Source organism: Artibeus jamaicensis, unplaced genomic scaffold (genome assembly GCF_021234435.1).
Source record: "Artibeus jamaicensis isolate MK-2021 breed Jamaican fruit bat unplaced genomic scaffold, CSHL_Jam_final contig_585, whole genome shotgun sequence".
Classification (NCBI taxonomy): domain Eukaryota; kingdom Metazoa; phylum Chordata; class Mammalia; order Chiroptera; family Phyllostomidae; genus Artibeus; species Artibeus jamaicensis.
This window is the reverse complement of record NW_026521894.1, coordinates 2,459,750-2,602,803: the sequence shown is the minus strand read 5'-3', so window position 1 is coordinate 2,602,803 and position 143,054 is coordinate 2,459,750. Positions and strand designations below refer to the sequence as shown.

Below are 143,054 nucleotides of genomic sequence, written 5' to 3'. Positions count from 1 at the left end.
TAAAGGTGGTCATGTGACCTGAAGAGTGCCAATCAGAGCTCAGCCCAGCCTTGTGCTAGAGCAAAGGAGAGGACCTTTTTTCTTTTTATTTTTTATTTTAACTGAGGATAGGACACAAATTTGAAGTTATTCTGGTGATTTTGCCATCTTTGAGGAGAGCTTCACTGAGAATAGAGTCAAAATAGAGAAAAACAGAACAAACAAATGGAATTAAGGACAGCGCTGAAATCACTGAGCCACCAGATATATGTGACTGGGGCTTGTCACTGGGCTTCCAGTTATGTGAGATGTCACTAGTACCAAGAGTCCTTGTCAATACTCTCCACCTTTGTCCCCTCTATGTTGTTTTAGTTCTACTTACTCTGAAAGTACCAGTGTAAATGTTAAGTGCTCTTGTCCTATTTTCCCCAGCTCCTTTCTTTCCACAACATAAAATCATTCTAACACATAATTATACTGTGGAATAGAAATCAGAATGTATTGTTTATGGTTTGCACCAAAATGTGAACTGCATGATTTTTGTTCATCCTGATTACTGATGTGACCAAGTACCTAGAAAAGTACCAATACATAATAGGTGCTCAATAAATACTTGTTGTTTAACTGACTAAAATTTAGAAAAGAAAGGCATTAGGGGACTTTGAACAGCTCCAGCCTAGAGTGAAGTCTATTTACTCTCACCCATTTTAAACTCTCCGTGCCCTGCCCCCGCTCCCCAAAGGTAATAGTAAAAAATACAATGAGTAACAGCATCCATTTAGTAAGTGCTCATGTTGTGCCAGGCACTGAGATAAGTGCCAGGCATGCAGAGAAGACAGTCTCTTCTTTCAAAGCATACATGGTCAGGATAGACGGGCAGACACACAGAGGGTCACTTATCATTGGGCCTAGTGCAATGTTTGCAGTACAGAGATAGAACCTCTAGCCCATCAAGGGACACAGGTCAGAGATGCTTTCCGGGAAGGGCTGTTATCTGAGCCATCCCTTCCCCAAGCTGAAAAGAAGGCATGGTGAGTTGAGCATGGGTTGTGGGTAGGGAGAGAAGATGAGGAGAAGTGATTGAAACTCAGACTACACCAACGGCTGGGACAGGAAAAGGTGCCCTGATTCCCTCCTTCACTTTTTTTTGTCTGGACTGACCTGAAGACAGCTCCATTCTCTGTGACCAGATGAGATTCTCTTTTACACAAGGCCAGTACATGTTCTCTCTCTCTCTCCCTCTCTCTCTCATTTCAAGGCAAAAAAAAAAAAAAAAAAGGATTCACAGCATCCTTTGCTTCCCTGTTTCCACATCACTCAATGCCATCATCTGGAAATACCCATAGGCTCTTGTCCAAATCATTCTTGTTTCTAGGAAAAACCAGCCCTTGTCCTCCATGCCTGCCAGCACTGTGTCTCTGGAAAAGGGACAGTGCTTCAGCTCTTGTCCTCAGTAACTCACTTCCTCCACTCCAAATTGCTCCTGATTCAGTGCCCAGGACCAACCACCACTCCTTCCTCTTCAAGGTCATCCCTGAGTAACTCCTTCAGGAGAGAGTCAATTATTCAGAGCTGAATGAGATCTAAAGGGATCTCTTTTCCTGGCCCAAAGCTCCATCTTCTTGATACCCTGTGTGTCAAGTTTCCACATTCAGATGCAAAGTTACCAGCATATATATGGTTTCCCTCTTACTTGTGAAAGGGCTTTTGACAGTAGAGAGACACACTGATTTCTTTCCAGGCAAAAAAGCAAAGACAAAGAGTCATGTCCACTGTGACTAAGTAATCCTGAACTTTCTCCAGAAGTCAAATTTGATTGAGCTAATACAGACTTCTCCACAGGCACAGCTTCCAAAGATACCTTTCAGCCTCGGGCAAAGTCCTTCCTGATGAGTCCTTCCTTACTATTGGCCAAAGTTCTGCTTTCAGTCGCAGCTAGCCCACCCATGCTCGCACTCACCTGCAGGGGTGATGGAGGATGGGGGTGTCACTGACTACCTACAGCTGGTGAGCCTTCTGCTTCCTCCTAGTTTTGAGGCCCATGACCCTACCACTGCACCTGGATAAACCTCACAGTCTGAGGGTCCATGTTTTATTTTATCAAGGCCCTTCTGACTATATTACAGCATTAAGACTATGTGCCTTCACAAGAAGCAAACCAAGTTCAAACCCTGGATCACTTAGTTACCAGCTAAGTTACTTAGCACTGCTAAGTCCATAAAAATAGGAATAATCATAGTACCTTCTTCAGAGGTTTGGATGGAATGAGATAATGCACGCTGACCATTGCAGATGGAGTGGCACAAAGCCAAGACTCAGTAAATGACAGGTTTTATTATTGCTTTGGTTCCAAAAGCTCACCATCAATTTCTTTATTCATCAGAAAGTCCTTTGCTTAGAAAATCATATTTATAGAAAATGCACAAAGCATTGTAAATGATGACAAGGAATCTGACTGGAGGTCAGTGGTGATGGGCATCTTCCCCAGGGGACAGGAGTCCTTGGAAGTCCCAGAAATTTAACTTCTAGGAAAGCTGAACTGCCTATAGGTCTTAGCTCCCTGGCTCTGAGGCATGGGCAGAAATGGACACTGTAAGGGAAGAAAGAAACTCACTGAGACTAAAGAAGACCCTGCAGAAAGGTGGGAGGGACTGCCAAAAGTCAGCCTCTGCCCCCTGAGTCTCACCTTCCCATTCATTCATTCAGTCATTCAGTCAGTCATTATCAGCTCAGCACTTCCCACCTGCCGAGTGCTGAGGATATAGCAATGAACACCACAGACTATACAGTTCCTATCCAGGAGCACACATTCTACTAGTCTATTTGAGGGTTTTTATTTTTAAGAGTTCTATGCTGGTGCCTGGGCCACATTCCCAGGAACTTAACTAGTCTAGGTTTTAATCAATCGACATTGATTTAAAAAGAAAAAAAGTGTGTCCTTCACAACCACCAGATGGTGAAAAACTAAAGAAACAGGCAAAATCTTTTCTTGGTTTCTTTTACTGTGCCTGAAATAATCTGATTCTCACCCCTAAAAAAAAAAAAAAAAAACAGAAAAGAAGGAAGAAAGAAGTTCACTAACAACACAAGAAGCATGATATCAGTCACATCTTAAAAGTTCCTTTCTTTTTTCGCACAGCTCTCAAGCTTCCAAAGCCTCCTGTGGCACAACCTGAGAAAACTGCCTTTTGGTCTTTTGGCCCTTCCCTGGTTCTAGCTCGTCCTGGCTCCCACCCATCCGGGAAGGAAGGGCCCCGAGGAAGCGGGAGGCTGGCTCACCCCCAGACACACAGCTCTGACCATTCTCAAGGTTGACATATGGGGGCTATTTTCCTGCCAGGGTCCCCACTAAAGGGAGTTTATTAAATTCAAGGGTAATATTTAAATTTGCAGTCCCTTCGTAACTTCTAGAGAAGGTATTGACCATGACCTCTTGGGTTCATTGATGGGCTCTAAGCTGGACGAGGCCTGAGGTTCTCCAAAGCCCTAGCCATGGCCAAGCATTTTTTCTAAGCTGCTTGAAATGAGAGAATTCTTAAGACACTTGTTCTTATATTGCTATGCACCTGATTCAGGATGACAAGCATCCAAGTCTACGAAACACCTGTGGTCATAATTTTGACAGTAACTGTCTTTCCTGAAACACAGGGCTTCCATTTCTGGTTTCTCGACACTTAAGATAGTTTTCATCAAAAGCTCTTCAAAGGGGAGCCAGTGCTCCATATCTGAGGGAAACAATAACTTGTCAAATTCAGAAATGCTCTTACTCCATTCTTGATATACTCCATTTTCACCCCACCTTGACCCTGAAAAGGATTATTTTTCTGGAGTATTCAGGACCAAGTCCATCTGCCTCAGTAGAAAAAACGACTATGCCAGGCACTTACCACCTGGTGCGTCAGAGTAGCAGCAGGCTCCTCAGGGGTATCCTGTTGCCACAGGAGCCACACCTGGCACCCTGGGCTTTGCAGCCCAGCCCACACCTGCATGTCTGCACATCTCAGCTGCCAGAACACCATCCCATGAGCCTTGGTGAGGCACCCTGAAAATGATTCCAACAGTGGCAAGTTCATCTTTTTTCTGGAATTCTCTGAATGACTATTTCAAATTTGGTTAATCAGACATAATTCTGGTTTTATCAGTAGGTACCAGCTAACCTGACCAAACCACATAGTTTGGTCAGAGTCTTGAAGGGAGCTAGTTAGAGCCCCCCTGCCTCAGACACATAAACAGTGGCCCTTTCTCTCCTTCCTTAGGGTTACTCTGTGTCTACAAGGGCCTGGCATTCTCTTCAAGGCTTTTTGTGTGACAGGTTAGATTACTGCCTTTCTCTTGGTATGGGGAGATTTTGCTTCTAAGGATGTAATATTCCATGGAAATAACAAAAACAAGGAGAGAAGGGAAGAAGAAGAAGGAGAATTGGGAGGTGGAGAGGAAGAAGAGAAGGAAGAGGAGGAAGAGGAGGAAGAAGAGGAGAAGGAAAGAGAAGGTGAGAAGAAAATTAAATGAGGAGAAAGAGAGCTTCACATGTATTTTAAAAACATTTTTGGTTTGAGGTAATTATAATAAACATGCACTTTTAAGAGATAATACAGAGATCCCTATACTCCTCACCCAGTTTCGCCCCAAGGGTAACATCTTGTATAAGTACATCACAATATCACAGCCAGGAAATTGACAGTAATACAGTCTGTGGACTTTATTCACATTTCTCCAGTTTTGCATGCACTCATTTGTGTGCATTTAGTTCTGTGAAATTTTACCACGTGTAAATTCATGTGACCACTACCACCGTCATGATGCAGAACAGTTTCATCATAAGGATCCCTTTTATACCCAGGCACTGGGAGTTCTTTATAAGCACTGATAAGCACTAGGAGTTCTTTATCTTTATAAACTTGTCATTTCTAGACTGTAATAGAAGTGAAGTCACATGGTACATAGCCTTTTGAGACTGGCTTTTTTTTTAACTCAATATAATTTCCTGGAGATTCCACCAAGTTATTACATGTACCTATGGTTCATTATTCTTTACTGCTGAGTAGTGTTCCATATTATACATATACCACAGTTTGTTCAGCTGTTCACCTGTTAAAGACATCTACTGTTTCCAGATTTTAGTTATTACAAATAAAGTTGCTATGAACCTTGGAGTTGAGGTTTCCGTGTGAACACAGATAAGTTATTCATTTCTCTAGGATGATGCCCCAGAGTGCAGTCACTGGGTCGTACAGTGATTGATGTTTGGTTTTATAAGAAACTGCCAAACTGTTTTCTAGAGTGGCTGTACCATTTTACATTCCCACCAGCCATACATGAGTGGCCCGTTCCTCTGCATCCGCACCAACATTTGGCATTGTCACTTTCCCCCCTAGCCATTCTGGTAGATACACAGTGATGTCTCATGGTGGTTTCCGTTTACATTTCCTTAATAGCTCGGTGCTAGTTCACATCTTTTCTTGCATTTATTTACCAGTTGTTTAGTCTCTTTAGTGAAGTGTATGATCATGTCTTTTCTAATTACGTTTCTACCATTGATTTGACAAGTTCTTTTATATTCTAGAAAATTAGCATTGTCAAATATGTGGTTTGCAAATATTTTCTCTATGTCTGTAGCTTGACTTTTCATCCTCTTCACCAGATCTTTAACAGAGTGAATAAGTCCACCAAATTTATCCATTTTTTTCTTCTACAAATCGTGCTTTTGGTGTTAAGCCTAAGAAATTTTTCCTAACACTAGATCCAGATTTTTTTCCCCTAAAAGTTTTATAGTTCTACATTTTACATTTAAGTCCATGATTTGAGTTCATTTTTGGATAGTAGGAAAAGTTTAGGTTGCTTCATTGTTTGTTGTTGTTTATTAGTGATCATTTTAAGTGTATTTCTAAAGGTTTATCTTTACAGCAACCTTTTGTGATGGTTATTATATTATCCCCCATTTTACAGGTGAAGAAATTCAGAGAGATTTGGTGACCTCACCAGGCTCAACAGTTGATAGGCGGTAGGGAAAAACCAGGTTTGAGTGCAGGCCTACCTGACTCACATGCTTTGCATTTAGACTCTGCTTCTACTGCCTCCTGCCATCCCTTTCTCTCTGCCAGAGTCTTGCTTCCTGGGCAGATGTTCCAGTTTTATGCACACATTCCTTCATGACCAACCTTGTTTTCACCATAGCACACAGACCAGAGGCTGGAACCTGCCAGAACTTGTCCAGGTGTCCTGTGACATGTTCGCAGAGTGGAGAATGAGGCAAATCGGGAATTTCCCCTGTATGCAAAGAGTTTGTCATTCAGGTTTGGTGAAAGTCTCACGCGGGGTTTCAGCACCTCCCAGAGTGCTGCAGAACTGCTTTACCAGCACACTGGTTTGGGGGTAGCAGGCTTAAAGTTCTAGCCTCCCCACAAACAATCACACACACAATTCATTTATTAACCCCAACTCTAGAAAATTCCCATCACTGACTGCCAAAATGCATTGATAAAGGTCAATAGGAAAGACTCAGAGCATCTTGGGCAAAAATCCCTATGGCTAGAATATATTTCTTGCCTCTTTGGGTGGGTTTGAGTCATGGTCAGACTAGACCCACCTCATTTATTCCCATTCATTCATATCCATTCCCACTTGTGGGCAGGAGTGGCAGTTGGAGGTAAAGCTTGCCTCTCCAGCTTTCTCCTCTCTACTCACTGACTGCAGACTTCACAGCCAGGCAGGACCTAGAAACTTCTGCACTCAGACCACTGGACAAAAATTAGCAGCCTCTAGGTTGATCTTGCTCTTTCCCAAATCTCTAAGCATCACCCCACTTATTAACAAGAGGTCTAGGAGTTCTTTGCCTCTGTGACTTTACACTTGGGAAAGTCCCCTCTCCCTACAATTCTCCCAGAGCTTGTCCAAAGAGTACCAGACTTTTGTCCAAGCCCACTTAGGCAGACAGAGAGAAAAGAATGATTGCTATGGGCTGTTGCTATGGGTATATGCATATATCTGTTTTACCAGATTCTTCAGAAGCCTCAGGGTTGTTTGAATCCCCACCTTGTCTGTTTTAGCAGGTGAGCCAACAGTAACACACCTGGGTCCTGTCACTCCTCCCACCTCTGCCCTTGTGGAGTTCACCTTCCCAATCTCCACACTCACCCACATAGCAGACCTCCCGATCTCCCTGACAGCAATGTCCTCTATCACCTTCCAAGCTTCCAGGGGAGGGCTGGGGGGTGAGATGGGCCGGGCTGGCAGGGCTGCTCCAGGAGCAGTGAGTCGTCCTGCCCTGACTTGCTGCAGCCAAAGGGGCCTCCCTCTGATACTGTCTTTGGGGTATGTCTCCTGCTCCAGATTCAGGTTCCATCACCCGTTGCACCCTCTTTCAGGGAGCATGACTCTACTCTCCACCCACACCCCACATTCTTAAAAGGCTACCCTATGTTCCTCCTACGCTTAACCCGTTCTATAGGAACCAAACATACCTGGGTTTGAATCTCAACTACCACTTACCAGCCATGTGGCCATTCACTACTTACTGTTTTCAAGCCCAGTTCCCACATGTGTAAATAGAGGTGTTGGTCTTACAGCGTCACTGTGGATTTAAACAAGATCACATCTGTAAAGTATGTACCACAGGCAAAGTAGCTACTGATTCTGGGAAAAGTTAGTGCTCAGTAGTGGCTGTCATTGGTCCCTTTGACAACAATCTCAGGCCACTCTCTGGCCCTTACTCTGCTTGCCAGAATACATCTTGGAGGTGGCATGTAAATTGTTATGGGAAGAGCAAGATCTCCAGCCTCTACCTGGAGTGTGCTATCCTGCCCATGTTCCCTGGGAGCCTGGTAGGAGTCACGCTCCAGCTGTCTCCTGAACCTCACCTCTGGTCCCTGGCAACAAGCCCCCCCCCCCCCCCCCCCCCCCCCCCCCCACTGACTGGGCCAAGGAGTCCACCTCCCCTACTGCCAAGCCCAGACCTGGCACCCTCCTTCTGAGGTTGGGGCTGAGAGCAGGGCAGAGCCTGGTGGGGGGTGGGGGGGCACAGTGTGCTCCCTGCAGACAGGCACCCTACCTCTCACCTCTCACCACTGTTCTTGGTGACCTTTAGCACATCAAGACTGTGTGCTCAACAAACAAGTAAAACCCAACAACAACAAAGGGAGAATTAAGCCAGTCAGGCCAACAGATTCAGATCAGAAAATCCCCATTTTCTACTTTGTACTTGCTGGGGAGCCGGGTGGGAGGCGGTCTGTCAAAGGCCCTCACACTCAACAATGGAGATCCTTAGCACTGCCCTGAACGCTTCATAAACCCGCAGTACATGAGCTGCATGAATAAATAAATCACCCTCGCCTTAGAGCCGAGTCTACATTAAATGGGGCCAACTTCTTTGCCAGACTCCTGCTTCCAGCTTCAGGACAACTTCCCCTCCCTGCACCATCTCTAGCTCAGGACGTGAAGGAGGGTAAAAATCCTAGGCTGAGACTGAGGGAGGCTGCAGGGGCTGGAAGGCGGCCTCTTGGGGCTGCTTCGGAGGGATGTGCTCGGTCCCCGGCCGGTCCCGCACCGCCGCCTGGGGCCTCGGGGCTCAGGTTTGGGTTTGCGGGACCCGCCCTTGCAGCCCAGGCTCGGCTCCTCCTCGCGCGGGAGGAGCGGGGGGCCGGCCCTCCTCCCCATCCGCAGCCTCCCGGAGCGGAGCGTCCGGAAGCTCGGCCGCGAGGTGGTTCTCGGGGCCTGGAGGAGCCCTGGCCGCGCGTCCCCATGGCCGTCGGCGTGGAGCAGCGTCTGGGCAGCCTCGCCCTCTTCACCCGCGACGACTTCGAGGGCGACTGGCGCCGGGTGGCCAGCGGCGGCTTCAGCCGGGTGTTTCGGGCGCGGCACAGGCGTTGGAGGACCGAGTACGCGATCAAGTGCTCGCCCTGCCTTCTGCCAGACGCTACCAGGTCTGTCTGCCCCGCCAGCCCCTCTCCTCTCACGGAGCAGAGACCGGGCGCCTAGAGCTCCCGAGGTCGGGGCCGGCAGGGTTGAGGCTGAGGACCGCCCCTCAGCGTTTTAAGCTCTAGCTGAGTTCCCCAGGCTCAGTGCGTCTTTGTTTCTGTAACTGAAATGCGGTCGGCACATCACACCTGTTTGTGGAATCCACAGAGGTCGCAGGTGAGCAGGAACTACCCTCCTGAACGCCTGTGTCTCACCCGACCTCCCAAACTGGTCCTGCCTCCTTCGTTCTGACGCCTTCTTCCTTCTGGGTGTCAGGACACTGAGCACTGGTGCTTAGTGGCTCTCTGCCGCCCTCCTATCCAACCTCCAAATCCCAGGGCAGGCAGGGCTGGGCTGGCTGAGAGGCTGTGGCACTTGGCTCAGTGATGCTGTGACCTGCGGGGAGCCTCGTCTCCCTCCCCAGGGCCGTCTGAGGCGGCCCTGCCCAGGCAGTGCAGGGTGGAGGGGTCTGGGGGGGTGCGGATCCTGTCCAGGCCACGTGCTGCTCTCAGGTAAGTCCTGCTGGGAGGTCAAGCCTGGACTGTTGCAATTTCTGTCTTTCCTTTTGTCCCCGACCCCTCCCCCACTCTCACCACGAGCACCTCTTTTCCACTCTTTCCACCTGTCTCTCTGCCTTTTCATTGAGACGGACTCCAGTCTCATGCCCACCAGATTTGCTGGTCCTGGCTGGCCACGCGCTTGCTCCTTTGACAGCCATGACGTGAAGTTTGAATGCAAAAACCATGTCTTTCTCCCAAGGCTCCTGGGCTTTCACCTGGAGAGCCTGGGAGAGAGCACCTCCTACTGGCATCCTATTTTGGATGTTCTTTGTCATGTTCTCTGAGTCCACCATGCAAGTTCCCAGCACACAGCTTCTACACAGCCAAGCCTGTTCCTTCTCTAATTCCCAGACTCCCACCTGCTTCAAGAATAAGACAAAGCGAGAGGGCCCCAGAGTCACCCAACTTCCTCCCTTAACTTCCTCCTGTTGCTTTGGAGCAGAGATAGATTATTCTAGGATTTGTGCCTTTTGGGTAGAGAACTAAAGGAAACAGATGGCATTGACAAGACTACCCTGTTGGACACTGACAGGAACTTCTGCCATTTTCCTTTCTATGTCCTGGGAGCTCCCTGAGTGGAAGGGGCTCAGGGACTTAACGGCAATTAATACCTGCTATGTATGGAGTACTCTACGAGCAGTTTTACATGTATTATTTCAGCAGACCCTCCCTTCCATCTCCTCATTCCTTCATCCACTTGACAGATGCTTATTGCCTTCTACTATATGTCAGGCGCTGTGCTAGACCCTGAGGTATAATGATGGATGCAACAGATAAGGCCCTGTTTTCCTGGAGCTTGCAGCCTGCTCGGAGAAAGACATTAACCAGCTAACCCACGTGTGAATGTAAATATGCTACTGTGAGAAGTATTACAAAAAAGGAGAGATATGCAGTTCTGTGACAACTTATTAATAGAGCTTGACTAAAATCAGAAAAGGGCTTTCCTGAGTAAGTTATGCTTGAGCTCATGTGTGAAGGATGGGTATGAGTTCAGTAGGTGAAGAGGAGAAAACTTTCCAGGAAGAGGCAACAGAATGTGCAAAGGGCCTGTGGCAGCAGGGGGAATACTAAGTGAAGGTGGAAATGGCTGTTGTGACTGGAGTTGGGAGAAGGGGAGCAGTGGAAAGCTCTGAAGGATTTGAAATCAGGGAGGGGGGTTGGTGGTGACAGGGAGGAATTGATCAGAACTGCAGTGTGGAGAGTGGATTGGGAGGGTAGATGAGTGCTGCACCAGGGAGGAGACTGTTGTCATTGTTCAGACTCTCAGAGTCTGGACTGGCATGTTGGTGATTGAGTGAAAGGGATAGATCATGCAATATTTAGGAGGTAAACTCACTTAATTTGGTGCTGCACTGACGATGGGGGCCGCAATGAGGAAGGGAGTGTCAGAGCTGACTGGATACCTGGCTTGCCGAAAGGAACAGGGTCCACTAGAATGTCTGTTCTGTGAGAGCAGAATCTGTTCGTTCTGTTTACCACCGTAGCTCCAGTGCTGGGCACATAGTTGGTGTTCGGTAAATATTTGTTGAATTATATTGTTGACAGTTAACAAATGAAACATGAAGAGGCCCAGGTGTGAGGAGCAAGATCATGGTTTCAGTGCTGTACACGTCGAGAAGAACTGCCAAGTAGACTTCAGAGTGAAGGTCTGAGCTAACGACAATGTTTGTGACTCATTTTTTATCTGTCACTAAAGCTAGACATGGATAGCATTCATTCATTTTAAGCGCCAAGTGAAGAAACCAAATTCTCTCCCTCCATGGAGTTTCTTCTAATGGAGGAAGATAATAAATAAGTTAATAAGTAAACAAACACACATATAAATAATGTTATCTATAGCACTTAACAACCACCTGATATTTTCTTGATTAAAATACCTAAGGAGAGTTGAGTTGTCTAATCTTTGAAGAACGTATTGATTTGTTGGCCTTCTGTGTATGGGGGATGAGGATTGCCAGAGTTGGGGTAGGGTTGCTATTGTATGGAGACTGGGTACCTTACCAGTTAGGTGTCATCCGAGTGGAGATGTGAAGCAAGGAAGGAGTGAGCCGTGTGGCCCTCAGGGAGAGGGAAAAGCAAGTGCAGAGGCCCTGGGATGTAATATGCTTGACACCGTGGAAGGGCAGCAAGAGGCCGATGTGGCAAGAACAGAGGCAGGGAGTGATCAGCAGGAGATAAGACCACGTTGCTGTGTCTGGAGGCAGGTCAGTAGGACTTTGCAGGCCATTAGAAGAACCTGCGCTTTTACTGTGGCTGAGAAGAGAGCCCCTGGAAGGTTCCGAGTGGAGTGGTGACATGCTCTGACTGGCATATGGAAAGTATCACACTGGCTGCTGGGTTGAGCATAGATGGTGGAGGGGAAGAGAGAGAAGCAGAGAGGCCAATTAAGAGGCTTGGGCCGAGATGCCAGTGGGAGAGGTGGTGAGAAATGGCCAGGTTCTTGCTATACTTTAAAGGTAGAGCTGACAGGATGTGCTGAAGGACGGCATGTGGGAAGGAGAGGAAGAGAGGATTCAGGATGACATGAAGGCCTTTGCGGACTGGGAGGTGGAGACCCCATTCACTGAAATGAGGAAGGCTGAGGGAAGAGCAGGTTTTAGGGGAGAATCAAGAGTTCACCTCTAGACACATTAACTGGAGATGCTCCCATGACCTGGAAGCAGAGCACAGAGTGAGAAGATGAAGGGAAAGGGCCGGGACTGGACCTCGTGGTCAGGAGACAGAATAGGAGCCTGCAAGGGGGACAGAGAGGAAGTGGCCGGAAGGAGAGGGGAAACCCTGGGGGACTGTGGCCACACAGCTGAGGTACGTGAATGTTTTGAGAAAAAGGAACGAGAGATCTGACCTGTGGACCAAGAACTGAAGATCGTTCATGGGCTAGAACAACTGGGCGTCACTGGTAACTTCAGCGACAGCTGTTCTGAGAAGTATTGAGGCCAGAAACCAGATGAAAGGGTGGTGAGAGGGGAGGAGAGGATGGAGACGACAGGCATGGCATGTGCATTCAAGAAGTCTGGATGCCGAGGGGAACCGTGCCATTCCTGTTGTCCCCGCTCACAGCTAAGGGACTGAGGTGCAGAGAGTTTACCTGCTCAAGGTCCTACGAAGAGTAAGTGGGGAAACTGGGCTCTGAAATCAGGGCCAAGTGCCCGCAGCTCCCTTGCCTTCTTTCCACTTCATGACAGATGTCTCAGTTCCTATGACCTCAAAAGAACACAAGGAGACAAGTAAAAATATATCGCAGAGGTGGAGGGGAGCTCTCTGGAACAGCAGAGAAGCAGAAACGAGAACAGAACCTGGACTGGCCAGCCGGCCCAGACTTGAGGAAGAGCAGCTGGCTTTCCCGGGTTCAGGAGGGTCTGGCTGGCTTCCCAAGGAGTCCCTGTGAGCACGTGCCCAGCAGCATGTGACTGCAGTGACAACACAGCTTTGCAAATACTGTGCTTTTATTTTATTTTTCTCTGTAGCCATTTCATTTTTTTTAAATGTCCTTTCTCCCTAATCCTCATCCCACCATCCCCAAACAATCTGTAACTATTTGCATGTTTTACTGCTCTGTGGATACATTCAGTGAAAAGAGCCAGAGGGTTTGCACATGCTTATTTTCTAAGGCCTTCCCTTAAGTCTTGACTTCTGTTAGTGTCAACAAAGCTGTATTACACTGTGCATGGTAATGTGCTGTGGGGAGTAGCTAGAGGAATAGTTATAGCCTATCGATAAATGAGATACCATGTGGCCATCACAGTTCTTTCTTTAGAAGAATAACAATGTAGGAAAGTGCTCCAGCTACACCACAGGGAAAAGCAGATCACAGACCAGCCCACACTGTGTGAGGGAAAGGGAGCAAGAGAAAGAAGGAAGGAGTGAAAAGGAGGGAGGAAGGGAGACAGAGACCTTAGAAATGTATTGCAAAAAAATATACTGGAATATTAACAGAGGCCAACTCTGTAAGGTTAGATTACAACAATTCTTTTTATAACCTCCTGTATTCCTTAGATTTTCTACAAGGTGTGTGTATTGCTTTCATAATCAAAATGGCAATAAGTAATATTTTAAAACAGAAGCATAAGGCACAATATTGGTCTTCCAGGTCTTGCAGTATGCGGGGGGAGATATAGAAAAGCAGCCAGAATAAAGGACAGGCTTTTTGTGGCTACTTCTATTAGAATGAACTTGCTCCTAAATTTGTAAACTCCTTTACTTCCTGTTTTTTTCCTGCTAGCCATCTAGATCCTAATCCATGCATCCTACTGGGCATGGTCGCTTGTCTCTCTTTCCTCCTCTTCGAAATCACAAGTTCCGGAGGCTTCTCTGGGTCTGCACAGCCTGGCATCAAGTGTGTGTGTTCAGCTAGTTGCTCTGGTATCAATGGGTCACCTCCTTCCATCTCTCACTCCTCCCCCTCCATAGCTCTGATGTGAATTGCCTCATTGAAGAAGCAACCAAAATGGAGAAGATCAAGTTTCAGCACATCGTGTCCATCTATGGGGTGTGCAAGCAGCCCCTGGGCATTGTGATGGAGTTCATGGCCAATGGCTCCCTGGAGAAGATGCTGCCCACCCACAGCCTCTGCTGGCAGCTCAAATTCCGCATCATTCACGAAACCAGCCTGGCTATGAACTTCCTCCACAGCATTAAGCCACCTCTGCTCCACCTTGACCTCAAGCCAGGCAATATCCTCCTGGACAGCCACATGCATGTCAAGGTAAGGGCCCTGGTCAAGCCCTGCCCCCCTTCTACTTTGGAGTCTCCTCCAGGTAAGCAGGATTATCTACCTGTCTGAAGGGCCTATCAAGAGGTTTGAGCAGCTTCCTTCATGGTCGGATACTGAAGGCAAAAATCACAGCTAAAACAGAGGTAGATGAGCAGTGAAATTTGGTGCATGAAGCAATGTATCGGGGTGCCTGCAATACGCCTCTTTGGGCCTCGGTCTTCCTTTTCTCATGTGGGTAGAAGAACCTCTGTCCTTCTCATTCAGTGCTTCAGTGAGGATGTGTGTAAGTGAGTTGGCCTCATAAAAAGCCACCACGACCATTTTTGTCAGTTCCTAAAACACGCCACACTGGTGTTCTGCTCCAGGACTTCCGCACATTCCGTTCCTGCTATCAGGAACTGTACTCCCCACTCCTCTCCTTATCTAGCAAAGGACTACTCATCTTCCAGCTCTCAGCTTAAAGAAACACCTCCTCAGGACGGTGTTCCCTGATTGACCCCACAGGCCCCTGCGGTATACCCCTACTGCACCTCTGTCTCTTCATATTGTTAACCCCGACTGTGAGTGTACGATCACACGTGAAACTGTTTCATTAGGGACTATACTCCATTTCTGAATAACCACTTAGGACAGTAATGGGTGTGGGGCTTCTCACCTTTTCTATCTGCTGTCTGGTCCTCAGTACCCAGCCTGGTCGCCACTCACTGAATCAGCAATTGGTGTGTGAGTGAATCAATGGGAGGAAGCAAAGAGAGACAAATATCGACAGTGCAAATGCTTCAGAGCCTGTGGAAGTGGATGAACAGAAGTAGCCCCTCTGGATGAATGCAGCACCTATCAACTACTTACTATGTGTCAGGCATTTCTTTAAGTGCTTTTTGCATATTTGTTCATTTAATATTCATAATAGCACTGTGAGTTAAGTACTTGTACTAGTTCGGTTTTACAGATGAGGAAACCGAGACTCTTGAAGAGATAAGTAACTTGTCCTAGACCATCCAGGTATTATGTGGTAGAGCTGGGAAAGAGCCCGTGTTCCTAACCACTACCCTGTGCCAGAAAGGGGGTGAGAAACCAAGGCAGTTTTCTGGAGGCAAGACTGTTCTCCCTGTCCCCACCTTTGGCTTCCTCCCAGATCTCAGACTTCGGCTTATCCAAGTGGATGGAACAGTCGACCCGAATGCAGTACATTGAGAGGTCGGCTCTCCGGGGCACCCTCAGCTACATCCCCCCTGAGATGTTTCTGGAGAGTAATGAGGCCCCAGGGCCCAAATACGATGTGTACAGGTGAGAAGGAAGCTGGGCTCCGCTCCATACACAGGACGTAGCTGGTTGTCAACCACCCTGCCTGGACCCCACGGCCCGAAGGTGGGCAGGACAGGGTTGAGGTCTGGCCCTCCCTGCACACGTGGGAGGGGGAGTGCGAGAGGGACTGGCTGGAGAGGATTTGCCTGGGACTGCGTGGTCCGTGGGGCCCCCCGGCCCGGGTCACTCAGGTGGCACTTTCCCCATCTGCAGCTTCGGGATCGTCATCTGGGAGATACTCACTCAGAAGAAACCATATGCAGGTAGCAGACGGCGCTGGTCCCTTCGGATGGGTCCTAGAAGGGGTTGTGGGGGGCTAAGGGTTCACCCCAACACAAACCAGTGGCAGGTTTGTGCTGCAGGAACCATCTTCTTTTCAGAGGTTCCCATCTGCACCCTCCTTCCCTCCTCTGCCTACTCTTCTCATCTTACAGTGACAGGCAGGGCAAACACCAGCCCAGGCCATCGTTCTGGCTCTAGTTCCTCTGCTTTCAATGTGCTCTTTCCTGTGTCCCCCACTCCCACCCCTGCTGCCTAGCATGCCAGGTACATACACAGTCAGGAGACTGGGATAATTCAAGTAACAGGGTTGAAAGTCAAGTTCATAGTGAAGTCTGTTGGCCAGCCCTGCTGTGTTTGGGCGGGATTGTGTCTGGTCTTAGCTTGGGAGGTGACTGGAGCTGGACCAGAGCCTTACAGCCTCAAGTGGGCCCGCAATCTATTCACTCCCCATGCATTTGTGGAGGCCCTGCACCAACCCATGGGGGCCCCCAGAGCCCTGCCTGCTGCCCGGCCGCCCTGCCCCTGCCCCCCAGTGCTCGCACAGCTGGGCCTCCTCCTGCAGGTCTCAACATGATGAACATCATTGTCCGAGTGGCTGCGGGCCTGAGGCCCTCCCTGCACTCTCTCTCCGACGAGTGGCCAGGGGAGGCCCAGCAGATGGCAGACCTGATGACATGCTGTTGGGACCAGGACCCCAAGAAGAGGCCCTGCTTTCCAGGTTCTCATCCAGCCTGACCTGCTGGGGGACTGGGCAGTGGGGTGAGGCTGGGGTGCGAGGGGGCTGGGAGAGGGGATGGTGGAAGCCCCAGGCCACTCCTGAAGGCTCTGTAGAAAGGCCTGCAGGGCACAGGGGCAGAACCGGGGCCTCAGAGCTGGGAGGGTGAGGGGGGCGGGCAGCCGAGGGCTGGGAGTTGGGAAGGCTGTGCTAGGAGTTGATGTGTGCCTCTGTGGGGGACAGGGGGCAGCCCTTGCTGCTGGAAGGCAGCTGGGCCTGGCTCTGGTGCTGCTGGTATGAGATGCTCCCAGGCTGTTTGGTCACGAGTACGGGTAGACCTCAAAGTTACCCAGTCGTTAGGAACTCTGAAAACATGCAGATTGGTGTGAGCATGCGCATCTCGGAGAGCCCCTGGTCCTTCTCCTCATTTTATGGAAATGGACTGGCCCTCAGAGTGTCAGTGACTTGCCAAAGGTGGACCTGCAGAGCCAAGGCTGGGACCCATCTTTTCTGCCTCCTGGTGCCCATGCGTGGATGGATGTGTGTGTGCCCAGGAATGGGGGGACACAGGAAATCTAGGGTCTCCCAGGTGGGGAAGGGACTGCTAGTCAGTGTGTTGCTTCTTTTCCTCTCTCTCTCCTTTGCGGAGCAGACATCACAGTTGAGACAGACATGCTGCTTTCCCTGCTCCAGAGTCCTGTGGCAGATCCCGAGAGTGAGGCCCCAGCCAGGAAAGTGTCCTGCAAACCATCTCTCCGCCGGCCCTGGGAGGTGAGTGTGGTGGGCTGGGCATGATCTCCAGCAGGTGGTGGCACTGAGATGCATGAATCGGAGTGGCCTTCACAAGGCCACCCAGCTGAGGGGGAAGTGGGGACCCAGCCCACACTCTGCGGGCCAAGCCGAGCAGCCCACCTGGGGACACCTTTTCCTAAGTTGTACGAAGGCTCTCCAAGGGCTGGTGGTGGCCGTGGCTCGGCCCCTGAGAAAGGCTCAGCTTCTCTCAAATGTGTTAAGTGAAGCACAGCCCGGTTCCTCAGAGGGAGCCCTCAGCTCTCCCAGGCTTTCCCACCATGGGCACCGACACCATCACTCTGTTCTCCTGTCCATTCCCTAACGTGGGGACCAGCACAATTAGTGGGGGGCTCCTGGCTGAGCCCAGACAGCCACCCTGCTTTCCACATAGCCCAAGGGGAAGTCAAGGCCCTGGTCACACCTGTCAGGCAGGGTCTCCTCTGCTCAGGGTTTTCCTCTAGACACAGCTGGTGGTAGGAATGGCACAGCATAGGAGGGGTCTCCTAGAACAGGGTGGGTGTGAGTCCAAACAGTGGTGGAGAGTACCGGAGAGGGTAGGAGTGGAAGGTGGCATGGACCAGAACTGCCCTCCTGATCCACCCATGTCTTCTGGTTCTCCCTCCCCAGGTCAGTGAGGAGGTCAGCCTGGAGCTAACTGACAGTGGTGAGTCCAGAGTGCCACAGCTTGCAGACCATTCATGGCAGAGGAGAAAGTGGAATCTAGCCGTACCCTTTCTCCAGCTTCCCTGGCCTAGGAACTAGGGAATGAAAAAAGCAAACTGATGTCTTGACCACTCTAAACTAATTAAATCAAAATCTCCGGGGGATGCTGGTCTGTCAGTAATTTTTTAAAAGAACTCGTTGCTTTTAATTCGAATATACCACTGGGCAGAGCAGGAGGAAAGCAAGTCCTAATGGCCTCAGGAGTTCAGATCATAGAGCCCCACGAATTTATTTTCAACTTGCGTTTATTCGTGCCGAGCGTTCATTCGTGCCGAGCGTTTCTCTGGCAGTTCTCACCTATGTAATCTGTCCTCACCATGGCGGTACGAGGTGGGCATTATTTGTGTCCCCTTTAAGGATCGGGACGTGGGGCTCAGAGTCAGAGGGTTGGCTGGGTCGCATGATGCTGAGGGATGGGGTCAGGACTCGCACTAAGGCCTCTTTCTGTCTCATTTGTAAGGGGAGAACTGCCAGAGTCGCTTCTCTGGGACAGCGAGTCCTGCACAGAGATCTGTGATAATCAGGAAAGACCCTGCTATGGTTTCTGTTCTTGGACCGTGCTTCCAGGAGGCAGGGGGTGGCCGAGATGACCTCCGGACAGGCCAGAGGTCCTTTTTCAACCCCCTCCCTCTCTCAGCAGACTCGGGAGACCACTTGAAACAGCTTCTGCAGCTCTCGGACAGTGAAAGCCTTGTGCCCAGCAATGAGGAGCTGTGCATCTGTGAGAACAAGGTCACGCCCCTTCACTTCCTGGTGGCTCGGGGCAGCGTGGAGCAGGTGAGGCTGCTGCTGGCTCATGAGGTCGAGGTGGACTGCCAAACAGCCTGTGGCTACACGCCCCTCCTCATCGCTGCCCAGGACCAGCAGCCTGACCTCTGCGCTCTGCTCCTGGAGCATGGTGCTGACCCCAACCTGGCAGATGAGGACGGCTGGGCCCCATTGCACTTCGCAGCTCAGAATGGGGATGATCGAACCGCCCGCCTGCTCCTGGATCATGGGGCCTGCGTGAATGTGCAGGAGCATGAGGGGTGGACCCCATTCCACCTGGTTGCGCAGAACAACTTCGAGAATGTGGCACGCCTGCTGGTCTCCCGTCAAGCTGACCTCAACCTGCAAGAGGCGGAGGGAAAGACCCCTCTGCACCTGGCTGCCTACTTTGGCCACGTCAGCCTGGTCAAGCTGCTGACAGGGCAGGGGGCCAAATTAGATGCTCAGCAGAAAAACCTGAGGACACCACTGCACCTGGCAGTGGAGGGAGGCAAAGTGAGGGCCATCCAACACCTGTTGAAGACTGGAGCAACCCCTGATGCCCTTGACCAGAATGGCTACAGTCCACTGCACACTGCAGCCGCTAGGGGCAGATACCTTATCTGCAAGATGCTACTCAAGTATGGGGCCAGCCTTGAGCTGCCAACCCAGCAGGGCTGGACACCCCTGCATCTAGCAGCCTATAAGGGCCACCTGGAGATCATCCAGCTGCTGGCTGAGAGCCATGCAGACTTAGGGGCTCCCGGGGGCATGAACTGGACCCCCCTGCACCTGGCTGCCTGCCACGGGGAGGAGGCAGTAGTGGCAGCCCTGCTGCAATGTGGAGCTGACCCCAATGCTGCCGAGCAGGCAGGCTGGACACCCCTCCACCTGGCAGTCCAGAGGGGTGCTTTCCTGAGTGTCATCAACCTCCTGGAGCACCATGCAGATGTCCATGCCTGCAACAAAGTGGGCTGGACACCCGTCCACCTGGCCACCCTGAAGGGCAACGTGGCCATTCTCAAAGTGCTCATCAAAGCTGGTGCCCAGCTGGACATCCAGAATGCAGAGGGCTGCACACCCCTTCAGCTGGCCCTCCGGAGCCAAAAGCAGAGCATTATCGCCTTCCTAGAGGGCAAGGAGCCCTCACTGGCCATTCTGGGCAGTGCTGAGCCCAGAGACCAGACAGAAGTGTAGGTGACCTGGGGTCTCCCTACCGTGAGGAAGAGGGGTTGGGGGAAGTGAGGCTGGGCTCCTGGCAGGGTCTTCCCTGTACTTGCCATCTGCCCCTTCGACCTCAAGAAGAAACAGGAACCTGGCCCCCCGGGTGGTGGAGGGACAAGGAGAAGGACTGAGCGTGTAGCTAAGGAAAAGCCCTGGCTTGGAGAGGTCATTCAGCAGCCTGTCCAGGAACGTCTCCCACAGACCCCTGGCCTCCTCCTCCAACTCCTATACCTGAATTCAAGGCCCCAAAGTAAATTCTTTTTTTATTCCCAAGACTTCTGCCACCTTTTGCCAGTTGCTCTAGGCTCATAGGACCCTTTGCATCCCTGGAACCATCACTGAAGACAAATGGAGGCACAGAGGAGACAGGAGTGCTTTCTCCCAGCTCAGGGCTGTGTGAGCCGACCCCTCCCAGGGTGGGGCCCGGAGCACCAGACACCTGTGCTTTGCGCAAGGGGCAGGAGCTAAAAGTTCACAGGAAATTCTGCTTATCATTTAAAGCCCCAGCCAATCCCCTGTTCCTGCAGTGACCGCACCTTCCTGGAGGCCCTGGTCCCAGTGCCCAGGCCTCCCACACCATCTCCCGGAGGGGAAGGAAGGTGGTGCTCCAACTGCCCAGGGGTGATTCTGCGTTGGACGCGCAGTCCCTAGTCTCCCTGCGCCACCCTTTGCTGTGCCCAGTTATATGTCTAAGTCCAAACCCCAAAGTTAATAAAACTGTGGATTTGAGCCCCTCCTTTAGGGATGGACGGGCATGTGGAGCAAAGTTGTATATAGGGGCCAGTAGTGTTAGTACGAGGCATCAGTGTGTGTGTGTGTGTGAGCTCACTCAGGGGGCAGACGCGGGCAGTGGGGGGGCAGTGATGGTGAGGAAGAGGTTGCCTGGGCTCCATGTGGAGCTCCCTACTGGCAGCAGCCTAGAGCTCTGTCCTGTGATCACACCCTGGCCACCCATCAGCTGGCCTGGCCCGTCCTGCAGGTTATGGGGCAGGTCAAGACAGGGCTGGGGCTGCTCCCACTAGCTTTGTGTGACTGAGCCCTGGTTCAGTGGCCAGCTGGCATCCGCTCCCTCTCTGGGCTGCCAGGGCCTGCGGCTACTGGGAGAGGGTGGAGTGGGAGCAGGCCAGGTCGCCTAGGGGTCCTCTCCTGCTCCTCTGTAACTTTCCACGCTGCTGGAGCAGCCCTCCAACTCAAGGGTGTTTTGTAAATTCTTTTCCCTTTTCAGAGAAAAGAAATCTGCCCCAGCTAACGTTCGGGTCCAACCCCTGGCCCGTCAGCAAGCCCCTCTTTGTGCGTGGCACCTTCCTGGGCTGGTTGCGGGGCTACTAGTTGGCAGCCTTATATCAGCGTGGGATGAGAGACAAAGCAGAGGAAACCTGTCGCCCCCATGTACATGCCAATTTCATGAGTCACTTTTAGCAGAACAGGCCGCATTGTGTCTCCCACCCTGTGGCCTCTGGATTGCAGCACCAGCCTCATGGGCTTGGACACCTCACCCCATTATGCTGCAACCTTTGGCCACCAGAGACCCTTGGGAACAGCACTGAGCTGGGTCATGCTTATAAACCAAGCCTGTACATTAGACTCTTCTGGGTGAGGGTGTGTGTGTGTGTGTGTGTGTGTGTGTGTGTGTGTGTGTGTTCAGTGGCAGTGGGGCGGGGGGGTGGGTAGATGGGCTTATTAAATACCTGGTGCTACCCTTGACCAGTTAAACCAGAATCTCCAGGATAGCATCCTAGAGATAGCAAAGAGCAACCAGGGCTGAGAACACCCACCAGGGGGCGTCCCATGGTTTCGCTCAGTGCCATTCTTCAGTGTATGCAGGAAGGCAGTCACTGGCCAGCAGGGTGGTGGCCTTTTTCTTTCCTGGTTGGTTGAGCAGTAAGTCCTGAGGACTAGGGGGAGCAGGGCACTCAGCAGACCATCCCATCCTCCTCCTTCTTTTGAAACACTTGGCCCACTCTTCTTGTCTCCCTGACACTAAGCCTTGCTTAAGCAAGACTTACACTTAAAAATATTCCTGGCAGTTCTGTCTTTCCTAGAACATGTTGAATTGGAAGAGGGAAGATGAGGGGCACAGTGCTGTTTGCTTCTTGCACCCTGAGGTCTGGCTCTGGCTCCAAGTCTAGGGTTGGGAATGAACCAGAGAAGGGATGTGGGCCCCATATTAACGGCCAGGTGAACCCAGGTAAATCCCTGGGAGTGGTCAGAGTGAACCACAGAGGAAGACCTTGAAGAAAGGAGTTAGAGAAGTCAGGTGATCCTTCGGTACCTACTGCCCTATGAATGGCAGGGATCCCATGGAGACATGGACAAGAGTAGCTTTAGGAATCATTTCAGCTCTGAAGATCCCAGGGTCCAGGCTGAGATCCTAAGACCCCTGCTTTCTCTGTTTCCTTCCTCCAAGAGAAACTGAGGCAGGGTTTTAGGCCAGGGTTGGCCAGCCCTGGCCAACACAGCCCTTCACTGCCTACTAGCACCTTCCTGTGCCTTTAAAGCCACCCTTTCCAGACACACTCAGCACCTGCCTTGGACTCCATTTAAATAGCTGTCTTCTAGCCATCTCTAGGGATGGTTAGAATTGGATTCAGTGAGGCCCTGGAAATTCCACAAAACAGGGTGTCCAGTTAAATTTCAAACCCTATTTAGGGGAGACTGGGGTCAAGGAGGATAGGAACTCCCCAATTTCCTACTGGTCTCTTCCACTCGGAGGTCCTATCGGCCGTTTAAACTCAATGTATCCCAGCTAGGCATTCACCTGCTCCTCACCCTTTCCCCCTCATGTTAGTGGAAGGCACCCAAACTCTTCATCTAGGAGTTGTTCTAGACCAGCCTGCCCAACAGAACTTTCTGTGAGGACGGAAACCTTCTCCATCTGCACCTGTTCGAAAGGATAGACACGGGGTCTGTGCACTGTTGAGCACTTGAAACGCGGCTTGTGCACCCGAAGAGACAACTCTTTAATTTCAGTAAGTTAGATGTAAGCAACCACAGTGCCGTCTATACGTGCCTTTCCCTGTCCATGAAGCCTTCTCTGACTGCCTGGCTGGAGAGGGTCACTCTGCATCACGGCCCTGCGGTGGGGCTCAGAGAGTGCCTGCCCTGCTCGGGATGAGCCACGTCACTGCGTTTGCTTGTTTCCATGTTCCTTGCAGTCCTCTCTCGTAATGCCATCCTGGCTTACTGAATCAGAGCATGGCAGCAGGGTTGCTGCTGTAAAGTGAGGGGCAGAGGGTAGTTGCCAGGCTGGGCTGAGGTGGGGCTGGCAGGGAAGCTCTGGGGTGCCGGGAAGCAGAAAGATACTGGCTTTGAAGACAGACCGGATAGACCAGACAGACCGACCTGGATGCAAATCCTGCCGTGCCATCCACTAGTACGTGACCTTAGAGTGCCGAAGCTTCAGCCTCATGTGCATCATCTCACAGCCATAATGCTTATCTCACTGGCTGGTGCTGATGACTGAATCAGATGCCTTGTGGGTCAGAAGGCAAAGCAGTTAATAAGCATGCAACACATTAGTTTCTTGCAGTTTCTCCAAAATCAGAGGGGTTCTTCTCTTGGAAGGGGCGGAGACAAGCCAGTCTCGGAGAGCCCTTTGGCAGGATGCCCATAAAGGTGCCGCCTGTTTTCCTCTGTTGGCCCACCCAGGGGAGGGAGGGGCAGCCCTCCTGCAGTGCCTCGGTCTGTGTGACACTGACACCTCTTGGGACAGCCTAAAGCTGTGGGGCAGGGGCAAGCCCCACTGTGTGTTGTGCTTGCTGACACGTAGCTTCAATGACCACCTACAGATTAGATTATCCTGAGCCCCAAAAGCCAGATAGCGGAGCCAGTGCTAGCAAAGCAAGAGAACCACATATGTACCCACCTGGGGAGGAGAGCACCCTGGGCTGATGTTGGACCTTACTCTGCATTCGGGTGGGCAAACGCAGTGTGAGGGCTCGGCCTGCACACAGAGGGCAAGGGGATGAGTACAGGGGTTGGCAAAAGTAGGTTTACAGTTGTTCATATGGAAAACAATACAATCATCAATAAATAATAATACAAAGCTAAACTTTGTTTTGCAGACTCACAACTGTAAACCTACTTTTGCCTGCCCCTGTACAGCTGTGGGGGGGCTGGAGGGGGTGCAGGGAGAAGGGTGGGAGCCTGAGCTTGGAACAGAAGCGGGGCTGGGGTCAGTTGGCTTTCTGGGCTCTAAATCGCAGAGTGGCACTAGACCATGGAACTTGTCTTCTCCTCGCAATTTCCTCCCTCTCTTGCCCACCCTAGGCTTTCCCCACCCCGCGTGGAGTTCTCGTGGGCCAACGGGATGGAATGCTGGGACTGGGGCCTTGTCAGGAAAACCCAGGTGTGCATGCCAGAGCTGTGAGCCTGCAAAGTCTCCAGCCCCTCCCCAGGTCCCAGGTGGTGCCACCTCCCCCTTCTTACCTGACCCCTATCCTTCTCTTCACCTGCAGCACCTGTCCCAATGTGCCAGGGAGGTTGCCTCCCTTGCTCCAGCCTCACACACATCTCCAGGTCTCAGAACAAAAGCTAAGGGTGAAGGTGGGAGAAAGCCCCCAGCAAGTGCAGTGGTCCTGCCATGTTTCCAATGGACTTGGACCGGCCCGGCTCCACCCAGCAGTAAAGGGCCTCTCCAGACACCCTCCAGGCTGAATGTTCTACCCAGCAGCTCCTACCCAGCTTTATCTGCCAAGGGACAGAGCAGTGATGGGAGAAGGAGTGCGAAGATGTCCTCACCAGATACTCCCTTCTCCTGGACCCCCAGGATTCCAAAACACCAGGGTGGGTCTCTCCCCTAAAGATGGTCTGCTCTCTCTCCACCAGTCTGGTGCTTCTCCACATCCCCCAGACCCAGAGCCAGGGGCATCTGGTGGGCAGGAGACCTTCAGGTCCAGGATGCCCAGACTCTGGCCTCCTGCCACTGAAGGCTCTCTAGGGGCCGTGCCCAGTGCCCTGCTCCCCTCACCCCCCAACACACACTCATTTGCTCCAGCAGTCGAAAGGGCTCTCAGGCTCTTCACAAACTCCAAGAGTGGTTGTTTTTTTTTTCTTTCTCCCTTTTCAAAAACCTTCTGATCACACTAATCTTCTCCGACCTTTGCTCAGGGCTGGTCAGGAAATGGATGGAATGGATAATACAAGACAAGAGTCAGAAGACCTAGATTCAAAGTCTGGCCCTGCCACCGAGGCAACCAATGTCCGTGTGGGAGCAGCTTCTCCTCTGTAACAGTGGATCATGTGGCTGACCCCTGGGGACTGTGGGGACAAGAGATCACCCATGGCCCTGCCTAGATGGGAGCTAACACCACAGGCACAGCCTGGGCCTGGGGCCGGAAGGGCAGAGAGGCGGTGGGGCCCAGGGCTGGGCCGTGTGCATCCCCAGAGCAGGGTTGAGTGGGAAGGGATCCGATAGGTGGGCACACTGGGAACAGCCCCAAGACAGCCAGTCTTCAGTGTTCCTGGTTGTTGCTGACTGGCTGCCCCTGTCCTGAGACCACCAAGGAAGCAGGATCCGCAGGATCTTTTGGGGAACCTCCTGACCTGCCATTCAGGAAGTCCTCCAAACATGCTGCTTGTCCTCACCCATTCCCGACCTACCTGTTCCAGGCCAGGGCACACCAGGGCTGCTGCACCCCATGTCGTCCTCATCACCGAGGTAAGGGATGCCCTGGAGCTGGGCGGCCCACGCCTGTGGAGGGGTTCCCACACCCAGCCAGGGCTCTGCCACTGGCTGTGGAGCTGGTGCAGCTCCTGCATGATTAACACCCACAGCCCATTGTACTGGGAACTGCATGGAGGCAGGCACTGTGTCCACCGTTTTTCCCATGATGTTCTCAGCACCTTGCTCAGGGACTGGGGCACAAAAGTTGCTCAACAAATATTCGCTGAGACAACAGCTGGGTGGATGGACGGACGGATGGAGTGACCCAGTGTCTCCTACACTACTTGCCTTCTCAGTTCCCACCCAGGACATCTCCCAGCCCACAGCCACTGCGGACTCCTCCTGAATTCCCTAGGGGAAGAATAAGGCCCTGAAACTGAAGCCTTGCAGTCACGTTAGGACTCCTGAGGGGACACACACAAAGTGCCCAGCAGTGCCTGACCAGAGAGGCCCGCTCCTTGTGAGGTGCTTCCTCGCTCTGTTCTTGGGGAATACGGGGACTCCACCTGCTATAAAGGCAGATGAATGATCCTTTGATTAAAAGGCATTCTATGAGAAAGGCAGGCACAGGAAAAGCAGAGAAGAGAGCGTCAGAGGGCTATGGCCTGCCCAGCCTCCATCTGCCTCTTCCCACCCTTGCTGTCAAGGCAAAGGGGCCACAGTCAGGGCCTCTTGGGCAGGAGCCAGAAGCCAGGCCGCCCCCTTCCACTTTTGTGTTCCTGGGTCCCACACTCATCATTCCTTTGCCCCTGAAGTACTGAGGGGGGAGCGGGGGGAGCCCAGCCCTCCCCCTGCCCACTCTAGCTGTCTATCTGCTGTCTGGCAGAAAGACTTGAAATTTCATGACAGCTGTAGGCACTTTCCCGACCCCGCCTCCCGCCCCTGCCTGCCCTGTTACCCTCTTCTCCCTGCCACGGCCCTTCCCAAACTGCTCTGACGCTGTCTCCCTTCCCTCTCCCCTTCTCTTGTTCCTTTCCTCCTTCTCTCCCACCCTTTGTCCGTCCTTCCTTCCTTCCTGTTTTTCTCTCTCCCTCACTATCATCTCTTCCAATTCCCACATCTGATAAGCCCATGTGATCTCATAAGATTCCTAATGATAAGGTGAGCTTTTAGGTTCCTGTCCAGGTCAGGATCTTTCATAGACTGAGTGTGCGGTGTGCATGGGGCCACGTGGATGTGCGTGTGTTGGTTATGGGGTGGGTGTCAGCAGCTGAGAGTCCCTGAGGCTTCTAGACCCCTTCGGGGTCTGGTGCTTTCCTGAGAAGGAGGCCACTGGTTTGCTGACCCCTCAGCTAAATGAGGGACCTGCTTTGCCCACCTTCTGGAATCTGGGTGCTCCTGGGGACAGGAGCCTCTCCCAGAATGCAGGGCTACATTCAGGTTCAAGGGGAAGATCAAAGTCCATAATTAAGTGTTCAGGGCAAGTTAAGTGCTCCAAACTTTGGTGCTAAAAATATTGTATTTAGCATGCAAATTATGCCCTGACAGCTCCCCAGAGCCTGAGCCCGTGGGTGCCGGCACCTTGTTTGTCATCACTGCTGTTATTCTCAAGGTGGTAAAAATATTCCTCCTTCATCGGGTTGACTTATATTTCACTTTTAAAAAGCCAAATTTCTGTTGTCGGGTCAGTGCTGAGTTGTGGCCCCAGAAGGCTTGGAGCTGTTACTGGCCAGGAGGCGGAGAGGTGGGGGAGGAGGGAGGGCCAGGCAGAGTCACTTGGGACTGACGGGCCTGCCTCCTCAGCGGCTCCAGCAGGGTCGGGAGTGGGGGGGACCAGAAAATGGGCAACGGGCAGGTGCGGACACACCACAGCAGGCCCCTGAAGGCCGTCTTCTCCGTGGAGCCTTCACTACCCTGGTGGGCAAAAGGGCTAAGGATTGGCCCTCCAGAGGTGCTGGGACCTAGAGGGGAGGAGGTGGTATGTGGGGACAACCAGCCCCTGGCTTCCCTCTGGCCAGCCCCTGGCGCTCTGGTGATTAGGGAAGCTCTAGGTATGCTTGGGATTGCCACTGGAAATGCTCCCCCTTCCTGCTGGGTGGCCAGTTGGGGTCCTGGCCACCCAACAGCAGGACTGAGAGAACTCGTGGCAGCTTCAGCAGAGAAGATGGCAATGAGGGAGAAACTCTCAGGCACACCCATCTTCTCCTTGGTCCCATTCAAGCAGCTTCTGTTCTTTCCGCCTCAAGTCCTGCTCATCCTGATGGCTGTGGCCGGGGCCACCCTTTTCTGGAGAGTCTGCAGAGTGTCTCTCCAGCTCTATCCCCAGCACAGACACAAGGGCTTTGCTACACCTGGTGGGGAGGACACAGTTGGTGCCACGCCCTTCCCCACGAGGGGCCTCCCATGTGACTCTTGTCAACCTTTTATTAGTTTGGAGCACGTGTAGTGACGTTACAGAGTCTGGGGCCTGTGGGCTCCCCAAAGCTACAGCTTCCCCTCCTCCCTCGGGGCAGGGCCAGGCCAGGCCAAATGGTAGCCATGGGCTCCTGGAAGCCGAGGCAGTGGAAGGGAAGGGGAATGGGAAAGAGAAGAGGCAAAGGGAAAAGGAAAGTGGTTTTGTGGCATATACTATGGCGGGAGGCAGCCCCCGAAGAACCTCAGACACCTCAGCCCAGGCCCCAGACAGTCACAAGCCCCCTCCCGCACCTGCCCCAGGATGGCCTGACATTTGCTACAGGAAGGGGTGCACCCAAGTCCATCAGGAGGCAGCAGAGTGGGTTTATTAGGGGTGGAGGATTAGACCCTCCTGGGGCCCTCCCCGCAGCGGGTGTGGAGAGGGTGGGCCATGCCAGGACCCATGGCTACGGGAAGCAGAGGCTCCTATTGGGCAGAAAAGGGAGTGAAGGTTTTTGGCTTGGGCTTTCCTGGGTTTCATTCTCTGGCCTGGTGTGTACATGGGTCTCCCCAGACTGAAGTGACTTGGGGTCTTGGGAAGAGCTCTGGCTTTTCTGGTGTGGACCTTGGGTGCTGTGAACTGGCCATCCCTCCCTACCGCCCACTCCAGCACAAACCTGTGGAGGCCCGGCTGAGCCCAGCGGAGGGCACAGCCTCGCAGCCCTGACTCTGGCCCCAGCAACACCAGAGCTCCGGAGGAGGGTCAGAGAAGGTGGCTACATCTTTGGTGCCAAGGACAAGGGGTCTGGAAGTGGGCAGTGGTCTCTGTGAGCTACCCCTGAACCATGGGGTCCAGCCCAAGGGCTGGTGCCATGCCAGGCTCTCTACCCCACCCTGGCAGAGTGAGGTTGTCTGGGTAGTGAGGGGCGTGGTGCCAAGCTAACACTGCAGGGCCTGCCAGGCAGAGAGAAGTCCGCTGCACGCCCTCCTGCCCACTGCTCTCAGGGACTGAGGCCAGGCCGGGCCAGGCGGGCCCAGGCAGGGAGGTGGGCGGTGGGCTGCTGTTCAGGTGGGCAGCAGGGTCAGCAGTGGAGGATCTTCATGAAGGCCTTGCGGAACTCAATGTTGAAGGTCGTATAGATGATGGGGTTCACGGCACTGTTGACGTAGCCCAGCCATGTGAAGGCGCTGTACAGGACAGGTGGGATGTTGCAATCACAGTGAATGTTCAGGATGTGTGTGATGAAGAAGGGCAGCCAGCAGATGATGAACACGCCTGCAGGAGAGGGCGGAGGTCAGACTGACCCCAGGGCTGGGGAGGGGCTGGCTAGGAGGGCCCGCACTCAGTGGCCCCTGGATCGTGGCTGCAGGCCCCAGTCCAGGCCTTGGGACATGCCCCTTCACCCAGACTGGTGTCCATCCCACCCACTCACTCTGCCAAACTCAGGACCACCTGTGTGGGTGGGACCCTTGGTCTCAAGGCACTGCGTGCACACAGGGCTGCACAGGCACCGTGGGAGTGTCTGGGGATGAAGGGGTGCCCGGAGGGGGCGGGGCTGTGGAGCAGAGACCCTGTGGACGGGAGCAGAGGGTCTGTCTGGCTTGAACCCTGCTCCGTCACTCCTGGTGTTACGGAGTAGTACCCTTAACCTGCTGTGACCATGTGCACTCATTTGTAAAATGACAATAGTTACACCTGCCCCACTCACACATCACAGGGCTGTCAGGAGGTCAAAGGGGATGGTGGGGGTGGAAGGTGTCACACGCTACCTTGGGGGCTACGAGGAAGAAAGGGCCACATCAGTCGATCCTGTTCCCAACCACCTGTATCAGTCCAGCCCTTGCTTTTTTGGACCTTCATTACCTGGTTTTCTCGGGGACTATCTGAAAGCCTCGCCTCGCTGGCCGGGCCCTGATGCCAGGCCCTGCCCCCACTGAGATGGAGCTGTTTCTCACGGCCCTTTTACAATTTTTTTGCAGCTCTGGTCACACAGGGGCTCGGTTCCGCTCAGGGGAACTGATTTTCCCAATTCCTTAGCAATAATTACCAAGACCATAATGGTAACAGGTGTGTGCACCATTTAGTAGTTTATAAAATACTTTTCCCACCATCTACTATTTGAAGACCACAACCACTTTCAGAAGTAATCTACTCTACTGATGGGACTAGAGAGAGAAAGTGACTTGCCCAGGGTCATGAGGTTCTGGTGCCATTATTGTAGCCTGGTCAAGTTCACATACTCTCAAGCCAGGCTACCTAGGTTAAATTATGGGTCCTCCTTGGTCATGTTATAGGACCACCCAAACCTCAGTTGGCCCATCTGTAAACTGAGCTAATAGGGGGCATCAATAGGCTTAGCCTGGGCCCGAGGAAGTGCCAGTCCCCTGACCTACCAACCACAGTGAAGAAGAAGGTGGCAGGAACAAAACCGGCAGGGAGGGCCCACCTCTCGGCCAGGGTTGGGCAGAGCTGGGCGGTGGCCAGTGGCCAGCAGCCAGGGCCCACTCACCAAGGACGATGGCGAGCATCTGGGTGGCTTTCTTCTCCTTCTGCTGCGAGAGCTTCCTGCGGCTCAGGGTCTTAAGCGAAGTCCGTGTTTTGCCATTGGGCATGGACTGGATCTCAAAGATCTTGGCAATCTTGGGGTGGTCTTTGGCATGCCCATTCTTCTCGGGTTTGGCAGGGCTGTCAGGAGTGCTGTGGAGGCCGTGGTGGGACGGGTCGGGGAGGGTCAGCTGGTGGTGGCTGGGCGGGATGGGGCTGTACCGGGTCCTCTCAGGTGGGCTGGTGCTGGACAGCATCTCCATCTCTAGCTCCTGGGCACGGCGGGCAGCCTCCTGCACAAGGCGGAGAGCTCTGGGTAAAGCCAGGCAAGTTCTCAGGCAGTCGCCACCCAGCCTCACCTGAACACACACCTGGCCTATCTGGCCACACCTGGCCTCACAAGGCCCCACCTGGCTCATCCCTATCTCCTTCTTCAGACTCCTGCAAATGCCACACGTCACTCTGTCAGAGAGGCAAGGAGGATGATCACCTGGAGGCAGGGACTGTTTGGGTACAGGACCCAAGACCATGGCAGCCCCTTCCTGCAGGGTCATCCAGCCCCCTTCCCAGAGCAATCCTTAGGCGTCCTCAGTAACCCCACACCATTTTAGGGGAGCTTGCTACCCATGTACTTCTCTTTTATGAACTGAGCAACCCTTACTAAGTGCCAGCTAAGTTCCAGGTGCCAAGCTGGCTGCTGGGGATACGTTACCAGTTGACTTTCAGCACCCACCTCCAGGAGCTCCCTTCAAACTGCACAGAGGGCACTCCTGCTCTCCCGCCAGGCTGGCCTGGGGCACCAGCAGCAGCACTCACACACAGGCTCCATTTCTCCTGCTGGACTGATCCAGGGGCCGAAGGGCAAGGCCCCCAGGCTCCCACTCTCCCTGCTGGGCTGGCCTGGAGTGCCCTGCCATGGATCCACCCATGGCCTCCCAGGTTCTCCCTCAGGTTTCCTTGTTCCAGGGCTCAGGATCTCCGCCTAAGCTGCTAAAATGCAGCCACACTGTATGCCCAGGTGGTAGAACTGGAATGTTACCTTGGTCCCATTCCTGAATCCCAGTTCGGGCACCTATCTCCTAACTGGCTCCTTTGCGTGCTGCTCTTGCTGTACAGATGAATGGTGGGGCCCCTGCTTCCTGAGGACACCTGACCTGGACTTCTTGTGCGGCTATCAGCGGGTTCCCTGGCCCACCTACAGAATGGAACCCCTGCTGTTTGGACCCTGGTGTGACTCCAACTGGGCTAAGCCTGGGGTCTGCTGTGGTTCTGTACCTCTGGGCTCTACTCGGAGGTTGCCCTGCTCCCTCCCCACAGTGCAAGCCTGCAGCCCCAGGACCTGCCTGCAATAAGGCAGCACATGCAAGTGGAGAGCACAGCAGAGATGTGGGTTTCAGAGACACTCAAGCCCAGGCTCAACGATGTGCTCTCTCACTATTTAGCCTTGGGTGAGTTACCTAACCTCTCTGAGCCTCTGTTTCCTGTAAAATGAAGATGGTTATGATCAATAAGACATACCTCCCAGGGTTGCTGTGAGGATTTGATGAGATAATAGGAACATGGTAGGTGTTCATTAATGGTAATAGCCGTTCTTATTACTTTATCATGTTATTAAGGCTGAGTCTTTTCTCTCAACCATTGTCTTGTGCTAGGAGTACCTCTCTGTGCCTTGCAGAACTGAGCTCTTGCTTCACACCTGTGTGCATGGTGAGGTGTGCATGGTGAGTTGGGCCTCAAATGAGATAAAAGTGGGGGACCCCAGGAAATGCCTCGCCCTTTGACCAGTTGGTGAGGTGTCTGAGAATCACAGCAGGTGGGTTTCCCTAGGGGAATTAAGACCTGGCTGTGGGTCACTGACCTAAACACTTACCATTCTCCGCCTGTTCACAGGGAAACTGCCATTAGACTTCATGATAACGGTGCAGAGCTTCATGTCCTCAGGGTGAGTACAGCTGCCCTGTGGAGTGAGCCAGCACACTGGTTATGGCGGGGAGGAGGTGGGGACAGAGACCCCATGCTGAATAGTCAGACTGGGCATAGGAGCTCAGAGAAGGGCAGGGAATAGCAGAGTGGGGGCCTGAGGAGGCAGTCGAGGTAAGGGAGAAGGTCAGTACTGTAATAAGAAGAGGTGGACAGGAGGAGGGATAATCAAGCTCTGACTTATGGAGTACCTGCGGAGGTTCTGGCACCATGCTAGGCGGGCTCATAGCCCTGTCATACTGAATCCTGAAGACCACCATGTGAAATCAGTATTAAGATTCCCATTAACAGGTGATGAAACAGAGGCTCAGAGAAGTTAAGCAAGTTGCCTAAGGTCACTCGGCTAAAAAGTGGCAGTGTCAGGGTTTGAACCTGACCTGTTTAACCTCAAAGCTCTTGATCCTTCCAGGCCCAAATAATGTCTTCCTGAGGGAGGGCTGAGCAGAGGGAAGAATTCACAAGACATGAGGCAGGTGAATGAAAGAGGGGCAGAGTAAAGAAGTGGGAAAGAACAGGGGAGGAAGGAGGAGGCATGCACAGAGGGGAGAAGGGAGACTGTGAAGGAAAAGGAGATGGGATGGAGGCCTCAGCAGGAGGGGAAGGGAGATAGAGGGACCAGAATGAGGAAAGAAGGGAAGCAAAGAGAAGGAGAGGAGCCCGGGAGGGTGCCAAGGGCTGCTGCATTCAGACAGAGATCTCCGAGCAAAGGCTCTTCTTCCCAGCTTGCCTCCACCCCCCTTCCCACCTCCCATTCCTGGAAATACAAGTCCCTCCACTGAGGTCCAAGCCTTCGAAGCAAATCTGCCCTGCCCGGCTGAACAAAGCTCCCCCAGCCCGCACGCCCTCCCGCCGTGGTGTCTCAGGTCCCCACTGACCACTGGATGACCCAACTGAACTTGGTGATGGTTAAGGAGGGGTGCTGCAGGGGAGGGGGATCTTGGGACCTTGAGTGGGGTCCTCAGGTTGGCCCTGAAAGCCCGGCTACTGCGCTTGGTGTTGACCCGCTTCCGGCGCCTCCGGAGAACAATGTAGATCTTGATGTAGACCAGCAGGGTGACGATAAAGGGCACGTAGAAGGAGACAACAGAGGAGTAAACCACGAAGGCAGGGTTGGCGATGATGCACTCACTCTGTTCTGGAGGAGGGAAGAGTGTCAGGCCGGTGGGCCAGCTGGCCCAGGGCCCACCCGCTTGCAGAGAGGCCTTATGTCCTCCACCAAACAGGTGAGGACAAGGTTACAGAGACTAGATTAGATGTCCAAGGCTGCCTGGAAATGTTATTGCAAATAAGCACACAGAGCAAATCAGAGCATTAGAAACACAACTATGAGTAAAAAGCTAAGCTGTGATCAACTGCTTCCAAGTTTTTCCATTAATGTTTTCTCATTAGACGTCATTAGTTCTGTCATCTATGAGCATACAAGTGGAGCCAGGGTGTACGGAAAAAGTGCTTCAAGAAATTATTTTAAGAGCATAAGCCATTATTTTAGCCTTTCCTGTACACTGGGGAGAGGTCTGCCACCTTTTAATTTTAGAGACAAGGTAACTGGGTCCTGTGTGCGGAACTCACCTGTGTTCTCCTGGGTTTCCAAGCTCCCTTCACGGTCTAGTACATGTGTGATCTCCATTTCAGGGCTTTTCCAGATTAGTCTGAGCATATTTAGGCCTATTCCCACTTCTTGCAATTCCCACCAGAGTTAGATTTGTTACCACACACTTTCACGGCCTCACTGTGTACTACAGCCCTGGAGCTGTCTCCAGAGGCACACCTGATGGCTCTCGCTTCCCTCTGGAGTAATCTCGACACCACAGCAGCAGGTGGCGATGACGCCTCTTCTGTCTGAGATACTCCAACTGCCTCCCAAAGGGCAGGCCATGGTGTGCTAGCCTCTGCTTGTTTCTGCCTTTTCTGCTCCAGGTGGCTGAAGCCTGGCCTGAGCTCAGCTGGCCCTGGGGCTGCAGCCTCATTACAGAAACACCAGTGCCAGGGTGATGGAGGCCCGGGAGCCTCCCCCATGTGTGCATGCACACACACGACAGGCACATACATGTAGTGGTGAGGCTATTTGGCCTGCTTCAGTCTAATAAACAAGGATGAAAATGGCCAGACCTCCTGCTGAATCATAATCCCCACCCCTCACCCAACTGCACTGTGCCCCAGGTCATTGTTCCTCTCTGGCCTAAGCAGGTACGACATGGAGTCGGGCTTGGCCCAGGAGACCCCAGGCCTTAGTCCAGGGAGGCAATCAGGCCCTTGATGGGCCTCCAGCATGTCTGCACCAAGGCTCAGCTCCCCAGGACCCTGCGCAGAGGCCAGCTGAGCCCTCAGCACACAGTGGCAGGACTCACCTGTGTTGTTGAGTCCAAAGAGCAGTGGGCAGGAGATGGTGAAGGAGAGGACCCAGACGATGGCGATCATGACGGTGACCCGGCGCTTGGAGCTGTAGCGTGTGTTGTAGAGCATGGGCATGGCCACAGCTGTGTACCTGCAAGGATGTGGAGTGGGGGCCCCTCCACAACATGCACAACCAGACACCCCACTCTTTGGGGGTGGAGAGTTGGCCCACCTCCATGAAACTTGCCTGTCTACTCTAAATCACCGCTCCTGTCTGTGCCCAACTCTAACAATGAGGACAGCTGGTATTGTGGTAATGTCTGACTAACTGCTTAAGATCAATCCCGGACCATATCTTTTACTCCAACCTCCCCACTTGGACATTAGGCTTTGTGAGGGGCCATGGCCTGGATCTCTGTGCTTCGGAAACTGTACCCTTCTACACATGAGCTGAGCCACTGAAGGTGGAAGTGTCTGTGGAGGAATTGGTAGCTGAGAGCAAGGGCTAAGCCCCATTCAGCAGAAAATAATAACAATGGCAATCGTATATAATCCCTCACATTCCTCTGCCCAGCACTTCTCATACGTTGGCTGGTTTCATCTTCTAAGAATCCTACAAGGAGAATAGGACCAGGGACTCTCGCCTGTATGTAAGAATTAGTGAAAGGCTCTAAAGATATATCTTAGAAAGGTGAGCACAGCCTGGGCCCTCTTGGTCAGGTGCCCTGTGCTAGACATAAACCACATCACCAGACACTATAACTCCAAATGGGCAGCAGTCATCATCCCTGGTTTCTAGACGATGAAACTAGGGTTCTGAGAATTTCCATAATCTGCCCAAGGTCACCTATGTGGAAAGTGATAGAACCAGGGCATCAGTCAGAATCAAGTGCTTTTTCTCTACACCTGCCTGGGTATGCTTGGTAGCATCACTGTCCAAAGGATGGTACTTTCCCAGCCAGACATGCATGCACCTACACATATGCGCATGGGCACACACAGATGCACACATGTGCAATGCACATAAACTCATGGGCTCATAGGCACAAAGCCAGCCACATAGCATCACAGACAGCCTGACCCTGAAGGAAGGGTGGGGCAGCCTGAAAGGGAAACGGCCAGGGCCGCCACTCCCACCCTGCCTGGGCTCACCTGTCGATGCTGATGGCGCACAGGTTCAGGATGCTCGCTGTGCACATCATGACGTCCAGAGTGACAAAGATGTCACAGTGGATCCTGCTGAATTTCCACTCGCCCACCACCTGGGGACAGAGCAACACAATAGGTGGAGGGCAGAGGGGAGATGAGCTCAGGACTGGTAGCTTGGCTCTCCGGGGGGAGATCAGGCCACGGGCCAAGAGGGCAGCTGTGAGGGTCTTGTGGGTCTGCACCCGGGGTCTGGGGGAGAAGAGGAGCTGCAATGGGGGTCGTGCCCATGGGGTCTGAGACCCTTGTCCCTAGTCCCTTTCCTCCTAGGCACCCTGGGCCTCTGACAAAGGGAGAAAAGAGGAGCAGGACAGCCCCCTCCTGGTGACTGAGCAGGGCAGGGCCCACGCTGCCATTACAGCAGAGAACAGGCCTTCTTCTAACCTCGCTCATCCTCAGTGCTGCCCTCTTTTCTGCTCTGGGGCATGAAGACAAATGTTGGCATTTACGCTCAGTGATGGGCCCTGCCGCTGCCATTGTTCAGTGTGGAGAAAACAGCAGCTCCTCCTGGAAGACAGGGGGCCTCTCACAGCACTGCCTTCGCTGGGCCCCTCCCACGTCGCAGCACAGGGGCCCCTTGCACCTCAGTGCAGCACCTACCATGTGGGCAGCAACTGAATGTCTTAAGGGGCGGGTGGGGCAGGACAGAAGAGCTTCTCTGGAAAAAACTAAGTCTACCTTTTGGCACCACTGGGAGAGTTCTGGGCCCACCAGGACCACTGCCCCATTGAGCCTCTCCTAGACTAGGTCTTCAGAGCCTCTTTCCTGTCCCTGGGGATTTAGGTCTGAGATTGTCCCTCTTTCCCATGGGCCCTTGGTATGTGCCAGGCTCTGCCCCAGACTCTAGAGAACAGCGATGAGCAGTTCCTGCCTCAGGGAGCTCTCAGTCAATCCCCTTTCCCAGAGGCTTTTCTGGAGCGAGAATACAGGCGGCTTTCCTCCACAGTTTCAGGAGCAGCTCCTCTAGGGCACAGCTGGGGAGCTGACTCAGCGACACAAGAGAATGTGTTGGTGGCCACTGTTTCTAGAACACCTGCTGTGGGCATGTACTTTATCTCATTTACTGTTCTTAACACACAAGAGAATGTGTTGGTGGCCATGTTGAACACCTGCTGTGGGCATGTACTTTATCTCATTTACTGTTCTTAACACACAAGAGAATGTGTTGGTGGCCACTGTTTCTAGAACACCTGCTGTGGGCATGTACTTTATCTCATTTACTGTTCTTAACACACAAGAGAATGTGTTGGTGGCCACTGTTTCTAGAACACCTGCTGTGGGCATGTACTTTATCTCATTTACTGTTCTTAACACACAAGAGAATGTGTTGGTGGCCACTGTTTCTAGAACACCTGCTGTGGGCATGTACTTTATCTCATTTACTGTTCTTAACACTCACACAAAAGGGACTGCTTGTGTCCGGTCACGGACGGGAACGGAGCTCAGAGGGTGCGCCCAGCTAGGGTGCAGCAGGGCTGGAATCTGGGGCAAGTTCTGGGCAGCACAACTTACACTCTCTCCTAAGCTGTCTTGGGAAGGTCCATCAGACTTGTTAAAAAGGAAATAATGATGTAAAAAGTACTAAATAAATGAAGTGTGAAAAGAAAGATTATAATAGCTAGGGGGACAAATTTGGGGTCAAATTAGAAAAGGGACTTGAGCCAGATCACCCGGTGATTCAGCAGCAGAGAAAGAAACAGCCCCCAGGTTTTTCTTTGCACCTTTGGACACCATACATTGACATTCTTTTTTCTTTTCTTGTGTTTTCTTTTTTTATCCTCACCCAAGGACAAGCTTATTGACTTAGAGGGACGGCAAAGGGAGGGGAAAAGAGTGGGAAAGATACACTGATGTCAGAAAGAAGCACTGACCAGTTGCCCCTCATTTGCATCCTGACAGGGACTGAATCCTCACCTAGGCATATGCCTCAGCTGGAACTGAAACCTCAAACTTTTGGTTTATAGGACAGTGCTCCAACCAATGAAGCCACATCAACCAGGGCACATTGACATTCCTGCTCATATGAAGCTGAGACCAGCGGGACGGTCCCTGAGTTAGCTAGGTAAGTCCGAATAATAAGTAGCACATATTAAGCACCTATGTGTCAGGCACTGTTCTAAACACGTACACTGATATCTGTGGAATGTGACAGCAAGCCTCTGAAGCTAATAACATGGATGTCACCCTCAAAACCTCAAGCTTTACCCTTCCTGCTCCACAGCTTCGCACACTTTGTTTCTCTGCCTGGAGGGCAGGTGCCTTGGCTCCCTCCCCTGGATAATTCTTCTGAAGACATCACTTCTTCCTGCACGATCCTTGTCCCTACATGCCAAGTCCCATGCCCCCTGTGTGTGCCCACATCTCCTGTGGGGACTCTCCACTGTCACCTCCACCAGTGGTGTCCTCATTGAGGGCAGACCAGTGCTTTAGAGCTCAAGGAGGGTGTAGGACATAGGACTGCTCAATACATGTCGAATGAGTGAACACATAACTCTGAGCTCTTAGTCTGTTCACATTTCAATTTCATCTCTTTATCTGGAAAATGCACACAGTAAAACTGCCCCTCAAAGGGCTGGGAGGTCAAAATGGCATGGTACCTGCAGACAAGTGGCCCATGGCTCTCCTCTGTAGGAGCTTCTCCAGATGGAAAGTGGTTGAGGTGGGGACTGAACCCCACCCTCCCACTCTAGGAGCGGTGTACTTTCCAGACACTGAGTGGAATCAATGTGAGTAATGCACATCCAGTTCCACATGAGACAGGCGCTGACATGCCAGGCTACTGGAGGCACTTAATATCGCTGCAGGAACAAGACGGAAGACTCTAGACACAGCAGAGGGCTGCAAGAATACTCTGATGAGATGTTGGAATCGAGCGAGACTCCACTTGGAACATTATCTAGGGACAATAAATAGCCGAGACAATGTCCTGGGAGTAGGACCCACTGTCCAGCTCTTGCTGGGGTGGGAGACTATGGGAAAGTTTGAGCACAGCCCTCTGAGACGCCATTCTCCACTCTGCCCTCTGAACACTGAGCTTTCCCTCTAAAACAAAGGCACGTTGAAAATATCCGTTCAGAGGACTCCGAGGTCAGTAGGAGGCCCAGCACAGGCCGCATACAGCTTTGACGCTACCACAGAGTCTGGGCAGGGGCAGTGGGTCTGACAGCCCCAGAACCCATGCCCGCAGTCCTGGGCAGAGCACGCCTCACTCCGGGGAGAGGGTGCTTCTTCGCCTGGGTATGGGAGGGTCCTCTCTCTCTGAGTGGACAGGAGCGACACTTTTATGTAGTGCTTCTTATGTGCCTGATTCCATTCCGAGCATGTTTACATAGTCACCCATTCAATTTTCAAACAATGCTATGAGACAGACAAGGAGAGGGACACAGAGGGAGGTCTTCTTTCCTGATGCTCTGAGGCCTGGACCCTGCTTTGAAAGAGAGCGGGAGGGGACCCGAATTAAGGAGGGGCTGCTCAGGGAGAGGCCTCGGACAGCCCAGGGCCTAGCAGAGCCCAGGGGCCGCGGAGACCTTGCAGTCACGGAGGAACTGAAGCCCTGGCTGTGGCGCCTGTGTTTTTATGTTGCTTTGTGTCTCTTGTTTCCTTTTGGTTTTTCCTTAAGATTCAGTCAGGTCGTTTTGGAAGTCCCAGCCTGTTTCATCTGTACTAAAGGAAACCAGAGACTGACGGCCCAGAGCTCCTGGGGGCCTGGGTGGTGGTGGTGGCAACAGGAGGGGCAGGAGCCACCATGGGGAGAGGGGACAGGGCAAAGGGCCACTGATGGCCAGCTTCTCCTCCCACTGCAGCTTCTTCTCTTTGAGAACTTCTCTGCACCGACCTACAAAGGTTTCATGTTTTCTTCTAAAACAAGGGCTCGCCACCATGGCACAGGTAAACTCCTCTCTAGCCTAGGGCAGGAAGGAAACAGCCCAGTGATCTTGATGACCTTAGTATCGGTTCTTCCCTGAGCGCCAGGCAGATTCTGATGCAGTCAGACTCCACCCCAGAATCCTGGGCAGAGAAAGGGGCAGGATCCAGCAGTGCACACTCACAACCCCAGACCCTTCCACATCTGCCTGGCAGCTCTGAAAAGCATCCACCTGGAGGTGGGTCCACTTAGGGACTTCTATCAGTGGCTTCTCCCTCTGCTATGTAATCTGGGTGAAGACAGGCAACTTTTCAAAGCTTCAGTTTCCTCTTCTGTAAAGTGAGAAGAGTAGTATCGACTCCCAGGATTAGCATGAGTGCTTGCTGACTCTGTGTCTGAAAAATGCCTGGCACTGTGCCGGGGCCACAGCAGGGGTTGCCTACTCACTATTCTGAAGCACAGAGCTGGGCTCTGTCCTGGGCCGAGCAACAGTGACTCCCTGCCCTTTCCTGAGGAAGGGTTTGCAGCACAGTTCACAGAGGCCTCCGTGAACCAAACCCACGCGCTAGAACAAACTGGGGAAGAGGAGAGGGGGAAGGAGAGCACAGAGCAGCAGCCCACATTTTTGAAGTAGGGAAAGAGAATGAAGAATTCAGGCCTGGAAGCAGGAACATCTCCCGTCCTTGGGGGTCCCCATCAATTACTCCCATTTCCAGCAGGACCTAACAAACCGCCCCGCAGGCCAGATGGTGCACCAGGTTGGACCTGGCAGTTGTGTGTTACTGGAGGGCTCACCTAACTTCTGTGAAATGATGATAACAACATCGGTTTCTCAGGGCTGCTGTGAGGACTCAATTGGAAAAGGCTATATGTAAAGGACTTAACACAAGCCCTGGAACCTAGTAAGGACTCTATCACTGGTAGTTGGGATTGTTAAGGAGACAATTTACCCATTTTATAAGGAGAAAAACTGAGCCCACAGTAGAGGAACAGACCATCTGAGAAAGCACCGGGCAACGTGTGGGTGGGAAGCAGCGACGAGCCTGGACTCGAGGCTCCAGCACTATGTCTTCTGGAGAAGGTGCCGGGTATGGCAGGGCCCAGACCTACCTCCAGGTAGACAACCCAGGGCATGACAAGTGTGGCTACAAGGAGGTCTGCGACAGCAAGGCTGACGATCAGGTAGTTGGTGGTGGTCTGCAGCGCCTTCTCACGAGACACGGCCATGCACACCAGCACATTGCCAAAGACGATGATGAAGATGAGCAGGGTGAGCAGCGTGGCATAGTAGTTATAGTGGGGCTTGTAGGCCTTCCCGTCAGACCCATTGAAGGGCCGGCTCCAGTTCTGGCTCTCCGGATCGTCATCGTACCAGGACAGGTTCAGTGGATCCATTGGGGTAGCAGGGCCACTGAATGGCCGGGCTCTGGCCAGGAGAAAGGGACACAGGGAGTGAGCAGGAGGACCTCCCGAAGCATGCTGCCCCCCGTGGAGGACTCTGGAGCTAACACCAACCACTAGAAGTTAATAGAGAGAATTCTCCAGCCTCGCAATGTTAAGTTTGGCATCTAAAAATTTTCCTAAAACATTGAGGCCTGCTGCCACTATTTTGCTAGCAAGTTCTTACAGATGGCAAAACAAATGAGCAAGTATAATTTTTTAAGAAGTAAAATAAAGTAAATGCACTTGAGAAGAGCTGACCATTTATTCATTCATTTATTCAACAAACATATATTAAGCACATCCCATTCACCACACACTTAAGTTCATGAGGAGGTCCAGCTTCTAATGGTAGAAACAGAAATATGCATTCGCTTATTCTTGCTTCTACAAATATTTATTGAGCACTGTTCTCATAGTTCTAGAAACACAGGTAGGAACAAAATATACATAATTTTCCAACTCACAATCTAAAATCAACAATAGCCAATTAATTGAGCAATTAAATCTGTGAGTGGTAGGCACTAGGAAATGGGAGGGGGAGAGAGACACATGACCTAGCTTAGAGATTTAAAACAGGCTTTCCAGAGGAAGTGATGTTCAGCAGATGCCTGAAGGATGTGTAGGAATTAGCCAGGTGAAGAGTTAGGAACCAGGGGAGGTTCTAGACAAGGGAATCAGCATATGCAAAAGACAGAGCCAGAGAGCAGGTGCCATGGTGGAAGCAGAAAAAGAGTTGGGCCAGCTGAAGCATGGAGGGACTTGGAATGAGTTAAACTGGGGAGGCTACAATAGCTGAGACCATAGAGAATCACAGAGGGCCTTACAAGTCATACCAGCAGTTTAGACTTGAGTCTAATGGCAGTGGGAACACCACAATCAGATTTGCCTCTCGGAGAGAAGATGATGACTGTTGTGTAGAGAATGGAAGGGTGGGGCCCAGCAAGGTGGCAGCACACCATCTGGGAGGCTACTGCAAGAACCCCCGAGAGAGATGATGAGGTCTGTGCACGAGCACTGGGAGCCCTGAGGCATGGGCATCCCATTCCACAGGGGGTGGGGGGGTGGGGGGTGGAGAAACGTCCTGAAAGAAGTGTCATCTGAGATGAAGGAGGAGGAGTTAGCCAGGCAACCTAGGAGGTAGAGGGAGATGTTCCAGCCAGACAGAACACAACACAGTCCCAAACAGCAAATAGTTCTGTTAGGCAAAAAGTGTAGGGCATGATGGTGACAATAAGGAAAATTAAACTGGAGAGCCATTCATGGGCCAGATGGGGCTTCGTAAGCTTGGGAGCTCCTGAAAGGCTGGGTGCAGAGGACTGACTCCATTGGATTGGTGTTTTAGAGGGGTCACTGGCTGCTAGAGCGTAGAGGGGACCTTGGGGAGATATGAGGTGTGGCTGTAATTCAGGTAACAGGTGGTGGCTGCTTAGACGAAAGTAGTGGGGATGAGAATGCAGAGAAATGTTCAGAGTCAGCAGCTAACCTGGAAGTCAGGTTCATGGAATTTGGTCATTGCATAGATGTGAGGCAGGAGGAGCACTGGGGGAAAACAGGGAGAGACGATGTCAAGGATAACTCTGAATTTCTGCATTGGGTTCTGGGAGGCTGGTAGTGCTGCTCACTGAGAAAAGGAAGCAGGGGCTCAGAGGCAGGCTAGCAAGGCCTTGATGAGCTTGACAGCCTGTGTTTGGTTGTGATTGAAACATAATGCACGTATAATAGAGTCAGCTTTCCTGTTAACAAAAGTGCTCCTACTTCACACACTAGAATTAAATTTATCAGTTTTCAAGGCATTCTGCATAAAACACCATGATTTTCAGGTGCTGTGGTACCCAAGTAGGTTTGAAATGCACCGATTTATGCCATTCAGGATGAACATGTGCCCAAATCAGGGCGGAGGGCACATCAGCCAGAATAGGTCAGAGGGGACCCCCACCTCTGACCTGAGAGAAGGGTCTGCTCCCATCAACACCTTCATCCCTCTCTGACATACCTGCTATGCTAGCTATCAGCAGAGGAGCATGAATGATAACCTACCCAGCACAACCACTCTGGAGTCTCCAGGGAAAGCAAAATGCCTAATTCCATGTGGGATGCCATGGAATGCCACCCATGCAACAAGTCTTCCCACTCAAGGTAAGGAAGCACTGTGTCCTATTGATGCTGTCTTCTGCAATCTGAGTGGGCCCTCTTCCCATGTGGAGCACACAGCAGGAGACCCGGATGTATGTACTGACCAGGCAACAGGGGCTACTACTGTCAGTCATTTACTCAGCATCCATCGAGCCTGCTGGGCAGAAAGCACAGAGCCAAGAAGTGTTGGAGGCCTGGAGACCGGGAAGGCACAAGCACCCACCCAGCGTCCTGATGGTGCCCCTCTGCCCTTCCTCCCATCCCCTCAGTCCCTCTCTGGGTAGGGCCTGTGGCATCTGGTGGGGCCTCTCAGGTCTCTGTCGTTCCCACCCAACCCATTCTCTACACCCAACCAGACTTGTGTTCCCGCAGCACCATCCTGAGCCTGCCTGTGAAGATGGCTTTGTCTACTTGTACAGAATTTGACAGTTTGCCAAGTTCTTTTCTATTTTTAATATACTATCTCACTTATTCTCAAAACAACCTCTGAGGCTTGTCACCATACAAATCAGAAAAGTGTCTGGAAAACTTCATTTCCTTTTTCTCCAGTCACCGAGTCCCTACATATCCTTCATGGCAAACTTGCCCAGAGTCCTCCTGCCCTAGGGCCTGTCCCAAGTCTTCCTAGCTGGATCTTCTTCCTCCTTCCTCAAGGCTTCTACAGCATTGCGTCATGATTTTGCTCTGGAACACACCCCATTTGTGAGTCTGTTGTTTTCACTGGGGGGTTAGCATCTCAAGATTACACCATGTGTTGCTTATGCCTCATCTTCTTCATGGAATAATCAAAAGAGCATACTAGCTCGTTCTTCTCATCCAACTCCTAACGCTGTGATTTGCAGGCAGTAATGATCCACAGAGGTTTGCTGAACTGAATCAGAGTCTCTGTGAGCACACCTGGGAAGAACCCCACACACATACTTGAAAGTAACTATTAACATAGGCCACCTGATGAACAAGTGTCAAGAGTAATGCAGCCTGAGTATCATGGGTATTGCATGTTGCATCTCCAGGAAGCAGGCTGAGGAGGAAATCAGCATGCAGGAAATTTATTGCTCTCAGGCTCGAGACTTGCAGGGAAGTGAAGGAAGCAGGACTGGGCAGGGAAGTCAAGCTGCTTTGCAGTTACACCACAGGCCCCAGGTGTCCCCCCCGAAGAGCCTTGCAGAGTTGCCTGAATTAGGGCAACAGGGCCAGGCCTTTGTCCCCTCTCATAGGTCATGGGCTGTCCCAGAGGAAGGGTTTGGACTTGAGAAAGGCATCTCTCTTCGGCAGTGGGCAATCACCAAGCAGGTGGACCCAACTGTGAACTGCCATTTGTCGACACTCCCAGTAGTCAGGGAAGGAGCACATCAGTCGTACAGGGGGTCCGGGTGGCACCCTACAGCACCCACTACAGTGGGTGTTCAGAAATCAGAGAGCACATGGCTGCACATGGGTTTGGCTGCGGTGCTCATGGAAGGCTTCCTGGAGGGGGTAAACTTAAACTGGGACTTGAAATTGTGGGTACAATTTAGATGGCAAATATGAACATGGTAGGTGGGGGGGGGGCAAGGTGAACACCCATTCCTCAGGGAAACAGTGAGTCCCTTCACTCACAGCTGGACAAGGATTCACTGTTACATTTAATTTTCCAATCAGTATTTATTTACATTCTTGTTGATTTTTGCTGAAACGAATGTATTATGTTCACATTATAGAAAAAAGGGGAAATCGTAGAAAATGCCTAAGTGCCTCAAGACCTTATTAACATCTCGGTACAGGGTTGTCTTCTGTGTCCTCGGCACCCTTCCTACCTGGGGCTGAGGTTTCTCACTGGCAGAGGCTGCCCCGCTGGCTCTCCCACGGTACCAAGCAGGAGGGCAGGAACTCAGGCATCAGCAAATCCACTCCCGCAGATAAGGCATGTAGCACGAGAGGTACTAGTATAACGTAGGGGCTGAGGGCCAAACAACCTGGATTCAAACCCCAACTGTACCCTTACTAGCTCTGGGACCTCAGCTACTTGTCGTTCCTGAGCCCCAGTTTTCTCATCTGCAAAAGGGAGACACAATTATCATTGTGAGGATAAAGTAAGATGACGCATGTGTGGCCAGCACAGATAAACCCTCAAGGAATGTTAGTTAACTTTAAAAACCAACCAAGCAAAAGAATGAAAAGGAAAACAAAAGGCAATGTGCATTCCTGAGCCATGTTCAGGGTGTGTGTGAGCGACCCCCGGATGGGGCAGCGGCTGGCCGGGCAGACCCAGCCCTCCCAGCCCACCTGCTGTACAGTCAGCGACCCGTCACAGCAACTGTATTTCCTCGGCCCTGACACCGAATTCCGGGTAAGATGCCCCATTGTTTCATGTAATCCTAGGGAAAAAAGTACCATCAAACCCCAGTAAGCGCTAAGAAGGGGTCAATTGTAAAATGAATTCTGATTTCAGAGACATTAAAATGTTGGTGGGGCGTGTTTCAACTCAGGATGAATAAAATACAGTGCGCTCCCGGCACTTCCCTACCTGCATTTTCCCAGGAGGCCTGAGAAAGGGGTCCTGATCCTGCTCCAGCACCACCCCTCCCTCTTTCCCTGCTACCCATGGGAAGACGGAGCAGGGAGAGGCCACGCTGTGGTCTCTCTGCCTCCAGGGGCACCTGGAAGACCCCTCAGATTCCTACCCTCCAAGCTTCTCCATCCAGGTTGTCTTTGCCTGTGAGAAGGGGAGAGCACCAGGTCACCTGGCCTGTCCTGGCTCCAGAGAAGCCAGGTGAAGTCCACGCCCCTCTGGTGTCCGTGGGGGACAGCAAGCCCACACCGCAGCAGCCAGCACTCTGGCCTCGCCGGGATGGTCTAAATGTCTTGTGTTTTTTCTTTTGTTTTGTTTTGAAATGGAGATTGGCTAAATGTATAACCTAAGGTGACTTATTCTTAACAGTTAGAAGACTTTTCAGATACATAAGATCACATTATTTTAACTTTTTTTCTGTTGTCTGAGTAAGCATTTTGATTTGGACTTATGAAAATACAATCAACTTGCTCGCCAACCTCCATACATGACTCACCTTCACCTTCCTCTCAGGTGGTTCCTGCTTCAGGTGTAAAAGCTCCAAATCACGGTCCCCAGTCACTGAGCATTTAGCGAGCACCAAATACATATGTGGTCACTGCCATTTCTTCCCATTTTAGTGGTTTAGCTACACAGTCCTGTCTCCTTGGAGAGAAATGGATGATCTAACCTTGCTGCTAAGGACATCCACAAATTCATCTTCTGAAGCTCGAACCCCCTCCCTCCCAACGTGGTGGTATTTGGAGGTGGACTTTGGGAGCTGGGCAGGTCTAGAGGAGGTCACCAGGGTGTGGCTTTCCAACAAGACACATGGGATAAATTGGGGTGTGTGCATTACCTGGGCCAGAGGAATGAGGAGCTCACCTTTCCAGCCTCAAGCTCCTCTGCCATTTATATTTGGTGCCTTACAAATGGAACAATTTTCTGTGTGTGCCCTAATTTGAAAACTTGCTAACAAGTTTTCCCTATTCCTCTGGGGCAGGAATAGGGAGCTGGGACAGGAGGGGAGTAGGTGTTGTGGTGAGGATGTTGGGAGACTCAAGAGTTGGAACATTTTAGTTTCAGCTAATAGCTAATAAGCCTAGTAATAAGTGTATGTAAAAAGGTATTGTTTCAGCAACTGCAGGTATGGCCCACTCTGACTCCAGGAGACCCCCAGCAATTGACCTCTGTGCTCCAGGAAAGACCATAAACAGTCGAAGTGGTGTCCAAGTCATTGTCTTCCAGAGAGAGACAGTCCACTGCCCAGGACACAGATAAGGAAAATCACTGGTCAGTGGGTGAAAGGATGTTAGGGAAATTGTTGGACTGAAGCTTTTATCTGATGAACCTCTTTCCTGAGTCCCAAATCCCTTACCTACACTTTGTTCCCTTGAATTCTAAACCCCTTACCTGCACTTTTGCCCCTTATAAAAAACCGGACTTAAAAGGAAATGTAGGATGGCCTGTTAGGGCACAAACCCGCCGTCTAGATCGGCGGGCATCTGAATAAAGTGCTCGTGAAGACTCAAGCCCTGTCTCTGCTTATTGGGTCTGGTAGGTGACAGGCAGCATGAATGCGGCTTTTCTGGTTTCAGGGAGATGGGCTCATACCCAGCCTGCAAATAGAAACAGCTTCTGGCAAGTATGCTGGGGTTAGGGGGGCACGTGGACGAGGCCTTTAAATCTCCACAGTTTGAGTGTGTTCCCTAACACCGACACTTTCTCTCAGGAAAAACTTGGAGGCTATTGTCACCCTTGGTCACCAGCTTGCTGGGGTGGTCAGTGTCTTAGGGCAGCTGGGAGGAACCCTGGAGAACAGCTGCCTGGTCCCAGAGGAGAGAGGAGAGGATTCCTTTTCTCTGGTTTTAATTTGATTCCACTCTCCAGCAAAACTCCAGGGCCCAGGGCCCAGGGCCCAGGGATGGGGCTGAGAAACCCTTGGTGCAGTCAGTCTAAAACTCAAGCAACCCTGTTACCTATGCTGCCTCTTCTGCAAGTTTGGCACGTGAAGGAATCAAGTTGTCTAATTAAAATTTAACAATACCTTATCAGGCTCATGGCGGGTGAGACACTAGCTGTCTTAAACACATCATTTTTTCCCTCTTTTCTAAGACTTGAAGCATTTCACTGAAAAAAAGAGGGGGGGACTTTACATTTGCATTTCAAAAGCAGCTTGTTGGAGTGACTTCGGCTGGATGGGAATTGGGAGTGAGTGGGTAAGGGCTCCCCTTCAGACCCCACAATTTGAGCCACTCCTGCTCCTCCAGTCAAAGATCCAGGCTGTGTCTTGGGAGTGGGCCCTTCCCCAGATCCCCCTGTAGCTGCAGGAAGAAAGGGTGGAAGGGAAAAAAAAGACGGGAAGGAAACATCTGCATTCCTTCCCATTCCGGAGGTAAAAGAAGAGTCACGAAATAATGCCTTGCCTACTGCCCACAAGGGCTACCTCTGCAGGCGGCGGAGGAACCAGGAGCCCAGGAGCCAGGACCTCGGGCTCCCTGAGCCCCAGGCCAGGCAGTCAGAGGCCTGAGAGGGCCTTCTGGGCCAGACCTTGCTGAAGGCCACTGTGTGGGTGGAAGGTGTAGTTCCATCTTATTTCCTTGGGAAGGCCTGTAAGCCCTGGGGTGGCTGGCGGTGGGAAGGATGGTGCGGAAGGGTCTGCGGATGGGGGTGGAGGAGGAAGAATGGAGAGGAATGTTGCAATGAAGAAAAGGGAAGTCTGAGTAGAACAGAGGAAAATTGTAACAGCGGGGAATTGTAACCCACCCCACCATTCTTTTGACAGTGTGAGTGCTGACTGTGACTCATGTGCAGCTTGTAGATCAACAGCATGTTTGTATGAGGAGCCTAGGAACTGACTTCAGATGCCGACCCCAACCATCAAGCATCTCAGCTCCACAAGTTTCACTGACCTGTGACAGTGGAGCCAGGATGACTAAACCAGGGTGACACACATGGGACTGTCACCTGCCTTATCAGAACGAACTGCGCTCTCCTGCACGTAGAGGTCTTTACAACACCCCCCCCCAGCTCTTTGTTCTGTTCCCATCTCCCTCCTTAGAAAAACCTCTGCCTGCACTGAGGTGTGGAGATGGGCTTTGAGACATGTTTCCCATTTTCCAGGTGGCCAGCACCTGAAAATAAACCACTTTACATCAGCACCTGCCTCTTGAGTATTGGCTTTCATAGCAGCAGGCAACGGACCTGCAGCCGGTTACCTGAGTGAGGGTGGGGTGATGGATGCTGTCACTCCCAGGAGAGCCCCTCCCACCACCCCGAGCATCTTTCCCAGAGTCCTAAGATATGTAGGAGAGTACGGTGGTGAGGCTAGGGGCATGGTGGTGAGTGAATACTGACTGGCTCAGGCACCAGCATTCACTCCGGAGGTTCCTATTTAAGGAGAGGGACACCCTCCCTGCCCAGGCACAGGCAAGGTCCATTCCCAGAAATTCCTTGGCACTAAAAGTTCAGGGGAATGGTGAGGGTAACCCACCCCCTCACTGCTGAAGGGGGACGAATGTGAACAAGACCTGGGCTAGTGGGGAAACCTGCCCTCCAGTGGCCTGGGGTGGGAAGGAATGCCACCCACTGACGCCATCCCCACTTTGTGCCCCCTCCAGGCGTGGTGAGCCTCCCCAGTCCAACCTGGAGTTCTGCAGGGCAGCCGGGCAGCAGTTGGGGAAATTGTCTCAATTTCCTCAGAAAGTGTGGAACAGCTTGGATGAATCTCTCCCATTCTTGCTCTCTGGCTGTGTGACCCCACCCAGCTGGAGCCAGGAGGGTAGGCATAGTCTTGAGGGCCCTCAATGGACCAGCCTGAGGTTCATAACCCAGTCACCTGCTCACATGCCTCCCCGCTGGCAACCTGCACTCGCTGAAGTTGAATGTGTTCAGTCCCCCTTGCCTCCCACCTCAGAGCAAAGGGAAGCTCTCCTTGGGTGCTCATTCAACTTCTTGTCACAAAGGCCACAAACCTCCCACCACAGGCACCCTTGGTCCATCCCCTTGGGTCCCAATGTCCCAACTCCGGACTAGGCTCCACCCTTCCACCAGGGATCGGCATTCAGTCCTGGCTAGTGCCCTCTCCCTGCGCACCCTTTGGGTCAGCCTTTCGCCAGGAAACCCTTCCTGATGTCCTAGCTCAGAGCCATCCTCTTACTCAATGCTCTCAGAGTACACGTGCTCCTCACTAGCACTCATCACAGGTCTAATTAGGTCATTATTTGTTTAATTATTTGTTTAGTGTCTGCTCTCTTGCCAAACTGTGAACTACACCAGCTTAAGAATCATACCTGGAGACTGAGTGGTGTGGCTCAGGACAGGGGATATTTCTGCCCTCGCAGGCCCAGCTGCTCTGGAGCCCTCCCTTCACACGGCCAAATCTGAGTCTGCTGGGGCCTGGTAAACAATGTTGGCCTCACCCTGATGACTCCCTGAGACCCTGCCCTACCACAGAGGTCTGTGGACACCCAGAAGGGGGCAGCTAGACTCGGTGTACCCTGGGACTTCTGCTGAGTGGCTCAGGCCCAGCACTGGCACCAAGTTTGAACCTGTATCAGTCTGGTGAGCACCATGCACCCCTATGCAGTGACTCACAGAGAACCTACTTCATGTGACTTGAGTACCACCAGTGGTTCTTATAGTGACTGAGCCTAACAGACAGCCAAGAGGCAGAGGCAGATGGAGGCGGATCTCCAGGCACCTTGAGACTTTTGCTGACCTGCCCCTGGGCTCGGTAATGGTGAAAGCTGGCCTTGGTGTGCAGCTTGGTCCTTCCCATGTACACCCAGGCCCAGCAGAGGCAGCCACAAACTGCAAATTGCCTTGTAGTTCCAAACAGGTTGTCCAGGGCCAGTCATAGGCAGCACCTGGCATTGACTTGAACCACAGTCCCTCACAAGAGGCCCCCAAACCAACACACCCAGTGGCCAGTTTTAAACAGCATCACAGCAGAATCCAATTGGCTTCACAAGTGGCATATCCAAAGGGAGATCTTGGCAGGCACCAGACCCAGCTGAGGTAAATCCCACTGTGCGTGTTAGCACCCACATAGCAGCTCATACACCGAGGTCAGGGTCGATCCTCCCAGTCAGCCAGCCTAAGGGTCTACCCCACATATGAACAGGCCAACAGCACTCAAGGCTAATTATAACAGGAGGGCTCACATAACCAACACAAGGGTCATTACCAGACTATGTAGCTCAAGTGAACAAGGAGACCACTGGGTCCCACCTACTACATTAGGCCACCCTCACAAGACTGGGAGAAATAGCAGCTCTATCTAATATATAGAAATGAACACAAAAAGTCAACCAAAATAGGGAGACAAATATGCTCCAAATAAAAGAACAGGAGAAATCCCCTGAAAAAAGAGCTAAATGAAATGGCAACAGGTAATTTACCAGATACAGTGTGCAAAAAAATGATTATAAGGATGCTCAAAAAACTTACTGAGAAGTTCAAGAAACTCAGGGAGAACTTAAACAGCATGAAAAAGGACATAGAAACCATGAAAAAGAACCAGCCAGAAATGAAGAATACAGTATTTAACATGAAGAATACACTGGAGGGAATAAACAGTAGGTTGGATAAAGAGCACTGCATCAGCAATTTGGAAGATAAGGTAGAAGAAAACACCTAATCAGAGCGGCAGAAAAATAATCCAAAAAATCATGCGGCTAGTTAAGGCACCTTTGGGACAACATGAAGCATAACGACATCAGTATCACAGTGGTACCAGAAGGAGGAGGGAGAAGAAGGGATTGAGAACCTATTTGAAGAATTAATGGCAAAAACTTCCCTAGCCTGGTGAAGAAAAAAGACACACAAGTCCAGGAAGTGCAGAGAATCCCAAAGAGCATGGACCCAGAGGCCTACACTGTGACACATTATGATTCAAAAGCCAAAGGTTAAAGACAAAGAGAGAATCTTAAAAGCGGCAAGAGAAAGACAGTTATCTACAAGGGAGTTCCCGTAAGACTGTGAGCTAATTTCTCAACAGAAACATTTCAGGCCAGAAGGGATTGGCAAGAAATACTCAAAACTATGAGAAGCAAGGACCTAGAACCAAGATTATTTCACTCAGCAAGTCTATCATTTAAAATTGAAGGAAAAATAAAGAGCTTCCCAGAAAAGAAAAGCTAATGAACACCAAACCAGTAGTACAAGAAATTTTAAAGGATCTTCTTTAAGAAGAAAGGAAAAAAGGGGAACATAGCTATAAAGAATAAAATGACAATAAATACATACTCATTAATAATCACTTTAAATGTAAATGGCTTAATTGCTCCTATCAAAAGACATAGGGTGGCTGAATGGATAAGAAGACTATACACACACACACACACACACACACACACACACACTCCTTCCAAGAGACCCACCTGGGAACAAAAGGTACACACAGACTAAAAATAAAAGGATGGAGAAAGAAATTTCATGCGAATGGAAATCTAAAAAAACTGGGGTAGCAATACTTATATCTGGCTAAATAGACTTTAAAACTAAAGCTATAGTAAGAGATAAGTAATGTAATTGAAGCAGTAATCAAAAAACTCCCAACAAACAATGTCCTAGCTACATGCCTTCACAGATGAATTTTACCAACTATTCAAAGAAGAACTAGCATCTTTCTTTCTCAAACTATTCCAAAAAATTCACGAGGAAGGAAGACTCCTGAGCTCATTTAATGATGTCAGCATTACCCTAATTCCAAAACCAGATAAAGACACTATAAAGAAAGAAGATTATAGGCCAATATCCTTGATGAACATAGATGCTAAAATCCTCAACAAAGTATTAGCAAACTGAATGCAGCAACACATAAAAAAGATCATACACTATGATCAAGTGGGATTTATTCCAGGGATGCAAGGTTGGTACAATATCCACAGATCAATGAATGTGATACACCACATAAACAAAATGAAGGATAAAAAGCACATGATCATATCAATAGACACAGAAAAAGCATTTGGTAAAATACAGTACCCATTCATGATAAAAATGCTTAGCAAAATGGGAATAAAAGGAACATACCTAAACATAATAAAAAAGCCATATATGACAAACTCACAGGCCACACCATACTCAATGGGCAAAAAGTAAAAGTGTCTCCCTTAAGACTGAGAACAAGACAGGCATGTGCACATTTAACTCCTTATTCAACATAGTACTGGAAGTCCTAGCCTCAGTGATATGAAAAAAAAAAGAAGAAATAAAAGGTGTCCATGTTAGAAAGAAAGAAGTAAAACTGTCACTATTTGCAGATGACATGATGCTATACATAAAGAACCCTAAAGATTCCACAAAAAAACCCCTGTAAGAATGGATAAATGGATTCAGTAAAGTAACAGGATAAAATATAAATATCTAAAAAATCAGGTGCATTTGTATATACTAATAATAAACTATCACAAAGGCATACTAAGAAAACAATCCATTTAAAATTTTATCAAAAAATACCTAAAAATAAATTTAACCAAGGACATAAAAGGCCTGTACTTGGAGAGTTATAAGACACTGAAGAAAAAATTGGAGATACAAATAACTGCATTCATATACTGTGTACAGGGATAGGAAGGATATATATCATTAAAATGTCCATACCTCCAAAGCAATATACAGATTCAAGGCCGTTCCTATCAAGATATCAATAACATATTTCACATAACTAGAACAAATATTTCAAAAATTGATAGGGAATCACAAAAGATTTCAAAAGCAACCTTGAGAAAGAAGAATAAAGTTGGAGGAATCATGCTACCTGATATCAAATGATACTACAAGGCCATAGTAATCAAAACAGCATGGTATCGGCATAAAAACAGACACAGATCAAAGGAACAAAATAGAGATCTCAGAAATAAACCTATGCTTTATGGTCAATTAATATTTGACAAAGAAGGCAAGAACATACAATGGGGTAAAGACAGTCTATTCAGTAAATGGTGTTGGGAAAATTGGACAAATACATGTAAAAAACTAGACCACCTTCCTTTACCATACACAAGAAAAAACTCAAAATGGATTAAAGACTTAAAAGTAAAATTTAAAACCATAACTATCCTGGAAGAAAACCTAGGGCCCTGACAGGTGGGGCTCAGTGGGTTGGACAGTGTCACACAAACTGAAAGGCCCCCAGTCTGATCCCTGGTCAGGGCACGTGCCTGGGTTTTAGTGCAGGTCCCTGGTTTGGGATGTGTGAGACGCAATTTATCACTTTTTCTCTCTCATATGGATGTTTCTCTTCCTCTCTTTCTCACTCTCTTCTTCTCTCTCTAAAAATAAATAATTTAAAAAAAGAAAACATAGGTAGTAAATCTCAGACAGCTCTTATAGCAGTATTTTTCCTGCTATATCTCCTTGGGGAAGAAGAACAAAAGAAAACTAAACAAATGGGACTGCGTTAAACTAAGAAGTTTTTGCACAGCAAAGGATACTATCAACAAAATGACAAGACAATTTACTGAATGGGAGAATATATTCACCAATGATACATCTGATAAGGGGTTAATAGCCAAAATTTATAAGGAACTTATAAAACTCAACGCAAAAAAAATCCAATTTTAAAAAATGAGCAGAAGACATGAATAGACCCTTCTCCAAAGAGGACATACAGATGGCCAAAAGACATATGAAAAGATGCTCAACATCACTAATCCTCAGAGAAGTACAAATTTAAACTATGATGGGATACCACCTCATACCAGTCAGAATGACTATCATCAATAAATCAAGAAACAACAAGTGCTGGTGAGGCTGTGGACAAAAGGGAACCCTCAGGAATGGATGGTGGGGACGTGGATTGGCGCAGCCACCGTGGAAAGCAATACTGAGTTACCTCAGAAAATTAACAATGAAATTCCATTATGACCCAGTGATTCCACTTCCAGGAATATATCCAAAGAAAACCAAAACACTAATTCAAAAGACTATATGCACCCCTATGTTCATTGCATTCAGAATAGCCAAGATCTGGAAGCAGCCCAAGTGCTCAACAGTAGATGAGAGGGTAAAAAAAAGTCATGATACACTCACACAATGGAATACATTCGGCCATAGAAAAAGAGGAGATCTTACCTTTTGTGACAGCAAGGATGGACCTGGAGAGTATTATGCTAAGTGAATTAAGCCAGTCAGAGAAAGACAAATGCCATATGATTTCAGTCATGTGTGGGATCTAATGAACAAAATAAACTAACAAACAAAAGAGAAACAGACTCATAGATAGAGAGAACTGACTGACAATTGTCAGAGGGAATGGTGTTTGGGGAGGCTGGGTGAAAAAGGTGAAGGAATTAAGCAAAAAAAAAACCCCAACAAACTCATAGATACAGACAACAGTGTGGTGATTACCAGAGGGAAGGGGTGGGGGGAGGAAGAAGAGGGTAAAGCAGGATACATGGGGACAGAAGGAGGCCTGACTTTGGGTAGTGAGCACACAACACAATATACAGGTGATGTAGTATGGAATTGTACGCTTGAAACCTATATAATATTATTAACCAATGTTACCCCAATTTTTTAAAAAGAATCATAAAATTATCTTGCCTTGTTACTCTTCTCACTTCTCAGTACAGTCATGGAAGTGGTAGGTGCTCAACAAATGAGAGGCATTCCCGGGTGCTACTATCTCCTCCAGATGGGAAGGAGCCAGTCCCAGGGTCTCCTCCTACCCTGGGTGTTGCTTTCCCTCTCTGGATCCTTCTCGAGGGGTACCGGTAGCCTCCTCTGAGGTCTGTACATGAGCTACAAGGTCCCAGTCATGGTGACAGCTGGGGTTGAATGCCCTGCTGGTCGGGGTCCATCCAGGAGCTCTCCCGCTGGGCCATCACTGGGGCACGCAGGGTTATAAGTATTGGAAGAGAAAGAGAATGCCTGCGGGTGAAGGGGAGTATAGGTGTATGTAGGGGGGGGGGAATAACCAGAGTTCTGGAGAATAGGAAGCACAGATCTGGTGGGGATAGTTCTGGGCTCCTGGAAAGCCCTCGGGGATGGGGTTTCACAGCATCTACATTAGCAGCATCCAGTGTGAGTGTGAAGTTACAGGCCAAGGTGACCCGGAGCCCCTTTCTCACTCAGCGCTGATTGGCAACTACAAAGCATGTACAGTGAGCACACTGAGCACTGCTGAGACTCAGGGCTCATCGACGGAGCTGCAGGGTAAGGTGGGGGTCTGCCAGGGAGAGGCGGGAGCACACACAGTTCCTCACCCAGCTGTGGAAAGGTGGCCACAGAGAGACCAGAGGTGAGCATGATGGGAGCCTCCTCATCGCTGATGCTCCCATCCAGCAGAAACGCCTGCTGTTTCTGCTTCTCCCAAAGGTGGCCAGGTGTCCCTGGAAGTGTGGACTGCCAAGGACTTCTGAACTTTATGTTCTCATTTCCAGGCCAGGGGCCCCTGGGTATACCATGTGGTGAGGCAGGGTCCGGGGACACAGTGAATCCAAGAAGGGATATCTGCCTGACAGTTGCATCCCTGTGGATTTTGATGGCTCCGTAAAAATGTCTCCTTGCAAACTGTCAAAGTGTCACAAATTAATTAACTGTTAGCTAGAGTGACTCAGTGGAGAGGGGGTGGGGGAGTACCGCTCGGGTAGTGCTGAGCAGGGTGGTGGCAGTACTGTTGTTCTCTGTGTGCACTGCCTTTTGATTAAAAATCCTCGCTTCTCAGCACTGTGCGAGGGGAGGGGCAGGTCACTGGGCAGCTCACGTGCGTGAGGAGCAGAAACTTGGCTACTGGGTAGCAGGGTGGAGGGCGTGGGGCCCAGGGCCCCTTCCCAGAGGAAGGGAACGCAGTGGGGGGAAGGAAGCAACTAGAAATTGGGAGATCTAAATTCAGAACAGAGCCCACAGGCTGGCACTGTTTTCTTTTATCCTTTTTCTCTTTTACCCTTCCTCCTCACTTTTCCCCCAGGAAGAAAAGAACTGGGGAGATGAGCTTGTTTCGCCCTGGGGCCAGGCCAGGTTACAGGAGCCTGGGAAGCTGGCTCACTGAACTGCCCAGACCAGACCAGACTCTCCGGCAGGAGTGGGAGAGGAGGGAGGGCTGGGTCTCAGACCAGCCTCCTTGACCTTTACTTTAATTTCAGGAAAGAACTGAGAAAACATGCTCTTGAAAGTCAAGAGGCAGACAAATCCTGAAACTTATTGCTCTAGAAGAAGGAAAAACAATCCTCACTATTTGGCAGAAAATTGCTCTACTTTATGAAAATACGTCCCTGTTCATAAAAGGAGGGTCCAATCCAAATAACAGCTAACATCCCACTGCTGGGGACCCTCTTCCCATGTCACCTTATCCTCCAGCTCCAGGAAGCTGGCACTGGGAATCTTGATCCACAAAGATGAAAGGTGGGGGCAACATTTATTAACTTAAATGACCTAATTATTAGGTCATTAAATAACCTAATTTAACCTAATAAATAACCTTAAACCTAACCTAACCTTATTTAAGTTAATAAATGTTGCCCCCACCTAATAAATAACTATTTGGAGTGGTACCTCAAAGACAAAATGAAGGTAAAACTTCACAGGAATGCAATCAGCAAAATCCAGATTGTGAAAAAGGCTTCAGGGCAAATGACCTGGTTTCTTCCAAAAATAAATTTCATGGAAACAAACAAACAAACAAAAAAAGAGACGGAGAGGGAGGATTCTGTAATAAAAGCAACTTAACAGCCATTAGTCAATTGCAAAGTGTGGACCTTATTTGAATCTTGATTCAAAGAAACCAGGTTTTTAAAGATCTTTAACATTCATGAGACCATTAAAAATCTGAAGAGTAGATTTTTAATATTGAGGAATTATTGATAATAATCTTTAGATGTGGCAGTGACATTCTAGTTAACTTTTTAAGAATCCTTATTTTTTAGACATACCCACTGAAATATTTACAGATACAGTTACATGAGTTCTGTGATTTATTTTGAAAGAATATCTAGGAACATATAAATGAAACAAAGTTTGCCATAAGTTGATTGTGGCTGAAGCTGGGTGGTGATACACTGAGGTTCACTGTATTATTCTTTCTAATGCATATGCTTGAAATGTTCTGTAACACATTTTTTTTAAAGTCTGATTTGCTCTTTAGCCTCCACAGCCTCCCTCCCCAAATATGGGTGCAAACCAGACTTGGGCTGTCTTGCTGACCCTGTTGTCTTATTATAAGTGCTGGCTTCCTTTCCTGCCCATCAGGCCTGACAGACTCTCCCTCTGTCCACATCACCCCTCTGCTTCTACCCAGTACAGCTGGAGTTCTGGGACCCTTTCTCAAAGACACAACAGCTCTGGTCTAATGGGCCACCTCCCCTCTTCCACAGAGGATGGTGGCTCAGCTAGTAGAAACGGGATGGGGGTAGACATCTACTCTGATGACAACAGTAACAGCTACTGAGCTCCTATGCTATCCCAGTCATGGGGCGAAGCACTGCACATATATTATTTCATTTAATCTGCACCACAGCCCTGTGAGATAGATACTACTTCCATGTTAAAGAGGAAGAAGCAGGCACAAAGAGGGTGAATAGCTTGCCCAAGTTCACCCAAGTGCAGTGGGTTATGAATACAGGTCTACCTGCCTCCAGAACCCAGACTCTGTTCCTTACACCAGCAGTTGAGTCTGGGTTTAATGAGCATCTGGGAATAGGAGGGGGCAAGTTGTTAGAATCCATCTGTAGGACAGATGTCTTTATCTGAACTACGAACACGGTGCCCTCAAAGGCGTGTCCAGGGCCTCACCCCACCAGGCGTTAGGTCTCAGACCGGTGTACGCAAAGGCCCCCAGTGGAACCCCTCACTGCCTTATAAAGAGGGAAATTGGAGTCCAGGGCACACCCAAGTTTCCTCAGAGTCCTGAGTGCCACTGGGCAGTGGGATGTTCTACAAAAAGTGATGTTCTTGGAGACTCCAGGACATCAGGCTGCTCGGGTAAGTGAGCTCTGAGGACAGGATATGCTGGATTTAGAGTAGAGCACAGGAGTGTGAGGAAGAACTGGAGTCTCACCTAACCCTGTCTGAGCCTAGGGGCTGCCTGTGGGCTCTTCCCTTCAGCCCAGTTCAGCCCAACTTCTTTCTGCTGCTCCTGTTTCCCTTCTTTCCATGGAGTATGGGCCCGCCAACAGGGGCGGCTCTACGGGCCTGGGCCCCTTGCCTGCCCGAGCTCCTGGTGCCTCATTCAGCGGAGGGGCAACATGGGCATAGCCTCAGAAGGGAGCAGGAGGCCTCTTCCCTGCCCCAGGACAGGCTGGGGGCAGGGACAGAGCCCCTGACCTCCTCTCCCACATGGTGACAGTAGGTCAGAAGGGCAACCACAGTGATGGGCAGAGTCCTGACAGCTGTGTGCCCCCTGGTGTGGCGTATTCTCGCACCTGTGCAGCCCTCTCTCCAACACTGGAGGTTTTCCTAAGCCTCAATGTCCAGAATATAAAGGGGAGCAGCTTCCTTCTGTCCTGAGAGCTGAATGGAGCCTTTTTTAAAAAAAAATCAGACAAGTGCCCTGTATTTCAGTCTCACCTCTGACACTTGTGAGCAGTGTGGCCTTGACAGTGGGATCACTCTGGGCCTCGTCTTCTCATCTGTAAAAGGGAGACAGCAACTCCCTCTCCACTGTCACGGTTATAAAATTAACTCAGAAAAGGAAAATGAAGGAGCCAGGACATGGTAGATGCTCAGTAACTGTCAGCCTATATCAGTAAGAGGGAGGCCACCACTGCCAGAGAGATGAAGCTGAGCTGCGTGAGGGGTCCTGAGAGAAACAGACCCCTATTTTCCTGAGGCCCCAGTCCTCTGCACACTCGAGAGAGAATGAGCCACGTCCAACATGTATGGACTTCCCACCACCCAGCCCTGAGCTCAAGCCCTGAGATGTTGGGAGCATCTGGCAGGTGACCTTGGTTAGTCGCCGTGAAGATTTGTAGCAACCTTGTGTTTTCCCTCTAAATCTTCAAGGAAAAGAAGTCCTGCTTGGTCTGTAGCCTTCCTGGTAAATTCGGACAATACAACAGCTGTGAGAGTCTCTCTTCTTAAAGGCAGAGCTGGGCCAGGCCCACGGTGAGACCGGGAGGACTCGGTGAGGGATGGAGCGATGTCAGCACTGGGTTCTTCCGTCTAATAACCCAGTGGTGCCAGTGGCTGTCTGACATGCAGAAAGATAATCCAGTTCCCTAGAATGAGCCACTTCTCTAATTAGCAATTTAATAATCAATAATTAGCAATTACTTAATAATGAAAGCAGTCATACCAAATTTCAGAGTGGAGGAAAATCAAATAAAATGATATATTTCGAAGTACTTGGGAACTCTAAAGCCTGATAAAAATGTTAGAACTTGAGACCTGCCTTCGGCTGTTTCCGAACTGACCGTGCCCACAGGAGCCGTCAGCCAGCGACGGTGACCGTGCTGTTCGACTGCTGTCTGCACGTGCCCTCTCGCACTTACTGCTCCTGTGTCTGACGGGCAGAGGTTGTCTTAAACCCGCTGTGTATCTTTAGCATCTACTGGGAAGGCTACTAGTTTGACAAATGTTACTGAGCATTGGTGGTGCCAGCTTTGCATAGCTCTAAAACAGGTGACTGCCTTCCTCCTGGGGCTACTTTGAAGGTTAATGAAGTACATTAAGCCTTTAGCCTAGTCTCTAGCCCAGAGAATGCACTCAGTTGTTCGTAGTCTCTTGACCACTAACCTGGAAAAAATGTAGAATATTCCATTTTATTCTGGGAAAAAAACCTTAGAAAAGATTTCATCTAACTTCATTTTACAGATTAAACACCAAGACCCAAAAAGTGAAAGGACTTACCCAAGTTCACAGGGCCATTTGCTACCAGAGCTGCAGTTAAGGTCTCTAGATGGGTCCCCTGCTTTACCCTTTATGTCTCTCTTCTGGCTCATAGGAAGGACTCAATAAATGGACTCTTATTATTATCATCATCTACATTTTCAAGCAAATTACATCAGCTGAAGGAGAATGATACTGGAGGCTCCATGGGTATCTCTCCTGAGTCTAACCTAAATTTGTCCAACTTCTTACATATACTCATCTCCTCCATTCCTGTCCTTCCAGAGATAGGCAACAGTGGGCATTCAGAACCTGCTGGTATACAATCCCCCTCTAGCCTGTTCACCTCCTGGCAATAACCCTGTGCTTTTAACCCTTTCTTTCTAAGGGCTGCTTCAGACGCCTGAGGCTTCCCCCACTTTCCTGGGGATACTGGTGGAGCCATGCACGCGGAGGGTTATGTGACTGGGGTGGTGGCCAGACATCTGGAGTGTACCCAGGACCACAGGCTTGGTGGATTTCTTACGGAATTTTGTTTCTTGAGCTAATTTCTTCCGGAGCTTTTCTAGTGCATTCTTCCCCAGGAGCCTAAGGGAAGGGCTGAACCTCGGGATGTGCTGTTCAGCAGCCCAACATGGTCAATCACGAAGTCAACAGCAGGGGCAAATAATCCAAATCCAGGAGGGCTTCATTACATGTGAAGACGAATTCCCAGGCAGGAGAGCTGCTCAGCCACAGAGGATGGGGGTGGGGCTGCGGAGCCTGCGGCCCTCATTTGAGAGCTGTGCCCTCCTTGGCCTTTGGCTCTCCGGCCCCTGGAGCACGGGAGGGGGCAAGGGAGGCAAGGAGGGGGACAGGCACCCTTCGGAACATCACTAAGGAAGCCCCTCGGCTGGAGCTGCCACACTGGCTTCAATCTTGAGAATTTCTGAGGCAGCACTTCGGTCGCACCTTGGGACTCCTGGGACACAGATGAGCTAAGTTTTCTGAGCTCATCATGGCAAACAACATAATGTCACTAATCAAACTTCCTCTGCGCCCACCCAGTTTGATAAATCAGCCTTTGATGCACTAAGTGAAGATGAATTAGCAGTAATGAGGCTGTGACAGCTCCCCGAGGCACAGGCTGACAAGAGCTCTGATGGCTGTGGCAGGAGGGAGGGGAAGCTCTTCCCCGGCATCAGGCGGAGCTGCGAAGTTTGCGTGAAGAACCCACCCATGCCAATGCTCCTCGGCTTTCGCTTGCAGCTCACGCCCTCCCACACACAGTCGCCATCCAGGAAGCTTAAGCCAGTGTGCACCTGACAAACAGCCTGCTACCTCCCTGCAATGAGGCCCGTGCCACACTCCCCGAGGCACCAACGCCTTTGGGCAGGCCAGAGCACGGGATCGACCCAGTTTACCGCATGGGGGAAATGAGAGCTGGCCGTGGCAGGTTAGCAAAATTCTTACTTGCAAGGCTGCCCACTGCTTAGGCTTACTCCTCACTACGCCAGCAGTGGAGACTCAGTGCTGGTTAGCTCATCCCTCGCATACCAGAGGCTGCAAACTGGGAGCCTATGGGCCATGGTTATCTTGCAGTTACATTTTGTTGGGTTCACATAGTATTGTTGAAAAATTATAATTTATTGCCAGTATTTAAAATTTGAAGATTTTATATTAAAATGCAGATCTCTAGCTTCTCATAAAAAGAATCACGAAGTTTTGGAAACACTGGGTCAACATTCTCTCAAGGCCACGACAGCTGGGGTCAAGTGGAGGCGGCCCTTTTACAGGGAAACACAGTGATTACAGAAGGCAGAGGCCCTCCCTAAACCGAGGAGCTGGCTCGTGGGGAAGAGGCCGTGTCTGCACTCCAAGGAGGAAGAAGGGGGAGGCGGAAGAAGCAGCTACAGCCCTGCCCCATGTTCCCCAACCTTCATATTCTCCCCAGGTGCCTCTTTGAAAAGATTAAAGCCCCAAGGCTCAGGAAAGTCCCCTTCCTCCAGTCACCCATCCAGCCCCAGATAAGTAGGGTGTGACGCCCTTAAGTTTACCATAGTCCCCACCAATCCTTAGAGTCCTACATCCAGTTGGTTTTACTTGAATTACAGGTACTGCTAGGCCCCAGAATATATTTAAGTTTGAGCGCCCTGTTTTATAACAAGGCCTGTGGTAACAGAGTAGCTAATATGTTCCTGAACTACCAAGGCTGTGTCTGAATGAGGCCCTAATACCCTCTTACCTGATTCTCCCCATGAAGGCTGGTGGTGGCAGGAAGATGGCACCACAGGCTGGGGAGGCTTTAGGAAACACAGGTGTCTTTGAGGCAAAGAAGAGGTTTCTCTACCACTCCCCAGCCCTGTCTGGACACTTTAGCCTTCTCTCTGGAGGCCCCTGTCCTACTGTTTGTGAAGCTGAGGCTCCCTTGCAGCCTTTTATGCCCAGCTGATAGTCAAAGTGACACAGTAAAAACAAATCTCTCTCCCCAGAAGTTGCCTTTGCTTTAGACTTTCTACGAGTGATCATCTAATTACATTTGTGGCTCAGGAAGCAGTAATCTCTCCAGCAACTGGGGTGTGTGCCACAGGTTGAAGCAAAACATCCCATCTTCGTGGCAGGAGACAAGCGGAGGTCTGGAGTTTACTGCACGTGGGCAGGGCTGCCACAGCCTGGGAGAGGTGCCCTGTGGGTTATCTTCACTGCCTCCACACTCTGCGCCGTGGCTGCGCTCCCTGCAGGAAGGCTGGTTCTGCTGTCCCCTCCCACCTTCCTTATCTGTAATTCTGACAAACATACCAGGGTGAACTTCATGGAGCAGAGAGGCCCAAGAATCCTGTCCCCACTGGGATGGATGGTGATGACAGTAAACAGGGGGACCCAGCTGCTGCTGGTATCTCTTGCTTCTATTTCAGAGAGTACAATACCAACATCTTGATTTTTTTGAGAGGATGATGCCCAGTGGCCTCTGCCTCTTCCAAATTCTTTTCTCACTTATGGTCTTTACTGTCACCTCCTCCAAGAAGCCTTCCGTGATCTTCTCCAGGGAGAAGTACTTGTTTATTCTCTTCAATCTCATAGTACACTATTTGCCTGTGGTGCTTGTGGTGTCAGAACCTATAAGTGTGTCTCTTCCCATCTCCTGTGCTGTTTCGTGGCAAGGTTGGCATCTTTTTCCTCTTTTGTTCTTCCAGCATCTGGTAAATGCTAGGCAGAGAATGGGAGCTCAGCAAATGACAATTAAACTGAAATGAAAGATCACGTACTTTAAAAGCACGTCAGTGCCCTCCAGGTTGTTGGCACGTTGGACTGATCACTGCTGTCCGATCATTCTCTCAGGAACGGATGCTGACCGATACCCAGGGCACGCAGCATGCTTGCCCCAGGGAACTGTGCCCCGCACACTCCCCGGGCACTCCTGGGGAGCTATGTGCTTTCCAGGCGGCTAGACCCGCCCCCAAACCTGCTCACAGCGGTCCTCATCGCTGCCATTAATCTAGTTCACAATCTCATGAACAACAAAATATGAATACCAAATTGAAATATGAATTTCATACAAACTAAGTTGAATGTATTGGGGACATTTTTTAAATAAAAAATCAATAGAAACATACAAAAATCCTGACTAATTATATGTGAGAGAACTCTAAAAATTCTGATAAGCTAGGAGCCTATATTTGTACTGTAAGTTTAAATCTTTGCTCTGCTCTAAAAACCAAAAGTAAAACTACTTGAAACTGTATACACAGCATTAGGGAAACAAACACGAACAAGGGGAGGCAGAACTCCAACTGGTGTACTCGGACTCAAAGAAAAGACCCAAGATATACATAAGAAGCTTATTAAATGAATGCCCTGAGGTAAATGAAATGTTTGAAGTATCGTTTTTAAATGAATCCTCTCTTGAGTAAACTACTTCTACAGATCTGTCAATCACACTGGCCAAGAAGGCTTCCACTGTGGTGTGTGGCCAGTGTGTCGGTCTTTTCGGTATGTGTGAGACCTCCCCAGGGCTGTGTGTCCCTTGTGCTTCTGTAACTTGCATGCCTGCCTCTTGCACTCCATGGGCCACCTGCAAACGATACTTGATGTGCTGGCGATTGCTCATCTATTCAGCACGTCCGAGGAGCTCCTGTTACACGCAGCACTGGCTAGGAGCTGGGGATACAGCACTGAACCAGAGGTAAGGCCCCGTTCTCATGGCATCTACAATTTGGACAGAGCGGCTGGCTCCCCAGCTAAGACTCCAATGTGAGCACAGCTGGACAGTGTGAGTCAGAGAGAGGATACGTCTTTACAGAGGGAAGGCGGCGTGGCTCATGTGGCACACTAAACAGGTTAACTTTCTACCACTTAGTAGCTGAATGGGATCTTTCACTCTGTTGGGCAGATTTTGGGCAGAAGCAAAGACTCTGGGAATCTAGAGAACTATAAGTAAAAAAGTCTGAAAGCAAGACTAGAGAAACCCTGTGCTACCTGCTTCATCACAGGTGTTTAAAATAGGCATCCCACAATCTGCAAATTCCTTACTAATACTCTTCGAAAGTCTTGCCCTGGCCAGTGTGGCCCCGTTGGTTGGAGCGGTGTTCTGGACACCAAAAATGTGCGGGTTTGATCCCTGTGAAGGGCACATAACCTAGGCTGAGGGTTTGATCCCTGGTCGAGACGTGAGCAGGAGGCAACTGATCAATGTTTCTCTCTCTCTCTCCCCCCCCTTCTCCCCCGACCTGTCTCCCTGTCTCTCTACAGTCGATAAATATATATGCTCAGGTGAGGATTAAAAAAAACAGTTGAAAAAGTGTCAAGGTCCTGAAAGACAGGGAAGGAGTAAGGGACGACCACAGACTAGAGGAGACTAAGGAGACATGACAACTAAACACAACATAAGACCTGGATTAGATCCGAACCAGAAAAGAACATTAGCTGAACAACTGTGGAAATCCAAATAAAACCTGTCATTTACCTAATTGCATCGAACACACTTTGCTTTCTCAGTTTTGATAATTGTGCCATAGGTAGGATCGAACATTAGGGGAAGCTAGGTGAAGGGTGTACAAGAACTCTCTGTACTACTTTTGCAATTCTTCTGTACGTCTAAAATTATCTCACACAGAAAATAGGCATCCCACGGCGGCACACTGAATGGTCAGGTGGGAGGCACCTCCGACACCCAGGTGTCTGTGTGAAGGGGCTGGGCCACAGCTCCCACCTGCAGGCGAGGGTGCTGGAAGTCCTCCTGGGACAAGAAGAGGTTTTCTACCCACTCAGCCACGGGTAGGGAGAGTGTCAGGTGTGAGTCAAGCTTCTGGTGCAAGGGGCAGAAGGCACAGGATAAAGAGGGAAATTAATATCTACCAACTGATCAATTTTTAAAACTGGTCATTTTAACCGCCTACTATATTCCAGGCACAGTGACATTCCTTATATAGGCACAGTAACATTCCAGGCACAGTGACATTCCTCATAGAGGTACTCTCCTTATGCTCCTTTACTTCTTCCAATGCCCCCAGTTTTCAGGTGACTGATGCCAGAGAGGTTCAATTATGTATCTGCAGCCCCAGCTGGTAGGTGGCAGAAACAGGGCTCTAATGAGGGGGAGCCTGTCCCCAGAGCTGGTGCTGGATACAGAGATGCAGAGAGAGACCGGCCTGGGAGGTCTTCGCAGCCATGGTTCTGGTCCATTTCCAGGCAGATTCTATGAGTTCAAGTGAACTGTTCATTATCCCTGTCTAGGAAGTTTGTCTCTGTGTCTAACCTATATATGCTCCTCCTCCTGTGGCTTCCTGTCAGACCGGGGGGGGGGGAGGGGGGCTGCATCACTTCCGCTGGGAACATGGACCATAATTCATGCATGTGAAGCAGATGGAGGTTCTGGGCTCCACCTGCTGACTCACACTTTCCAGGGGTGCTCCTTGGGGCATGATGGCAGAGCTGCTTCCTGAGCCCGAGGTCCATGGGTCCCACCCTCAATCACCCAGGCACCCAAGTTTTCCTTACAGTCATTTCTGCTGAGAAGACCAGGGGTACCTGCCATCAAGTCAGGCACAGGGCTGCTGCCAGTGCTCGAGAAAACTGGCTCTTACCCACACAACAGTACTAATAATAATAGCTACTGTTTATTGACCATTTGCTGTGCATGGGACATTGTTGTATACTGTAAATACCTTCTTTCTTATTCTCACAATAAGCCTTAAATAAAGGTTTAAAAACTGAAGACTTAATAAAGATAAATATCATTACTCCTTTTACTACAGATGAAGCAGGCGAGGCTGAGGCGGTTCGTAATTCGGTCCAGCTGTAAGCACGGGGGAGGGCTGAGGACTGGATGTGTCCAGTTGCCGAGCCCTCTGTCCACTGGGCTGGGAGACCCCTACTAATGTACCAGGAATGCAAGATACTCTCTTAGATATTTTGCCCCATCACTGCTGAGCCTCACACAGTCTGCTCAGTCTACTGTCAGTACAATGACTCTATTTTACAATATAGGTTGATGCACATAGTTGTGAACACAAGAGAAAGAAACTGGTAGCATTTATCATGCCAATGTGTGAAGATACATGCTATCTTTTGTGGAATAAGGCGCTTGTTCCCACCTGTAATTCCACTGAGAAACTTTGTGACCACACAGCGAGTCGGCAGATCTGGGATGCTAACCCAGGCCCCTCTGGCTCTCCAAACCCGTGTTCTGGCTGCCATCGTCTGAGCCAGGTTCACTGGCCTTGGCCTCCTGGTAATGTACAATCAAACAGAAAGAAGTCCTTTGCAGACATGAAGTCGTACTGGCACCATTTAGGTAGGAACCAGGTGTCTGTGGCAAATGAAGATGATGTTTCACCTACAGTAAGACATATTCTCTGTTTTCAAAGTGGGAGGAGTTTGCATGGAACCAGCCACACTTTCCCATCAGCCTGCCCACCTGCCACAAGTGCTCATAGGCTGGTGTAACAGACCCCGTTGTGCCACCTCTGATCTTGTCTTCGGCCTTGACTTAGGGCTGGAACTGGGCTAAGGAGAGTGCTGCACAGACACTGATCTGCACAGATCTGTGTCGAAGCCCCCAGAGCACTTGGGGACGGATCCAGTGCATATCACAGCCCTTGGAAGTCCAAACCTGCTCCAACCTCCGGAGATAGCAGCCCCCCGCCCACTCTGGGTCTGGACTGAAGGAAGCTTCCGATGAGATCAGGAGACCACTGCCTCACAGGCCACATTCTGTCCCACTGCACCCATGTCTGTCCTCACTGTTGCTGCACTGGCAAACTGCACAGCCTCCGTGATGTTTTTAAAAATCATAAAATCTTCTCCCACTCCTGCACCTTTCCTGGCCTGCTCCCTCAGGTTTCCTATTGAATTTGAGATTTCTGGCACATCCCTGTTGCACAGAACGCCTGGCATGGGTGGATGGAAGCAGCTGAGAAAACAAGAAAAAGATAATTTTACCAATTTGTAATGCTTTCATGCCACCCTCTGAAGAAAAGAAAAAGAAAAAACAGGAAGAAAGAAAAGAAGGTGCTACTTGTTCTGGCACTCACGTAGCTCTCGGGTCAGCCAGCGTAGCCACCTTGCGAACAAGCAAGAGCAAGCAGGGTCACCGGGCAGCAGGGAACGAAGGCAGCGCTCTGGGGCTGTGTGTGCACAGGAAGCAGGAAGGACCGGCACAGGTGCCTAGGGAGCGAGCTCCCAGCCAGCGGTCAGCCCTGAGGGCTAGCTCAGCTCTGCCCAAACTTCCAGCTGTGTGACCTCAAGCAAGTCGCTTCCTCCTCCGAGCCTTGTTTTCCTTTTCTAGCAAGTATGTGTGGCTACCAGAGGGCCCCCAAGCCCTCATCCTCCCAGTGTCCTCCCACTCTGCCATGATGTGACCTCGCAGCATGGGCAGGAAGGAGGGTGCTCAGAGTGCCCAGGGCATTCTCCTGACTCGGTCTGAGAACAGTCATCTGCACATGCTTACTGCGCATGAAAGTAGATGGCTGTGGTTGTGGTGACGATAAGCCCCCACAAATGGACCCTGAGGGGTTTCAGAGGGTGGGGCCTAGCAATAGAGAGCATGCTCAGAGGACCTTCAGGCTGAGAAGTAAGTCTTCATGGCTCTCTGAGATGGAGCCAGACGACAAGGAGTTGGTGGGTGAGTGACCAGGGATAAGGAACTTCAACACAGGAAGACTCAAACATGTTTTGACACCCTTGTCACATCCTGCTGAGGTCTCTGGTCCTGAGGCTCAGGGAGCACACAGTCCTTAAGGGTAGCCCAGAGCAATGGGCAGCGGCCAGCTTCAACGTGGGCAGCCCATCCTTGGGGGCAACCAACTAGGAACTGTATTTCCAGCACCCACCGCAGGCCAGGTGAGCTGTGGCTGGGAACCATAGCTGCCCTGGGGAACCCCCTGGCTACTCCTGGAAACACAGACTCCTCTCAGAGCTGCTCCCCACTCTAAGTAGCCCAGGAGTCCCTGCCCCAACATTTTCCCTCTGAAGGAGCCGAGTCCCAGCAGTCACGGCAGCAGGAATCACCTCCCCCAGTGCGTGCCCAGCCGTAAGAGAAGGCGGGGACCAGAGCGGCCTGGTGGCTCTGACCATGCTCACCTGACGGCAAGAGCAAAGCAGTCTGCCCTGTGCCTTCTTTAAACTGGTCTTGCTTCCCAGAGAGGCCTGGGCTCAGGATTCGTTCAGGTTCTCCTGAGGTGAGGGGGGCTGACAAGGAGCAGGACAGCTCTCCCTGGCCACTTCCAAAGGAGTTGTGCCCACCTTGGTCTGCATGGTAAGACCAAGCCTGTGGGCCAGGAGCCTGGATGGAACCGATGTAAGGAGTCCGGGGGACTGGAACCCGGAGGCTCTCCTCCCCTCACTTCCTACCATCCCACCTGAGCCACCAAGTCTACCTCCCAAAGTCATGGCTCTAGACTGACGTGATTGCCTTGCTCAAAATACCTTCAGTGACTTCCCTGAAGGACAAAATCAAAGTTCTTTGCTCTCTACCTTTGACCTTCCAAAATTACACCTGTGACAAGGCTATATTCTAGTTGGAGCTGCTCCAGTCTGTGGCTTTTCCTGTGTCCTCATGTTGCCTCATCCCCCTCATTCCCTCAACTTTGAATTCCATCATTTCTCCACCTGCCTCCATGCCCAGATCCTACTCACCTTGAAGGATTTGCCTTCAGGGATTCTCCTAGAAGAGAGAGACCTTCCCTGACTGCGAGCTCATCAGCCCTCTTCCCTCTGATGTACATAACTAATTCTCATTATAAAGCTGAGGGGCCTCCCAGATCCCTGGGGGAGGAGAGCACCTGAGGTTCCCTGGGAAGGTGGGCAGAAGAGACAGAAAGGGCTTAGCATTCATTAGGTGCAGGCATGGCGAGCACCTGTGCTACGCAAATGTGCTGTGAACTACGGGTGTCCCTCCAACGGGCAGAGATCACAGTGGGCCAAGGGCAGGTCTTGGAAAGCACCATGCTCCTGCCACTAAGCACACACCCACAAAATCTGTGGGGTGAGTGACTGCTGTGCAGGCAGGATGACAGAGTAACAGGGAGCTGTTCCCATCAAAGTGGTGTCTGCTCAGGGCACCTGCTGGGAAGCTAGGTCCAGATTTTAAGAACAAACATGCGTAACTCATAGACACAGACCATGGCGTGGTGACAGCCATAGGGAAGGAAGGTGAGGGCTGGGTGGAGGTGGGTAAAGGAGGGGGACATCTGCAATAGTGTCTACAAAAAAATAAGATTGTAAGCTGGAGTAATAGTTGAGGAAAGAGTAGAGTTAGCCTTTCTATCTGGCAAGTGAATAGTCTCAGACAAACCAGAGGGGTCTTCTGAGAACTGGAGCCAGAGAGACCACAAGAGAAGTGAAGAGTCACCCCAAAGTCAGAGTGAGCCGGCTGGAAGCCCAGGAAGGAGTCTGGAGGCCAAGCACATCCCAGTTGGGAGAGCGACTGTTCCCTGAGCGAGTGCTCACACTGGCGCCAGCCCTGGTCGCTGCACTTGTCACGCTGCAAGGTTACCAGTTCACATTTTATTTGCACCCACCTCCAGCACCTGGCACCTGGAGGCACCTTGATGAACACAGATTCAAACTGGGGAAACACACCCCATTCAAAGGAGGCCCTTCCGTCTGCTGTTGCCACAGGAGAATGTGCCAGCCTTTCAAAGTGTTTCAAAAGACCAAAATCTGGACTTATGTTTGAAACAATCTTATTTCAAAATGCTGGCAACTAATTCTCACACTATTTGAGCCAAAACACTTTTAGGGAGCAGACCCAGCCTGCGCCCACCACTCACACCATCTAAAACACCAAAGCTAAACAAAAGCCACAGTTAAAGGTATTTTGTTCTTCAAAAACCTCACAACAGCCCTCTGACCAAGAAAGGCAGGGTTATTACTCTGTCTTTAAGAGTTGATGAAGGTGGCCCAAGAGGCTTATTAATTTGCTCAAGGTCACTCAGCTAATTAGTAGCAAAAGCGGGATCAGAACTCACATCTCAACACTCTTGCTCACAGGCTCTTTCTCCAAACCCTACATGGTCTCCAGGTCCTAAAAAACAGCAGAGTCAAAGCAGCAGTCTGAATAGCCTGACTCAGAGCCTTATGGCACCAGCTGATTGATCTTACTTGATCTGTACAAGTGGAAGAGTTCTAGGTGAAGTAAACAGAGGTCTAACTTAATTCACCAATAGAGGGTCATACCCCTGAATCCATTCCCAGACTTGGACAAATTTATGGAGCCTGGAGCCCAGGTCCTTTTAAGGAAGAATTTAATATACCAACAAAAATTTATACTATTAATATTTCTCCCAGACTTCCCCAAAGGGATCTATGGCATGTTACCAGTGTGACTGTGCGCTGGAGAAAAAGAAATAAACTGGCTTTTCAGGAATAACTAGATGCTGGCTCTGAACTGGCACTAATTCCAGGGGACCCAAAACATTACTGCCATCCAACAGTCGTAGTAGGGGCTCACAGGGGTGGTCAATGTGGTTTTGAGCTCGGTTCTTCTCATGGTGCGTGCACTGGGTTCCTGAACCCATTATGTGGCTACTTCTGGGGTTCTGGAATGCATAATTAGACTAGATATCCCAGCGACTGGCAGACTCTCCCAGAGCACAGGACTAGTAGCTAGATTCCTCTGAGCTGTTAAGAACATGTATCCAAAACCTAGAAGTGAGGCAAGGCCACTTAAGGCCCATCTGACTCTCTAGGGGAGGGTGCTTTGTTTACTCACTGTCTCCTATCCAAAAGGGGCCCATCCATAAGAGAGATGTTAACAGGGAGAGCATTGATCATATACTGTAAATGACTTGTATCCAGTAGAGAAGATAATCCCAAACTCTATGACTTTATTGTCCTGTAAGAGAATAACGAAGTTTACATCTAGTTTAGGAGTCTTACTCTGGCTTTCTTCCTTTCTTCCACTGGTATGTTCAGTATCCTTTTGAATCTAGCTTTGCCATCTCACTGGTTCTTTCGTGAACAAATTAAATAAATATGTGACATGTAATTGTTTAATACATTTTTAACCTTTTAAAAATTATTGCCTTAACAGTGTACATGACTCAAAAAAACAAGCACTCCCAAGAAAATCCAGCAGCCAAATGGGTCAAGAGGCTGCATGAATTCCAGTTTCATTTCTTCTCCCCTCTGTGGCTCCCGGTCCACCCAGTGTGCTCTGCTCACACTAGCCTGCCTTCAGGACAAGCTACACACTTCATCTTACGGTGATTCATGGCTTCAAGCTCGGCCATTGTGGTTACACTGCTGCCCTCAAAATGTGAGGTGGTTGACTCCAGATTATCTGTTGGAAACAGTGCTTTCCAAGTAATTGAAAGCGTAACAACCTCTCCAGGAGTCAGAGATGAAGACCAGAAGAAAGGCCAGTGCCATCTGGGCAGCTTAGGGGCAATGGATCCTTATTTACTTATTTATATAAGTAAATAACAAATAAACACACAGGAGAAGCAGTAGCAGCCGCCAAGCACTTTCTGGTCCTCATGAGGTGGGGTGAGCTTGTCTAAAATTTACCCTTGCTTTCCACTCTGGGGATCAGGAGGCAGGATCACTGGTGGGGGGGGGGGGGGGGCGGGCAGGGGGATGTGCAGGCATGCATGTTGAGAACACAGGGCTGACATCTGCTAATCCAGGTCAACCCCAGCTCCCCAGGGGACAGCTCAAACCCTACGTTTTCTAAAAAGCTTCCAGGACCATGTGACATCCAGTGGCTCTGTCCTTCTCTGAAGGGGACTTTGTTGTGTATAGCACCTTACATTGTACTTTATTAGGCCTTTAGAAGACCTAGGTCTCAATCCTGGTTCTGGATGCTGTTAGCTCTGTGACTTTGAGCAAGTCACTTAATCTCTTTCTCCCTCTTAAAGCCAGTTTTCTCACCTATAAAAGGAGAATAACAACACCTTTCTCTCCTTCTTGAGGCACTAAGAAGAATCAAGTCTTAGGTTCACATCTTGGCTCTATACATAACAATATCAACAATAACATTTTGTGAAATCTACTTAACTGCTGTTGCTTATTTTACTCATGTATGAAGTGGGGATGATGATAATTACAATACTTCCTTCACTGGGTTGTTGCAAAGATTAAATGAGGTACTGTGCTGAGTGATTACATTGATGCCTAGCATTCAAAAGTGTTAAGTATTTCAACTGAAAATGCTTTGGAGCAGTAGGATTCTTATCAAATGAGAAGTTTTGTATGATTGACCATTATCTTGTATTATTCTCTAAATGTTTCCGATGTGTTAGGTGTGCCTCCTCAGGCAGATTTCAAGCTTATGAAACTTTTTTACTTTTCAAATTATGTTAAGTATATTTTATTGATTATGCTATTACAGTTGTCCCAATTCTCCCCCTTTGCCCGCCTCTACCTGGTACTCCCCTTTCCTCCAGCAACCCGCCACCCCCCAACCCTTAGTTCATGTCCATGGGTGGTGCATATAAGTTCTTTGGCTTCTCCATTTCCTACACTATATTCCTAACACCCACCCACCCCGTCTATTTTGTATCTACCAATCATGCTTTTTAATCCCTATATCTTTTCCCCCATTCTCTCTCTTCCCTGTCCCAGCTGATATCCCTCCAAATGATCTCCATATCTATGATTTTGTTCCTATTCTATTTTTGCTTAGTTTTTATTTTTGTTTTAGATTCAGTTGTTGATAGTTGTGAATTTGTTGTCGTTTTAATGTTCACAGTTTTGACCTTCTTTTTCTTAACTAAGTTCTTTTAACATTTCATATAATAATGGCTTAGTGATGATGAACTCCTTTAGCTTGACCTTATCTGGGAAGCACTTTATCTGCCCTTCCATTCTAAGTGATAGCTTTGCTGGATACAGTAGTTTTGGTTGTAGGTCCTTGCTTTTTATCACTTTGAATACTTCTTGCCAGTCCCTCCTTACCTGCAAAGTTTCTTTTGAGAAATCAGCTGATAGTCTTATGGGTACTCCTTTGTAGGTAACTCTCTTTCTCTCTTGCTGCTTTTAGGATCTTCTCTTTGTTTTTATCTTGGGTAACTTAATGATGATGTACCCTGGTGTGTTTCTTCTTGGGTCCAACTTCTTTGGGACTCTCTGGGCTTCCTGGAATTCCTGGAAGTCTATTTCCTTTGCCCGTTTGGGGAAGTTCACCTTCATTACTTTTTCAAATAAGTTTTCAATTTTATGCTCTTCCTCTTCTCCTTATGGCACCCCTATGATTTGTATGTTGGTGCTTTTGGAGATGTCCAGAATCTTCCTATACTTTCCTCGTTTTTTTGAATTCTTGTTTTTTCATTCTCTTCTGGTTGAATGTTTATTTTTTCCTTATGTTCTAAATCATTGATTTGAATCCCAGATTCCTTTTTTTCAGTATTGGTTCCCTGTGGACTTTTCTTTATTTCACTTAGTGTAGCTTTCATTTCCTCCCTTATGTTTTTGGCATACTCAATTAGTTCTCTGAGCAACCCTGTCACCAGTGTTTTGAATTATGCATCTGATAGGTTGGCTATCTCCATTTTATTTAGTTCTTTTTCTGAGGTTTTGTTCTTTTCTTTCTCTTGTGCCATATTTCTTTGTCTCTTTAATTTGGCAGCCTCCCTGTGTTTGTTTCTGTGTTTTAGATAGAGCTGCTGTGACTCCGTCTTAGTGAGCCTGTTAAGTTGTACGGGGCAAAGCCTTAGGTATTCACCAGGGCAGGGCAACCTGCTTCACCACTTGGTGGCTCTGTGTGTGGGGAGAAGAGGGCAGAGAGGAGACAATACTGCTACCTGGCTTCTGGAGGCTTGCCCGGCAATTAGTCCATTTCCAGTCAATTCACCCACATCCTGCATGAGATATGCACCCCTCTAGCTGTTGCCCTGGTGATGATTGTTAGAGTGGGTAGGTTTGTATGCTTCCAAGTCCAAGCAGGCCCTTTTAACAGACTCTCCTGAAATACTGGCAGTTTCTTCTGCTCTACCAACCCTCACTGGTTTTTACAGTCAGAAGCTGGGAGGCTTTATCTTTCCAGCACTGGAACCTTGAGCTGCACAGTATGACCTGGAGCTGGGATCACTCACTTCCAAGGTCTCCCTCCCAATTTGTATCCACCACACATGAATGGGGAACCACCAGTGCCGCCACCACCACCACTGCCGCCCCTGCCACCAATCCACGCCACACTGTGTCCTCTTTGTCCCTCCTACCCATCTAGATGAATATGGATTCTTTAAATCCTCCGTTGTCAGATTTCCACACAGTTCGATTTTCTGGCAGTTCTGGGTGTTTTTGTTTTGAAGTTAGTTGTGATTCTTCTTGTGGCTATGTGAGGAGGTGAAGCATGTCTACCTACACCTCCACCTTGACCAGAAGTCAAAACCTTTTAACAAATATTTATTGAATACTTTCAAAGTGCTCGGCAATGTAGATACCAAAATAAGTAAGACATAGTCATTGTCTTCAAGATCACAGCTCAGTGAAAAAGACAGTGCAAAGGTGATTAAAATGTGACATGACAGAGATGACAGCGCATGGGAGTCACCTAACCAAGCTGGAGTCTCTAAAGGCAACGCTAGATCACAGGCTTAAAAAAGATCTCCGCCCTGTACTCTCTTTCTGGGACCTAACAGAAGCCCAATATATATTTGTTGAATAAACATGAAGAATTAAGCTACCTTTCTTATTACCTAGGTGACCCAGAGTCCCTTTGGTGGGGGGAGAAGAGAAAGGAAAATAACATTAAAGGAGAACCTAACACATCCCAAATACTAGGAAAGGCATTTTACAGGGATGTACTAAGCTAGTTGTACAGATCTTCCCAATTCTGCGTTCAGTGGCGTCACAACCACGTCAAGTTAGCAGCTTGCTATCAGTCCCAGTTTGAGTATTTATACAATGAAATTGGCGAATGCCACAAATCAGAACATTATTTTTTTTCTTTGCAAGCTGGTTGTTAAAACATTTACTAGCACACAACTGTAGGGATCTCCCACAATAAACTATTATCCAGGGAGAAAACTAAGGTTCAGACAGGTTAAATAATTTTCTCCAAGGCACACAATCATGGAAGGCAGACTTAGGGTTAGAATTTGTCTAACTCACTCTAAGGCCCTGGCTTTTCCCTCTGTAACTTGGGACCCTTCCCTGTCAGCCCCCAGTGGGCTTGGTCAGTAACAAATTGGTGCATCCTCTGTATCTTGTTCTGGCTGAAGGGGAAAGCAGAAGAGCTTCACTTTCTATCGTACTTAGATCTACCCACTTTATTATCCTCATTGAGAATCCTTGTTCCATTCTTTCAACAATGAATAATCTTTCCTCTGGAAACATGTTCAACATCACTAGTCATGAGAAAAATGCAAATCAAAACTACACAGTGAGATATCAATTTACACCATTAGGATGCCTACTAGTTGTATGTATGTATTTTAAGAATTTCTTTGCAGGAATATCTATTCAAATCCTTTTCCCATTTTATAATTGGGTAATTTCTCTTATTACTGAGTTGTAAGAGTTCTTTACCTATTCTGGATACCAGTCCCTTATTAATCTCTTCACTTTCCTTATGGTGTCCTTTAAAGCACAAGCATTTTAAATTTTGGTGGAACACAGTTTATGTATTTTTCCTTTCATTGCTTGTGCTTCTGGTGTCATCTCTAAGAAACCATTACCTGACCCAAAGTCATAAAGATTAACCCGTGTCTTCCTGTGAGAATTTTACAGTTTTTAGCTCTTACACTTCAGTCTATGATCCTCTTTAATTTTTGCATAAAGCATGAGGTAAGAGTATAAATTTATACAATGGCCACTTCTAAAAAACAGAAAATAACATGTGCTGGTATCATTTGGAGAAACTGGAACCTCTGTGCACTATTACTGGGGATGTAAAATGGTGGAATTCCTACGGAAACAGTATGGAGCTGCCTTGAGAAAATTAAAAATACAGTTGCCATCCGACCCAGCAATCCTACTGCTGATTATGTATCCAAAAGAACTGAAAGCAGATCTCAAAGAGATATTGGCACATTCATATTCATAGTAGCATTGTTCACAATAGCCAAGAGGTAAAAGCAACCCAAGTTTCCATCAACGGATGAATGGATAAACAAAATGCAATATATACATATAACAGAATATTATTTAACCTTAAAAAGTTGTGCCCTGGCTGGTGTAGCTCAGTGAATTGAGAGCTGGCCTGCAAACCAAAGGGTCGCTGGTTCTATTTCTAGTCAGGGCACATGCCTGGGTTGTGGGTCAGGCCCCCAGTGGGTGGTACATGAGAGGCAACCACATACTGATGTGTCTCTCCCTCTCTTCTCCTCTGTCTGAAAATAAATAAAAAAAATATTTTTTAAAAGGCAGAAAAATTTCACACATGAACCTTGAAAACATTATACTTAGTGAAATAAATAACCCAGTCTCATAAAGACAAATACGAGATGATGAACTTACTGAGGTATCTCAAGTATTCAAACTCAGAGAAACAGGAAGTGAAGTGGTGGTTCCTAGGGAGTGGGGAGGGGGCAGAAAATGCGCAGTTAGTGTTTGGTGGGTATAGAGTTTCGGTGTGGCAAAATGAGAGAGTTCTGGAGAGATGTCCCACAACAATGGGAACACACTTAGCACTTCTGACCTATACGCTCCCAAAGGGTTAATTAACATGGTCAGTGGAAAAAGAAAAAGACATTAATGCTGGTTCCAAATGGAATTCACCTCCTCTCTTACTCTCTCCAAAAAGAACAACTAAACCACAGGGGCCTGTGTGAGGCAGCCATCTCCAGGAAGCCACTGGGCCAGGGGACTAACCTCAGAGGGCTCTCCCAGTCCCGGAGATGTCTGTCATCTGAGATTCTCCCCTGAAGAAAACTGAGACACACAAAATATCGAGCCTTGCCCAAGCCTCCATGGCTAATTAGGGCAGGGCCAAGTAGTTTTATAATAATTCTTAAAACGAATGCATTTATTTAACAAATATACATCTGTGTCCACTGTGTGCAAAGCTCATCACTAGACCTTGTGGGGTGATATAAAGATAAAACACGTTTCTTGTCAAAGCCTAAACATGAATGAGGAGGGGCAGATGAGTACACGGGAGCTGCTGGAAAGGTCGGGTGGAGCTGCCTTTGAACCCCCACTGTACCCCTGCCTTGGACCAGTCACTCTTCCTCTGTGAGGTTCAGTGACCACATCCATAAAATAGAGGTGGTATCTCTTCCCTCAGTGAGTAAAGGATATATGCCTAGTAAGGTGAATAACTTTATTCAATGAACGTTCATTTATTCATTCAATCATAGAAAGCTATAAGTCAACAGAAAGAAGGGGCACTCTCAGCAATAAAAACAATGACCCTGCTCTCTTGTACAGCACTTCTTGGACTGGGTGTTTCTATTTCCAGGCTGGGAACTTGAGGTTTAATCCACAGAGTTGATAATACTTCTGCTTTCACCGAGATGAAAGCATACAATAGAAATGTCTGAGATTTTGGTCCGAGTGGTGCACCTCAGCTGGTTGGGCATTGTCCCTCAAAGGGAAAGGTCACTGTTTGGTGCCCAGTCAGGGCACAGGCCTGGGTTGTGGGTTTGGTGCACATACAAGAAGCAAACAATCAATGTAACTCTCTCATATCAATGTTTCTCTCACTCCCTTTCTCCCTCCCTTCCCTTTTCTCTAAAAATACACAAATGAAATCTTTACAAAAAAGAGAGAGAAAAGAAATGTCTGAGATTTTACTGCCTATGTTTTCTTCTGAGATTTTATGGTTTCAAGTCTAGCATTTAAGTCTTCAGTCCATCTTATTTTAAAGATTTTATTTATTTATCTTTAGAGGGGAAGGAAAGGAGAGAGAGAGAGAAATATCAATGTATGGTTGCCTCTCATGAGTCCCCCGCTGGGAACTGGCCTGCAACCCAGGCATGTGCCCCGACTGGGAATCGAACTGCAATCCTTTGGTTCAAAGGCCCACGCTCAATCCACTGAGACACACCAGCCAGGGCCGATCCATCTTGAATGTATTCTTGTATATGGTGTACGAAAGTGGTCTGGTTTTATTTTTTGCATATATCTATCCAATTTTACCACTGAATACACTATCTTTACCCTATTTTATGTTTTTGCTTCCTTTGTCAAATATCAATTGACTATACATGTGTGGGTTTATTTCTGGGCTCTCTATTCCATTCAACTGATCTTTATGTCGGTTTTTATGCCAGTACTATGCTGTTTTGATTACTATGACTTTGTAGCATAGTTTGATACCAGGTAGCATGATTCTATTTTTCTGATACATCTCCTTAGACAAGGGAAACAAAAGAAAAAATGAACAAACAGGACTACATCAAACTAAGAAGCTCTTGTACAGCATAGGACACCATCAACAAAATGAAAAGACAACCCACTGAATGGGAGAACATATTCAATGATACATCTGATAGGGGTTAATATCCAAAATTTATAAAGAACTTATAAAATTCAATACCAAAAAACCCCAAACAATCTAATTAAAAAATGCACAAAGGACCTTCCCCAAAGAGGACATACAGATGGACAATAGACATATGAAAAGATGCTTAATGCCACTAATCATCAGAGAAATACAAATTAAAACCACAAGGAGATATCACCTCGCCCCTGGCAGAATGGTCATCAACACATCAACAAACAAGTGCTGGTGAGGATGTGGAGAAAGGGGAACTTTTGTGCACCACTGGTGGGAATGCAGACTGGTGCAGCCACTGTGGAAAGCAGTTATGAAGTTACCTCAAAATATTAAAAATGAAACTACCTTATGACCCAGCAATTCCACTTCTGGGAATTTATCTGAAGGAATCCAAAACACTAATTCAAAAGAATCTATGCACTCCTATAATCATTGCAGCATTATTTACAACAGCCCAGATCTGGAAGCAGCCCAAGTGCCCATCAGTACAGGAGTAGATGAAAACATCATGGTACGTTTACAAAATGCAATACAACTTGGCCATAAAAAAAAACAAAGGAAATCTTCCCCTTTGTGGCAGCATGGATAGACCTAGAGAGCATTAAGCTAAGTGAAATAAGTCGGCCAGAGAAAGACAAGTACAACATGATTTCACTCATACATGGAATCTAATGAACAAAATGGACTAACAGTTAGGCCCTGGCTGGTGTAGCTCAGTGGATTGAGCTCGGGCCTGCGAACCAGACAATCGCGGTTCAATTCCCAGTCAGGGCACATGCCTGGGTTGCAGGCCGGTTCCCTGCAGGCCAGTTCCCAGCAGGGGTGCGCAAAGGGCAACCATACATTGATGTTTCTCTCCCTTTCTCCTTCCCTTCCCCTCTAAAGATAAATAAATAAATTAAAAAAAAACAATTAAAATAGTGACAGATTCATAGGTAGAGTGACAGATGTCATAGGCTGACAGCTCTCTAAAGGGTGGGGACAAGATGAGGGTAGTAGAGGGATTGAGTGAAAAAGAGAAAAGGATTCATGAACATGGGACAACAGTGTGGTGATTGTGGGGGAGGGGAAAAGGGAAGGAAATGAAAAGAGGCGGAAGAGGGTATAGGGGTCAATAAATGGTGATGGACGCAGACTTGGGGTGGTGAGCACACAATACACAATACAGTGTACAGATGATGTGCTGTAGAATCGTGTATCTGAAACTTGTAAAATTTTGTTAATCAATGTCGCCCCAATAAATTCAATAAAAAGAAAAAGCAAGAGTACAACTGAACTGGCTCTTAGCACCTGCAGCTTCCTGGGCTCCAACACCACTGCCCCTCCCCCTCCCCCCAGGCTCTGATATAACTGACTCCCCCTAGACAGGAGCAATTGGAATCTCCCATCACCACCACCTCCCCCAGATCCAGGACCACAGCAGTGGGACTTCCCTGGAACAAAATCTGCATCTAAATGAAAAGGGGGAGGGGGGAGCCTAGGACCCAGTTGATTATGAATGAAACCTGGTTCCCTGTAAGATTTCCATTTGTCTGCTTTCTGCAGCTTCTGCCAGACCTGCCTCTGACCTCTGTCTGCACTGCAAATCCAGGCCTCAGAAATAGCTAATTCGGAAATTATGTGCTGTCCAAGGGACCGCTCTTCAGGCTGCCGGTTTGATGCTGGTCCTGGTTCCTCTGCAGGCAGCAGTTCCAAGTGCCTAATGGGCTTTGTCACCTTGGTCCTGCTCATTAGAGTCTGGGCCAATTACCGCCCCAGCCCTGGTTCCTAACAGCAGCCTCTGGTTTCCTCAGGCAGGACAGGCTAGGCCCGCCCAGGCAGGGGACAGACACCAAAGACCTCCATGCTCTTGGACCCTGGGGAGGGGCTAGTGGCCAAGAGACAAGACCATATAAAGGGGATTTATAGGGCAAATCATCCCTGGCTGGTGTAGCTCAGTGGATTGAGCACGAGCCTGCGAATCATACATTGATATTTCTCTCCTTCTCTCCTTCCCTTCCCCTCTAGAGATAAATAAATAAAATCTTCAAAATAAAAAGGGCAAATCAAAAGGCAGAATTTTCTTAGCAACCCTTGGGGGTCCCAGCTAACTGGTGACACAGCTCAGCACGTTCAATGTTCAATGGTGCCTAACCTGGGCATTTAGCAGTTTTTATACATAAACACACATATCCCTGTGATACACACATTGTATTGTTTATTTATTAGAAAGTGACTTTCCAGGTCTTATATTTTGATAAATGCGTCTCTCACCAATTTCCTTATTTCCGTACCTAGACTCTCCTTCCTGCTTCTGTGATCTCCGCCTCACACTGGCAGCACAGAATGCAGGCTGTAGGCCTGCACGTATCACCAGGAAAAAATGGGGAAAATGTTGTGTTTACTGCTTCTCACTCGATGCTTCTAATGTGGAAATAGCCCTTTATGGTTTCTAATGAAATGGCCACAGGAGTCACCCCTGCACAGGTTTACTGCTTCCTCCAAATGTGTCAGCCACGACTGACACACTAATGTATTTGAAAGGACATGTATCAGTTATGATTTCAAAAAAAAGTACTCACAACCTCCGTTGTGTGTATACCACCGTGAACGAGCACTGGTTACTTACTTGTGTGTGTGCATGCACATGTGTGAACTAGCATTTACTCAGTGCCCAACAGTGTGCATAGCACTGTGAACAATGTGTAAGTTTTTAAAAGCAGTCTCCAACTTACCCAACTTCTAAATTTTTGTAATAAACACATTTCTTCATCTATACATTGCCGCCGCAAATGCTCAGGGTCTGCTATGCACTAAACACCTAGATCAGGAAGAAGCCCTATCTTTTATGGCAGACCCAAGAATTAATTAAATTGAAGACACATCATCTTTAATATAGTACAGTCAGTATTTTAAAATAGTAGATATTCGCTTGGGTACACTGAATACTAAGTACTATAGGCAAGAAAGCAACTGACGATAAAATTAACACCTTCACAGAGAACGTTTTAAAGCAACATTTGTACTTTCAAACACAGTGCTGGATGGAGGGAGGTAGAACAAGAGCAGATGTCGGTGTTATAGTTTGTTCCCACCAGAAGGGACCCCCTCCGATCCGACCCCATTGTCTTAGAAATAAGAATCAGAGGACAGGAGAGGTTATGTTTCCCCAGACCACCCCGTTAGGGTTGAACGAACTTTAGTCAGGCTCCCTTGAGCACCTTTTTGATGAGACCTCATCTTTGGGCCTTGTATTGGACCTGCCCAGCCTGGTTTAGCAAGAATCCCATTAAACGAGTTTAGAGAGAACCTCCGCCCTTGGTACCTGACCCCCAGGGCCTGCCTTCAGCAAGAACCCTCTGAAGTCCATTTAGCAGGAATCATCTAATCCTTGATGACTCTTCTCAGTCATTTTCCATCCACTGCCCGCTTCATTCTGCTCATTGGTTATAAACCTCCTGCTGTCTCTGTACATTCAGAGTTGAGGCAATCTCTCTCCCCTATCGCAACAGTCTTAACACTTATCTCAATAGTCCTAAGTAAGTTTTCCTTAGTGCTTGTTTTAACAAATGAAAGAATTTTTGTCTTTAACAGAGTGATGGTCCTGAGGCTGGAATCCACATCCCCTGACTTCTTGACCCTGTAAAGGCCCATGTGGGTCTAGTCTGCAGAGAGGGAAAGAAAGGCCCCGCGAAACAGCAGAGTGCCAAATCTCCCAGAAAACTGGCCAGTGGGCTCCCAGGAGCAGTGCCATGCTCTGGCAAAAACATCCTGGATTCTGGCTTTCTGTTTTATTTCTTTACTCTTTGTGTCCATTCTATCAGGTTTCCTTGGGTCTCTGTCTGGGGGGACTAAAACCAGAGGCTATGCTTAGAGGCGCTGTCAAATTGACTGTCTTCAGACCCACCATCACTGCAGTTCACCCAGCCAGGCTCTCCCAGGGCTAAGGCAGGCAGCACTGTTTGCTGAGGGCTCCATACCCACCTAGCTGGCCCTGGTGCCCCCTCCAGGCCTTGTTCAGCCCTACAGAACATGCAACTATCACAGACAGACATGTGAATGGAAGAAGAGCGGTCCACTGTCTGGTAAAACAGAGGTGGGACAGGTTACCCAGCTGGGTGGGTTTCCCTGAACTAGACAACCTGAGCTCTGCCCCAAGCTGGACTGTCATGCTTCCCACCTAAGCAAATCCCTGAGCTGCAACCACCAAAAGTCCCCCACCCCCAAGGACAGGGGCTCTACCTGCTGCTCAAGAGCTCTTGGCTCCTTTTATGAACCAAAGGATGCCCAGGAGCCTTCAGCAATGCCCCCACCCCCACCCTGTCCTCACTGCCAGCCTTTGGTGGGGGCACCCTCCCTGGCCCGTTGAGCTTCACCTCTCAGAACAGGCACATGGACACTGCTGGTCACATGCGCTTCTGTCCTTGCCCTTTTCCTCCTCTCCCCTCTAACAGGACCATGGACTCCTGGGGCTATGACATTACCATGGAAACAGAGTGGGAAGATGCTGTGGAAGGCAGGTAACTGCCCAAGGATAAAGATAGAAGCCAGGGAGTCTGGGAGGTCTGGCATTCTGGGTGCTTAGGGAGCTGGTATAGGCCTCAAGCCAGGCCCCAGATTGAGCCTCAAAGGCCTCACATTCCAAAGCTGGGCTGAGATAACAGGTCCTGGAAATCCTCTGTACCCCCTTCCCTGACACCCCAACCTGTTACAGCAAGGTGGTACACTTTTCTCTCTGGGCTCACTCAAGCCATTTAACATGTAATTCCTGAGTGCCCACTAAGGACCAGATCATTGCAGATCAGCATCGCACTGGAAAGCCCAGGAGGGCAGGCTCTGACAGCCCAGCCCCACAGGGAGATGCTCTAGGCAGCTCCAACTATTGCCATGTTGGCTGCTGAACCACGGGAAGGTGGCTCTGCAGGCTGTGGGTTCTTCACCTGCAGGCACATGATCCATGCCAAGGACCCTGAAAGTTCCAGCACCATCAGCATCTTCTGTGTCCTCAAGGACTGGCCAACTGGGCAAATTTATGATGGGACTCCCTCAGGGTTTGTGACAGAGTCAGCCCCTGTGTGCGTCTGTCTGTAAGGTCCCAGCTCTTCCCCTTCTTTACCAGGAAACCCCACACCTCCCTCCCTCCACCCCCAGCAGAGCTGCACTCAGGGGCTGGAGTTGTGAAGCCCCCTAATTCTTCCTTTGCCCCCTGTACATCAGGGAGCGGCAGTAAATGACTTCCGGGGATACTCCCTACGCAAAGTCAAGTCCTGCCCAGATACAGGGGTTGTTCTTCCCTGGTGGGACCGTGGGTCCTTATGGCAGACTGGAGTATATGAGAGAACATTGCTGGCGGGGGAGGGCGGGTACCTTGAGAGTCAGAAGATTTGGATTCTAATCCTGACTCTGCCCCCAGAGACCTTGAACAATTCTCTTGGCCACCTGGAGCCTCAGAGTTGTCATTTGTGAAATAAGAGCATTAGACTGAGGATCTGACACACAGGAGGCATTTAATAAATGTTGGCAGAAAGACTGTTGGGTGAAAAACCACAAATCCTTGAGTTCCTAACAGCTATATAAAGCACTTTTTATTAGCACCCAGCCTCCTTGGGCCCGAGCCCAAGTACTGCAGAAACCCAGGTCCCCAGGAAGCACCCCTTTCTGGAACACTCAAGGGATCCCCTTCCATCCCCTCTCTTTCTCCAGACTCCCCTTACCTTCTCTATTCCTAGCGATGGTGCCAGCATGTCAGTGAATCACCTTTAATCCCGAGCTCCCAGTCATACCAATTGCTTTCTTTCTTGTCCTTATGTGTCTTCTAACTCAGGAGATGTGGCTTTCAGTTAGATAAGTGGGCAGCTGTTCCAAGAACAGGTGACTTGGAGGAAAATGGTCCCATCTTGGAAGCGGCCAAAGATGTCTACAGGGACCAGCAAGGCAGGAAGATCCCTACGCAGATTGAACAGTGTCTCCCTTGCCAAATTCATGTTCACTCAGAAGGTCAAAATGTGACATTTTTTTGGAAATAGGGTATTTACAGATATAATTAAGGATAATTATTAAATAGTTAAGGACTGAGGTGGGACCACATTGGATTAGTGTGCATCCTAAGTCTAATACCTGGTGTCCTTAAAAGAAGAGAAGAGGGAAGAGGGCAGGAGACAGAGGCACAGGGACACACAGAGTCCACGTGAGGACGGAGCCGGAGGCTGGCGTTACACCACCACGAGCCACAGCGGGCCAGGAGCCATGAGAAGCTGGAAGAGGCAAGAGAGAGTCTGGAGCCTTTGGAGAGAGCACAGCCCTGCTGGCACCTGGTTTCAGACTTCTAGCCTCCAGAACTGACAGACAGTAAGTTTCTGTTGTCTTAAGCCACCCAGTTTGTGCTACTTTGTTACAGCCGCCCTAGGCAGCTGTAACATTCTTCACAAATACATTCTTCATATTTACATTATTCCCATGATGTTTAAAGCAAACAGATGTGAGCTCCGCAGAGAGGTCTGCCCCCTCTCTCTCTCCCTCAGGAGACTTTCCTGATGCCCTGGGGTTCACGGAATCTGCAGTCTTACAGCCATTCTGCTCCACACACTTTTATTACATTTAGGAGCCAAGCAGAAGTGCTTAGAAAAGAAGGCAACAAAAAAAAAGAAGGCAACAGACATTTACTTTCTCCAGGATGACTGCCTGCCATTCAGTCCCTTCAGAATGGTGGAACGCAGATCCATTAAGATGTGATGCATCAGCTTTTGAGCAGTTCTCATCCTGTTCTGCAAGAGGACAATAGTCATTCATTCATGCAGCAACGATTTATTGACAGCCTCCCACCAGCCAAGCGTGTGTTCAGTGTAGGGCAGAGGAACCCCCCCTTTTCCAATCTCCTCCTTGCTGCCCTGTGCTCAGACCTGACTGATGAGTTATCAGTATACCTTATTGTTATTATTAGTAACAATAATACAGCATCCAAAGGGCTTTTGCATGTCATTACTGTACTGAGCACTGACTTGCCTACACTTGGTTTCTCTGCAAGAAATAATGTTGATGGCTTTACTCAAAGTTGTGAATACCTCAAAATATATAAGAACAAACCCAGTCCTACTCTACGCTTCACTTAATCTGTATTCATCTGTATTTCCCAGACAACAGAGTATGGCTGAGTAATAAATGAGAAGAAGGGACAGGAGGATGATTTCAGGATCTGGTTAAATTGGGAGAATTTTGGTAAAGCTATTTGAGACCAAGCAGTGTAGCAAACACCAGGAGAGAGTAGACAAAATTTGGGAAGCGTCTGTAGACATTTCAATGTCTCCCATTGATTATAATGAGAATAATGATGGTGAATATTTATTTTAGAGCTTACGATGTGCCAGTTATTAGGCTAAACATTTTACATGCACAATCCAATGAAGTAAGTGCCATGGTTATCTCTATTTTATGAAGGAAAAAAAACCTGAATTTCAAAGGGACTATTGTAACTTGACTGAAGTCACACAGTTGGTCACCGGCACCTGAGCCTACATCGGTCTGGCTTCCAAGTTCATCCTCTGAATCACCTGGTTATGCTGAACAGCTAGGTGGACAGAGGATGGGTATCACATTTTTAAAGAAGTGATTTTGGGAAAGACAGGTTCAAATTCTTATTGCTTTTGAAGGGTCTTAGGTAAGTAATGCTTATCTGTACCTTTTAAACTAAGGATCAGCCCAGTTCTCCAAACTTTAAATCCCAGATTCAAAACAAATCACTCAGGGCTCCAAAGACAACCCTCAACAACTGCTCCATCCCATTTGCCTTCAGGTCCCTGGGCTGACCTGGACCTACACATCTGTATACGTTTCCATGATACTTATCCCAATACTTTCTTCTTTAAGGGTATGTGTGACTGAAGTGGGCTCTAACTATTCAATATCCCCTGACTTCCATGCCCTATGACAACTGCGAAGAATTTCCAGCCAAACAATAATGCAGGTAAGCAGAAAGTGAAAACTGAAGATGAAAGGGAAGGTCTGGAGTATCTTGCTGACCCACTGGACCTTTAGAGGGTGCCCCAGCCACTTCCAGACACTGCTGTTGGGCTTCAAGTGCGTCCAGCCATGGAGAAATAAGCCATCACTCACCTCCTCACTTACCCTCCCACTCACTCACTCACCCACCTTGTCAACAATCCAAGTGGCTACCAAGTGCTTAGCATCATTTTAGGTTATAATAGGTTCTGGAGAAGCATGAAACAGACTGTATCAAGGGGATGTACATCTAGTGAGAAAGACAGACGTGCACAGCTGCAAGATTTACATTAAGCATGAAAATGGTCATAAAGAAAGGAGCACAGAGTGTTCAGAAGGCAGTAACTACAGTACTTCCTAGTGCTGGGAGCCTGAGCAAGTTTCACTTAAATGTTTGGAGTCTTAGCGACCACACCTGCAAAATAGGGGTTATAATAGCTGTTGTGATGACCAATAGGGGTTGTGTATGTAAAGTGATTTATGAATCAAAGAGATTACTATTGCCTCATGGGTTTTGAAAATTAAAAGGGAGTTCCAAAGGCACAGTATTATTACTGTTCTGTACAGAAGAAGACAACTGTTAAAATGCTTAAAAATACATGCAGGTAATGATGCCCCCTGCCTTGAGCGCTCTTCCCCCTGATATCTCTGTGTAGCTCACTCTCAGACATCCACTAAGTCTTTTCCCAAATGTCACTTTCTCAGTGTGGTCCATCCTGCCCACCCTATTTAACAATGCGCACTTCCTTCTCATTGCACCCCTCAGCATTCCACATCATCTAATGCTAATAGGTTTTTTCTTTTTGTGTTGCCTGCTAATATACTCAGTAATTTACTTTTATCATTTTTCTCTTCCCACTTGAATGTAAGTTCCAAGAGGGCAGGGATCTTTGTTTTGATGACTGAAGTATTTGCAACCAAGATGAATGCCTAGTACTTAGCAGATGCTCCATAATATTTATTCAATGAAATAATTAAAAGTAAAATGCATATGGAATGGTTACCATACCAGAATACCTCCATAGAACTCCAGAGAAGAGTGAGTATAGGAAGGAAGAATATAGAAATCAGTAGCCTGTTCTAGTAACATGATGGCTAAGAGGCTCATGATCATAGTGTATAAAACATGAACACTTTCAAATCTCACAATAAGTAGCAGAGAGGGGATCCTCTGAAGCTCACAGAGGCAGTTTCAGTCCAGTAAGAGGAACCTATCTTCCCACCTAGACAGGTCATAGAAGACAGGTCTTCTATGTCATTGTAGAAGACAAGTTTGAATAACTTCATGGAGAATAATTTCAGAGTGTATATTAGTTATCTACTATCGCATAATAAATTATCCCAAGACCTAGCAACTTAAAACAACAAGAAGTTACTATCTCACAGTTTCTATGGGTTAGGAATTCAAGAAGCTCAGTTTCGTGGTTCCAGCTCATAGTCTCTTTCAAGGTTGTAGTTAAGACCTCAGCAGTGGCCACAATCATTGGAAAGCTGGTCCAGGGAGGACAGATATGTTTCCAAGATGGTCCATTCACGTGGCTGTTGGCAGGAGGCCTCAGGTATTGCTGTGGAGATCTTTCTATAAAACTGTTTGAGTGCCCTTCTGACATGGCAGCTGGCCTCCCCCAGAATGAGTGATCCAAGAGAGAACAGGGTAGAAGTCATGATACCGTCTATGACCTGTCTTCAGAAGTCACAATCTGTCATTTAGGCATGATGCTGTTGGTATACAGGTCTTCCCTATTTAATGTAGGAGGGATTACACAAAAACATGAATACTAGGGGGCAGGGAGTTATTGAGGACCATCTTAAAGGTTGGCTACCACAGAATGTAACTAAGGAAGAATTCATAATGTGTAGAGAGCAACACAGATCTTCTCACCAGAGGAGACTTTGTGCCATTAGTCATCCACAGTGACTGGGCCTTCCACTATACACGTTATCCAAGGGAAGATGTATCTCTGTTTCTTTAAGGGAACTGACATCCTTTGCTTGGAACCCTGGATGCTAGTTTCTGCTTGTCATATACTTCTCTTGTTGACCCTACTGTACATGAATGTAAGAGGTGAGGGAGCTCAGAATCCAAGAAAGGAATGACCACATGACCTGAGGAAGAGGACCAGGAAATGGAACACCTACATGCCCTCAGAAATCTCCTACCTTCGCTGAATGGTAAGCCTTTTTAAGTGGTCAGTAGTAGCTGCATCAATTAGGAAAGAGTACTCACCAAGGAAGGATTCACAGAAAAAGAAAAAAAGCAAAATCAGTGAATAGCTTTCAGGGCAGGAGAGTCCTAGAAACTATTGTGTTACATCCCTCTCTCGGGCAGGACCATACTTCATCCAAAAACTGGGTGGCATTCATACCTGCCATTAATGACACCAAAAGATGTATTTCTGCCAGCTTTGAAGATCTTCTCAGGAAGAGGTTCTTAACAGGAAGAAAAGAAAATTCCTTTATCTCTGTGTACCGGTTTGTTCTCCTTATTTTTCATTTTAAGTAAAAGTGGCCTGTGCCAGAGTTCATCAGTCCATGTGACCAATCAACAAGGCTCCAAGCACAAGGAGCAGATGAAAGACCTGGAAAGCCAGGAAGAAACATGAGGCTGTGCAAAGCCACCTTTGTGGAGACTGATGTCTTTTCCTGGCTTGCATGTGGTAAGATGGGAGTTCCGCTGAACCTATCCAAAAAGATGACAAGCAACCTGAATCCCTCTCACCCGAGATGAGTAAAAGCTTCTGACAGGTGAGTGTCAAAGAACTGTGGTGCACGGAAGGGGAGAGGGTAAGAAAAAATGTAAGCCTGCATTTTGTAAAAGTTTTAGAAATGTGCTTAATTTCAGAGATTTAAAGTCAGGTGCTAAACTATTGCAAAAAAGTCAGCTTAAATGTTCCCTCTTGGGTTTCTTAACAATAACAATCATTATATACAGTTAATATTTATGGGGTGCTTTGCCAAGGATTCTTTCAAATCTCTTGTGGCTTAAACACTGTAAGACAATGAGGTCAGGATTACCACCTCCACTTATACAAGGTCTATTCAGAAGGTACCCAGCCATGTAATATGAAAAACAGAGACATTTATTGAAGAAGATACAAGAAACACTGTGCACAGCACAATGACACCACAGTCCCCTTTAAAGCAGATACCTTGGGACCTCACATAGTTCTCCCAATCACCATCAGCTACCCTGTTGTATTTTTCTGAATCTCATCAATGTTCTAAAATCTCTTTCCTTTCAAAAGTGACTTTAGTTTTGGGAAAAGCCAGAAGTTGCAGGGTGGTGGGGGACTGAGTCACCTGGGTGATTTGATGTTTCACCAGAAAACTCTGCAAGAGACATGATGCATGAGCAGGCGCACTGTCGTGATGAAGCTGCCAATCACCAGTTGCCCATAGTTGTGGCCTTCTAAATCATCTGAATGGTTTCTGGGGAATGCAAAATGTTTGATGCAAAATCTGATGCAGATTCATTGCTCTACTCAGTCAGTCATTTGGAATGCCACATCTACACAGAACACATGCTCACTCAAAGGTGTCTATTGCCCCCACTGACTAGTACTGTGAATTTATCATTGTTGGTGCATGCGCATTCCGGTCCACTTGCCTTGGCTGCCTGGTTATGGGGATGTCATGCAAACATTCTCGTTGTATTAACAATGACTGGACTTTTCCCACACACACCTTGTAGGTGAGAAGCCCAAGATAGAGGTTAAGCAACTTGCTTAAAGTAACAGAACTAGTAAATAATAAAATTGTGATTCAAATTCTGGCCATCTAATTCCAAGCCCACAGGCTTAACTATCATCCCGTGTTGTTTTTAAACAGTTTAAATAAGGGACCAAACGCTGGTAAATGTCATTTATAAAACTCCTAGTGAGGCTGGAAGCCCCCGACCTTAGTTGCCCCTGCCTCCCTCTGTTCCTGCCTCCTTCCCTCGGACCCACTGCTTACTGAGGCTCGTTCCCAGTGCGCTTCGCCCCAAGGGGCCCAAATCCAGGTACAGAACAACACGTCTTCGTCGGCCCTCAACTTTAAGAATCCCCCTCTGCTGTCTCCTGCTTTCCTGGTATCATATGCAGTTCACTGTCACTTCAGTGTATCAAAAACAACACCTCTCACCCCTAGTCTCCTCCATTTCTTATTCTGTGTGACACTTACATTGGTCAGAGAGGGCTACTGTTTTAGCATGTTTGACTTTAAGTCTCACCTTGCATGTTAAGTCCTGTGACCTAGTGCAATCCACTTACCTCTCTAAGCCCATGCTTCTTCCTGTGCAAAAGGGGGTAATAATGGTGCCTAATTCACAGAGTTGTTGAAATAAAAGAACACATGTCAAGTGCTCAGCACAATACCTTACACACAGTAAGCGCATGACAAATGTTGGCTGTTGAGATGATGAGACCAGTGATGGAGGGAATGATCAGCAGGACCACTTATCAAAAGCAGACCTTCTAAGGAAGTCTGTGAGTGAGCCACCCTCCCAGACCAAGGGCTCCTGGGGCATTGCTAGGTGATGTTGCTGCCTGGGATAACAGGAAGAAGAGGAGATAATTGTATAGCATGTAACAAAAAAAAATTTCATTCCTAATGCCTTTTCCTTCCTGGGCCACTTGGAATCCAAACAAGGCAGGGTAAAGGTGAGAAAGGCAGGCATGTAGGAAAGGAGCCCAGTGATGAACAGACAGGCCCCAGGACTCACTTTGGCTCCCAGACCTGCACAGAGGAGTGTCCTTGGGGCTCTAGCTGTTCTGCACATTGGAGCTGCATAGCAAGTTCCAGTGCCCTAGAGGGTATGTTTGCCAGGCTGGTGTGGGCCTACTGACAGGGCCCTGGGGGCTGACACTGGCTGACTTCACTCACCATCCTGTATCTGGGAGCAGGCTGACATCACTCAGAGGGCTCCCAGGAAAGCCAGGGCCTTCCCCTCATCCCCTCCCCACCACAGCAGACAGCAAAGAATTCCCCATCTCCTCCTGGAAAAAGTAAAGATCCTTACCATTGCCATCAGATTAGGACAAAATAACCCAAACTGCACTAAGCCAATGCCTTACGCGTGCATCCCTAACAGCATCAGCCCCTTCTGAGGGCCTCCCTGAGTCCACTTCTCTCCAGTTCCCACCCCCATACACTGCCCCACACTCTCCCAGATGCCCCAGGGGACTCCAGGTTTCAGACTTTGGGACACCGACCCAGTGCAGCATCTTCCATCCGGGGGCTGGGGGAGTCCCCAGTGTGTCACCTCTGGCTCTTTCCTGTACACTGGAGCCAGCAGGGGCCTCTGCTCCTCCGCAGAGAAACATTCCGTGTCTGTCAGGAAGAGAGGAGGTTGTGCCTTCCCAGGGGACAACCTGGCTGCCAAGGGTGTGGATTTAACCTACTTATCAAATCGAGGTAAAAGGGGAAAGAGAGGGAATATGTGCAGACCAGAAGGACAAGCTTCTCTCCTTTTTCCGGACCAAAACAGGAACAAACCAAAAAGCTAAATCTTACAGTTCTACTCCTCCACCCACATTACTGACACTATAATCAAGCTATTTTCCAAATCTGTGCATTTAGATGGTATGATTATATTGTTTAAAATTTTTTCAAAATCTTCAATTACATTGATGATGGCAATGGCGACAGGTGAGAGGCGGGGTGTGTCAATACTGGATTCTAACATTTTTAGAGTAATTTAAAAGGTTGGAGATGTCCATCTACCTCCCGGAATTGGTAAATAAGCAACCTGCACACCTTTAGTGGCTCCACGTAGTATCCTGGAGAGCTGGAGGGTTTACACATAACACCAAAACCAGACCACTGAGTCCTCCTAGGGCCATCAGATGTTCTAATGAGGGGAGGGGGAGGGAAATGTCATGCTGGGGTTCAGGTAACCGAGGGCCCACACCCAGGGGAGGCTGTTTGCTGAGAGGCTAAACCAAACGGTGCCCTTCCTGCTGTAGGTGCTTCCCAAGCACTTCCCAGATGCAGGATGCTCTTGCTGAGCGGAACTCCTGAGAGGAGAGACAAGCTTTGGTTGTTGAGCCCGATCCTGGTGCTAGAACCAGAAAGTTTACACCACTCCTTTTGGGGAAAACTTTAACAATAGGAGAGAGACCACCGTATTTCTGAACTCAAGGAAAATCTTTCCAGTTTTGGGTCTGGGGTATCTAGAAGGTCCTCTGAGGAACCCAAATAATCTAAGGTAACAAAGATGTCCCGGAGGAAATGAGACTGACCGGGCAGACATTCTATGTTATTTTCAAGACCTCAAAACTCAGGTTACTATGACCTGTGATATGCAACCAGGTACTCAGGGTTCTGGCATTACAAAACCTCAACTTTGACTCTTCTTTCCCTTCCTAGGTGCTGAAACACTTTCACTGCTGAAGATTCATAGACAGTAAGCTCCAAAGGAGAAAGAAATGGAGGTCAGCAAGTCAGAAAATATGAGTCACTGGGAGGGATGGCTCAAGGAATTCTCAGTATCCTCATTCTCTACCTCCCCCTGGCCATGCTAGCTTCACAGTCATGCTTCCTCAACACAAAATGAGACTTTCCTTTGTAGGGGAAGAGGGAGACAACTGTTTCTAGACCAAATCCACATGCCTTTCCCTTTCCACATGTTTACCCAGAGAACAGTGACCTCAGACCAGTCTAAATTCAGCACATCAATCCCAGGTATATATGGGACCATATTTTTTATGAGTCCCTGAGCTCCCTTTGTTTCCCCTGGTATAGAAGGAGAAACAGAATGGTTTCTCTCAAGTCAGATTTGCCTGCATCATTGCATATTTTAAACAAAAATAATTGAACCTGGCACGTGAAGGTAGAAGACAGACTAGCCCACAAGCATCATTACTAGACTTACTCATCCCCACAAGCTTTCTAGCTTACAGAGCACAAGAACCAAACCCATACAGTCAATATGTCACTGTCAGCCGGGCACAAGTGGCTACCAGCCTTGGGGAACATGATGTGCTAGTAAGCTGAACTGATCACTCCTTGGTATTTCAGGAGCAGTTGGGTTAGCAGATCACAGCGCATACAAAATGAAAGCCAATAATTCCCTCCCTCTGAAGGGGCGGGTAGGAGGGACATACTGGGTTGGTCCTATAGAGGGGGACAGATAGTATTTACACAGGTCAACCTGAAGCCATACTGGAGATTCCCAGAGAAGTCAAAAATATATTTTAGAAAGAAGAAATGTCTAGAATGATCCTGGGGGAGAGGAGAACGAGCTGCACCCTTTATAGCCACAAAGGGATTTAATCAGGAGAATGGTCCCTCCATCAACAACAGTACCACACCTAAAAAAATTAATATGTATAACTGCAGGAGGCAAGGAAGAGGTAGATGAAAGTCCTTAATCATGTTCCTTCTAGTCAAAGGAGTCAAGACTTTTATGAGAGGTGATTTCTTAACCCTGTGTACATATGAATCACCCAAAAATATAGTTTAAATACACGGTACATCCTGGGCCTCAGCTTGAGATCTTCATTGAGCAGTTCTGGGAAGTACCAAAAATATGCATGTTAACCAGATTTCCAGGTGATTTAGATGCAGGGAGTTGCTTTTAAAAAAATGACCTTGGAGAAATGCCCTAGATCTCTATAATAAATCAGAATCCCCCATTTTATAGGCACCTTTCCTCCCCAGACTGTGCAGGGAAGGTGGAAGGAACTCAGGATGTTCTTCAAGAGAACAAGGCTGGCCCCAGTCAGTGTGCCTCAGTGCGTTGGGCATTGGCCCACGAAATGAAAGGTGTCCAGTTGGACTCCGGTCAGGGCACATGCCTGGGTTGTGGGTTTGGTCCCTGGTCAGAGCGTGACCAACGGGCAACCAATTGATGTTTTTCACATCAGTGTGTCTCTCCCTCTCTTTCTCCCTCCCTTCCCCTCTCCCTAAAAGTAAATAAAATCTTTTAAAAAGAGAGAGAGAGCAAGGCTGGGGCTATCACTGCCCTCACTTGGCTCTAGGTCTATCCCTCTCAAACGTCTTCCTTGTCAAGATGTTTTATTTCAGAGATAACATGAACTCTCAATCACATATGGCAGGAATTTTAAAGCACTAAGCAGAGAGGTCAATGGCAGGAGACTGGGGCCCAGCAAACCACTCACTGATTCTCTTGCAATTGGTCACATTTATCCTAGTCTCTCTCTGCCCACCCTCAACAAACAGCAGCAACAAACAGCAGCATTCTTCTATAAGAAGAATAATTCTTTTTCAAGTGGTCCTAATACTGCAGGATGAATCATTTGCATCCAAAGAATGGAGAATCACCAAAAATCTAGTTCCCGGGGAAGATTATCCTTAAAGGTTCATAGCCTGGTCAAAAATCCAGAAGTGATTGGATCCAAAAGAAACTGGAAAGGTACCCACAAAGTGTCTCGTACCTCACCGATCTCAGGGGCCCCCAGCACAAAAAAATAGTGGGGTGCCAGGTGGCACAACAGTGACTCGGTCAGACAGTTTCCCTGTGGCTGAGAGCACAGATCTGTCCCCACGGAGCTTCAGTGCTGTGGCTTGTGTCCATGGCGAAGCCTGTTGTGTGCACGCACACACAGCCTTTTACCTCCGCTCTTCAGGAGGAACCGCACACCAGCTGCCCGCCTCAGAGGCGCTGTGTCTGGCGCTCAGAGCTGCCTCTTGCCTCAGCACCCCGCCCTACTGGGGCTCTCGGTCCACCCCGAGTCGGACAGTCACTCCCCCCCATCACAAACCCCAGCCTTCCTCCTGGGCTGGATCTCAAACAGAGAGGTAGAGGAGGAGAAGGAGATTCAGTACCAATGACAGCGGCACCCTAGAAAGTGGGAGAGGAAAGCCTGAACCCGCCTCTCACTGATCCTCGGCTTCTTCAGTCCTTAGAAACGGAAAAGTCACAGGTCGCACAAACGAACAGTTGCCAAAAACAACCTTTCTCCCTTGGGGGCGGTCGCAGGGCGCCGTCAGAGGTGACAGCGCGCCCTGGGGTCCCGGGCTCAGCTGCCGGGCAGGAAGGGCCCTCCCGAGATCGCCGGGTGCGAGCCGCCCTCCGAGGCTACGGCTCCGGGGGTTCGCTCCGCGCGCTCGGTCCCCGCAGAGCCAGACGGAGGCAGAGCGGTCTGCGGAGGACGCGCCGTGGTGGCCAAACTTCTGCCGGCCGCGCGGCACCGGCGCCCAGCTCCTCCCTGCTCTTCCCCCTGCGACCCGACTTGGCCCGGGGCCGCCCGTCGCTCCATCCCGCGGGCGCTTACCTTCAAGCCATAGGGTGCCCGGGGGCAGAGACGGCGCGGGCTGCTCGAGGCTTCCCGCACCCGCCGCATCCACGTGCGGCCGCCCCGCCGGCAGCCGGCAGCCGTCTGGGCCGCCTCTTCCCTCCGCGGGTCCCTGGCTCCCGGCCCCGCTGCGCCGTCTAGGGCCCCGGCGGGCAGCCGCCGGCCGACTCAGGCCCACGGGGAGCAGCGGTCGGCCGTGGCTGGGCGGGGCGATACGCGGGATGGGCGTGCGGCGCCGGGACACTGCGTGCAGCGGTGCGCGTGCGGGGCGGCCAGCTGCGGCTCCGAACCTGGGCAGCTCAGCCGCACCGCGGCGCCCGGGGCGCTGGAGGGAAGGGGCGGGGCCGCCCTGGCCGCGGCCCCGCCCCTGGGACAAGCCCCGCCTTGTCCCTTCTGGGCGTGGGTGTGAGGGCTCTGCGGGTTGTGGGGGTGGAGTGTGCCACCCTCCCAAGGCTTTGGGGCAGATGGGATCCAAGGCAGGAACTGAAAGGTAGACCACATTGCGCTCCACTCCCCAGACTCTCAAAGTAACACCTTGTTTATGCAGAGATGCACCGCCTGGTCGTCCGTGCCCTCCTTTGAGAAGTCAGAGAACAAGGATTGGGTCGGGGGAGGCACCACCTTCCAGAGAGTCTGGTAAGGAGGAGAGAGAAGTCCAAGGTCCGTTTTCTGACCTCTGCTCTTGGAAACCCTGGGATCAACCCCCTTTGTTACTTGACTGTTTCAGGGGAAAGTCTGCTTGGACTTGACCTGAAATAAAAATTCAGAAAAGGGGTCTCTGGGGTTCCAGCTCACCTTTGACTCCAAAATGAGGGGGTTGGGGGGAAAGGAGGTGGTGGTGAGGATTGTTTGCTGTGGTCCTCTGCTGGGGTCCCAGGGTCTTTTGGGCTGCAGAGAAATCTTTCTCTCCCCTTACCCTCCTCTCCTTCCCTTTCTTGTTTCTTTAAGAATTAGTTATTGACACCTCCCTTTGCTGGACTGTATGTCAGATTCTGGGGTCACAGAGAAGAATAAAACCAGGCCCTTGCACTTGTTCTGACAATCCAGAAGGGAGACCTCCAGGAAATAGTGTAACTTTAACAGGTGCTGTGGAGCACAAACAAGAGACCTCAACGGGGCCGGTCATGAAGAAGCCTACTTCCACAGGGAGGAGGTGGGCACAGCGTCCCAGGCAGAAGGAATACATGGTCAAAGGACTGACCTTGCCTGGCAGGGAGTCTGTCCATCGTGGCTGGAGTCAAGCCACTGGGCCACAAAGATTAAGTTTGTATTTCCTCCAATAACCCACACAATTATAGAAAATTAGAATTGGAGAAGACCTTAGCACTCATCTAATCCCCAATTTCATTGGTCTACAAGGGGCACCAAGGCTCAGAGAATTGGAATAACCTCCCAGATTCCACAGAGATCCAGCACTGGACAGTGCCCCATCTGCCCATGTACAGGCCAGCACTTCTCTCAAATACAGCCATCTTTTGGAGGCAACTGGAGAAGAAGTGAGTAGACTTGGCATGCCTCTCCCCCTACTCCTTGCCTTTGGTACTATTGTAGGGATCTGGGCTGTTGCCCATCCCCCTGCAAGCTTCTTAGGGAGCTATTACAACAATCAGGAATCCTAACGTTTTTACATATTTGCTTCTAAAGCAATAAAACATCATAGTTATAGTGGAAATCCCAGTGTTCCTCTTTGTCTACCCTTAGGCCATTCTTTCCAAGGTTTAATCTATTTAAGGACTTGGTGCCTTCAGTTCAGCATCTCTACATGGGTCCAGAGACAGAGTCCCCCAGTGGACAGACCACCCCTCCCCTAACTAGTCAGAGCACTGGGATTGGTGTCCTGCTTCTGTTACCTACCAGTTGTGTGACCTCAGCTAAATTGTTCAATCTTAGATTCCCTATCTTCAAATTGGGTCCCAAAATACCTATGTCTCTGGCTGCACTGAGGATCACAAATAAGGATGTTTTACACAAATTGTAACCTGACTGCTCTGAGGTGGGGAAGATACCGTACTCACTCAAAGGGCAGGAGAGAGAGCAAGATGCAACCCCCATGGGGTGAACTAACCCAAGGACACTGTAGCTCTGCACTGCCTTTTTTACCCTGATCTTGCATAGTTGAGTGAATTTCATTCTGGCTGTGAGACAAAGAAATCTTTTAGTTTTCAATTAGCAAATGCCTCGCTTTTTAAACAAGCAGCACAGCAAACAGATGCACTGACTGATTGATGACCGGGAACATCTGTGGCCAGTCGGTGACTGCAGAGGAGGCGCCCTGCTTCCGGGGCTGGCAGGACCCTCTAGAGGTCATTCGGTGCCTCCCCCAGCCCCCAGGCAGAGCCGAACTGGGTCCAGGTAGGCTCCGTGGGGGCAGGGTGAGACTTTTCCTTAGAGTGTTCCTGGAAAGGAGTACACAGGGCCTTTTTGAGTTTCTCATTTCCATGTTCCAGAGCATCAGAGTCAGGAAGTTCTTCCTGGTGCTCAACCTAAATTTTCATTACTACCCTTTTTATAGTTGAAAGTGGTCAGTAATAGATGTAGTGGTCAGTAATAGGGGAAGAAGATGGGTCGAGGAAGGTGGGACTTTTGTTGGCCCAGGAAAATGAGGGGAAAAAAAGAACAGAGCCAGCAGAAAATAAGGAATCTCTTACAGGGGTGTCCAAACTTTTGTCTCCAGGCCACAGTGGAAGAAGAAGAGTCGTCTTGGGCCACACATTAAATACATGGTGACACCTAATCACAAAAATCTCATAATGTTTTAAGTAAATTTACAATTTTGTGTTGGGCCACATTCATAGCCATCCTGAGCCATGTGTGGCCCATGGGCCATGGGTTGGACACGCCTGAATTCTACAACTTCCTTTTGTGCTCCAAGAACTGCCTCCAAGCTGGAGGGTGAGGCATGGCGCGGGCTTGGAAAGGAGGGTCCCTGTCACACCTCTGTCAAAATCTGATGCATTCACGGAGGGAGAGACACAGACTGCCACAGCACTCCTTCTGAAAGTCATTCCAGAGAATATAAGGGACATGCCCTCATTGGAGGGGTCGGGAGCAGAGCAGGGTGAGGGAAGCAGCACCACTGGAGTCATGCAGGGCTCCGTTCAAGTCCAAACTCCACGACCTGGGGAAGGTTCCAAGTGTCTCTGAGTCTCAGTTTCCTCAGTTGTAACTTGCGGATAGGGACCCAAATAGCAGGGTTATCAGGAAGGTTAGGTGTGAACGACAACCAACATATATTGGTGCTCAAGACATTTTGCGCATTTTCCTCTCTTGCAGGCAACATCAGTCAGAGAAGTGCTGAAGGGAATGCAGACACCCTCTATGTGCTGTTGCAACTCTGTATTTCTAAACCTACTTTGCAGATAGAAACTGAGGCCCTATTTTCAAGTTCTGGGAATTTTTTCTTTTCTCATCTTCTTCTGTCTTTTGGCATTTTGTTCTTATCCCTTTTGCAAACAACTCTGAGAATGCCTAAGGTGGCAGTCCTGAGCCAGAGGAGGTGTGGGGCAAAAGCAAATAAACATGTCCTTTGATGCCTTATTATTTCTCTCAGAGTATAGAATGGCTTAGAGAGCTGCAGAATTCCTGGTTACTGGTGTTGCTAAGAGAGCCACAGCCCCATGCCAGAATGATCTAGCGAAGGGACTGAAGGTAGGTGAGGCCAGTCCTCCTGAAGGAGGGTGTGGAAGGAGAGGGTCCATTTAATTAAAGGGCAGAGGGTCAGGCACTCTCTCTGACTAGGGCAGGAGAGAGTTTTGACATCTGCACATGCCATACACCTTTAAAGAATGATTTCTTCACTGGTGAACTATATCGTGCTTTTCTATATCAGTGTGAAATTGACATCTGTAGATGTTCTTTGCACCCTCCTGGCTTGAAGCAATAAAGATTACAGGTATGACCCACTTTATGAAATTCTATTATACAGTTATTTAGAGTTGCAGAACAGATAAAGCTCAGTTTTGCGAATTTATTTAACTGCTTGATCAGAGAGATCATAAAAAATATATACCTTTCCTTTTTTATACACCCATGTTCATAGCAGCACTATTGATAATAGCCAAAGTAGAATCACTCAAAGTGTCCACTGATGAATAAATGGATAAACAAAATGTGGTAAATACATAAATGGAATATTATGCAGCTTTAAAAAAGAATGAAATCTGTCACATGCTGTGAGATGGATGAACCTTGAAGACCTCATGCTGAGTGAAATCATCCAGGCACAAGGGACAAATACTGCACGATTCCACCTGCCTGAAGTCCCCAGAGCAGTCGGAGAGTAGAGTGGAGTGGGGTTGCCAGGGGCCGGAGGGAGGGGTGAATAGGGAGTTAGTGTTTAGAAAGTACAGAGTTTTTGTTTGGGAAATGAAAAAGCTTTGGAGATGGAGGATGGTGATTGTTGTACAGCAAATGTGAATGTGCTCAATGCCACTTAACTGTGCACTTAAAAAGGGTTAAGGTGGTAAATTATGTGTATTTTACTGCAACAAAAATATACATAAACCTTGGTTTCAGTGGCCACTGCAGTTGCTATATATGTAAAAACAAAATAAAACATCTTGGAAATTTCCATTAGGTAAGTAGGTGGGAAAGTGATTGAATTTAGAAAGCAATAAATTTATGTATAACTTCTGGAGTCCTAGTTAGGGAAGTATGAGTGGGAACCCCCCAAAACTGGAATGATTTTCTGGAGGGTGGGCCTCTTGCAGTACAGGCTTCCCCCACTAGGTGAGTGTTCCAGGAACCCATCTGTATCAGTGTACCAGCTGGTGCTGTTGTGAGAGGCTGCATTTGGCCTCAGTGAATTATTTTTGAAGACTCTTTCAGTGCATTTGCCCATTTCATGATGGGTGATTTATGGGCACACCTGTCCACATCATACTGAGTGTTTGGCAGTTTTTGACCCAAAAAACTTTTTTTGACCCCCATGCCCCACCCTCCCTATTCACCCAATCCTGCCCTGAGTGACTTGTTTTTGTTTGTTTCCCTGGATGAAAAATGTCTTCAAAGGGAAAAGTTTTGCCGATGTGGAAGAGGTGAAACAAAAAACAGCAGAAGCACTGAAAGGCATCAAAATTGATGAATTTAAAAACTGCTCTGAGTAGTGGAGAAAATATCTCAATAGGTGTATTGCATCACATGGAGAGTACTTTGAAGGTGACTGAAATTTAAACATGTAAGAATAAATACACAACTTTTTATAAATAAATGTTGGGGTTTTTTTGGGGTCCCCCCTTGTACAATTCGTACGTACAGCCTAAGATTTTTTTTCAGCCCTTTCTATAGGTAATAAAGCACTTTCTTACTCATGGTCTCATTTACTTCCAACAGCCTGGGGATGTCAAGAATATCATTAATTTGCGAGACCACTAGGAAGATTATTAAAGGGCTTCCTCTTCCAGAAGTTGGAAACAAGCAATGGAACTGGGATTTTTTCTGATAGTCTGCCAGCGCAGGACCATGCAACCACTCAGGTTTGAATGGACTTGAGCGGGTCAGAGAAAGCTCTCAATGGTGAAGAAATGCTCAAATTAAGCTTTTTTGTGTGGGTGGGGGAGCAGTAAGCAAATCAGGAGCTGAGCTCATAAGCCAACCAGCAGCATCTGGGGGTATTTTCCTCACAGCCTGTTTGTCTGCATATGTTCCCTATAGGTGAGGACTGTTCCCCACTGCTCACAGCCTTGTTGCCTCCAACACAGAATATCCATCAGGAATCGTGGATGTAAGAAACAATTCAGGCGGTGCAAGCAGAGAAGCAATTCATTGAGAGTAGTTCAGAGAGTACCTCACAAAATCACAGGGGAGATTAGAGAACCAGGGTGGTAAAACAGGCAGGGGCAAAGTGCTGGATGCTGTTAGGACTTCAACCAAAGGAGGCCCATGCAGCAGTTCAGTGAAAACTCCATTCCTTCAGGCAAGTGCAGGGCCCCAGGGGCGTGGCCACCACTGCTGGCACCAGACTCTGGCATCCTCCTGGACCTCTGTTATACTGCTTCTGGAAACGAACACTGTAGCTGCTTGTGCTGCCTCTAGAATGGATGCTCTGCCATCCCTGCTTCTCTGGGACAGATGTGGTGTCTCTGACTCACCAGTGCTTGAGTAGAACTTCGGGGTATCTGCCTCTCACTGAACCAACCAAGAAAGAACCACACAGTGAGGGGAAACAACAACAGTAATCCACTATATCCAAATCCAAAAGAAAAAAATCATCTGGTCCTGCCCATTCTACTTTCTGAGGGCCACCAGTCTGTCCGTTCTCCACGCTCACTGCCCCTACGCTGATCAAGGTCACCATCAGTATCTCCGGCAGATTAGTGAGCCTTTTCCCACATCTCCCACCTCCAACGCAGCTTCCACACTGTACAAGAATATTTCTAATATAAAATCTGATTGTGTCTCCCCTGCTTAAAACCCTCCAAAGTCTTTCTGTTGCTTTTGAGATAAATTCCAGTCTTATTAAAATGGATTAAATGTCTGCCACATCTGTCCCTTTCCTATCCCCAGCCTCATCTCTGCCAGTGTCCCTTCTGCAGTGAATGAATCAATGAATGAATAAGTGGGTTTGGGGAAGGGTCCCAGAGATAATCTACACCAGAGTCTCCCAAATGCCAGTCCTTGCCTTGGATGTAATGATAACACCTTGGAAACTAAGAAAAAAAATGCAGACTTGGGAGCCCAAAACCAGATCTACTAGATCAGAACTTCAGGGGCAGGAGATAGGGTTCTCTATTTCTAAAAGCCAGGCAGTGGTTCTGAGCAGCAGTCATGTAGGGAAGTACTAATTTAGTCCATGCCCCTCATTTTACATACATGGAACTGAGGCCAGAGAGGCTAAAAATCCAAGGTATGTAAACCAAGTTTGGTATTGTAATGACAGGGAACTTTGAGCAAAGTGAATCTCACACATTTAGTTTTATTCACATCATCATTGTGCCACATGGTAATTAGGTATAGATAGTGGGCAAGTTATCCAGAGGGAGAACTACTATGATTACTCTAGAAACCAAGTGTTTGGGGGTCAACTTGAAAGGAGGAGAGGAGCCACTGAAAAAGGTTGGGGTGCTGCTTTGAGGCCCCATAGAGAGCCTCCAAATCTGTCAGCTGGGCTCCAACAGATCTTAGGACAGGTGGCTCTGTCCACAGGTTTGGGGAGTCAGGTGGGATCTGGGTTGCTAGGAGCCCTTAGATATGACTGGAGAAAGACAAAACCACACCTGGCCCCTTCTTCCAGTGAGGGACTGAATTGGGTACAGAGTCATAGGAAGAGGGAGGGAAAGAAATTGGAGGAGGACCCAGCTCCTTCTACTGCAGGAACACACTGAGGGCTGGGATTCGAAGAAACCCCTTTCTCTCCCTAATTTCACAGAAGCATCTTTGTCACACAGTGGATTGGCCCGTTGTACTCGGGAGACATGTTGCAGGCCCTCCTCCAGGTTATGCCCACGTTTCTCCCTTTGTCTGAAATGCCTGACCACTGCCCCCCACAACTCTATATGTCTCAACCCCACTGGTCTTTTAAAGCCCGCCTCAGATCATTGTGTTCCTTAGTCCTTTCCTGACCTCCCGCACCTGGCCCAGACATAATGACCCTGTCCAGGATTAATAAAGTCATGCACCTCTTTGTGACATTCATGGCCTCATTATCTATATTCTTGTCTTACTTTTTGACTAAAAAGTGATATTATCTGGCTCACTTCCCCTCTCCCCATCCCCTAGTATTGACTCCATCACAGGGTAGACTCTCAACAAATGTTTACTAAAAGAAATCTCCCCAATTACTAATCTGTTTGGTTTATACCCAACTTAGTGTGAGTTGGTTTATTTTGATTGCTTTCCAGTTTCCTATCTGAGAGGCTGTGGGAGTATAGATGTTTTGTTGGGGAGAGTTGTGAGCAGGGGAAGAGGGAGGTCCCGATGTCCAGAATTTGGACAGATTGTGTCCGGTTGAGTGGGCCCAAGGATCTCAAGGCTTTTGAGAGAATAGCTGAGTGTTGCTAGATATCTTGACACTGAGGCACCAAGATAGAGGAAGAAGCAGAAGAGAGAAGGAGGAGGAGGAGGAGGAGGAGGAGGGTGATGAGACCAGGCACAACTGGTCCCTCTTTGTATTTTGACATACTCTTGCTCTGAGCAAAACCCCTTCTCCTCCTCAAAGACAAAGTTCAGAAGGGAGCCACCCCACCAGTCATCCAGCCCGGAGCTCCTGGTCAGCTTGGGCTAGAGGAGAAGAACACACAAGCCCAGGAACAGAAACTTCCTAGTCCACGTTCCCGACCATCCCACAGAGTCAGGAGACTGGCTTTCCTATCTGACTCCCCCTCCCCAGGGCAATCACATAGTTGCTGCAGGGGTCTGTGCTGGGATGGCCAGAACCATGAAGGGTTCCAAAAGTCATATGTGATTGCTTGACTTTGTGACATCAAACAGGTGCTTAACTAAGTCTTAGTTTCCTCATCTGTAAAATGGATATAGCAATTTGTTTTTCAAAGTTGTCGTGAGGATTAAATATGATCCTGTCTATGGGAACGCTTTGAGAAAGAATGCCTGCCCATAGGAAGTGCTACATAACCGGCATTGACTCTTGTTAGTAATGTGCTTGACTTCTGAGGCTGGTAGACTCATCTCTCACATAGTCCTCAGGAGCATCTGTGATGGGTACAGGAGGGAGTAACAAAGTCTCCATGTCCAGGCCTTGCCATTCGGGAGCTTTCAGTCTGGACAGAGAGAGGATGCAGAGCAGGTGCACAGTTGCAGTCAGGGGCTGCCTTCAATGGGAAACCCTTTCTCATAGTTGGATAACCCAGGGAAGGCAATCTATTAGGTCATCTGACTTACAAATTCTTTCTCAACAGGGATGATTATGATGAGCTGGACCAATTAGATTTTCTCTATTAGGAATTTGAATTATGAGATTCTTTAGAGAGAATATTTCGGTTGGCATTAGGAGCAGAAACTGATGCAAGGAGACACAGAGGGAGGCAGGGACCATGAGCAACCAAACATAAGTGACATTTATGAGGAAACTGAGTAAGGCAAAGGCATGAGTAGAGTGAGGGGGTTGGCCCGCAGCCTGAGAAGTAAATATACACAAAGAAGCAGATTTGTGGAGTAGAAAACACGTCGGTGAAATGAGAACTGGTGAGGGTGACAATCTGTCCCGATCACTGAAGCTACCTGGGTTTGGTCCAGTCTTCCAGATTTGATGTCTGCAAAATCCCGTGAAACTTCAATTCTTCTTCAAGGCCTGGTTATTAAACCTTGCTTGGTACCCACGAGACCTATGTGTTTGAGACTTCTAACTGCCTTATTTCCATGTTCTTCCTTATCATACTTGTTTCCTCACCAAAAACACATGCCTGTACTGACTTGAGGTGATCCAAGAAAACCTCGTCTTTTCCACCAGAAGAGCCTAATACACTCACTCTGAATTCGGACCTAGTTCTGAACAATGGTTTCCTTCTTTTTCCCTAAGACCCGGGTTCTACCCTGCTTCCCAGACATGGTGTTCTAAGCTGAGAGCCCTGTCTTACTAACCTCTATCACTAGGGGCTCCTAAACCTCCCGGACCTCCATCAACTCAAGGTCAAGACCTGGAAAAGGAAAATGAGATAACAGGACACTAGAACTCAAGAGAGACATGAAATGGTCTCCTTAACTCTAACTAGAGACTGAAATCAAAGGGAGGAGGAGACCTTGTAGTTCCTGCTGACTCCTTGCCTGGTCACCTTCCCTCAACCCCCTTGAACTCTCCCTCCAGCTCTGTGGCTCTTCTCCATTCTTCCCCAAGATGGTCATTGCCCTCAAGACTTATGGCATCTAGGCCACTCTGAACCCCCACCCTCCTTTTTGGTATGGACAGCCCCCCCTCCCATCAGATCAATACAGAATAAGCTGGTATTTTTCAACCTTAGAAAACTCAAAGAAAACAAAACCCAACACAGCCTAAATAGAAAATAATGGAATGGCCAAACAAGACACATTCTGTTTGTTTACTACATGTTCTTCATCCCTGCACTTCTAAAGCCTCACCTCAGGTTACACTGGCTGGATAACCTTGGCTGTTATAAGTTTGGATTCATATCCAGGTTGGGCCTGATCCAGAGATTCTTAGTTGCTGCCAGAATTGGCTTCCTGGCCTCTGTTCCATGGGACTGCCCTCCAAACCTGGCTGGACTGCTTTTCAGTGCCAGTCACTCTCATCACTGTAGGTCCTGACCCCTGTACCTTGAAACTCTTTATGCTTTGCCTGAGATCCAGGCTCTGTCATCATTGCCTTTCTCTACCACGGTGTTGTTTCTAAGACATTGAGAAACCTACTCTTGCCCCTGACCCAAGTCTAAATGTGTTGATCATTTTATTAAAGAAGAACACAAACAATTCCCTGGGACTTACTCTACTATTAGCACTGTGGTTTGCACTTCAACATTTAATTTAATTCTCAGAACCCTTCAGATTTCACAGCTGGTGAAATAGACTTAGGAACTGTTGAAGAGGGAGTACAAAAATTCAAAGATAGGTCCCTCAAACACCAAGCCCAGTTCTTTGTCATTTGTGTGTTCATGCTACATCTACACCAGGATGGCAAAGACATTTCATCTCATGTGTCAGTTCTGATAAACTTAGGTAGGGGTGGCCTGGAGTGCTGTGGTGAGGAGTATGAGGCTACATCTGTGCCCAACTGGAGAGTGTCATGGTAAATTAGAGATGTCTGGCATGGCAATAACCAGTGGGAGTAAATGGCAGTATGTATGCCATGTTTTTGCTGCCCTTGGTCCAAGCCATTTTTGTGGCAGCCACACAGTCTTAGCAGCAGGCACCGCTGTAGCCAGAACCTCCCTGCTTTTTGCATCAGTCTCCTGTCACATGGAGGAACTTGTCTCTCTCAACCAGGATTCAAGCCTCGCTTTGCTACTTAGTAGCCATATGACCTTAGGCAAGTCACGTACCTCTTTGAGCCTCAAATTCTTTGTCAGTAAAATATAGCTGAGTGTAATACTTCACCCCAAAGGTTTCAGTAAGTATGAATTAGCATAATGTTTGTAGAGTTTCTGGTATGATGCTTTATACACAGAAATTTTCTGCCAAACCACAGTAGCAGCGAACTTGTTGCAGGCCACCGTTCTGTCAACACCTGTCACCCACACTGTCGCACACACTAACTTCCTGTTCCTATGACCTGCCAGGGAAAAGTGCCCAGTCTCCCCGGAAGCTCATAGTCTCTTCAAGGGCCCTGGGATCTGTGACAGTCAGTACTGGTGCTGCGTTTACCATGAATGCTCCTCTCTCCTGTGAGACATTTCAAATCTGCTCCACGGGTGCCCCTTGTTAATGTGATTACACTTCTGGATTTTTTCATTAAGCTCTTTCTCACAGAGGTGCTAATAAATACTAGGTAGAACATGGAAGCTATTTACATCTTAAGTAGAGAAGATGACCTGGTAAATAATATGTGTAATTTAGTTATCAAGGTAAGTCCCATAATGGTCAATAAGAAACCAAAATTCAGAACCAAAGGTTTTGAAATTTCTGAGCAGGTAATTCCCAGGCTTTGGAAGCAATGGGGGTCCACTGTTGTGGCATAGCCAGCTACTGACCTGTTCCCTGACCTGGACCAGAAAATAAGAGCTGTAGCCCTTTCCAACAGAGGAGAAGGTGGCTGGCAGAGCCAGTATTTTCTTCGGACATAATTCTTTTTATTCAACATTTTTAAGGGCTTTGTACTTTTCTAGTGAGTTAAGATGGCATCATCCTCCAAGGACATTTATTGTTTTCCCAACATGGTGAGAGTCCTAGCAACTAACTCTCCTGACTGTACATTCCCTCTTTCCAGAAACAGGGAATGGCACCTGCTTTCCCCAAGGAGCCCAACATGCCTCACACCCCTGCTGACTTATCTGGCATATCTCTCCTCTCCTCTCCCCTTGCCTGGGCTCCCTCCGCTGCAATGAGAGCTACCATGGTTTGCTGTAGAACCAACTCTTAGTAAAGAAACTTTCCTTTCTCTCAGACTTGTCAACTAAATAGCTCTTCTCTGTCTAGTCAACTGAAACTTGGTTGGCTCTTCCCCCAAAACTGTTGCTTCCCCTCCAAGCTTCTCAGCTAGGAATTGCTCTTTCTTCCACAACCCAGAAATATCTCTCAGAAGTGAGAGGTGACTTCCTCCATGCTCCATGAGACTGCTTTCAGAAAGTTTGCCTCTAATTCCACGCAAGGCCCCACCTCCCTGAGGCTCATATGTTCTCCAGGTCCCCATGACATCCATCCTCACCCTGTACTCTGCTCTGCTATAATGCTGGGTGACTTTGTTATTTGCATGAACTGCCCATCCAAGCCCTGGGCCTCCCAGTGCTTCCACCACCTCAGCTTTACTCACCATCGTCTCCTCTCAGCTTCAGCTACTCCCCGCCATGGCCTGAGTCTGGCCAGCAGGTTGAATTGCTCCACAGCACGGATTTTAATTCCAAAGGACTGACTCTGACCTCTTATCTTACCATCTCTTACTGAGCTGCTTGTACCTCATTTTATCTCTGGCCTCATCAGCACCTCTTGTTCCCTGTACTCACTCACCCATCAGCCTCCACTTCCTTTCCATTCTTCCCGATCTAGCCTGGATTCCGTGATTTATCATTTGCACTATTCCATTGCCAATATTTTATTCCCTCGCCATCCTCAATTTTCAAGTTACACATCTCATTGGTTATTGCCATATTCTCTGTGTGTACACCAGTGTGCATGTGCACAGGCTCATACTTCTCCATTGTTAGTTCACAATTCTGTCTTGCTCCCCACCTTTGCCATGGGTCACTGTGGACAGAGTATATTTTTCCTGACCTACCAATGTTGAGATTGAGATTGCCACATGACTTGTTTTGGATAATGAAATATGGCTAGAAGTGACAACGTGCCTGTTCTGAGCCAAGGCCTTAAGAGACATTACATGTTTCTTCAGCCTGTGCCAACACTATGAGGGGAAAAATGCTATGGCTAGCTCACTGGCCCAAGGAGGATGAAAGGCATGCAGAGCCGACCGAGGTATGCAGACCTGCAAAATGTTGCACAGCCAACCTCCAGACACATGACTGAATCAAATAAATGTCTGTTCTTACTGTAAGCCACTGAAATTGGGGGTTGCTTCTTATGCAACATTATTGCAACCACACTTGACTAATACAGGCCCCTGAATCTCCTTTCTCCTCGATACTTCCCTTCAACATTTAAATATGTTTAAGTCTCCCCCATCTTACAAAATGAACACTCAGTCTCACCTGTGTCCTCTTCTAACTATTACCCTTGTCAGCCATAATCTTCTCAAGTAAGATTGTTGAAGAAGTATCTCTTCTCTCTGTCTCCAGGACTCACCTCTCATTCTTGCTTCATCTTCCTGTGGGCTGGCTCTGTTCACACTTCTTCCCTGAAACTGCTCTTGCCAGAGTCACCATTTTTCACAAATGCTTACTGAGCACCAGTTCCGTCTCTGGCTGGATGCTGATGTACAAATATGAAAAGATGGGCATGGAGCTCATGGTTCGGGGGCACATAGATAAGTAACAAGGCAACTGCAGCCACGTGTGCTGAGAGCAGCATGGGATAGGAAGAGGGCACGTGGAAAGGGGAAGACCCAGGCCTGGAGGTCAAGAAAGTATCACTTGAGGAAGTGACATCAAATTTGCAAAATAAAGAATGGGAGGACTTGGCCAGGCCAAGGAGGGAATAAAGTTTCAACTAATTGGGGGAAAATGATATTTTTAAAGGCTCAAATGTCATCAAATCACTGCCTTGTTAAAGTCTTCAAAAGTTACTCTTTGGGTCAATGCAACCACGGGGAGCAGGCCATTGTTCATTATTTTATCCCCACAAGGCTACAGTAGAAATTTTGTAGGAAACCATTCTGCGTTGTGTGGGCCCAGATCCCAGTGGAAAGCAAGGTCCGATGCACAGAACCCATGCCCATGGATAGGTTCTCCCATGGAAAATCAGGTGGCAGGCCTGCATTGTACCCAGGCCACTTTGAGACTTGCTTTTGCTAAAACTCCCTTACCCTGAATTGAGGCCGAAAACATTTACTGCAAAATAACTTCCTAAAATTCATGTTAAACCTTCCAAGGATGAGTGTAACTGGTTCAACCACTTTTCCCCTTTCATTTGAAAATATCCTTCTTCTGTGATGTGATTAGTGGCATCATCTTTGTTTTCTGTAAAAGGTAACCACCTAAAGTGAACCTGTGCATAGTACATGAGTACCGTCATGTAATGTGCCCCTCAAAAGAAATAAAAGCCTGTCATGGCGGAGGCTGTGGCTTTTTCTCCCCTTGGGAGAAAAACCATACTGTCCCTTTTCCTACAGGACTTGGTAGTCCGTGTGAATTTCTCATGCCTCATCCACAATGTGGTGGACCCCACAAGCCGAGGCCCTCATCAGAACTTGATGAATATTTGTTAATACAAAGGAATGAACAAGACATTCATAGGTGAAATATAAGAAGCACAAAGTTTGCTAAATTCCCTAGAGCTACTATCAAGTATTGAGTGCTATAACAAAACTAGCATTAGTACAATGTCCAGTTTAATGTTGATTGCATAGTGGTGCTTAATAAATGCTTGTTGAATACACATATGTTTGGTAATTTAAGTAACTTAAATTATAGTATTTTGTAATGTTCACAACATCTAAATAAAAAACCACTGAATTTCTTAAAGGCTAAGTAAAGTCCTTAATATCACTTGACTAGTGAGTCATGAGGTAACAATTGGATATCAGAGCCTCCAGAGACAAAGTCCGTCCATGTTTTGTCTTGAAACACATACAGGACAGATACATGTAAGTCGTACACTGGGGAGGCCTTGACACAGGGGAGGACTTGGCACTGGGCAGTGGCAAGTCAGTAGACCAAAAGCAGTTCAGAGAAGGAGTTCTTGGTGAGTGGACGTGCATTAACACAGGGATGGAAAAGAGGACCACGTGCTTCTTTAAAAGGACAGGGGAGATTGGTGTGTGCTAGACAAAAGGGCTAGGGAAGCACCACCATATCCAAGGATCAGACTGACCTCAAAGTATTGACTCTGAACAACTCTGCTTCAACCCTAGTATCTGAGCATCAAATGGTTTCTGAGTATACACATCCAGGGCAAAAAGGAAACTAACATAAGGATTACCATCAAAGAGGAGAAAGTACATCAAGCTACTTTGCCCTTAATTCTACAAGCCTCCATAAGACACCGGCATATATTTATAATGCTAGACATGTGTACAAGTCCCAAAGTGGGCCACTCTAGTAGGACCAGCAAAAGCTGACTGTTCCCTAGATAAAATTGCGTGAATTCCACTGGAATTCATGTGGCCTTGAATGAATTTTAGTGTCAAGTTCTAAGGTTATCTGCTCACAAATCTTTCAATAGGTATGACGTCTCGGTTATGCAAGATGACTAAGTTCTAGAGCTCTTCTATGCAACATAGTGCCTATAATACTGCATTGTGCACTTAAAATTTTGTTAAGAGAGTAGATGTCTTGTTAAGTGTTATTAACACACATACAAATAAACCACAAAGAGGCACAAGGAAACTTCTAGAGATGATGACTATGTCTATTACCTTGACAGTTTTACAGGTATGTGCATATGAGGCAGAATTCCCAAAAACTGGAATTTATTTATAAAAATTACTTCTTTATTTTCATATTTAAACTTCAGTCACCTTCCAAGTACTCTCCATTTGGTGTAATACACCTATCGAGACATTTTCTCCACTACTCAAAACAGTTTTTGAACTCATTGATTTTGATGCCTTTTAGTGCTTCTGCCACTTTTTTGTTTCATCTCTTCCATGTGGGCAAGACATTTCCTTTTGGGGACTTTTTCATTCAGGGAAACCAAAAAAAAGTTGCTCAGGCAAGATCTGGTGAATAGGGAGGATGAGGTATGGGGGTCAAAAACGTTTTTTGGCCAAAAAGTGCTGAACACTCAGCTCGATGTGGGCAGGTGTGCTCCTAAATCACCCATCATGAAACGGGCAAACATGTTGAGAGAGTCTTCAAAAATAATTCAATGAGGCCAAATGTAGCCTCTCACAATGCCAAATGGTACACTGATCCAGATGGGTTCCTAGAACACTCATCTAGCAGGGGAAGCCTGTATTACAAGTGGCCCATTCTCCAGAAGATAATTCTGTTTTTTGGGGGTCTCTCCTATGTCCAAACTCATTGACTTATATGCATTAATTACAATATCTGCAGTGTTTTTGTATATGAATTATACCCCAGTAAAATTATTTTAAAATAAAAAGAAATATCTGAGATGAAACTAGGGGGCACAGCTTTATTATACAAGCACCGGAACTGGAGACACCCATGAGAAGCGGGTGCTGCCGGGGGCTAGCCACTCTTACCTGTGGCTGGGACTGGCAGCCTGCGCACCGTGGACAGTCTGAATGAGCATGCAGAATTTGCTGAAGCCCAGACACGTTAAAATTAATATTCTATGTCAGTAGCGTTTACACTGACTTCCCTTTCTCAATTTTGAATAATTTATCCCTGTTTAACCAAGATTTTCCCGGCACTAAATTGTTTAAGCTTACATTTCAGAGATTTTATGTTTTATAATTTTCACTTCTTTGCTATCCAGTACATAGGTAAGCAACAGTAGAAGCTACAGCTGAGCAAAAAGCAAAGGATAAAATTTACCTGCAACCCTAGCACCACAGAAAAGTATTTTTAACTTATGGTATATATTTTCCCAGAATCTTTGTATAACTTTGTAAGTAAAAATAATACTATACTCTACATACTATTTTAGATCCTGATTTTTATTTGATAATATAACATTGAACATCTCTTTGTGTCAATAAATATTCTTCAATAGCATCATTCATAGCCATGCAGTGTTCTATTTTATTGGTGCCACTGGGAACCTGTTGTTTGATATCTAAGTGGTCTCCAAACTCCAGATATCATACTTATCAATGATACTTTGGTCTTTGTATCCTGAATTATTTCCTTAGGGCCTCTTGCATCCCCTGTGCTGCCTTCCCCCTTACCATCTTCTCACTCATGCCTCTCTGGCCAAAATGAATTTCTCTGGGTTCCTTAAACACACCATACTCTCTCTGCCCTTGTTTTTTGTACACACTCTTCTCATTGCCTATAATGCCCTTCCTCAGCCTACAGTCTCATGCCCAGCTAATCCCTACTCATCTTTCGGACATCACTGTCTCAGATGAGCCTCCCCTGACACCCCACCATCACCACTATTACCTCAGATGGGCTCAGCTGTCCATCTCAGGGTGGCCACTGCTGCCCGCCCTTCATCCTGCTTAAGCAGGAATCAGGCTACAGTGCAATATTCTTCCTCCCTGTCTTCATCCTTCATCAAGTTGTAATATCCAGAAGGATAAAAATCATGTCTGCCTTGGTTAATGTACCTGGAACACTGCCCAGCCCATAATTGGTGCTCCACAAAAATCTATTGAACAATAAATAAATATATTCTTAAGAAGAAAACTGCTGGGTCAATGGCATGAACTTTTTAAGGCTGCGTGTATATTGCCAAATTGCTCCCTCCAAAGTCCTTCCTAATTTACCTCTACTCCCATAGTGGGTGAAAATACTCATTTCCTCATGTCCTGGATAGACTTGCAAAAACTTCTGAGAGGTCCATCCATGGGGATTTATTTAGTGAGCATTGACTGGAATGATGTGCACTGGGTCATTGAAGAGTCTCAGCTCAGCAGGGTATAAACACGAAAGTTAATTTTTTTCAGTCACTGCTTTCTGCTATGTTCTGTTGAATCCCTTCCCTCCATCACTCAATGACATTTTGGGCTGAAAGTGAATGTTTCTGTCACTTTCAGTTATTAAAAATCTCAGTCCAGTCAACTTAAAACTCCAAATTTTTATCTGATTCAAAATTCTTCCTTCCCTGAAGCCTCAGGAGGATAATGGCTCTAGGGACTGAAGATGGAAGGGGCAGCATGGTCTCTTCTTTCACTTCTGCCCCTCCTCCTCCTTCCTCTTCTGAGTCTAGCTTTCCAGACCTTGGGGCAAAAAGGAGGAATGGGGAGGCAGGAGGCATCTCAGCATGGTTGAGGGCCCATGCTGCTGAGGAGGCATCCCTGACCTTGGCCTGGTTCAGTCTGGCTCCAGATGACACTAGTGGACCCTGCTGAAGTGGCAGTCTCCAAGTGGAAGATGAGGTTGGGTGTTGGAGCAATGCTCAACTCAAGCTGGTCTCCCCTCATACAAGAACCTACTCAGAGAGGAGGTAGCAAAGTCCCCCTTCAATCTGGGCTATGATCCCCAACCTTCTGTGGATAGAGGCTCTCCTCACTGGTTGTGACAACCATCTGAGCAGCCCACAGCTCCTGATCCTCCTTGTCCCATGCACCTTCTGGCAGAAGCACAGGAAAGGCTGTAGACTTCCTCTGTGTTCTCCAACGGGATCACCTATGTCTTCTCATGGTGAGAAAAAGGAATTGCCTCATACCTCAGACACTGTAAGGTAGGCAGCTGTGGTGTTGTTCCTCTACATCCCCCAGTCTCTCCAATTAACAAGAGTGGGGGAACAGGGATTGGGATAAGGTGTGGGTTGAAGGTGGCAGGCTAATTCTGCAACTTGTGGTTTTGAAACCACATGGTCATGTTGCCAGGATGCATTGGCTCTGCTCCTTGGTGCCTCTTGTCCACTGCTTTGGTTTTGACCTTGGCCACAATCCTGGGACACCAGACTTATCCCCATCATTACATTGTTGCAGATGTACCCAGAAATAGTTCTCAAAAGTATTTTTTAATAATTGTGGAACCAGATTGCACATGGCTATTTCTTGTAGCAACACTGGATAAAAGTGGAAGGCAAGACCAGAATTGAAATTAAAGGGAAAAGAGCCATGTAAAGCAAGAGAGCCAGAGCCCAGAGCCCTGTGATGTGGGAGTGGAAGAGGGTAAAGGGTGGACAATGAGGAGACTAGGCATTCTTGTGCCTCCAGGGGCCTTTAGGGTCAGAAGATCTCTGTTCAGTCTAGTCCATTGTCAGAGCAATCAGATATGTCATGAAAAGTAGAGTTGGGGAGAAAGAGACCCCAGTGAAACCCTCTCAACCTCCCCCAATCCTCCAAATGCAAATGTCACATCTAATTGAGCTGAGTCTTTGGCTGAAGGCCCTCCCTCCCCACTGGCACTAGCTGTAATAGTCCACATGGTTCCTTCCAGAGCCTGAGCAGTCACAGGCTGATTAGGAAAGTGCAGAGGTGTCCATGCAGTGGTACGGGTGGGCCGGGGATGGTTTCCAGCCCCCGGCATCCATGAGGAAAGGAAGTTTGGACAGGGTCTCAGTGAATCAGTCACAGTGGGAAGGGCTTTCTCCCTCCATGCTCTTCTTGCATGGTCTGTGAAAATAAGATCCTCAGTACTGCAATTACAGTCAGAGTTAGGAGCCTTGGGATTCATTAATCTCAACTTCAGGGGCATTGATTTCTTGTTTAGTAATTAGCTTACCAGAGCCCCTGATGGCATAATCACTCTATTTACATAATTAAGACATAAATCTCAAGCCTGGACAGTAGCCAGGATACTAAGGACACTGGAAACTAAGGGCAGTAGGTGCTTGAAAGCTTGTAGCTACAGTTCCACACTCTCACCAGCTGGTCCCATTTGTCTTGGTGACTTCAGTGGGCTGAGAACTTCTCCTTAGAAACATTTTTAAAGGTATATGCCAAGAAGATCAACCCATTTAAACTAGGCTTATAGAGAGGCTGTAATGGTTTTTAAATGCACTCACAATTTCTTACTTTTAAGGAATAAAATGTAGCAGAAGTGATGGTGTGTGAGTTCCAGAGCTAAGTCATAATACTTGTGATTTCTCTCCCTCTTTCTCCCTCTCTCTCTCCATTTCTCTCTCTCTCTCTCTCTCATTGTTGCTATGGGGAACTGGACCACCAAGTTGTGCTGATACCCATGCAGACTATGCGGAGTCCACACTGAAAGAGAAACTAGCTTTCTATCAAGGACTGGTGCCAACTTACCAGCCATAGGAATGTGTCATCTTGGAAGTGGCTCCTCTGCTTTCAGACAAACCTTCAGATCATGCAGCCTGGCTGATGCCTTGAGGACCATCTCATGAGAAATTCCAAGACAGAACCACCCAACTAAGTCCCTCCCAATATTCCGTCTTAAAGAAACTGTGAGGATCATAGTGTTTATAATGGTTGTAAGCCATCAGGTTCTTGGGTAATTCATTACCCACAATAAATCATGAGTGCAGAAAGCACTTCTCTCTCCAATGCTGCTTCTTCAGGAAAGGGATGGTCCGATGTCAAAACCAAGACAGCTAAAAATGTTTATATTTTGTGACCTAGCGATTTCTCTTGTAAGAATTTATCTTACAGAAATATTTTAAGCGTAGAGTCACAAATTTGCCAAATATTTGTATAAATCTGTTCGTTGCAACATCCTTAGTAATAGTGAAATTGGAAGACATTTAACATTTCCATCAATAGGGTCCAATTAAATAATTATGGAGAAAAGCTGAATAATTCCTTGTAAACATTAAAGAAAATGAATTAGTAGTAACAAAAAAAAACATACTTCTGCATGTAAAACCCCAAATTCAGATAGTCTCACCAGGGTATCTACCAGCAATTTATGAAAGATATACTTAAATCTTCATATAAACCATCATGATGAATAAAGAAATAAGAGAGTACTTTCCAACTCAAGTATAACCTTGATACCAAAACCTGACAGAAACTTTAGAAGAAAAATTATAAGCAAATCTCACTCTTAAATGTAGATAAAAATATTTTTCAAAAAAATGTTACAAACCAATTCTAAATGTATAGACACATATATAACACAGTTCAATTGGGTTTAATGCAGAAGTGGAAGGCTAAGCCAACATTAGAAAAGTCCATCAGAGTGATTTACTTTATTAACAGGATAAGGAGAAAAATCATGACAATCACAATAGATGTGTAAAAATCTTTAGATAAAGTACAACATTCATTTATAGTTTTTTTAAGGAATAATCACTTAGCTGAATAGAAGTAAAGGTGTTTTATTATTTAGGAACTTTATTAAGATGCTGGGAACTGCTCTGCCTAGTTTCAGAAGTTGTAACTGCTCCCCATGGATAAGATTGAGTGAGCGACCTCTGGACTGCGAGCTAATAAGGAGACAAAGCTTGTCTCTGGCAGCAATGCTGCTTCTGCTTCATCCCCTGCCCTCAACACTTGGTTGGGTAGTCAGAGACAGGTACAACCCCTCAAGAGGAGGGGCAACCTAAGCTAGACATGATCACTTGAGAGGCCCTCAAGGAAGGACTTGGGGGGCTGAAGCAAAGAGGGAGTGATAAACCCTCACCCCCGGGCTATTCTGACAGCCTGAGTCCCCATTTCTGTCTGGAAGAAGTGCTTCCTGGCTCTAATCCATTTAAGACTAAAACCTATGACAGGGAAGGTGCAGCTCTTTGCTGGCTAGAGTGGGTTCCGGGTGATCAGGCCTAAGAAAGAATATGTAAAATCCTGTGAAACCTGCTTTGTTTAGAATGCTCTCATTTAAATGATAAGGGTCCAAGCAAGAAGTTTGTTCCTCAAAGTTTTATGGCTCTTTAGCTATCTGACCCTGACTGAGAATAAGCCCTCATAGTTCTTTGAATGCTATCTATTGTTTGATCCTTACCTGTATTCTTGTGTAAATGAACCCAATAAAAACCCATTGAGGAAAAGGCTCTTGGTCCTTCTCCTGTGTGAGATTGACCACCTTTCCTCCCCAAGCAGATCATGTCTTGGCAGTTTCATTTTCATCTCTGGCAGATGGGGGACTTGTGGGCAAAATTGCCCCCACATTAACAGGTGTTTGTGACTTACTCGATTTTTTTAAAAAATGTGTTGTAAACTTTTATTACAGATATAAAATGAAGTTCTTAAAAATCCCAACTTGCCCTGACTGGTGTGATTTAGTTGCTTAAGTGTTGTCCCACAAAGCCACAGGTTGTAGGTGCCACTGGCAGTCAGGGCACCTGCCTGGTTTGTGGGCTTGGTTGCCAGTCAGGGGTTGAATGGGAGGCAACTGACCAATTGTTCTCCCTCACACTGACATTTCTCTCCCTCTCTCCCTCCCTTCCTTCCTTTCTAAAAATAAATAAGTAACAGTCTGGAAAAAAGTCTCAACTTGACCATATATATTGGGTTGGCCAAAAAGTCTATTTAGTGTTTTCCCTAAAATAGAAGACATTTATTTTTCATTTTTACCAATAACTTTATTGATGTGGATATTTTGAGTATGTTGGCTATCTTTCACTATTGGTTTCTAGTGGGTAGAGGCCAGGAGTGCTGCTAAACATCTTCCAATGTGTAAGACGGCCTCATGGCAAATAGTTATTTGGCCAAAATGTCAGTAGTACCAAGACTCTTCATAAACCACTTTTGACATGTTTGATCAGTTGCAGCACCTTCTCCATACACTGCACAAATCCTTTTTTGCATTTCCGTTGTGTTTATACCTTCCTTGAAATAATAAAACACAATATACCAAAAATATTGCATATTTTCTTCCACCCTCAATATTAAAATGGCTGCACAAAAATTCACCAATCTTGATGATTTTTCTCTTTAAATGCATGCTGATTTGACAGCTGCCACAATACAATTTAACAAAATCATTTTGAATGAAGTTAAAGATGACCAAGCACTACTACAGCCATCATATGGGAAAAACTAAATGAATATTTTTGCCAACCCAGTGAAACTATTTAAAACCTTTAAGAATATACTGAGAAAGAGTGGGGGAAAAACAGTTTCTTGTTACCAAGAAGAGATGTCTTTAGATAAAAATAATTTTAAAAACCCAAGCCGTACAGATAGTGCAGATAGTTCTAGTTATCTGGCTAATAGGCAAAAAAGCACCTAACGTCTTCAACTTGAATCTTTTGTTCATTTTGTATTGCTGGAATTTTATATTCATTTATTCTGGTTGGATAAGTAAATTAGATGATAGTAGAGATGGTAAACCAGCATTTACTCAGCCTCACCCTACTTAGCCTTGGGAGAAGACCAGTTCTCAGGTGGTGGATGAGTTGCTTTTCTCTTTGCCACCTTGTGGTTTAGGGTTTTCTGGGTGTCTGCAATGGTATTGACTTTGAAGTGGCTGCTGACCTTGGGTCTCCTCTCCATGATTCTCCTTATATTCTATACTGTCATCTTCTCTAGGCTGCCTTCAGCAAAGGGGTGCCCTACAGGAGGATAGTCCGTAACCCTGATACATATTCTATCTCAATGGTCTACATTGCTTTCCTGCACCCTGGTTGTCAGTACCTTCCATCCCTTTTTGCACAAGAGGACTGAAATATTGTGGTGATGCCCACAGGCTCTCCACATGCAGTAAAGCTGACACCATGGCCTACAGTAAGGCCAGAGCTGTTAGATCTGCCTTTGGGAGTACTCTCCTGTTCCTCATTCTCACTGTTCTGGTCATTCTTCTGTTAATCGTGTGGAGGGCCCCTACCACACACGTAGCATCTATAATGGTTACCTTTTGCTGCTTACTGAATGCCTTGCAGCAGAACTCTACCATGAACTGCAACATTTGCTGCCTCTGCATCTTCTCCTTCTACGACATCCAACTCCACAGTCTCTCCATTTTCTACACTGAGAAGGTAATTTCTAGGGCAATTTATGACAGTTTAGTCTTTAGTAGGTTTGTTGGATGCAAAGCTAATATTTATTAAATAATATTTTTATGTCATCTACTAACAAAATAAAATTTATGAAAGATATTTTATAATAGCATCCAAAAATATCAAGTACCTAGGAATTCAGATTTCTTGCATTAAGCTAGACATTAAAAAGTTTTGTAAAAATGTAAATGTACAGCAATCTCTATGTATTGAATCTTCAAGTAAAATTTTGGAGCATTAAAGTTTTTTCAATAGTGAGACTTTTAATCTATGAATTAAGCACATCTCTCATCTATTTGTCTTATTCAATGCACTTTAATAAAATTACAGAGTTTTACTTGTGGAAATCATGCTCTTCTTAGATATTTCTAGGTACTTGAAATTGTCTTATGTTATACAGAATATTAAAAAGACATGTACTCAAACTTCATGGTTTTATACAATTAATAATTTTTCCTGACCAATGAAGGATGCTGTTAAATGGAACTGCATTTTTAAACTGCAGCGCATTGTGGTGAGCACTGAAGTGACTGCCGGAACAGTACATCTCCACCACCCAGATTCATGTGGACACACTGGGAGTTTCACCACCATTGCTTCTGCACTATCAGTGCAAATGTAAACTCAGTGAAAAAAAGCAAATAATGTCTTATAAAAATTTGTGACCTCATGAAATTCTATAAAGGTCTTAGAGATTTCTAAGAGTAGCAGACTACCCTGCTATAGAAAAAGCATGCCCACAGGCATCAGCAAACGTCTATATAGAAGTATTTGCAGAGCATTGCAAATATGGAGACTACTACTATTTCAAAGAGTAGCCCCAAAGTAGAAACAACCCAAGAGTCTTTCAACTGTAAAATGAATAAGAAAATACACTCACTGATGTAATACTATATAGCAACGAAAATGAAATACCTATAGCTACATGAAACAATATGCAATAATACCACAACCAAGGCACCCACACTGGTGGCGGGTGGAGGGTACATGTGAGAGTTCAGGGACTGGAAGGAGAGAGAATGGGCTTTATTCATCCTAGGTTCAGGCAAGAGCCAAGGTTCCAGCAACAGAATACCAGATTTTCATCTCATTGGGCCTGGGGAAAAGTTGTAGAATTTTCTGGTTTTCAGAGAGGTGGAGGGAGCTTAGCTAGCAGGCCATGGACCTTCTTGGAGAAGGGCTCTAACTGCCTGCTTTGCATGGTTTTAAAAGGTGAATCTGCCTGATCTTCAAATTTCTAGAGATCCAGATGTTCTGGGATCTATGCTGGTAGAATTTCCCAAAGCACCTTCTGTGGGTAGACCTCAAAACAGGGAAGTATCTTCCTCAAGCTTTAACAGAGGGATAATAATTGTCAATTCAATCACCTTTTTTCAAAAAGTAGGAATTATTGTGTGCTCCACCGATTGTTGATTTGATACCACTAGTAGAGACTCCAACAGCCTGCCTGATCCGGGGATCTACTTAATGATAAGATCACTGAGTATACAGTGGGGTGTGAGCTAATGTCTGAAATCTACTTTGAAATGTAGGAGTTATGGATTGAATTAAACATCACCAAAATCCATAGGTTAAAGTCCTACCCAGCAGTATCACCAAAGTGAACTTATTTGGAGACAGGGTCACTAGAGAAGCCAAACAATTAAAATCAGGTCATTAGGGTGGGCATGATCCAATATGACTGCTGTTCTTGTAAAAAGAGGAAATTTGGGCAAAGACACATAGGGGGATGACCGTGTGAACAGGCACAGAAAGAAGACAGTCATCTACAAGCCATGGAGAGAGGCCTGGAACAGTTTCTTCCCTACAGCCCTCTGAAGGAGCCAACCTTGCTGACACCTTGATCTCAGACCTCTGGCCTCCAGAACGGTGAGGAAGTACACTTCTGTTGTTTAAGCCACTTGGCCTACAGTGCTTTGCTAAAGCAGCCCTGGCAAACCAACACAGTTGGATTGATGGGTGGTTAGAGGTTAGATGAATACACGATGAAACAAGTATAGTAAAATATTAGTGATAGGTAGAATTGAGGTGCTGAGTTTATGGGTGCTCACTGTAAAACTTTCAACTTTGCTGTATGTTTGCAATTTTGAAAGATTTTGGAGGGAAAGAGAACATTGCAACAATGTTCTCATAGAACAAAGAAAAGTTTAGTTTTGTTACAGATAGTAGCTCCATTTCTAGAAGTTCAATGACTACATATTCCCACAGCAAAGATCAATGGAGCAAGCTGAACAGTAACAATGACATTTCACACACACACACACACACACGGGAGCAACTTTCTCCCAAGTCCCCCCGAGTGCCACAAACATGAGTGAATATGGCCGAGACATGACATGATGACGTGATCTGCTTAGGGAGGAGAGGTGGGCAGTGGCCAGTTTCTCAGGGGGAAAAAGGCCAGCAGCAGCCAGTTTCTCCAAGGAGGAAAAGGCCCCAAGTCCCCTGCTCCATAGCCTTTTATTGGGCTGTAATACACAGGAATACAGGGTGGCAAGGATCAAACAGTAGATAACACTTCAAAGATATGTGAGGGCTTCAGAGTCTGAGTCAGTGTCTATCAGGAAGAGAGTTGCAGAAACTTTGAGAGACATACTCATTTCCTCTCAAACCCTTATCATATGAATGAAAGCACTCTTAGCAGAGCAGATTTCACAGGTTTATCAGCAAGTCTTTGTGATGTCAGATTTTCCCCCAGGACACCCTCTAGCAAGGCAAGGAGATGCACCTCTCCCCAACAGGTATTCAGGCTTAAGCGGATTAGAGCCAGGAAGCACTTCTCTCAGAGGTCATGGGGACTCAGGCTATGTCAAAGTCCGGGGGTGAGAGTCCTTTGCTCTTTGTTGCAGCCCCCTGAGTCCTTCTATGAAGGCCTCTCAAGTGATTGAGTCTGGCTTAGGTTGCCCCCCACTGTGAGGGATCTTACCCGTCATTGACTTCTGACCAAGCTTTGGGGGCAGGGAGAGGAAACTGAGGCAGCGTTTGCTACCAGACACAGGCTTTGTCTCCTGTGGCCAGCATTCCAAAGGTCGTCCCTTGCCCTTAGCCACAAGGGATCGAGATACAATTCCTAAAACCAGGCAGAGCGGTCTACAACACACACACACACAACTGCAACCTAACCCTGGACCACATACTGAAACTTGGTCCCCAGATCCAATTGGCACAGTGCATACATGAGTCATAAGCCTAAGTGAATCAAGACTAGATATTTTCAGGACACTATTGTAATGGGTTCTTCCCTGGACTTCTTCCCATTTGAGCTAAGGGCTACATTCCTCAGCTGCATACAGAAACAATAAAAAAAAGAAAGAAAGAAAGAAAGAAAGAAAGAAAGAAAGAAAGAAAGAAAGAAAGAAAGGAAGGAAGGAAGGAAGGAAGGAAGGAAGGAAGGAAGGAAGGAAGGAAGGAAGGAAGGAAGGAAGGAAGGAAGAAAGGAAGAAAGGAAGAAAGGAAGAAAGGAAGAAAGGAAGAAAGAAAGAGAAGAGAAGAGAAGAGGTTCCAGGGTTGTGGAGCAGAAAGCAAGGAGAGCAGAAGCAAGCTTCTCTCTCTCTTTTCATCTGCAGGGAAGACTAGGAAAACACAGCAATAATTAATGATGGTGGTGGTCACCATTTCTAAGCAGGTACTCCGAATGTACATATGTAAGTACCATTCATTTACTCCTTTCATCAAACCTACAAGGTAAATATCATTACTCCCATTTTACAAAAGACATGATAGAATGAGGCATTTGCCCAACCACACAGGTAGTGAAACGGCCAGAATTTCCAAACTCAGGTTTTTCTGCCTCTGAAATCTTCATACTCCCTAATGCACCTCCTTGTTCTACTGGCCCTCTAGGATCAGGGATTTTGATGAACAAATCTCAGTCTCTTCACCAGACCTGAACCCCAGCTCTGTTCTCATTTTCACCATTGGTCAGCTGTCAAGAGAAACTAGTGAGGAGCACATTTCATCTGTTCAGCTTGCCCTCCTGGATGACTCTAGGTTCCTTCCTTGTTTCCTTCTTTCCTTGTTTTGACTTTAAATTATTATTTTATTTTTTATTACAGTTGACATAAAATATTATGTTAGTTTCAGGTGGACAACCTAGTGATTAGACACTATATAACTCACCAACTGCTTATCTCGGTAAATCTCATACCCACCAGACACCATATATAGCTATCACAATATTATTGACTATATTCCCTATACTGTACTTTACATCCCCATACTATTCTGTAACTACCAATTTGTACCTCTTAATTCCTTCACTTTTTTCACCCACCCACCCCCACAAGCCTCCCATCTGGCAACCATCAAAATATTCTCTATTATCTATGAGTTTGTTTCTGTTCTACTTGTTCATTTATTCTATTTTTTCTTTAAGATTTAGCTGTTGATAAACATGTATCTATTGTCATTTTATTATTCATATTTTTCATTATTCCTTTCCTCCTCCTCCTTCTTTTTCTTCTTCTTCTTGACCCTTTAACATTTCATGTAATACCAGTTTGGTGGTGATGAACTCCTTTAGATTTTTCTTGTCTAAGAAGCTCCTTAATCTCTCCTTTGACTTTAATGATACCTTTAGCGAGTATAGTAATCTTGATCGTAGGTCCTTATTTTACATCACTTTGAATATTTCTCACCACTCTCTTCTGGCCTGCCAATTTTCTTTTGAGAAATCAGCTGACAGTCTTATGGGAGCTCCCTTGTAGATAACTAACTGCTTTTATATTGCTGCTTTTAAGGGTCTCTCTTTGTTTTTAACCTTTGGCATTTTAATTATGATGTGTCTTGATGTGGATCTCTTTGGGTTCATCTTGTTTGGGACTCTCCATGCTTCCTGAACTTGTATGTTTATTTCCTTCACTAGGTTAGGGAAGTTTTCTGTCATTATTTTTTTTTTTTGCAAAGGTTTTCAATTCCTTGCTCTCTCTCTCTCTCTCTCTCTTCTCCTTCTGACACCATTATGATGTGAATATTGGTATGATTGAACTTGTCTCAGAGGCTCCTTATAGTATCTTCATTTTTATTCATTTTTGTTGTTGTTGTTCTGATTGGGTATTTTCTGCTACATTATCTTCCAAATTGCTGTTTTTATCCTCTGCTTTATCTACTCCACTATTGATTTCTTATAATATACTCTTCATTTTGGTTATTTTTCATTTCTGACTGGTTCTTTTTAATATCCTCTAGTTTTGTTTTTATGTTTCCTGTCTCTTTATTGAAGTTCTCATTAAGTTCATCTACTCTCTGCCTAAATTCACTGGGCATCCTTAGAACCAGTGTTTTGAACTCTGCGCCTGGTCAATTGCTTGTCTCAATTTTGTTTAGTTCTTTTTCTGGAGTTTTGTTCTGTTCTTTCATTTGGGACATATTTCTTCATCTCTTCATTTTGGCAGCCTTCCTGTGTTTCTTTCTGTGTATTAGGTAGAGCTGCAGCCTCACCTCCCTACCCCACCATGGGGGCGGTGTATACCCTTTTGTTGCAGTTAAGCCTTGATTGCTATTACCCCTGGCTTATCAGCTGCAAGTGCTGGCTGTGATCACCATGGAGCATCAACTGTGTAGGGGCCCACCCTCTGTAGCAGGACTTACTTCAGTGGGGCTCTGGTGCATTTGTGTCATTCATGAAGTGTATCACTCATAAAGATGGTTGAATACTGCTCCAGCATGGTTTGAAGCTGTCCACTGGGTGTCTTGCCTCTGTGGCCTCCCAGGATGTATAGGCCAAGGTCAGCCACCACCAATGTTCTGCCTGGGGACTACCCAGCATGAGCTACAATGTGTTCTATAGATGGCTGCTGCTTATGCGTGGCTTGAAAGTGACCAGGAGAGGCCAAGTTATGAATCAAGGCTGGCTTCCCACTTGTACTCGGGCCTGGGGCCACTTACCAAGAGATAAAAGGTTCACCAACACCACATGCTGCTTGTTTGAGAGATTTTAGAAATGTCTGAAGCATAAGCCAAGAAAAGCCATTGGTATGGAAAAGCCACTTAAAAAGGCTTGGATGAGCTTGCAAGTTGGATGGATGGTTCCTCAGGGATCACTAGCCAGGGAAAACAGTGATAGCCAGGTTGATGGAGACTCAGACATGGTGCCCACCTGCCAGCAATGTTGGGGAGGGCTCAGCAAAGGAACAATGGCCTCTGAAAGCACTTCGGTCAGGGAGAAAGCTGCTGCCCAGCTCTCAATCTGATGCCAAACAACTCTGTTCCTGCCCCCTACATCCCTGATGCCTATTGAGTGGCTGCCCAAGCTCTGGAGCTCAGAGTGAGTGGGTCTAAGCAAGTCCATGCATGGGCCCTTTAAGAGGAACTGGCTGGGATTCCAGAAACCTTCTGTCTCCCTCAGCCACAATCCCTGATGGTTTCTATAGCCAGAAGTTATGGGGACTTCTCTTCCTGACACTGGAACCCTGGGCTGGGGGGCCTGGTGTGGGGCTGGAACCCCTTGATCCTCAGTGGGGACCTCCGCAGCTGAAATATCCTCCCAATTATTATCTGCCACACATGGGTGTGGGACCAGCCACTTCATGTCCGTAATCCCTCTACCGGTCTTGAAGCTGCTTCTTCTTTATATCCCCACTTGTATGACTTCAGTTCAGCTAGATTTCAGGCAGTTCTGAATGATGGTGTTCTGTAGTTTAGTTGTAATTTTGATGTGGTTGTGGGAGGATGTGAGTACCATATTCACCTGTGCTGCCATCTTGACCAGAAGCCTGCTCCTTTCTTATTTCAATCACCTAATCTCAGAGCAAGGAGTCTCAGCCAGTCCTGGGTTCTAGCCCCCATTTTCCTAAATTACTGGGGGTGTAGGAATGTCACTGAGGGGTAAGGCAACCTGTCCATAGTAAGAGTCTCTGTAGGGGGATGACCTGTTCCTTTCACCTTTTAAAACTATATTGTTATTAGTCCTTTGTTACAAAAGTAAAAATACTCTTTGTAATACAAGTTTTATGGAGACACAGTATGGGGCAGAGACTAAGGACAGGAGAAAACAATATGGATTTACATCATGCAAATAAAAGCAACACAGTATTCCACAGATGAATTATCATTTAGTCGACCATTCCCTTACTAATGGACAGTCAGATGTGTTCCAGGGTTTTTTTTATCATTACAATCAATTGTGAAATAAGCAAATATGTATTTATACACCAGTATTATTTTTCTCTGAAGAGAGCATTTCCAAAGAGGAATTTCCAACTCAACGTGTAGGGATGCTGTGTGTGTGTGTATGTGTGTGTGTGTGAAATGTCATTGTTACTGGTCAGCTTGCTCCATTGATCTTTTCTGTGGAAATGTGTAGTCACTGAACTTCTAGGAATGGAACTACTATCTGTAATGAAGTTAACTTTTTTTTGTTCTTAGAGAACATTATTGCAATGTTCTTTTTTCCCCTGAAATTTTTCAAAATTTCAAACATACAGCAAAGTTGAAAGAGTTTTACAGTGAACACCCATAATAAACTCAGCACCTCTGTTATACCTATCACTAATATTTTACTATGCTTGTTCCATCATGTATCCTTCTGTCTATCTAAACTTCTAATTACCCATCAATCCAACTGTGTTAGTTTCCCAGGGCTGCTTTAGCAAAAGCACCGTGGGCCAGGTGGCCTCAACAACAGAAATGTATTGTCTCTATATTTGTTTATAGCTTTTTAAATATAAAATTTGCATCTAATAAAATACTCAAAGAAAGATATAAAAAGGGAGAAAAGACTGACTTGTTTCACACATGATCAGAGTGAAGAAGGAAGCAATATGAAGATATTCAAAAATGTTACTCTTGAAAATCAAAGTGATATTCTCATGTTCATGCAGCTCTGTTCTGGGGCCATTTAGAGTGGACATGATCTGCTCTGAAAGTTTGTATGGCTGATGAGTCATCCCTGTGTATCACAGAGGCCAATCTGGTTGGATGAGTGAGGCAGTAGCAGGGGATGCATAGGAGACTGTAGAACCTACGAATCAGAGCAGTTATTTCTGAATCCCCTACCTTACAGGACAGGTCATCCCTAAACATGCCAGGAAGAAAGCCTCCTGTATTTTAAGGACCCTTGAAAGCCATTCTATACTCCTTGCTACCTTGTCTCTTTCAAAAGGAAATAAATCCCCCAACTTTCTTGCTCATATGCTCACAGTTGTTATGGTCAGAAAACTCTCCCCTGAAATTCACTGGCCATTTTACTGCTCTGTCAAACTCTCTTTCCTTTGTAGGTGCAGAACACAGGAAGCCACCCTTTGAATAAAGCAATCCTCACTGGACTGCAGGACACTTTTTCTGTCTTCCATATAAAAGTTCCAACCTCAGAGGGTTCTGCCCTGATGATGAGCATGCCACTCAGCCCTGTCTGCCAGCCCTTCTCCACCCTTGGATCCACTGACACGGCAGAGAGGAGAGGAGGGGAGAACAGTCAGCCTCTGCTGCAGGATTCGAGTTTGGGGATGTGCTTCTGTTCACTGTGCTGTGAGCTGTGAGTCTCCTGGTGTTCCCATCAGTGTTAGTCTTTAAAACTTACTGATTCTTTAGTCTCACCTGGTTTCCTGAACACCTTATTGCCAGCTGGTCACTTACCTTTTCTTTATAGCCATGTATTGTCATCACCCATCACTTTTAAGTCTGTGTCACTAGCCACAGTGGCCCTCAGGGGTGGTCATTGAAAACATCCCCTCTTCTTGGAAGTTGGCCAGCATTTTAGGCTTAGCCACTTCCCCCCCATTACCCAAAGCTGGAAGCTGAAGTTGGTTTGGTTTCCTGTCCTTTGGAGAAATTGTCACTTCACAGCTTTACAATTCAAAGCTGCTGCCCTGGGTTGGCCCTTCTGAATATGTCCATTGCATAACAAGCTCCTCTGTTACTGCCTGAGTGTCAACATTACTCAAATGCGACAATGCTCCCTTTGTTCTCCTCCTCCCAACACATCAGCATCAGCTTTTCCACACCGCACCACCATGAACACCATATCAGCAGGGGCCCGCTGGAAACTGATGTATGATGCCTGAGAAACTTGCTCTAGATGCAAAAGAAATGCCCATTATGGGCACCTTCTCTTGATTGTTTCAATATTGCTGAGGACCTGTTGCTTTGACAGCTGTGCAAATAATGAGCTATTAAGCTTTACCTACCTCTGCCAATTGCATGTCATTTCTGGATTCATGTAAGTTTCCCTAGAGTTTTAGACTGCCAAGCAAGGCGGTAACCTGAAGAGGTCATTGGGTCTATCCTTTTCCAACTTCCGAGCTAACCAAACCACCTATCCATCAAATGTTCAAGAAAAGGGGACATCTATTATCCCTTCAATTCTTATAAGATCCCCCGATGAAGAAGGTGTTCCATTCCCATTTTACAGATTTTAAAAATAAGGCTTAAAATGAACATAAGTGTACTAAGTGGTGCACTGGCTAGGAACCTGGAATTAGGACTCATTTCATTCCTCCAGACTGTCCTTGCAGACTTACAGAAAACAGTTCAAGGTCATCTTCCCTTCCTCTGATTTTCAGCTACCACTGACAAATAGGAATAGAGCTTGAAAGGGGGTCTTTAATCCCAGAAGCCAATCAGAGTCCCAAATCTTACTTCTGTGGAACAGGGTTCCTTGTAGAATTGGGGAAGAGGGGCAGATGGGGGAGTGTGTGCGTGAAAAGTAATGACTAATTTGAGCTAGTAAAAAGTCCTCAAGGCTTTGTTGAGAGCACAGTTCCTGTAAGCCAGGATTTTTCTCTCACTACCCTACACGGGGAAGTAGAGGCACGTGTGAAATGCAGACTCACTGGTCTGGAGCCCCAGCTGCAGCTGTCCTGTTGAGGTCTTCCACACAGAGAGGCAGCCAGGCTCGGGAGCCTGAGTCACAGGTGGAAGACTGCAGGGCTTCCCTGGGGAAGCTGCTGGATGGCCCTGAGACTCTACCTATCTTTTGCCTGCCTCTCTCTGCCAGATGATCCTCTCTGATTTTGGTGAGCAGGTCCCACTCTCCGAGATGAAAGATAGGGGGCAACCTCCTCCATTTTAATTCCCAACTCCCAAATATCACTTCTGATGACTATGGAACATTTGGGCTTGGGGGTGGGTTTGGCTGTGCCTTAGTTCAGGCTGTTATGACAAAATACCATAGACTGGGTGGCTTATCAACAACAGTACTTTATTTCTCACAGTCCCAGAGGCTACGTGCTCCCGATCATAGTGCCAGTGTGGCTGAGTTCTGGTGAGAGCTTACTTCCAGAGTTTAGGCAGACAACTTCTCCTGGCAAAAAAAAAAGTGGCAAAAAGAGAGAGGAGGCAAGTTTTCCTGACTCTTAAAAGGGCACCAATCCTATCCAGGAGGGCTCTACTCTCATGACTACATCTAATCCTAACTGCTTCCCCAAAACCCCACCTTGTAATATTATCACATTGGGTGGTATTCATTTCAATGCTGAATTTGGAGAGGAAACAAGCAGTCAGCCACAAGAGACTGGAAGGCTTTTTATTTTCTTTTTTCTTTTCCTCCCCATTAGCAACAGGGATTGCTCCCATGAGAGCCAGGCTCTCTTTCATTTTGTTTGAACAGAGAAGCTCATCTGAATACCACTGAAGGTTGCATCCCCAGCCCTTGCAGCCAGCCTCTGCCCCTCGCACCCACCAAAGTGTGGCTTAGCTCTGTAACTTAGGAAGAGCATAAAACCAGGTTGGCCAGGTTCCCAGGACTTAAGAGAAGACAGGAGTACAAGGAGAGGCGGGAACCTGAGGGTGAGGGATAGGAGAGAGGAAAGTGGGGTGGGTGGGCACAGAAAGGAAGTTAGAGGAAAGAGCGGGAAAAGAAAGAGGAAATGGAAAGAGAGAAGAGGAGGAAGAGTGATACAAGTAAGGAAGGAATAGAGGGGGAGAGAAGGGCAGCGATGATAACAAGTGCTTGCTTTGTGAACCCTATTCGCTGATGTTGGGGCCAGACTGAGTTTCTGGGCCGTTGCTGGCTCAGGCCTGGCTGAAGCCGACAATGATTTTCCTGGAGCTGATCCAGGCTAAGCGGCAGAAAATAGAAGCTGTTCTAATTGTACTTATAGTATTAATAAATATAAAAGCTAATGTTGAGGGTAATTAGGGTTGAAATAAAAGCTCACTGCAGTGAGAAAAAAACCATTCCACTGACCATTTGACTTCAATATTTGTCTAGCAAGGGAGTTTTAAATCCTTAGAAACCATATGTTCATGTAAGCCCAAACTTTGGGCATCTCAGAGGCTGTCAATTTCCTCATTTTACAGAGAGGACTCAGGGAAAGTATGTGATTTTTCTCAACACCCCTCAATCAGTTAATAACAGAATCTGACCTAGGGAAGTCTTGCCTCCCAATCTGAGAGGCAACTGCACATTGCCAAGGTTCTGGGCTCTCTGGATCAGGACAGCTCTGAGCACTCAGCCCAGCTCTCCCATCAGCCCAGCAGGAGAGGCTTGTACTTTAGAGTCTTTTCTGTGGAAAGGGCTTTGGGAATGGTTGCAGTGGAAGAACCAAGTCATTGCTCCCTTGAGGTAGCAGGATTCACCGGAGCCTCCCTCCCAGCTGTGGGAGGTGTCATGAGAACAAGAACTCTCTGCATCAGCTCAAGATCCCAAAAAGCCACAGCTCGGAGAGCATGACTCTCACTACAAGGGAAAACATTTCAAAAGTGTTAAAATATTCCACCCACACAACGGGGCCTTGAAATTTGTGTCTGTTATGTGGAGCTGTGCCAGTGTTTGCCTTTTTCTACTCACCCAAGATTCATGCTTCTTCCTCCTCCATTCACTGCACTGTACAGACCTGCACCATCTCATACGGTAGCCACTGTCATGGCTATTTTAATTTAAATTCATTGAGATGACACAAAATTGAGAAGTCAGTTCCCTCTACTAGTTACACTCCAAGTGTGACCTGTAAGCCAGTGGCTGCCATATTGGATAGCACAAAATATCACTGGATATTGATAGTAAAAGGCCCACTTCTGTAGTCTTGTTGCTCTTTACATGTTAGGCTTACTGTTTCTACTGAAAATAGCTGTCAACCCAGCTTTGGGCAGTTTGCAGATTCCTTGGGTATGGGGATAACATCACATCTGCCCTTGCCTGAACACCCTGCTGGCAGAGGAGAGGTTGTGTGTCCCTGGAGAGCTGCCACTGTGCCTCCTTCCTGGGCAGCAGGTAAGTAGAAAGAGGAGATGCCACATTGCCTGCAAGGGCTGACTTGCTGGTGTCTTTCCTCACCATCATCTCTGACTTCCTCTGTTTTTCCACAGTGTCCCTGGGGACTTAAGGTTAAATGGCTAGAACAGCTTTCCAGGCTCCAAGGTCCTTCTGAGTTGAGCTGAGCACAGAGAGTAATCACCAAATTCCAAATTGTCTAGTCCCTCTTTTCCCTTCATCGTTTATTCGTCCATACCATGACCTAAATTTCGAACCCAATATACGTACTAACAATAAGGCAGCAACCTCAGCAACTTGCAAATCAAAATCCAAAAAGAAAAGGCCAGACTCATGTTTCCAGGCAATTACTGGCTTTCCCTAGAAGGAAGGAGGAAAGGGCTACTTCTTACTTTCCCACCAAGTGTTGTTTATTTTGCCAGTGAAGTGAAAGGAAACAAGGCTAGTGGGAGATCAAACCTGCCCATTTCCTAAACCATACAGAATGCTCATCTGTTCTTGCTTATGCAGTTTCTTAGTCTCAACTAAAACCCTCTCAGTCATTCACTCACTCAACTCAATTTTCTTAACTAAACCTGCACATCTGAATCACCTGGAGAGTTTTGGGGGGTTTTTTCTGTTTTTTTTTTTAAATTTTGTTTTGTTTTGAAGCACACAAACCCCAACTACAGGCAGACAAAACTGAACCTGAGTTAGTGGAGAATGGGGGGGGGGGTGGGCATGGAGAGTGGAAGGGGCATTGGGCCCAGGCTCATATGTCTCTAAAATATTCCCAGGTTATGCTGTTGCTTGCTTCTGGGAAGGAAGCCCTGCATTCACTCATTCCTTCATCATTCATTTATCCATTCAACAGACAGTCTTCGAATGCAAGGACTGTATTAGGTGATGGGGAGACAATGGACCTTATGCAGAGGTTCTTGGGCTTGGATGCACATTAAAAATCTGGGTGTCCAGGCAGTGCTCCAGATAAAGAACTAATTAAGAATCTCTGGGGGTGGAACCCAGGTATTAGCACTTTTAAAGTGTTACACATGATTTCAATATTTTGGTTTGAGGGTGAAAGAATCCTATGAAAGCGTGGATTGGGAGGATGGGTGTTCTCGCTTAGCCTTTTTGAGGAGATCAACAAAATTTCCCTGCAGATGGATGCAGTCACAGCACACATGCTAGCCAGCTAAGTATCTTCAGCATCCTCCATCAGACAGGGATGAGTGCAGAGAAGGTGGAGAGCAATGAGCCAGGGAAGAGTTCAAAGGACATACAGGTCTCAGTACTGTCCCAAAGAAGGAAGAAGCAATCCCACCTCCATTCTTCAAGTTGGTCAGACCATGAACTGGAAGTTGAAGTGGCCTTCCCCAACAACAACAGGACGTCTGCTTTGAAGCAAGGTGCTCTTGTGCTCATGGAGACACCACCATTTCTAGTGGGAATGGCCTGCAACAAGGCCAGAGGCAGGCGTCTCCCATTTCATTCAATTATTTTTATTCATTTGTCAACATTTTTGTCCATGTTTTGTTTGTTTGTTTTTTAGTTTTTGTTGTTATTTGTTTAACATTTTTTTGAGCACCTACCATGACTCAGGCACTCTGCCTACACCAGGAGCTTAGAAATGAAACCCTCATCCCAACCCTCAGTGAGCACATATTCTTGCATAGTGCACAAACTGGGCCTCAGTATTTTTAGCTATAGAATAAGGGGACAATGAAGGGAAATCTCTGAAAGACTATAATGTTTTTCATGTTTCTATGACACTCTGATGGGGGTTAAAACGGAAAGATGTTCTTTGCCTCCTGAGCTAACTTTTCTGGTGGCTGGTAAATAACGCACACACTATTTGGTGTTCTAAGGCTGGCCCAATTATCCAATTTTAGAAATCAAAGTAAACCTCAATTGCATGTGTACAGCCAGGCATTTAGCTCCAGTGAAAGGTATGCATTCTGCTGAGCCTGGAATAAGCATGTGGCTTACTCCAGGCTCACCAGAACCCATTCCCTTTCACTCTTCAGGGGCCTCTGTCTCCAGTCTGCCTCAGCTCAGGAACAATGCCATGGGAGAACCTCTGTCTACTTGGGCACTGCCTATGCATTTCTTCTCAGAGAGTTGTTTATTTGTCTATGTTGTGGTTGTTCCAAGCCGAAAAGTCCAGTCCGTGTGCTTCTGACCAGCGGCCCTTAGAAATGGCCTCTGTTCAAGAAAGTCCCATCAGGCCAATGCTTTTTGGAGTAGGAAAGGGGCCTTCCAAAGTTGAAGGAGAAAGTTAGCATCAATTTCCTTCTATTTTATCATATGGTTTAAAAAAAACTGCCAAAGGAAGTCTATGCTATCTCTATAGGCAGGAATTTTGCAATTAAGAAAGAACTAGGTTCAAACATTAGCTATTTTATTTATAATTAGGCTGAGCCATATAAAGCTGATGATGTTTTCCCATTTTCTACCTACAGATGCAGAAATTTCATATATTTCAATCTATAGACAAATTTAATCCATGTCTCAGTTAATTCATCTGTGAAATGGGGGTAAAGTTATTTATCTGGCAGGATTGTTGTGAAGCTAAATGAGATGTACAGTAATGTGCCCAGATGGTATCTGAATATGCTCTTTTCATGTAAAAACTGAATACTCAGCATCTACTAAATGCCAGGCCACTGGCTCAGAAATGGTAGCCATCGTTATTATAATAAGCGTTTTTATGGCAATCTGGTCATCCTTGTCCTCAGGTGCAGGCCCCTGCAGAGCCTGTGTCACATAGCAGGGGAGTGGGAGCTGGAGTGGTAAAGCACCCAGGGTCACACAGGCCCACAGTGAGTCTGGGCTCTGACTTCCCCACCTGGGGGGTGGGCTGTGCCTTCTAAGACCCTCACTTCCCCCTCTGGTGAGGAGAGGGCCACTCTTCCTCCACAGCTCGCTTTGAGAATTCAATGATTACAAATGCAAAGTACCTGACCCGTACCTAAGCCAGAGTAGGCTTAAGGCCACAAAGGCTTGGGTGGGGAATCTGAGGGAGCACCAGGGGGGCTCTAGAGCACAGGGATGTGGGGGAGCTGGAAGCTGAGCTGAACACAAGTTTCCATGCTCACACTCCAGGGTATCACCTGGGGAGAGGTTTCTGGCTGTCAGGAACCTAAGGGAAGTATGTCCTCCTACTAGAAATTGTACCGGAAGGTGAGAGAGAGAGAGGGTGAGAAACATAATTACCATAGCCATCAGCCACCAGATGCCGGATACAGCTAAGGCCTAGCACCTTAATTGGGGATTAGAGGCTAAACTTGATCTACGCACTACCTCAGTGGCTTCATTAAAAGCTGGAAAATTCTCCAAGCAGATGCACTGATCTTTCATGAAGTGACCTAGAGGCTGCGTGGGCCCCAAGGAGCATCCTGCCCTGACCAGTGATCTCTGCCCTGCCCTTTCTCTGCCCATCATGACAGCCTTCACCCTGCCCTTCTCCATCATCCTGGAGAGCCTTCCCTGACTAACAGGACAGGGAACCAGACTGACAGCAGACTTGTTTCTACTTGTATGGTGTCAATTACTTGAGAGGAACTGCAACCCTGGTGTCCTCATATTTCTTTCCTTCCCATGGGTTGCTTGTTCTGAACCTTAATCCATCCTTGGTGTAGGAAAACCATTTTAAAACTCAAGCCTAAGAGTTTCTCTATAAAATGTAGGTAAAAAAGACCCCTCAGCTTTATTTCACATAAGCCAGGAGAGAAAGCCCATTAACACCTGTCTTATTTGATTCTCTTAATGACCTTGTAAGTGAGGAAGGACAGGAGATACTCCTCACAGCTGCAAAGGAAGAACTGGGGCAGGGAGGTGGGGCAGTTCCAGAACTGAGACCGACCCAAGCTCCACGTTCCCACCAACACATGGCACGTGAGCCTCTCACCATGCAGAACTGGGAGAGGCTGGAAATTGGGAGGGAGGAGATGCTGCTGACCAGGAGGGACATGAAGGCCACTGCTCTTTTCTCCAGTTGGCCTTCCTCATGGGCCACAAACTATTGTAGTTGGGGACATTTAGATGTGATCTAGAGGAAGAGAGTGATTCCAGTAGAATTTTCAAAGAACAAAGTCAGAAATTCAGGACCTTCTGGGAAAATCACATGCTCCTGGGCTGAAGCCCTTCGGGAGAGACAGCTGTGCATCACCTGCTGGTTTAGCTGATGGCAGAAGCTGGGTGAGGCGGCCTCTGTAAGGTCCTGTTGGCCAGGTGTCCAATGATGTTCACTTCTGACCAGGCAGCCCTTTCTTTGTCTTCTGTGTTCTGAAAAGATGTTAACAAATCACCACCAAACCATGGATTGAGACAAACTTTGCTGAGAGCTCAGTGGAGGTCACAAAGGAGAATGATTCCTGTTCTGACTCACAGAGATCACAGCCTAGATGGGTAGCCAAGACAGACAACCATCTAAAGATGAGTAGTAACAATGAGACCAGCTTTAATTGCTTTGCAACTCCACCTAATTTCAAAGCACCTTATTACTTGGTATTATAATCTCCTTTACCTTTGTCTGTATATAAAGCGCTTAGCCCAATGTGCCCGGAGAAGTGTAAACGTGAAGCTGAACTGCAAGCTACTTGAGAGTAAAGCTATATTTTTATTCATCTTCTTGTTCTGTGTACCTAGTTCTGTGTGTTTTGAACTAAGCACAGAATAAATGTATATTTATTCTGTAAATATTTATTTATTTACAGAATAAATATACATTTATTCTTCCTTCCTCCCTTATAAATGTTCAATAAATGAAGGTCACTTAAATTTCATGAAAAATCTGTGAAGAGATTTCCTTTCTTTTAAAGACAAGGAATCTGAGACACAGGTAAGGAAAGTGACACGCAGTGCCAGAGCTCAGGTTAGAAGAGATTCTGTGCTGAGTGTGAAGGCAGGACACAGGGATTCTGTGCTGGGACTGGCCAAGGAAGGCTCTGGGAAGGAGGTGCCACTTTATGGGCTTTGTCACAATGACTAAGCTTCAGAGAGACCCATAAGGAAGAGGAGTCAACAAAGGGGAAGTGCATGAATAAACTACTGGGGAAGGAAGGAGCCCGCCGCAGGAAGGAGTGAGTGTGCAGGACCACAGATCTAAGGAGCAGGTTGAGACCAAGCCTGAGAGTCACACTGAATGCTGAGGCTTTATCCTGAAGCCCATTAGGGCTGGGGAACCACCTGGACCGCTTTCCACTGATAGACACCAAACCTAGGTCTCTGTCCATCCAGTGCTGAGGCTCTGTGTTGGATACCAGCACCAGATCTTGAAAAGATGGAGTGCCTTTACCTCAGGACAGCACAGGGTCATCTGCTGGGCAACGTGATTCATTTATTAGCACCGGGAAAATGGAGAAAAGCAATCTGCCTGGGCCTCTAATGAGAAAGATTGGAGCCCACAGGGTGCATGTTTATTACTAAGGATGCAACATTAATTACAGACTGTGAAAGGGGAGGGAAAGCTGTCCACTCAAGCTGGGGAACTTCTGGAAGGGGTAGCCAGAATAAGGAGCATATTACTCTGAGCCCAGCATCCAGGGCTGACACTCAGCTCCCTTCAGAATGTTCATTCAACTCTGTATTCATTCATCTACTCAGCAAATACTTCTTAAATACCAACTGTGTGCCAGACACTTGTCCCATAGCCTGGAGGTCTGTGTTCTGGAGCCCCCAGAATTTGGTGACTGTTGAAGACAGATGCACAACCTGGTACTTAGAATAAAATTTGCTGGGATAGATTCACCCAAAGCACAGCCTCCTAACCTAGTCTGGGGGTGACTCGGACAGCAGGGGTTTCTCTGGAGCTCCTTGTAAGCCATCTAGGGTGCTGGCTCTTAATTTAATTTCCAGCAAAGGGAGCCACTGGCCCAAGGTAGAGGGCAGCAGTGCCAGACCAAGAGCCATCGCAGGTCCTAAAACAAGAGGGCTGGGACTGGTGTATTAGAAACCACCTGACAAGGGAAAAACTGAAAGAACTCTGAGCTCTAAGGACTCTGGAAAATCTAAGCCACTGGAACAAGAGTCCATGTGTGCGCCTAATGTCAAACACAAAGCCTGGAGGAACTGTGAATAAACAAGTAAACAAATGAATAAGCAAACAAAACTTTAGGTCTCAGCTCAGTCACTTTCTAGCTCTGACTTTGGAAGAATTACTTCACCACCTGAGTACTTTGACATCTCTGGAACATTGATAACAAAAGGTCTTGCATAAAATTGCCAAGATGATCAAATGTGGTAGCTATGAGTCTAATACAATGCCTGACTCTCAGAAAATGTCAGGGATGCTTAAGAAAATACACCCTAAGTGCATAAGTTCTTGTAGAAGGGTTGTGTCTAAAGTAGGGAATTAGACCACCTTGAGAGGGAATGATGTTTTTCAACAGTATGTTCTCTGAGGATGGGCATGTCGAGATTTAAGGAAAGACTGATGATTCGGCAAAAGTCAAACCACTGAGTCACAAATCTAGGTTTTCTGTCATTACATCCTTCAATGGCATAGAACAAGTATTCACTTGGCCTCCAGCAGGTGCCGGACACACCTGGCATTCTCTCCATTATACTCCAGCTGGGGCATGGGGTCGGCTACCCAAATGCCCATCCTTGGAGACCATCTTACCCTCCTCCTCCTGTCACAGTCTAGGTAAAGGAAAAGGATGTTGCTTGGTGACTAGCACTAGGACACTGGACTGGGAAGTGGTGAAGTGAGCCTCAGGGACCTGTTTTCTGACTTCTGCTCCAGGCTCCCCTTTTTATACCTCCCTCCTTTTACTGGGACCAGGGGTCTATTTCCTAAGGCTTTGAGAACAATAGTTATTACATGGCCTTGGCGTATGAGCAGTGGAAACAAGAAGGGAGGGAGAGGAGAGGCAGAGTGAAGAAGACCAGCTAGAGGAACCAGAGCTTGTTAAGGCCCTATTGTCCCCAGGCAGGAGAGGTCTTTCTGCAGTGCACTCTGGGAACATCCCACCAGGCGTGAGTAAGGCTGGAGAACGCCAGGTATCTCCAGATGGGTCTCCCAGAGTAAGCCCCAGGGATGCTCTTGGGATGCTGGATCTGGAGTTCTTACCTCTATCCCGATTCATCCTTGGGACTTGTGGGTAGGTGTGAGGTTGAGGAATGAAATCAGAGGATGGAGGGAAGCAGAGAGTTATGCTGCCAAATTTCATTCTGCACCACAGCCTTAGGGGCAAACTCCATATGTGCATGTGTGTGCATGTGTTAGTCGGAGTTGTCCAGAGCAAGAAAACTAATAGAATGTAAAAAGATTTATTATAAGGAATTGACTCATACGATAATGGGCACTGGGAAGTCCAAACTCTTCGAGGTGAACCTCAGGCTAGAGACCCCAGTGAGCCAATACTGCAATTCAAACCCAAAAGCTGTTTGCTGAAGAACAAAGAACCGATGTTGTAGATCCAATACAAAGGCAGTCAGCTGGAGAATTCTCTCTTGCTCAGTGAACACAGAATGCAGCTGGACGAGCCTGGATGTTCTCAAAAGAGGGGCTCCTAGTTATCCATTGAGGAGTGCCTGTTTGCCTCAGTCATTGGGCCTTGCACCTGACCTCACTTTTACCTAAACTGCTCCCTTCTCCTTGAGGTCAAGCCCATTTCCTTTGGTGGGTCTCTGTAGAAATGAGGGAAAGTTGTGGCCCTCCATTGCCAAGGCCTTGCCCTTTCCCCAACAGTGATGCCACTTCTCCCCACTCCACAGGCCTGGCTCCAGCGGTCTCTGTCCATGGTCTGTCTGCCTGCCCACTCTGAATTCGTGTTGATGTATGGCCAAGCCAGGTTTCCTTTTTTGATCTCTCTCAGAATTGATTCAGATATTTGTGCCCTTGATTCCACTATGTGACTTTTGGGATCATTTTGTCAAATTTCTGAAATGTCCTACAGAGAGCCTGATTACAATTACACCAAACATAAAGATGAACTGGGGAGAAAGGGTGCTTTTACAATGCAGTCTTCATATCAGTGAATTGTTATATGTCTTCATTTGTTTGTTTTAATACAATTTTCTCCATTTTCTTGTATCTTTGTGGCTAGGTTTCTTTAGTCTGGGTTCCCCCAGAAGCAACTTCTGAGCCAAGGATTCAAGGCCAAGTTTATTGAAAGATACAAGGAATTCAGGGAAAAGTGATACAAGGGAGGAAGGTAGCCAATAAAGGGTGTGCTAGTAAACCAGCTTCTCTAGGGGACTGCAGCTGAATCCTGTGGGAAAATTGGAAATGGTACAACATACATGCCTCAGGATTATCCCCACTAAGGAACAAGGGATCCCTGCATGCATTAGTCATTGGTTACAGCTGCCTTTGGGCAGCCGTGAACCTCCAGGTACTTCTGTCCGGACATGGAGATGCAGTTTCCCACAGCTGCCACAAAAAGCAAGAGCTAGTGTTACATAGACATGGTGGTGGCAACAAAGCACAGCCTCTGCTTTTGGCAGCTTGTAGGGCAGAACCTCTTTCTCTAGGAGGGAAAACAGAGGCGGAGGCTAGAAACCACAGACAGTTCAATAGGCATAAGAGCTTTTTGCCAAGTCAAGCTGTCATCTGAGACTGTGAAGTCCATGACACTGGCAGTTTTCAAGCAGGGGCTAGCTGGATGAGTCAAGCATGTGAAGGGATCTGCCACCAAGAAGTTTGAATTGCAGAAATCTCTGTAGCAATGCTCTTAACCTGAAACACTCACATGAGCACAGCTCCCAGGGCCTTCCAGGCCAGGCAGCCTCTGAGGGCCTGTCCCAAGTCACCAGCTTCAGTACGTGGGCAGGCCAGGGTGTTGTGCATAGGACCTGGTTCCCCAGCCCTGAGGACTCCTCTTCTTTTTTTGGAAAATTGTTTGGCATGTTCAGAAATTCTATTTTTGCATTTAAAGCAAACATTACACTTAATTATTTGAGCCTGAACAACAGGGTTTTGAGCACAGCAGTTCCTAGAGGGATCACAGCTGGATAACACACAATGAATCCTCCAATGGAACCACTCTCAGAAAAAACATTGTTTTGAAGTGGTAATTTCACTTTTGGAATCTGAGACTAAGTGAAGGGACCCAGAGAAAAACCAATTTCCTCTAAGGAGTGGAAAAAAAAAAACAAGGGACTCCTGGCTCAGTGAGCCCATTCCCTCAGTTGTCTCCATCTGTCAGTGAACTCCCAAAGCGCTTACAATTACTGGGCACTTCTCTTCTCCAACTCCTCTGTGTATATTGGGTGAGCAAGAAGTTATCAGTTGGAGGACAAGCTGATGGGTGGAGCCAACCCCACCCAACTCCACCCACTTAGGACAGAGGGCTGAGGGTATGCTTTAGCTAGCCTTCCTAGGAACATGTCTGGTCTCTATTAAATGAAATTTTTGCTTCTAAAAAAATTCTCCATATCAGAACTGCTGCTGTTGCAAATAAAAAATGCCTAGCAGTAGAAGGGGTCTAGGGAGTGCCAGAGCAGATATTCCCTCTTCCCTAAGGTTTCTGAACATAAACTTCTTCACACTGAGGTTCATTTGAGGGCAGAGATGCTATGTTTGATTCAATTAAAAAAAACATATTGAGCCTCTACTATACAAAGGCAGCCTTGGTCCAAAGCACAAAAACATGGCACTTTAAAGGAAGAAACAGACAATTAAAATATAAATAAATGCTAGTTCAGTGTGATATGTGAATACAGTGATCCTCCTCCCTTCCTTTCTTCCTTCCTTCTTTCTGTCCTTCCTTCCTTCCTGTAAAATATAGTGCTTATTAATTTTCATCACTTCTCTAATTGCTGAGTATATAGTGCCACATATGACAAATAAAATCCTTGCTCTCATGAAACTTGCATTCTGGTGGCTGAAGGTAGACAATTAACCAACAAAAACATGTATGAATAATTTGCTATGAATGAAAGTAAATTGGTCACGGGGTATCCATCCTTTTGGTGTCTCTGGGCCACACTGGAATACTGGAACAAGAAGAGTTGTCTTGAGACACACATTGAACACACAAACATTGATAAAAACCGATGAGCAAAAAAAAAGGTTTTAAGTAAATTTACAACTTTGTGGGTCACATTCATAGCCATCCTGGGGCACACGTGGCCCATGGGCCACAGGTTGGACATCTCTGGTAGAGAGTAATTAGGGATGCTATTTTATTAGGGGTAGTCAGGGGCAGCCACAAGCAGATAACTTTTGAGTAGAAACATAAGTAGGAAGAGGGAATAAATAATGAAAAGTGAAGGGAAAGAGAGTTCATGCATAGGAAAGAGTACAGGCAAAGAAACAAGCAGAGTCTTTCAATATAATGGACTGAGAGATACAAAGGAAGCTCAAGGCCGGCTACCTAATTAACCAGTGCAAGAGAGAATGGGGAAGTGTCAAGGAGGACTGACTGCTGAAGGATGTG

At 47.6% G+C, this 143,054-nt stretch overlaps 2 protein-coding genes and 1 pseudogene across 6 annotated transcripts; 1 reads left to right on the top strand and 2 right to left on the bottom strand.

Annotated features, from left to right (window-relative positions):
* The first annotated feature begins 8,624 nt into the window (after nucleotides 1–8,624).
* ANKK1 (ankyrin repeat and kinase domain containing 1) lies at nucleotides 8,625–20,734 on the top strand. Of its 4 annotated transcripts, none has more exons than XM_037163121.2 (8): nucleotides 8,625–8,897; nucleotides 13,902–14,196; nucleotides 15,341–15,492; nucleotides 15,724–15,773; nucleotides 16,355–16,510; nucleotides 17,160–17,278; nucleotides 17,927–17,963; nucleotides 18,663–20,734. In XM_037163121.2, exons 1-8 carry the CDS (start codon nucleotides 8,716–8,718, stop codon nucleotides 19,964–19,966), a joined length of 2,295 nt encoding a protein of 764 aa, XP_037019016.2. In that variant the 5' UTR covers nucleotides 8,625–8,715; the 3' UTR covers nucleotides 19,967–20,734. The 4 variants fall into 4 exon arrangements, with proteins under 4 accessions (XP_037019016.2, XP_053526354.1, XP_053526355.1 ...); XM_053670379.1 differs by having other exon boundaries at nucleotides 18,660–20,734; XM_053670380.1 differs by lacking the exon at nucleotides 8,625–8,897 and adding an exon at nucleotides 8,911–9,108 and having other exon boundaries at nucleotides 18,660–20,734.
* Nucleotides 20,735–28,356: 7,622 nt separating this feature from the next.
* On the bottom strand, nucleotides 28,357–97,107 carry DRD2 (dopamine receptor D2). Of its 2 annotated transcripts, none has more exons than XM_037163108.2 (8): nucleotides 96,858–97,107; nucleotides 41,033–41,348; nucleotides 36,004–36,113; nucleotides 34,866–35,002; nucleotides 33,462–33,652; nucleotides 32,408–32,494; nucleotides 30,503–30,830; nucleotides 28,357–29,268 (listed from the first exon to the last, which is right to left on the bottom strand). In XM_037163108.2, the coding sequence occupies exons 2-8, from the start codon at nucleotides 41,315–41,317 to the stop codon at nucleotides 29,075–29,077; spliced, it is 1,332 nt and encodes a 443-aa protein (XP_037019003.1). In that variant the 5' UTR covers nucleotides 41,318–41,348; nucleotides 96,858–97,107; the 3' UTR covers nucleotides 28,357–29,074. The 2 variants fall into 2 exon arrangements, with proteins under 2 accessions (XP_037019003.1, XP_053526348.1); XM_053670373.1 differs by lacking the exon at nucleotides 96,858–97,107 and adding an exon at nucleotides 77,375–77,428.
* Nucleotides 97,108–119,877: 22,770 nt separating this feature from the next.
* On the bottom strand, nucleotides 119,878–139,249 carry LOC119062288 (Y-box-binding protein 1-like; annotated as a pseudogene).
* Between the last annotated feature and the right edge of the window lie 3,805 nt (nucleotides 139,250–143,054).

Excerpts from the sequence above, each read along its gene's own strand:
- ANKK1 (XM_053670379.1), top strand. The coding sequence starts at position 8,716 with ATGGCCGTCGGCGTGGAGCAGCGTCTGGGCAGCCTCGCCCTCTTCACC. Across the intron at positions 8,898-13,901 it reads CTTCTGCCAGACGCTACCAG|CTCTGATGTGAATTGCCTCA; the intron begins GTCTGTCTGCCC and ends CCCCCTCCATAG. Across the intron at positions 17,279-17,926 it reads CTCTCCGCCGGCCCTGGGAG|GTCAGTGAGGAGGTCAGCCT; the intron begins GTGAGTGTGGTG and ends CTCCCTCCCCAG.
- DRD2 (XM_037163108.2), bottom strand. The coding sequence starts at position 41,317 with ATGGATCCACTGAACCTGTCCTGGTACGATGACGATCCGGAGAGCCAG. Across the intron at positions 33,653-34,865 it reads CTTTGGACTCAACAACACAG|AACAGAGTGAGTGCATCATC; the intron begins GTGAGTCCTGCC and ends TCCCTCCTCCAG. Across the intron at positions 29,269-30,502 it reads GATGCTCGCCATCGTCCTTG|GCGTGTTCATCATCTGCTGG; the intron begins GTGAGTGGGCCC and ends CCTCTCCTGCAG.